Below are 143,709 nucleotides of genomic sequence, written 5' to 3'. Positions count from 1 at the left end.
CAGCCTCCTGGTTTCCACCAATCAGAGCGCCCGAATGCACATTTGGACTCTGACCCCTCCCACTCAAGGTCAGAGTTGCTATCATTGTCTACAGACAATGATGCAAACTTGGCTGCCGACCAAGTTAACGGTGTGTTTATTTTAGGAAGAAGTGAGTTGTCGGGTGGGTTAATGCTACTTCATGGTGATTGACTGGAAGCAAGGCCTGATTATCTTGTTACATCTGTAGCTGAATAGTACTGCTGCAGATTATGTATACTGAACAAAAAATATATATACTGCATATTTCTGTCTGTAATAAAGCCCTTTTGTGGGGAAAAACTCATTCTGATTAGCTGGGCCTTGCTCCCAAATGGGTGGGCCCATTGCTGCGCCCCTGACCAGTTATGTCAAATCCATAAATTAGGGCCTAATGAGTTTGTTTCAATTGACTGATTGCTTTCTTTGAACTGTAACTCAGTAAAATGTTTGAAATTGTTGCATGTTGCATTTATATTTTTGTTCAATATATATTTCATGTGAATGTTGTTTATAATTGCATGTATTTTATTGAATGCATGAGCGTTTTGCGGTATATTGTTATTGTTTAGAGATGGTTAATTCCTATATAGCCTGTAGTAGACTGTCCTCGTGCTCCTGCATGGAGAGTAAGATTTATGACTCTGTGGAACTAGACACAGATCAGATAAGATCTCCACCAGTCCTGAGAGAGAGGGCCATAAATCTCACCTGTCTAAGTAATTAGTTCTCTCTCTCTCCAGCGAGATGTTTATATACGGTACAGATGTAAATGTGTATGCTGTTATGTGAATATCCCTGCGTAGATGCTTTGCCGTTATTTCCTGTGTAGATATTCCCTTTGCATTGCTTACAACATTGTATATTTAAGCAATAGGGCACGAGGGGTGTGGTATATGGCCAATATACCACGGCTAAGGGCTGATCTTAAGCAAGACGCATCGCGGAGTGCCTGGATACAGCCCTTAGCCGTTGTGTATTGGCCATATACCACAAACCCCCGAGGTGTCTTATTGCTATTATATAAACTAGTTACCAACGTAATTAGAGCAGTAAAAATAAATGTTTTGTCATACCCGTGGTATACGGTCTGATATACCACGGCTGTCAGCCAATCAGCATTCAGGGCTCAAACCACCTAGTTTATAATTGTTCTTACCTATCAGAACCACGAGTCCATCCTATGTAAACTGATGATTTCTGTCTTTGAGTGTGAATACTGTAGTGTGTGGTGGTGATGAAGATAATAAGATAATTGGTCTAAGAAGCATCCGTACTGTTCTTGCCGGACAGTCTTTAGCGAGTCAGAACCAATTATATCAGCATTAAGTACTAGCGGGTGAGGGCATTCACAGCCAACCGCTCAGATGAGCTCCAGCTAGCCGTTTTTACAATAGAAGTTTCCTAACTGACTGACATAAAATATCTACAAGCGACTATTTACCGGTTTTGCACTCATTCTCTGAGAGTCGTTTTTTTTTATTCGAGCTCAGTCAGATCAAGAATAGCTTATAATTTTTCTGAGCTTTGATATTTACATTTTGACCTATCATTTATTTTCTTTATTGTGTACAAAATATACAGTACCAGTCAAAAGTTTGGACACACCTACTCATTGCAGGGTTTTTCTTTATTTTTACTATTTTCTACACTGTAGAATAAAAGTGAAGACATCAAAACTATGAAATAACACATATGGAATCATGTAGTAACCCAAAAAGTGTTAAACAAATGAAAACAGATTTGAGATGTGAGATTCTTCAAAGTAGCCACCCTTTGCCTTGATGACAGCTTTGCACACTTTCCCATTTCAAAAAGGTTTTACGATGAAAGCATACCATGCGATTATGTTAGGTCATGACCTAGTTACAGAAAAACACAGCCATTTCTCCAGCCAAAGAGAGGAGTCACAAAGAGCAGAAATAGAGATAAAATGAATCACTAACCTTCGATGATCTTCGTCAGATGACACTCATAGGACTTCATGTTACACAATACATGTATGTTTTGTTCGATAAAGTTCATATTTATATCCAAAAATCTCAGTTTACATTGGCGCGTTATGTTCATTAATGTTTTGCTTCCAAAACATCCGGTGATTTTACAGACATACTCATAATTGTCACGATCGTCGTATGAAGGTGACAGTGTGGTGAGCGTACATGTTCTTTTATTCGTAAAATGTCGCCAACAAAACAAGAAATAACAAAAACGACCGTGAAGCTACAAGGGCTATAGTGCCCCTAACAAAGACAACTTCCCACAATGACAAAAGAGGAAAAGGCTGCCTAAGTATGATTCCCAATCAGAGACAACGATAGACAGCTGCACCCCAAGGTGCGGACTCCGGCCGCAAAACTGAACCTATAGGGAAGGGTCTGGGTGGGCATCTATCCACGGTGGCGGCTCTGGTGCGGGACGTAGACCCCGCTCCACCTCTGGCTCACCCCACTTTGGTGGCGCCTCTGGTGCGGGGACCCTCGTCGCCGACCCCGGACTGGGGACCCTCGTTGCGGGCCCCGGACTGGGGACCTTCGCTGCGGGCCCCGGACTGGGGGACCCTCGCTGCGGGCCCCGGATTGCGGACCCTCGTTGAGGGCTCCGGACTGGAGACCGTCATTGGAGGCTTCGTGCCATGGATCATCACTGGAGGCTTCGTGCCATGGTTCATCACTGGAGGCTTCGTGACATGGATCATCACTGGAGGCTTCGTGCCATGGATCATCACTGGAGGCTTCGTGCCATGGATCATCACTGGATGCTTCGTGCCATGGATCGTCACTGGAGGCTTTGTGCCATGGATCATCACTGGAGGCTTCGTGCCATGGATCATCACTGGAGGCTTCGTGCCCTGGATCATCACTGGAGGCTTCCTCCGTGGAGCCGGAACAGGTCTCAACGGACTGAGGAGACGTACTGGCAGCCTGGTGCGTGGAGCTGCCACTGGGCTTACCAGGCTGGGGAGACATACAGGAGGCCTGGGTCTGGGGGCAGGCACAGGATACACTGGGCCGTGGAGGCGCACTGGAGGTCTCGAGCATAGAGCCTGCACAACCCGTCCTGGCTGGATGGTTATTTTCGCCCTGCAGATGCAGGGCGCTGGCACAGGACACACTGGGCTGTGCAGACGCACCGGAGACACAGTGACCAGAGCCGGCACAGGATATCCTGGGCCGTGGAGACGCACTGGAGGCCAGATGCGCTGAGCCGGCACCTTCCGTCCTGGCTGGATGCTCACTCTAGCCCGTCCAATGCGGGGAGCTGGAATGTAGTGCACCGGGCTATGAACGCTCACTGGAGACACCGTGCGCTCCACCGCATAACACGGTGCCTGACCAGTACGACGCTCCCTCCGATAAGAAGCACGGGGAGTTGGCTCAGGTCTCCAACCTGACTCAGCCAATCTCCTCGTGTGCCCCCACCCAAAAAATGTTTTAAACCTACGTCTGTCATGCTCTAATTTGGATCTTAGGGCTAAAACACGTTTTCGCCTACAAAGAAGGACAACCACATTTTGTTAAAAGGAAAACACTTATTTTAGTGCAGGTCCCATAAATATTTGCTGTGATGATGACAGAGTTCTCTAAAGCCCTCTCAGAATGCCACCATTTGATATTGTACTTGGCACCATTGAAAATCAAAACCAAGACCAAGTTGAACTATCATACAGTAGGAAGTGCTTGCTGCCATCTGGTGGAACACAGCTGAATGAGAGGAAAAACTATTGAGAGATCCTGTTCAAAACAAATACAATATTATCAAATACGGGAAAATACTGAAACACATCTTTAATTGTGTATTTTGGGACAATTCAACCAAACATCATACATTATCATTTGATCAACACTGAAATATGGTAAAGCATGTTTGTTTTGTCAACTTAAATACGGTACATTTATCAATCACTACTTTCACATCTCTATCTCACACTCACTTTGTTTTCTCATCCAATATATATATATTTTAGGCATTTAGCAGACTCTCTTATCCAGAGCAACTTACAGGAGCAATTAGGGTTAAGTGCCTTGCTCAAGGGCACATCAACATATCTTTCACCTAGTCGGCTCAGGGATTCAAAAGAGCGACCTTTCAGTTACTGGCCCAACGCTCTTAACCACTCGACTACCTGTCGCCCCGTTCTTCACTGTCTCTAATCTCACTCCTAACTCAATAACAGGCCTGCTCAAGCATGAACCTTTACATAGAGTACTGTTTATAACTGTAGCGTTGAGTCTTACTCAACGGTCCTCAGTCACACTGTTTATATTGGTGTTGTCCCACTCTGTCCCAATAAGACTTCACCATTACAATGCTTTTATTACGTCAGTTCCTTCCCACCCTTGGGAACAACTTGAAACCTTTCAATTGAGTTATTCACCTCCCTGTTTATTGACTCCAGTATCTTTGTAATCATCTGTAATTAAAGTGATTTGTTTGGGGAATTCAGACTGTGACCTCAAATCATATATTTTACTGGAGATATCTGACTGCTTCAGTGCCGTCTGCCGAGATCAAACTTTATAGATTATCTCAACGTTATAGATGCCAAAGGTGCTACATGTACAGGGCTGTGATCCACACCCATTAGACTAACCCTCTTTTGACAATGCCTCAGGATTATGCTTCTTTGAAGGAATCGCATAAAGAGTTCGCTGCCTATTTATTTGTCCGTGTTGATTTGTTAATGACATCATACGGAATCATACTATCGTCTAATATGCATTTGGTGAAAGAGCATGTTAAATGGTTGGAGGGAATTGAATGGTATCAAATGTATAGAAAATGTTGTGATGAAGATAACATTATAACACTACAGAATGTGTCAAACTCATTCCACGGAGGGCCGAGGGTCTGCGGGATTTCGCTCCTCCCTTCTACTTGATTGATGAATTAAGGTCACTAATTAGTAAAGAACTCCCTTCACCTGGTTGTCTAGGTCTTAATTGAAAGAAAAAAGAAGAAAAAAACCCGCAGACACTAGGCCCTCCATGGAATGATTTTGACACCCCTGACCTATAGTATAACATATACTGATATAAGATCATCTCTTTAAATGTTCTGAACAATGTTATTTTCCAATGATAAGACAGTGGACTGCGAGGAAAAATGATTTGAGTGATCATGCTCAAAACGAATAGACAATGATCAAATACGGTAGATACTGAAACATCTTTTATTATGTAGTTTGGTACAATTCAACCAAACGTCATACATTATCATTTGATCAACAACGATATTCAAATGCATGTTTGTTTTGTCAATTTAAATATCAAATATGGTCAATGTATCAAAGATTGCACAGTGCTGTACATTCACCGAGCATACAGGCAACACCAAAGCGATGCCATCCGGAGGAGATTAAAACATTTTAACATTCCTGGTATTCCTTTTAGCTGTAGGCGGGAACCAGGCTTTTAATGACAGGTGGGTTTGGGTGGGCAAGGGATCTATTTTTTCGGGACCTCCATCTCCACATCCTCTGTACGGGAGACCACCTTTCCATCAACCATCTCCTCAATCACCGTCCTCACTCTCTTTGTCACCACTGGCTCAGCTACAAAGTAGGGACAAATAACCATTAGTACACTTAGTGTTGGGCATAGCTAAAGAGGAGAAGCACAGAGCCATGAGAACACATAGCACCTTAACACATTCAAATCAACCAAATCCTTTGTGTTCTAGAGTGTTTCACAATTACTACCGCTGGGTTCACTCAATATGGAATTTGATATGATAGAAAATGGTCTCGCTCTACTTACGTTTTTTGACCTCAACAATCTCAACCTTCTTGGTGATGACAGCTCTCCTGGAGGGCAGAAGATAGTTTAAGTGTTAAGTACCTTCCTATTGAACAACTCTACATTCATCTCTCTACTCTCTATTGCCCAGTTCCAAATTGACCCCTGGCCCCTTCCCCTGTGCACTTCTTGTAGATCTGTAATGATCAGATAGGCTGCTGTAGGTCATTAGCGTAATGATTGCTCCATCTTGCCCTCTAGTAATATTCACACAATAGTTCTTGCATGTATCCAATCATTTTAGATTCAAAGTTCCTACAGCAGGTGGTGTGTCAAAGGGGTAGGGGAGGGGTTGATTTGTAATTGGGTATGTAAATGCACATTTATAATTTACATTGTGGATGTGAAGCCCATGTAAATCCCATTGGGTATGTAACTTAGGGATCTGCAGCCTTCTCCTCTCTCCTTACCCGACATCCTCTCCGTCCAGCAGCCTCCTGTACTCTGCGATCTCCATCTCCAGCCGGGTCTTGATGTCCAGGAGCATGCGGTATTCGCTGGCCTGCCTCTCGATGTCTGTCTTCATGCGACCCAACTCCTGCTCCAGGCTGTTGACCATGCCCTGGAGCTGGTTCAGCTGCATGCTGTAGCGGGACTCGGTCTCATTCAGCTGGCCCTCCAAGGCTGATTTCTATAGGGAGAGAGGGAGGAAGAGGAAGGGTTAAAGACTTCAGACGATTCAACAAGTGGTGTTGATTTAGGCTACCCACACTGACATCAGTGAATGATTGAGGGGAAGTTCCTGGTGAGCACGTGTTTTTAGAATTCAGTTTTGAGGATCACAGCTGTGGTATAACAAAAACTGTTATCCTCAACTTCACTTCATATATCCATCAATCAAAGAGCTTGTCAAAAATGAAATGTATTATTATTATAGTTTGTGATAATTACAAAGATCTGAGTTGACTGATTGCTTCTCTCTTCTCTCTCTGTAACTAATCCATAATCTTCCATTTCTAAAAGGTAAACCCGAGGACTCATATGTAACCCGTAGGGTAGGAATGTATTTGTGAGGTCTAACTGATAATGGTTTTACTTTGAGGTGTCAGTTGTACTCTACTGTTCAACTGAAGGTGGAATCTTGTAAATGTCATGTATTTCCCGAATTCCGAGTAATCTTCTACAGCAATTACACCTAGTCTAGCTCTAACTCAAACTCATACGCCTAGCATCAACTAGGAGGCAGAGAGGGTTGTGACGTTAGGGGGGTTGAGGGGGCATTTGTTTCCTCACCAGGCTGAGTTGGGACTGCAGCTCGATCTGCAGGGCCTGAAAGGTCCTCTTGAGCTCGTTGATCTCACTGCGGGACGTTTGGAGGGTCTCTGTGCTGCTGGTCACCACCTTGTTCAGCTCATCAAACTGGGACGTACAGAAGGAACACGGTAAGGGTTGTGTAACTCCACTTGTACTAGTAATAAGCACAAAAGTCATTCTCCATGGTCTGTTATCTCTATATTGACATGATCAATGTATGTGATCACAGTAATTGGTTGTTTATAAGCACTTTAAATACTGCCCTCATAGGACATAGTGTTCCTTTTAAGATGTACTAAACCATTTTCATATGATCTAAAACAGAACAGATGGATCAAGAGGTTCTCCCTAGACAAGGTTGGGCTCTTCTTCTCCTCACCTTGCCCTTGTACCAGGTCTCCATGTCGCGGCGGTTCTTCTCGGCGATGCCCTCGTACTGAGTACGGATCTCCTCCATCATCCTGGCCATGTCCTGCTGGGGTGCTGCGTCCACCTCCACGTTCACTGAGCTGACGTTCATGTGGGCCCGCATGGCAGCAATCTCCTATAAGGGGCACAGAGTGATGACAGAGGTCAACTAGGGTCAACACCAGGTGAGAGGCCAATGGAGGTTGCCACTGGGTAGGCTGTAAGATAAGATACAACTTGACTGTCCCAGACAGGGAAATTGTCTAGCACAATTACATAGGGGTGAGGGGTCAAATTGGGTCACAGACAGGTGGTGTCTCAGGTTCCAACCACATGAGAAATCAATTAGGTACTTGGGTGTCACAAACTGTCCCCATCTTTCATAACCTAGTTACAGTGTTCATGGTGTATTTCCGTCAGCTTCTCTGACATCCTGTACAACCATCCTAAAGTAAGTATATGATAACTGTGAAAACAATCAAGGTAATCCAACATGAAATAATACTTGTGACTTCAAGTGTGGTTTTAGCATCTATGCCATACTGCTGCAGGGCTTGCGACAAATTTGCTGACAGCTTTAAAGCTACCCGAACTGAGATAGCGCAGACACTCCAAATAAGGTCTGTTTGATCTGTTGTTTGCATTGTCATTGACACAGCCAAAGACAACACTGCTTGGCATGCGATGGGAATGAATTATGCCTCTGACAATTCCATTAGACTCTCACAACCACATTGTTTTCATCTAGGTAAAATGTATAAGAATTTTGAACTGTGGTGAGGTCTTGCTATTGACAGGGTTGTGCCATGACTCTTGGGGATATGGTATGATAAAAGAGGGGCTTCGTAGGGGCTTCCAAGGCCCCTACAGTGCCCTGAGGAACACTCACCTCCTCATGGTTCTTCTTGAGGTAGACTAGCTCCTCCTTCAGCCCCTCGATCTGCATTTCCAGGTCTGACCGGGACATGGTCAACTCGTCCAGAACCTTCCTCAGTCCAGCAATGTCTGCCTCCACCGACTGACGCATAACCATTTCATTCTCAAACCTTTCCAGAGGGAAATGGAGTTAACCAGCATTATTAACAGTTGCCGCCAACAGTAAACATACCAAATGGCACAAAACCAGTCAGACCAGTTTTATGTGCAGTTGACCGCTGATGATGTATCTAAGCTGTACAGTAATGTGACATTTAACATCACGTCATGGGCACATTGACCTTGAGTAATGTCATAGTAGGTGTGGCTTCATACTGTAATAATGGTATAAAAGTTGCATGACTAAAGTCTACATATGACGTCTAGTTCCCATTCCAATCCTGACTTAAAGTATTATTCTAAGGTGAATTCAACAGTTGTTTGCTGCTTCCATCTTATAGACCCTTTGTACTCACTTGACTTTGAAGTCCTCTGCTGCCAGTTTGGCATTGTCTATCTGCAGGAGGATACTGGCGTTGCTCAGAGTGGCAGCACTGATCTGAGAACAGGACAAAAAAACTGGTTGGTACATGGTACATAAAAAAGGAAGACAATTACACCCTGTCAGGCTTATCACAATGATTACATAATTTGCTTGCGTGATAAGGAGAAGCCTATCAGAGCTATAATAGGGTGTTAGTAACTTATTGATTAGCCTCCTACGCACGCATATATACTGTAGCCTATCTATGACAACGGCCACACAGTTATGTATGGGAAATTAAAATGATAAGCATGACTTGGATCACATCAGATGAAATAATGCAAAATGCTATTGAACAGTGGCATGATTCAATCCGCGTCATCATCACGCTCACGGCTCTCCCCTTTGAAAGAAGTCATGTAGGCGGCATGAGTGTGAATGTAAATGTTGACAGGGTGATAAGTTGAACGGAAGTGAAGGTTTCACATGCCAAGCCCTTTTTTGGGTAATTGCTTTCTTTCAACAAACAAACTAAACAACACTCATGACATGTAAGTCCTATAATCCATCACTACTGTAAACTTGGTATGATCACTCTATTAAAGTCTAGGGTTTACAAATTCACATCCCGAGGGCACACTTATATTGCAGCCTGACAGCTTCATAGATGCAGTCAGTCAATGAACTTCAGGGTATGACTTGTGTCTTGTAAGCCAGAACTGAATTGTATATGTGAAAATATGTTGTTTCCTGCCTGAGTAGAAATGTTTAGACATTTTACTTTTGTAAATTATACATCCTATTTTAATTATTTCTCATCATAGAAAACTTAATCTAAACTCAATAGTAAATAGGAGTGAGGTTGATGAAAGAAAATGTAATAATATCAATCTCGCTCAATATAGCAATATATTGTATTTATGATGCCCCAAAAATACTCACCTTTTTGCGCAGGTCGACCAGAGTAGCTTCGTATTTACTGTAATCTCTAATGACCGGTGTCTTCTTCTCGTACCACTCGCGGATTTGACGCTCGAGATGAGTATTCGCCGTCTCCAAGGAGCGCACCTTCTCCAGGTAGGTGGCCAAACGGTCGTTGAGGTTCTGCATGGTGGCCTTCTCGTTGACCGAAACTGCATTACTACCATAGCTGCCATTGTCACCTCCAAGCGCACTGGACAGATCAAAACCGCTCCTGGTGCCTGAAGCGTAAGATACGCGGACACTCTGTCCCCCTGCCCCTCCATAGACGCTTGGTGCCCGTGATGCGATGCGACTCTGGTAACCTCCTCCGAGAGACATGGTGGATGAGCCTCGGCTGCCTCCATAACTGCGAAGTGATAAAGCACTCATGGCGACGTTGTGGTGATGGGTATGTAGAGCTGACAAAACCCGGAGTGGTACTTCGAAGAGTTGGTGGTGAACCAGTTCAAGCCTGATAGCAGAATATATACCCTCTTGGAGGTGGGAGCGGCTGGATGTCGCATTGAGATAATTATGTAAGTGAATAGATATTCATTAGGCATCCTACAGGTGTGTCCTTAGTCAGCTCATTAAAAAAGGGAACTAAGGTGTGGTGCGCGTGAGAGTTAGCTGGCATTCTGCCTCCATAATTGTTTTCACTTTCCTGTACAACCTGACAACTGTCACGGCATGATAAACCTCAGATAAGCAAGTTATGAATATGATAAGATAGTAGCTTACGTTTTAAGAGATGACAGAAGACTGGAACCCGCAACAGAATGTCTACTTTCCCCTCTGTCACCGAAAAATGTAGGATACAGTAAAATAGGCTCCTCTACCTAAACTTAGTAGAACAGTTGGCTAGCTCACATGACATGCTCATGTTGGTAGGCTATATTTTGGAGATGGAAGCATCAGAAATATTTTTTAAATACAAATTATACATTTCATCTATATTATGTTTATTTTTCAAATGTTATTGGGCAAATAAATTAGGTTCAAGGGTAATGGTAACAGGTATAGAAGTCTCCCAAATGTGGAGGCTAATCCAAATCTGACGTCCTTCGGTCTAATAAAAATAGGTACCGTTATTTCCTCATAGTTAGTGAACAAATTTACGTTTTCCATTTAGAAAATGTTGTAAATACATTGATCATCATACCATAAAAGTAGTCGGTGACATGGCATGGGGCGTTGATAAAGAGGAATTTATGAAATGGTTACCCAGATGTTTACTATGTTAAAGATTCAAATATGAAGTTACAAATTGTTATAGAGATGTCACGTGAATCAAGAGGGCATTCAGGACATGAGAGAGACTTCAGGAATACAATAACAATTACCTTCAAAAGGTTCTCTAAACTTCACATCAAAGTTATAGTTGGTTGCCCATTATTGCACAAATACAGGTATGTGTGGAATGGCCAAAACAATACACAGAAACACATTAATATACACTGAGTATACCAAACATTAGGAACACCTTCCTAATATTGAGTTAATTTAGCACAGATAGCATGCGGAAAGATTGACATGCCATTTATTAAAAATATTGATATGCCATTTATTAAAAAGGTTGATATGCCATTGATATTAACTGAATTACACAGAAAACTGGTTTCATATTTGGCTTCTGCCGTAGGCCAGTGTTGATATACGGGCCACTAGACGTCTTCTCCCGTCAAACTCAAGTCTATTTTGTCAACAGGTGCAAAGTGTGAATCACGAGCTAGGTGTTTCCCAGATGTTGAGTGTAAACTCAACCTTTCCAGCACAGGTGGTGTCTTCGCCATCCCTCTCTGGAGTTGTTTTCACAGACATGTCCTCTAGTATAAGACATTTGCAATGATATGATTAGCATGTAAAATAGAAAGCAACCACAAACTGGTGTTGTTCTTATTACTTGCCCCTGACGGTTACTGATACTGATGTACTTTTCACCTCTGAATTCAATCTATCAGTCTTTTGGGAAATCAAACTCTTTTATATGTTCAATAGCATGTTGTATGTGTAACGGATGTGAAATGGCTAGCTAGGGGCGAGGGGACGGACGTAAAGTTATACTGTTACATATGATTATATCTGACGGAATGCTGCAAGTCATGCTTAGTTATCATTTTCATTACCCATTACTGTATAGCCTTTGCCATACTGTGGTTATGGTATATCTGTGTGGGTAGGCTAATTAGTCACTTACTAACACACCTTCATAGTTCTATGTACTATATGTTCACATTATTATGCCTTCCAAGCTGTTTAAGGAAAATGAAACATTCAAACACAATACACTCCATCCCTTATTTTTCAATCCCTGTTCTGATATATATTGTATCGTCATAACCTCAGAATAACACAATTGTTTACACTTTGAGAAAGTGTCATTGTGTTTGTGACTGCGTGTGACACATAACAATAGTAAAAAAAACTTTACTGGCTCAAATAGCCGACCAATCAGCTTGTTACCAACCCTTAGTAAACTTCTGGAAAAAATAGTGTTTGACCAGATACAATGTTATTTCACAGTAAGCAAATTGACAACAGACTTTCAGCACTCATATAGGGAAGGACACTCAACAAGCACGCACTTACAGAAATGACTGATGATTGGCTGAGAGAAATTGGTGATGAAATGATTGCAGGGGCTGTCTTGTTAAACTTCAGTGCAGCTTTTGACATTATCGATCATAGTCTGCTGCTCGAAAAACGTATGTTCTATGGCTTTACACCCCCTTCTATAATGTGGATGGAGCTGTTTAGGCCCCTTGCTTTTTTCAATCTTTACTAACGACATGCCACTGGCTTTGAGTAAGGCCAGTGTGTCTATGTATGCGGATGACTCAACACTATACACGTTAGCTACTACAGCGACTGAAATGACTGCAACACTTAACAAAGAGCTGCAGTTAGTTTCGGAATGGGTAGCAAAGAATAAGTTAGTCCTAAATATTTCCAAAACTAAAAGCATTGTATTTAGGACAAAACATTCACTAAACCCTAAACCTCAACTACATCTCATAATGAATAATGTGGAAATTGAGCAAGTTGAGGTGACTAAACTGCTTGGAGTAACCCTGGATTATAAACTGTCACGGTCACAACATATTGATACAACATTAGCTAAGATGAGGAGAAGTCTGTCCATACTAAAGCACTGCTCTGCCTCTCCAAACAGGTCATGGACAAAGTTGTGGAGAAGTACAGATCAGGGTTGCGTTGTAAAGAAAATATCAGAACCTTTGAACATCCCACGGAGCACCATTAAATCCATTATATAAAAATGGAAAGAATATGACACAACAACAAACCTGCCAAGAGAGGGCCGCCCACCAAAACTCATGGACCAGGCAAGGAGGGGCATTGATCAGAGGCAACAAAGAGACCAAAGATAACCCTGAAGGAGCTGCAAAGTTCCACAGCTGAGATTGGAGTATTTGTCCATAGGACCACTTGAAGTCGTACACTCCACAGAGCTGGGCTTTACAGAAGACTGGCCAGAAAAAAATCCATTGCTTAAAGAAAATAATTAACAGACACGTTTGCCAAAAGGCATGTGGGAGACTCCCCAAACATATGGAAGAAGATACTCTGGTATGATGAGACTAAAATTGAGCTTTTAGGCCATCCGTGAATACGCTATGTCTGGCGCAAACCCAACACCTCTCATCACCCCGAGAACATCATCTCCCAGTGAAGCATGGTGGTGGCACCATTATGCTGTGGGATGTTTTTCATTGGCAGGGACTGGGAAACTGGTCAGAATTTAAGGAATGATGGATGGTGCTAAATACATGGAAATTCTTGAGGGAAACCTGTTTCAGTCTTCCAGAGATTTAAGACTCGGACAGAGGTTCACCTTCCAGCAGGACAATGACCCTAAGCATACCGCTAAAGCAACACTCGAGTGGTTTAATGAGAAACATTTAAATGTCTTGGAATGGCCTAGTCAAAGCCCAGACCTCAATCCAATTGAGAATCTGTGGTATGACCTAAAGATTGCTGTACACCAGCGGAACCATCCAACTTGAAGAAGCTGGAGCAGTTTTGCATTGAAGAATGGGCAAAATTCCCAGTGGCTAGATGTGCCAAGCTTATAGAGACATACCCCAAGAGACTTGCAGCTGTAATTTCTGCAAAAGGTGGCTCTACAAAGTATTGACTTTGGGGGGGTGAATAGTTATGCACACTCAAGTTTTCTGTTTTTTTGTCTTATTTCTTGTTTCTCACAATAAAAAATATTTTGCATCTTCAAAGTGGTAGGCATGTTGTGTAAATCAAATGATACAAACCCCCCCAAAAAATGTTTTTTCAACAATTCCAGGTTGTAAGGCAACAAAATAGGAGAAATGCCAAGGGCGGGGAATACTTTCGCAAGCCACTGTATAGGAGGCGCACAGTACTACATGGAGCCATGACTACATGGAACTCTACTCCACATCAGGTAACTGATGCAACCAGTAGAATCAGATTTAAAAAGCAAGTAAAAATACACCTTATGGAACAGCAGGGACTGTGAAGTAACACAAACATAGGCACAGACACATGCATACACACATGGATTTTGCATTGTAGATATGTGGTAGTGGAGTATGTGCCTGAGGGCACACACTTAGTGTGTTGTGAATTCTGTAATGAATGTACTGTAATGTTGTTGTTTTTTAATCCAGACCCTAGAAAGAGTAGCTGCTGCCAAGGCAGCATAAGTCACCATAATGAATACAAATACAAATAACAAACAGCTTTCTCTTTGGTAGTTCAATGTTGACAATCCTCAATGCAGACTCTTTTACTTAGGAGAATCAAATCGCTAATAGCCTCAAATTAGTACTTGTGGACCTCAATGAGAAATAACAAAAAACGTAATGAAAGAACATGAGCTTTTGCAAAGGAGCCACCTGGTCCATTCAGAACAATATGTACTTTCTAATGAAAACCGCTGTATGATGTTCCATTCAAAAAACATGAATAGCTTTTCAGATTAACAAGACTGGAGAGGAGCACATTCCCCATCCCCACCCTCATAATCATAGCTTTTCCCCATTAAAAAATACTTGTTTATTTTGGACATGTAATTCCCCCTTTGGTTTTGATGCTTACAGGTTTTGCAGCATTGCTGAAAGTTACCCAAGCATAGCTTAGAGCAGGGTTATTCAACTCTTACCCTAGAAGATCTGGAGCCTGCTGGTTCTGGTTCTGTTTTACCTGATAATGAATTGCATACACCTGGTGTCCAAGGTCTAAATCAGTCCCTGATTAGAGGGGAACAATGAAAGATGCAATGGAACTGGCTTTGAAAGCCAGTTGAATTTGAACGGCTTAGAGTATCTTTAATGTAATTGCTATCCCTCCCTCCCTGTCTCTCTCTCTATCATGTGATCATTTTTAAGGTCAGAGTGGGTTGATGTTAGCTGTTTGTCAACACGCTTTAATTTAATTTCGGTGGCCTTCACACAGGTGTGATGGAGGTCCCTGTCATGTCCCTACACTTTCCGCTTGTTCATGAGTGACACAGCGTACTGACAGATGGCTACTGAACTACTACCCAACGGGCACACACTGGTTGAATCAACGTTGTTTCCACGTCATTTCAATTAAATGATGTTGAACCAACGTGGAATATATGTTGAATTGATATCTGTGCCCAGTGGCTAAGTACTTAGCAGTTATTTTCAAGCCCACACAGCTGATGGAGAAATGGAATAAGATGTTGTGTCCTCTAGGCGAAAACAGTAACAGACAGACATAATTCATGCACACTTTGTGCCACACAGACTGTTTACTCATTGCAACACTCATTACAACACACATTTAAAGTGTTCCCATGATCTTATGTGATTTTTCACATACTGACATTTATCGTTATGACGGTCTTAATTAAGACTGTCTTAATTAACCACGCATGGGCCACATGAAGTGGAATCTAAAATGATTGACAGATTACTTTTGGCCAATTGGGTTGGAGTAGGAGATCCCTGCTATAGGGTGTCCGCTCACATTAGCTCTGTGAATTGAACTGAACTGAAATGTGGATTTGAGCCCTTATGAACGTACTAGGCTTCAAAGGATGCAGACAGACAGTATGATTGATCCATTTTACTCCCTGACCTCCGTAAACCACCTTCAGACTTTCAGGGTGTCTTGTCAGGTCTAAGCAGACAGCCCCAGGGACAAAAAAAACAGACATTTTAGGCTGTAGCCCACTTTTATTTTCTCACTAATTGGTCTGTTGATCAATCAGATCAGCTCTAAACAAGATCTGATGTGAAAACATCTAATGTGATTGGTCAAATACCAATTAGTGGAAAAGATATCAGAATTGGCTGCCTGTCTAAACGCAGCCTTAGTCTTCTTTCCCCCTGGCTATCAAGTTGTTCACTTGCTCTGTGTGCAGTATTTAAAATTCAATTACACGCATCTACCCCCATTGGCCTATTGGTCAATTTCTACCATTTCTACCAGTACGTACACTACAGTATCAAGGTTATCAATCAATCAATCAAATGTATTTATAAAGCCCTTTTTACATCAGCCTATGTCCCAAAGTGCTGGTTATTGAGGGACCAATCATACAGCTCTAATATAACTGTCTGACACTCCTTGTTGTAGCAAATAATTTGCTCTCGCCAGTGTTGTGGTTGTGTAAGCCATGCTTGTCTGACCACAATCCTTGTAATGCTTTTGGGCCAGCCTGCACATATTGTTCTTTTAAGCCCTTAAAGCTAGAATCCATAGTTGAAACAATAACAAAGCCCTCACCCCTCCTCTGTTTTTGTAAAAGCTGAGGAATGGGCCTAGAGAAATGTATCCACTCTCAAATTCATAGACAGATCTATGGATGCAACAACTGACCATCCATGATATCAACATTTTATTTTTAACCATGTTTTGAAGCTATACAGTGTTGGTTTACATTTACTTTGTTTACGAACATTGGGGTAAAAAAAGCTTCTATTCTGGGTCCTGATGGGGTACAACAGTTGAAATGACTCATGCGGCATTTATAAGTCATATTCTTCAAGAATCAATGGGTGCAAATAATTAATTGTTAAGTACAAAAATGGAGGTAGCAACTAAGGATTCTAGCTTTAACCAACTGACCAAGTTGAATTTATCAATTATAACTTAGGAAGGAATGGTTAATCCTAAAACAGTTGTGATGGCCAGAGGGTAGGCTAAACCAGATAATGTCAGTGCACACAGACGCCGCTCCCTACCTTTTGCTCTTCTGGCAACCCCTCCTGCTGTCTATGGATTGCCTTTGCCTTGACTTGTTTGGACATGTGTAAAGTATGTCCCCATCCTTGTTCAACAGAAAGGTGATGTCAGGAAAGTGTGCCACTCCTAGGTGTAATTGTTTTTCAGATCAACAAGGACTCCTAAACCCGGAGGCGCTTTCACAAAACCATGTCGAAGAAGATTATGATATGGCCTAATCATTTTTTGTTGTTCCTCTCTCCTCAGCTTTAACACTATCAGTGCACAGAGCGTCGTGTGGACGCAAAACTAATTTACATGCCCCCCCCCATCCTTGGGTTTTCCTAAATAAGTCTATATAACGCACCATCGTTGTTAGAATCTTAATATCACAAACAGAACCGGTGTTATGACCAGTTTTAGGAGGATATGTCATTTTTTGCATGGTTTTCCCCCGCTGCCCCTCCTACCCCCGAAAGTTGAAGGTGTCTTGCCCAGTTGATAATCACTGAACCTAAACAATATCAAAACTAATTTCACACATATAACAGAAATATAGTATGGTGGGAGAGAATGTGTGAGTTGATGAGCGAGGGGAATAGAACGATGCATTATTATATAATCACCAATTGTGAATGACGAACAGGGCGGGCCATTCTATTGTGGTGGGCCGATGCACTCGGAACGCCCCTGTGTCACCTGCAAGCGACATGTTTGTGGTACGTGTGGCAAGCAAGTGAATGTGAGGAAAGATTTGTCTCAAACAAGGGATAACAGCTAAATGAGATCCAACTGATGCCATTGCGTGAAGATGCACACCGTACTGTAAGACAAGCACAAGCGAGGCCATGAACAATGTGTCCAATAACAGACAACAAGGGACTATTTTTGACTGCTGTCATATCAACACTTACAGTGCTGGGAAAAATGTTCTCTACTTTTGCATATTTTTGACACTGAATGTTATCAGATCTTCGACCAAAACCTAATATTAGATAAATGGAACCCGAGTGAACAAATAACACAACAATTACATACTTATTTAATTTATTTCATAGACAAAGTTATGCAACACCCAATTCCCCTGTGTGAAAAAGTACTTGCCCACTTACACTCAATAACTGGTTGTGCCACCTTCAGCTGCAATGGGGCGGCAGGGTAGCCTAGTGGTTAGAGCGTTGGACTAGTAACCGAAAGGTTGCAAGTTCAAATCCCCGAGCTGACAAGGTACAAATCTGTCGTTCTGCCCCTGAACAGGCAGTTAACTCACTGTTCCTAGGCCGTCATTGAAAATAAGAATTTGTTCTTAACTGACTTGCCTAGTTAAATAAAGGTAAAATAAATTTTAAAAAAATGACTCCAACCAAACGCTTCCTGTAGTTGTTGATCAGTCTCTCACGTCGCTGTGGAGCATTTTGTCCCACTCTTCCATGCAGAACTGCTTTAACTTAATGACATTGGTGTGATTTTAAGCATGAACTGCTCATTTCAAGTCCTGCCATAACATCTCAATTGGGATTAGGTCTGGACTTTGACTAGACCATTCCAAAACTTCAAATGTATTGCTTTTTAGCGATTTTCATGTAGACTTGATTGTGTATTTTGGATCATTGTCTTGCTGCATGACTCAGCTGCGCTTTAGCGTCCGCTTACTGACAGATGGCCTGACATTCTCCTGTAGAATTCTCTGATACAGAGCAGAATTCATGGTTCCTGTAGAATGCAGTGTTTGGTTTTTGCCAGGCATAATGGGACCAATATCAACCAAAAAGTTATACTTTTGACTCATCTGTCCATATAACATTCTTCCAAGAGTCTTGATGACATCCAGGTGCTTCCAGGTGCTTTTTGGCAAACTTAAAGTCAACTTTTTGGACGAGATGGGTCCCGTTATGTCTGGCGAAAACCAAACACTATATTCCACAGTAAGAACCTCATACCAACGGTCAAGCATGGTGGTGGTAGTGTGATGGTTTGGGGATGCTTTGCTGCCTCAAGACCTGGCTGGGTTTTCCGTGCATCGGCAAGACAGAACAGCTACCTCCAGTAAGAAGAGGGGTGGTGGTCTGTGTCTGTTTGTCAATAACAGCTGGTGCGCGATCTCTAATATTAAGGAAGTCTTGAGGTTTTGCTCGCCTGAGGTAGAGTACCTCATAATAAGCTGTAGATCACTCTATCTACCTAGAGAGTTTTCATCTATATTTTTTGTAGCTGTCTATTTACCACCACAAACTGATGCTGGCACTAAGACTGCACTCACCGAGCTGTATAAGGCCATAAGCAAACAAGAAAGCAGAAGCAGCACTCCTAGTGGCCAGGGACTTTAATGCAGGAAAACTTAAATCCGTTTTACCTCATTTCTACTAGCATGTCACATGTGCAACCAGAGGGAAAAAAGCTCTAGACCACCTTTACTCCACACACAGAGATGCGTACAAAGCTCTCCCTTGCCCTCCATTTGGCAAATCTGACCATAATTCTATCCTCCTTATTCCTGCTTACTAGCAGAAACTAAAGCAGGATGTACCAGTGACTCGCTCAATAAGTGGTCAGATGACGCAAATGCTAAGCTACAGGACTGTTTTGCTAGCACAGACTGGAATATGTTCCGGGATTCATCCAATGGCATTGAGGAGTATACCACCTCAGTCAACCGCTTCATCAATAAGTGCATCAATGACATCATCCCCACAGTGACCATGGGTACATATCCCAAACAGAAGCTATGGATTACAGGCAACATCTGCACAGAGCTAAAGACTAGAGCTGCCGCTTTCAAGGAGCGGGACACTATTCCGGACACTTATAAGAAATCCCGCTATGCCCTCAGACGAACCATTAAAAAGGCAAAGCGTCAATACAGCACTAAGATTGAATCCTACTACACCGGCTCTGACGGTCGTCGGATGTGGCAGGGATTGCAAACTATTACGGACTACAAAGGGAAACCCAGCCACGAGCTGCCAAGTGACACGACCCTACCAGAAGAGCTAAATGCTTTTCATGCTCACTTCGAGGCAAACAACACTGAACCATGCATGAGAGCACCAGCTGTTCTGGACGACTGTGTGATCATGTTCTCCATAGCCGATGTGAGTAAGTATTCACAAGGCCGCGGGGCCAGATGAATTACCAGGACGTGTACTCAGAGCATGCACGGATCAACTGGCAAGTGTCTTCACTGACATTTTCAACCTCTCCCTGACTGAGTCTGTAATACCTACATGTTTCAAGCAGACCACCATAGTCACTTGTGCCCAAGAACGCCAAGATAACCTGCCTAAATGACTACCGCCCCGTAGCACTCACGTCTGTAGCCATGAAGTGCTTTGAAAGGCTGGTCATGGCTCACATCAACACCATCATTCCAGAAACCCTAGACCCACTCCAATTTGCATACCGCCGCAACAGATCCACAGATGACGCAATCTCAATTGCACTCCACACTGCCCTTTCCCACCTGGACAAAAGGAACACTTATGTGAGCATGCTGTTCATTGACTACAGCTCAGCGTTCCACACCATAGTGCCCACAAAGCTCATCACTAAGATAAGGACCCTGGGACTAAACACCTCCCTCTGCAACTGGATCCTGGACTTCCTGACGGGCCACCCCAGGAGGTAAGGGTCGGCAACAACACATATGCCACATGCTGACCAAACCGGACGGGCATCTGCGTCCACGTGCTCATGCACCATCGCGCGCACGTTGATTTTCTTCACCCTCACCAGAAGATATCAGGACACGCAGGTTGAAATATCAAACAAACTCTGAACCAATTATATACATTTTGGGACAGGTCAAAAAGCATTAAACATTTATGGCAATTTAGCTAGCTAACATGCTGTTGCTAGCTAATTTGTCCTGGTATATAAACATTGGCTTGTTATTTTACCTGAAATGCACAAGGACCTCTACTTCAACAATTAATCCACAGATGAAACCAAATTCATTTCTCGTTATCTATCCTGCTTCCTTCGGTCTTCTTTTTCTTCTTTGGACTTCATGTGGCGATGGCAACCAACTTTACAGCATTACTACAACCGACCGGAGTGTGGACATTAGTTAATTTTTCAATCACCCACGTGGGTATATGCTCCTAAAAACAAATGAGGAGATTTTTATTTTTATTTATTTTGCAACGCTCGCACACACGACGCAAGTGGTGTGGTCAGCATGTAAGGCGTTACAGAGGGTACTGCGTACGGCCAAGTAAATCACTGGGGCCAAGCTTCCTGCCATCCAGGACCTCTATACCAGAGCGCCAAGTCTAGTTTCAAAAGGCTCCTTAAACTTCTTCGGGATCGGTGTCCCGTCCACGGGACAGTTGAGCTAACATAGGCTAATGCGATTAGCATGAGGTTGCAAGCAAAAATAAAATTTGCCAGGACATAGACATATCTGATATTGGCAGAAAGCTTAAATTCTTGTTAATCTAACTGCACTGTCCAATACAGTAGCTATTACAGTGAAAAAATACCATGCTATTGTTTGGGGAGAGTGCACAATTTTGAACATGAAAAGTTATTAATAAACAAATTAGGCACATTTGGGCAGTCTTGATACATTTTGAACAGAAATCCAAGATGGCGTAGCAGTCAGACGTCTTTTGTCCTCGTTGTGTCCCGTGTATATATATTTTAATATCTTTTTCTTTGCATATCTTTTTATATTTTTTTCTAAAACTCAACTTCAAAACATTCTCCTGCAACCCGCCTCACCCAATGTGCTGCGGATCATTTTTTTTCTAAAGTATTATTCACCTCGAATCCGGAATCCCCCCAACAGAAGCTAGCCAGCTCACTAGCTACTAGCTAGTAGTCAGCTAACCACTGCTAACGGTCATCAGCTAACCTTTAGCCCGGAAAGCTCTCGCCAGTTTGTACAACGCGACTCAAACCAGAGCATACCGAACCTATTTTCTCTCCATATCCCCGGATTCCTACCACAAGCTCTGAACATTTTCACCTGGATCTTCGCAGCTAGCTAGCTGCTATCTGAGTACTGGCTAACGTCGGTCCCGGAGCAAGCACCAATTAGCCTGGAGCTAGCCCATGCTAGGCCCTTTCTCCCGGCTAGCTAAAGACGCCCATCAGCCACTCCTGGGCTACAATACCCGGACCCCTTCTACTGCCGGTACGGGGCACGGAAACCCGCAGATCCTTCACGACTGGACTATGACGTAATCTGCTCGAGGGGGTACTCAACTGGCCTCTACATCGCAACCACCCCTGAATGACCATCCGCCTGCTAGCTGCTAGCTGTCTAGAGCATATTGGAATGTTATCCATCGGCCAATTTCTTGGGCCACTATACCTATTTTGACAATTAGACTTGGACACCCCTGCTACTCGGAACCCTACTAATCCATCAAGACTGGTCTATCGACGTCACCGTACGCGGATTCCAAAACAGACTTTCCTCCGTCGAGACGTCCCTCTAAAGCCCTTCTGCTAGCTTGTTAGCCCCGGCCTACTAGCTGTCAGTGCCGCCGTGTCTCCAGCCAGCCCAACCACTCACTGGATCCCTATTGATCACCCGGCTACGCATGCCTCACCCTAATATCAATATGCCTTGTCCATTACTGTCCTGGTTAGTGATTAATGTCTTATTTCACTGTAGAGCCTCTAGCCCTGCTCAATATGCCTTAACCTACCATTTAGTTCCACCTCCCACATATGCGGTGACATCACCTGGTTTAAACGTCTCTAGAGACAATATCTCTCTCATCACTACTCAATGCCTAGGTTTACCTCCAATGCACTCACATCTTACCATGCTTCTGTCTGTACATTATGCCTTGAATCTATTCTCTCACGCCCAGAAACCTGCTCCTTTTACGCTCTGCTCTGAACGCACTAAACGACCAGTCCTGATAGGCTTTAGCCGTACCCTCATCCTACTCCTCCTCTGTTCCTCTGGCGATGTAGAGGTTAATCCAGGCCCTGCAGTGCCTAGCTCCACTCTTACTCCCTAGGTGCTCTCATTTGTCAGACTTCTGTAACCGTAAAAGCCTTGGTTTCATGCATGTTAACATTAGAAGCCTCCTCCCTAAGTTTCTTTTTCACTGCTTTAGCACACTCTGCCAACCCGAATGTCCTAGCCATGTCTGAATCCTGGCTTAGGAAGTCCACCAAAAACCCTGAAATTTCCATCCCTAACTATAACATTTTCCGACAAGATAGAACTGCCAAAGGGGGCAGTGTTGCCATCTACTGCAGAGATAGCCTGCAGAGTTCTGTCTTACTATCCAGGTCTGTACCCAAACAATTCGAACTTCTACTTTTAAAAATCCATCTTTCCAGAAACAAGTCTCTTACTGTTGCCGCTTAGTGACCTTGTTGATTAGTGACCTGACAAGTTCATGCTTGAAAACCCACAAATGTCGCTGAGTTAAAGCAGTTCTGCATGCAAGAGTGGGCCAGAATTCCTCCACAGCGATGTGAGAGACTGATTAACAACTACAGGAAGCATTTGGTTGCAGTCATTGCGGATAAAGGTGGCACAACCAATTATTGAGTGTAAGGGGACAATTACTTTTCAAACAGGGGTATTGGGCTTTGCAAAACTTTGTTAATTAAATAAATAAAATAAGTATCAATTTATCTAATAATAGGTTTTGGTTGAAGATCTGATAACATTCAGTATAGAAAATGGGCAAAAATAAAAGGGGCTAATACTTTTTTTTATTGCATGAAGAAGGCAACTGAAAAAGTTGTCATGATTTAGCATTTTTTTACTCATGTTTTATCACTTAGAAATGTATCATATTCTATATTTAATTCAATAGCAATAGTGATGAGTAAATTCATTAATTTTATCAACCTTTATCAGACCACTTATCATTTACAATTTTATTCTTGATATTAAAAGGTCTTAGAACCCAAGGAACTTTGGAACACTAAGTGAATAACTTTATCATGACTCAGTTGTGTTATATTTGTAACGGGTGTCGTCGTCGGATGTGGAGGAATCGGACCAAAGTGCAGCGTGGTGAGTGTTCATGACTTTTATTGAAACTGAACACTTAAACAAAAATAACAATGAGAATACACGAAACCGAAACAGTCCTGTCAGGTGAAGAACACTAAACAGAAAACAACTACCCACACAAAACATAGGAGGGAAAATGCTACCTAAGTATGGTTCCCAATCAGAGACAACGATAGTCAGCTGTCCCTGATTGAGAACCATACCCGGCCAAAACAAAGAAATACAAAACATAGAAAAAGGAACATAGAATGCTCACCCAAATCACACCCTGACCAAACCAAAATAGAGACATAAAAAGCTCTCTAAGGTCAGGGCGTGACAATATTATGTATTAAGATCAACAGTCTCGGTCATAAAACGGATATTGGTTTTACAGTCCACATTTATTGTCCGAGATCTGAATCATAAATTTACAAGAAAAGGAAGTAACAGATAAGAAGACATATGAAATAAAGACATTATAGTAGAAATATATATATTTTGCATGTAATGGATTACAAAAAAAACGTTAACTGTAATCAGTTAAATTACCAGCAAAAATATTGTAATCAGATTACAGATACTTTTGAAAAACTAGATGATTACTTCGAGGATTACTTTTAAATTCAGAAAGGATGTTACCAAAAGAAGCACGGCTTTTATTGCTCAATCTAATTCATGTTGATAAAAAAAAAAAATACATAGGCCTAATGGACACATAATCAAACTCGCACACTTTTGTTAGATTTAAAGGGCCAATTTGTATTTGCTACATCCATTTTTGGACTTATAAATTATATATATATATATATATATATATACAGTACAAATCAAATGTTTGGACACACCTACTCATTCAAGGGTTTTGCCTTTTTTTTTTACTATGTTTTACATTGTAGAATAATAGTGAAGACATCAAAACTATGAAATGACACATATGGAATCATGTAGCATCCCAAAAAATGTTAAGCAAATCAAAATATATTTAATATTTAAGATTATTCAAAGTCGCCAACCTTTGCCTTGATGACAGCTTTGCACACTCTTGGCATTCTCTCTACCAGCTTCATGAGGTAGTCACCTGGAATGCATTTCAATTAACATGCGTGCCTTGTTAAAAATTTATTTGTGGAATTTCATTCCTTCTTAATGTGTTTGACATTAGACCGGTGGAAATCTGTCCTTTGGTTTGATGAGTCCAAATTTGAGATTTTTGGTTCCAACCGCCATGTCTTTGGGAGACGTAGGTGAACAGATGACCTCCGCATGTGTGGTTCCCACCGTGAAGCATGGAGGAGGGGGTGTGATGGTGTGGAGGTGCTTTGTTAGTGACACTGTCTGTGATTTATTTAGAATTCAAGGCACACTTAATAGCGCTATTTTTTTAATAAGGTGCCCAACGTAAACGGACATTTTCTCTGGCCCAGATTGTAAAATATGCATATAATTTACAGATTAGGATAGAAAACACTCCAAAGTTTCCAAAACTGTCAAAATATTGTCTGTGAGAATAAGAATACTTATTCTGCAAGCGAAATCCTGAGAAAAAGTAACCCGGAAGTGATAAAAAAAAAATGTATCTTTGTTTCCTGGCCCGTCTAACCTCCATTTAAAGGGGTATCAACCAGATTCCTTCTCCAATGGCTTCCTCAGGCTGTGACCAGGCTTTAGACATAGTTTCAGGCTTTTATTTTGAAAAATGAACGAGTTTTTTCAAAACTAGTAAGGTGTCCTCGGAATATTTCCTGCGCGCGCGGGAGGAGCTCACCATTTTCCTTTTCTCTCTTAATGAATAGGTTATGCTCCGGTTGAAATATTATCGATTATGTTTGTTAAAGACAACCTGAGGTTCGATTATAAAAAACATTTGAAATGTTTCTACGACCATTTCGGATACTTTTTGGGATTTGTCGAACGGAACACGGCTTTTGTTTTCTCAAAATAATGCACAACCCAAATGGTGTTTTTTTGTGATAAAAGTCATATTTATCGAACAAAAATAACATTTGTTGTGTAATTGGGAGTCTCGTGAGTGGAAACACCCGAAGATTATCAAAGGTAAGCGATTAATGTATTGCTTTTCTTACTTTCGTGACCAAGCTAACCAAGCTAATATAAGGCTAAGCTGTCATAGCATTGAAAGCTACACTCACAAAAGCTTGGATTTCTTTCGCTGTAAAATATATTTTCAAAATCTGACACGATAGGTGGATTAACAACAAGCTAAGCTGTGTTTTGGTATATTTCACTTGTGATTGCATGGTTATAAATATTTTTTGTAATATTTTTGAATTTGGCGCCCTGCAATTCAGCGGTTGTTTAGGAAAGTGAACCCGTATTCGGTATCCGTAGCGCAGAAAAGTTAACCAGCATGGCTACCACAGCATTCTGCAGCAATATGCCATCCCATCTGGTTTGCGCTTAGTGGGACTATCATTTGTTTTACAAGAGGACAATGACCCAACATACTGTACCTTCAGGCTGGGTGATCTGTCACACCCTGATCTGTTTCACCTGTCTTTGTGATTGTCTCCACCCCCTTCCCCATTATCCCCTGTGTATTTATACCTGTGTTCTCTGTTTGTTTGTTGCCAGTTTGTTTTGTTTTGTCAAACCTACCAGCGTTTTTATCTCTGTTCCTGTCTCTCGATTGTTCCCGTTTTCTAGTTTTCCCGGCCCTGACCCTGAGCCTGCCTTCCATCCTGTATCTTTGCCCCACCAATCTGGATGACTGACTCCTGCCTGCCCTTGAACTGTCTTTTGCCTGCCCATGTTGGATTAATAAACTGGTGTTAATTCGGCGTTGTCTGCATCTGGGTCTTACCTTGAAATGTGATAGTACGAACTGGCCATGACTGACCCAGCAGACCCGGGCCAGCTGTGCAACGCCATCTCCTTCCAAGGAGCCACCATCGGTAGGCACAAGGAATTGCTTTGTGATCTTATGGAGGTGGTCCAAACGTTGTCTGTACGCCATGACCGGGTGTTGGGCATTTTTCTGGAGCAATTCCGTGGGTTGTCTGGGAGACAGCCTACCATGGTGGTAACCCCACAGCCCCTCATTAACTCAGCTGCTAGCAGCGCCGTCTCATCGGTCACCCAACCTTCTCGGGAGCCCAGCTTACCTCCCCCGGAATGCTTCAATGGAGAGCCGAGTGTTTCTAGCTCAGTGTGCCCTCGTCTTCGAGATTCAGCCCTCCTCGTTCCCCTCAGATCGCTCCAAAATAGCCTACCTTGTCACGCTGATGTCTGGGAGGGCTCTCACCTGGGCTAATGCTGAATGGGAACAATAGCCGGCCAAATGCATTAGTCTGGAGGGGTTCATGGGAGAGGTGGAGAGGTGGTTTTTGATGCCCCGGTCTCCGGGGGAGAAGCTGCCTGGAAGCTAATCCAGCTTCGGCAGGATTCCTGATTACGAGAACGACGGAGGTAGAGGAAATTTGATTTCGCTCGCACATCCAGGGATTCCACCAGTCCTCCGAGTCATCCCCGAAGTCCCCGATGGTCCCGTTGCCGAGTGAACCCAAGGCTTCCTGACCTCCCCCGAGAGTCACCATAGAGGGCCGAGTCACCGCTTCCCGAGCCTATGCAACTGGGCAGAGCTGGGCTGTCACCAGTGGAACTGCAATACAGGATCAACACGAAGAGTTGTCTGTATTGCGGGACTCTTGGTCATTTTGTGTCCTCTTGTCCTTTAAAAAGACCAGGCTCACCGGTGGGAGTGAGTACTCTGGTGGGCCATATGGAGAACTTTTCTACTTCCCTTGCTCGCACCCCTTTTCATGCCATTCTGCTGTGGGGAAACCAGTCTAAATCTCTCCGGGTCATCATTGACTCTGGGGCCAATTAGAGCTTTGTGGACGCTACCCTAGCTTCCAAGCTGAATATCCCCACTCAGCCCCTCTCCATTCCCATGGATGTTAGAGCTCAATTTCTGCTCATCAAGTCTCCTCAGATTCCCGTGGTTTTGGGATTCTCCTGTCTCCAGCAACACAACTGGTCTACGTGTGCCATCATGGGCTGGAGTTCGTTCTGCCACGCCCATTGTCTGAAGTCAGCGCAACCTGCCTTGGGACATGTTCCTGGGGGCTCCGAAGGTGCCCCGGACCTCTCCGACATCCTCGCGGAGTGCCAGGACCTCCGGGAGGTGTTCAGCAAGGCCCGAGCCACTTCACTTCCGCCGCACCGACCCTATGACTGCAGGATTGACCTTCTCCCTAGCACCACGCCGCCCCGGGGACGTCTGTACTCTCTGTCGGGACCGGAGACCAAGGCAATGGAGACCTACATTGGGGACTCCCTAGCTGCAGGATTTATCCGTCCCTCTTCCTCTCCCGCCCGTGCATTGACTACCGGGGACTCAATGACATTACTGTTAAGAACCGTTACCCACTACCAATCATTTCCTCGGCCTTCGAGCCGCTCCAGGGGGCCACTGTGTTTTCCAAGCTAGATCTACGGAATGCCTACCACCTGGTGTGGATACGAGAGGGGGATGAGTGGAAGACCGCGTTCAACACGGCCAGCGGCCACTACGAGTATCGCCCCTGCTGTGTTCCTGGCTCTGGTAAATTATGTTCTCAAAGACATGTTGAACCGGTTCATCTTCGTCTACATTGATGACATCCTCATCTTCTCCCGCTCCCCCCAAGAACACGTGCTCCATGTCCGGCAGCTTCTTCAACGCCTTCTGGAGAATCAGCTTTTTGTGAAGGTGCTGAAGTGCGAGTTCCATCGCTCAACCATCCCCTTTCTGGGTTACATCATCTCTTCTGGGAGTGTCCAGATGGATCCCAGGAAGGTGAGAGTTTTGGTGAATTTACCTCAGCCTACGTACAGGGTGCAGCTGCATTGTTTCCTGGGGTTTGCCAACTTTTATCGACACTTTATCCGGGGTTAGAGCACCCTGGTTTCCCGCTTTCTGCACTCACCTCTACCAAGGTTCCGTTCACGTGGTCCTCTACCGCTGACCAGGCGTTCCGGGACCTCAAACACCACTTCACCACTGCTCCCATCTTGGTTCATCCTGACCCTTCCCGTCAGTTCGTGGCAGAGGCCGATGCTTCGGATGTTGGAGTGGGGGCTGTCCTGTCCCAACGTTCTGCCCTGGACCTTAAGCTGCATCCCTGCGCCGCCTTCTCCCACCACCTTAACGCCACGGAGAAGAACTACGATGTGGGGAATCGAGAGCTTTTCGAAGTGAAGATGGCGTTGGAGGAATGGAGGCACTGGCTGGAAGGGGCGGAACATCCGTTCATTGTGTGAACCGGCCACAAAAACCTGGAGTATCTCCGCACCGCCTAGCGCCTCAACTCCAGGCAAGCGAGATGGGCCCTGCTGTTTACCCGGTTCAACTTTTCCCTCTCTTACCGGCCGGGGTCCAAGAACGTCAAGCCGGACACCCTGTCTCGCCGCTATAGCCCCACAGTTACCACCCCGGAGCCCAAGACCATCCTTCCCATCTTGTGCCTGATGACGGCACTCAGCTGGGGTATAGGGAAACAGGTCAGGGAGGCGCAGCAGTCCCAGCCGAACCCTGTGGGGGGCTCAGACAACCGGATGTTTGTGCCTGATGCTGTTCACTCTGCGGTCCTGGAGTGGGCCCATTCCTCCAGGCTTGCCTTCCACCCGGGCTCCCGTCGGACCCTGGACTTCGTGCGACAATGCTTTTGTCGCCGCCTGCACAGTATGTGATCAGAACAAGACTCCTCGGCAAGCTCCAGCTGGTCTTCTGCAACCACTGCCTGTCCCTCGCCATTCCTGGTCCCACATATCCCTGGATTTTGTCACGGGTCTCCCCCCGTCTGAGGGCAACACTGCCATCCTGACAGTGGCCGCCCACTTCATTCCTCCCCAAAACTACCCTCGGCCAAGGAGACGGCCCAGCTCATGGTGCAGCACATCTTCCAGATCCATGGACTGCCCATGGACATGGTCTCCGACCGGGGCCCTCAGTTCTCGTCCCGGTTCTGTAAGGCGTTCTGCACCCTCATTGGGTCGTCAGCCAGCCTGTCCTCTGGGTTCCACCCCCAGTCCAATGGCCAGTCAGAGCGAGCCAACCAGGACCTCGAGACTACCCTGCGTTGCCTGGTCTCCGCCAACCCCACCACCTGGAGCCAGCAGCTTGTGTGGGTGGAACACGCCCGCAACACCCTTCCCTGCTCTTCCAAGGGCCTATCGCCATTTGATTGTTCCCTGGGGTATCAGGCCCGCTCTTCCCCAGGCAGGGAAAAGAGGTCGGCATACCTTCTGCCCAGATGTTTGTCCGCCGCTGTTGTCGTACCTGGAGGAGAGCCCGGTCGGCCCTCCTCAAGACCACCTCTAGGTATCAACAACAAGCGGATCGCCATCAGACCCAGGCTCCGCGGTATCGTCTCGGGCAGAAGGTATGGCTATCCACCTGGGATCTGCCCCTCTGGGTGGAATCCCGCAAACTCTGCCCCCGGTTTATCAGCCCGTTTCCCATCTCTAAAATTATTAGGCCCTCTGCTATTATTCTTCTGTTGCCCCGTACCCTTCGTATACACCCCACCTTTCTTGTGTCCATGAAAGGACACATATCTCACAGCCCTTTGTCTCCTGTTACTGACCCCTGCCTGCCTTTGACCTGCATTTTGCCTGCCCCTGTTGGATTAATAAACTGTTGTTGATTCGACGTTGTCTGCATCTGGGTCTTACCTTGAAACGTGATAGTATCAGATGACCTGGCCTCCACAATCACCCAACCTCAACCAAATTGAGATGGTTTGGGATGAGTTGGACCGTAGAGTGAAGGAAAAGCAGCCAACAAGTGCTCAGCATATGTGGGAAATCCTTCAAGGCTGTTGGAAAAGCATGCCAGGTGAAGCTAGTTGAGAGAATGCCAGGAGTGTGCAAAGCTGTCATCAAGGCAAAGTGTGGCTACTTTGAAGAATGTAAAATCTCAAATAAATTTTGATTTGTTTAACACTTTTTTGGTTACTACATGATTCCATGTGTTTTTTCATAGTTTTGATGTCTTCACTATTATTCTACAATGTAGAAAACAGTAAAAATACAGAAAAACCCTTGAATGAGTAGCTGTATCCAAACTTTTGACTGGTACTATATATATATATATATATATATATATAGATAGATAGATAGATAGATAGATAGATAGATAGATAGATAGATAGATAGATAGATAGATAGATAGATAGATAGATAGATAGATAGATAGATAGATAGATAGATAGATAGATAGATAGATAGATAGATATGTCTAAAACAGCATGTACAGCAGAAGGCACATTTATGCTCTAATGGTTTTCCGTCCTTCAACTCAAAAACCTTTTAACACTTTCCCCATGTCAATTCAACATCACCTGTGGCTTTTGTCTGTATAGTGGACTGGAATGTGGTCTCTTTCCCTTGCCTTCGTCTCTAATATAAGTCTCTCTCGTGCAACAAGAAATACCTCACACACACAACACTCTGGCTGCAAATGTACGGAATGACTAGTATGTCTGCCACCTACAACCACAGAAATGGTTGGATCTCACCTGTCTGAATACCTGTCGTGGTTATCATTTATGTCTAAGGTGTGGCAGGGAGAGTAGATAAAAGCATGTACTATCTGTGATTCAGTAGAGTCATCTGATGAGTGTGTTCACCTGTAGTAGGATTATAAGGGGTTTAAGGTTAACGGCTGTCACTACAGTATATGCAAACTATCTGAGGTTCAGGGAAATAATCTGATAAAAGGGCGTTCACACTGGATTAGAATGGGTGTTGGGTTTAAGGGGCGTCGCTCCACGCAGGTGGTCTAAAACGCAACACCCCTGCACACTCCCTTAGTGACAGGAGAGATGGACCCAATGCATACATTAGGCCTTACTCTAGCCTTTTGAACTCTCTCTTGATTTATTGACTAAGTGACTGAAGCCCAATGGTTCATGATGAATTAAGATTGCAAACTAACTTGTGTGAACTTTCAAAGGTTTGTGGCCCACCAAGTGAAGAGATCAGATGTTTTCTAACCAGGACCCAGTCAGCGGCCGTGAAACGCTGCTCCATATGGTTGGCCTCGGCCAAGGAGACGGCCCAGCTCATGGTGCAGCACATCTTCCAGATCCATGGACTGCCCATGGACCGGGGCCCTCAGTTCTCGTCCCGGTTCTGTAAGGCGTTCTGCACCCTCATTGGGTCGTCAGCCAGCCTGTCCTCTGGGTTCCACCCCCAGTCCAATGGCCAGTCAGAGCGAGCCAACCAGGACCTCGAGACTACCCTGCGTTGCCTGGTCTCCGCCAACCCCACCACCGAAAAGACATCCATTTTCACAATGTGGTATAGCTTCGAAGTAAGCTATAACAACATATTTTACAGCAGAGCCCTGTGGAGCATTGCAGGAGGACTTAGATAGGTTTTAAATGAGCCATTTGGAAGTTGGGGATAATTAGGTGGCCATGGTAATATGGTAGGCCAGTTTAGGAATTTGGCCCAGACAGACATTATTACCCCTACTCTTAAAAAGTGTGTTTATGAAGTATTGTAAATGTATGTATGTCCCAAACCGTCTTCAACAGTATAATAATGGTTTACTGGTTTACAATGGCATGTCAGGTATGTGGAAGAAAAAACGTGACCAGTTACTAAGAGATAATGCTAAAGAGTTGAACTGCAGTTAATCCTTTGAACTGGTTTGGATTAATACCATAATAACCTACAAATCAGGGCTCTAGTCTCAGAGGTTGCATAAGGATATCATGCTCCGACAAAACCCTCTAGGCGTTAACACAGTACTGTGTGCTACAGTGTGTTTCAAATGATACCTGCAGGTCCCACTGTTGGTTTAATAAAGCTTAAATGCCTAAAGGAATATGTAAAAACAAAACATATGTCAGTTGTCAGAATTGCTTGTGCTCTTTTGCTGCAGAAAACATGTGGAGCAATGAATTTAATGTAAGAGGGGCAACGGGTTAAGGAGTATGAACTAAAGGTCTTCAGTAGCACTGTCATGGTCAAGATCAACACTCGATCAGGTTTTTACTTGTTTGTCCCTGCAAATGTCGTGCGACGAAACTGCTTCCTCGGCTTGTGGGAGCAACGCAACGCAGTGTCCTGACTGGAACAGGCTAGGCCGCATTCCCGGTGCGCATTCACTCACATTTTGTGATCGGTTGTCCCATGCACACACACAGAAGAGCTTGCTGCCTGTATTGTTTTCATCCTGTTAACGACGCCACTATCAATCGCCCTCATCGTAGACAGCAAACCATCAACACCCTCTATACCAGGGGGATAGGCTGCGGGCCAGCGCTGCGTGGGCGGGTGTGTGTGATGGTAAGAGCCCTAACAGCCACCTGCTCTAGTTTTCCCTTTGACATGCTTGTTAGGTCTCACCTGGTTTCACATTTTGGTCTGGTGGATGTGTGGGTCTAACCTTTCTCACCTCTCTCTTCTCCCTGTCCGAATAGACTGTCCTAGGACACTCTCTAGTAGTATGCACTTGTTATGGACCAAAGCCAAAACCACAGCACTGGCAAGCTCTGAGGGAAACACTTCAATTTGAACCAAAAAATGTGATCATATTACTCCAGTGCTAGCCTCCCTACACTGGCTTCCTGTTAAGGCACGGGCTGATTTCAAGGTTTTACTGCTAACCTACAAAGCATTACATGGGCTTGCTCCGACCTATCTTTCCGATTTGGTCCTGCTGTACATACCTACACGTATGCTACGGTCACAAGATGCAGGCCTCCTTGTTGTCCCTAGAATTTCTAAGCAAACAGCTGGAGGAAGGGCTTTCTCCTATAGAGCTCCATTTTTATGGAATGGTCTGCCTGCCCATGTGAGAGACGCATACTCGGTCTCAACCTTTAAGTCCTTACTGAAGACTCATCTCTTCAGTAGGTCATATGATTGAGTGTAGTCTGGCCCAGGAGTGTGAAGGTGAACGGAAAGGCTCTGGAGCAACGAACCGCCCTTGCTGTCTCTGCCTGGCCGGTTCCCCTCTCTCCACTGGGATTCTCTGCCTCTAACCCTATTACAGGGGCTGAGTCACTGGCTTACTGGTGCTCTTCCATGCCGTCCCTAAGAGGGGTGCTTCACTTGAGTGGGTTGAGTCACTGACGTGGTCTTCCTGTCTGGGTTGGCGCCCCCCTTGGGTTGTGCCGTGGCGGAGATCTTTGTGGGCTATACTCGGCCTTGTCTCAGGATGGTAAGTTGGTGGTTGAAGATATCCCTCTAGTGGTGTGGGGGCTGTGCTTTGGCAAAGTGGGTGGGGTTATATCCTGCCTGTTTGGCCCTGTCCGGGGGTATCATCGGATGGGGTCACAGTGTCTCCTGACCCCTCCTGTCTCAGCCTCCAGTATTTATGCTGCAGTAGTTTATGTGTCGGGGGGCTAGGGTCAGTCTGTTATATCTGGAGTATTTCTCCTGTCTTATCCAGTGTCCTGCGTGAATTTAAGTATGCTCGCTCTAATTCTCTCTTTCTCTCTTCCTTTCTTTCTCTCTCTCGGAGGACCCGAGCCCTAGGACCATGCCTCAGGACTACCTGGTATGATCAAATCAAGTTTATTTTATATAGCCCTTCGTACATCAGCTAATATCTCGAAGTGCTGTACAGAAACCCAGCCTAAAACCCCAAACAGCAAGCAATGCAGGTGTAGAAGCACGGTGACTCCTTGCTGTCCCCAGTCCACCTGGCCGTACTGCTGCTCCAGTTTCAACTGTTCTGCCTGCGGCTATGGAACCCTGACCTGTTCACCGGACGTGCTACCTGTCCCAGACCTGCTGTTTTCAACTCTCTAGAGACAGCAGGAGCGGTAGAGATACTCGCAATGATCGGCTATGAAAAGCCAACTGACATTTACTCCTGAGGTGCTGACTTGTTGCACCCTCGACAACTACTATGATTATTATTATTTGACCATGCTGGTCATTTATGAACATTTGAACATCTTGGCCATGTTCTGTTATAATCTCCACCCGGCACAGCCAGAAGAGGACTGGCCACCCCTCATAGTCTGGTTGCTCTCTAGGTTTCTTCCTAGGTTTTGGCCTTTCTAGGGAGTTTTTCCTAGCCACCGTGCTTCTACACCTGCATTGCTTGCTGTTTGGGGTTTTAGGCTGGGTTTCTGTACAGCACTTTGATATATCAGCTGATGTAAGAAGGGCTATATAAATAACTGTGATTTGATTTGATTCAATGAGAGAACATTATTTTTGCCCATGAAGTGTTTCCATGGTGATATTGTACTATAGACTCTAGACAGATGGAGTGTTTGTAGCGGGTTTATGTGTGACCTTATATTAATGATCCCTAGATCCTGTCTGTGAATGGTACAATGCAGGCGTGGCTGTTTACACAGAAAGGAAGAGAAACCCTTTATTAATCCAACAAGTAAATCCCACAGTCATCTGCTGCCTTTATCACAGAATGAGGTAGATTGGGAGTGCAAACGACTGGAAAGGACTTGAAAGTGCCTACTCCAAGAGACAAAGAGAGAGAGAGACGAATAGAGATGACTGTGTTACCTTGATTCACATTCCAAACACCCTGTCAGAGTGGCTTAAACTGGATGTTTTATGTGCTTTTTCCGTCAGACGTTCACCGGCTCCTTTAGATGCCGCACCCATACCTTAACTACCGTAACCATACGTCTTATCTTATTACCTCACCTGACTTAAAGCTTGTATTGTTATGACGTATGTGCTGGTGCCAAAATGTCTAAGATCTTGGTTAGATTAATTGATCATGGAAATAACACCCTCACATTACTTACTGAGGTAAGTCATAAAAAAAAGTCAGTGAAAGACTGAAAGAAAGCTTGATGGTTGCCATGACGAATCAACACACATTTGGTATCTCCTATACAAGTAGGACATTGTTGTCAACTTCAAGAGGATGAAAAAGTCGTGACCTGCGAGAATGTCTGGTAAATGATCTCACTTGCCCCCTCAGACAGACAAACACACAGACACAGACACACACACACACAGACACACACACACACACACACACACACACACACACACACACACACACACACACACACACACACACACACACACACACACACACACACACACACACACACACACACACACACACACACACATACACAAAACAGGCCAATGAGAGTGTAGTGGTAGTCAAGGGAGGAATTGAGCAACCCATGTGACACAGCACAAAGTTCAGTGTTTATTACAGGCTGTTGATCTGATGAGTCAGTGGATAGACATTCGTTTCTCAATATTAATTATTGGTAGATACTAGATATGTTGTTTACACACACACACACGTGCAAACAAACGCGCACATACGCAAACGCACACAAACACAGACACACTCACACAAATAGAGAGTGTTGTCGCAGTGTGTGCCTGAACTTTCCCTCCACACAGGGCTCAGTAATCCTGGATCAGAGAACACAAAGGGCCTCAGAGCGCTGGTGATGTATAAGCAACAGTGTATCCAGCAAGTGAGCGCTTTGCTGTACCCCAGCACTCACCCCTACAGCACTGCTGCAGGCTGTGTTCGGGGCAGCAAGAACAGGGACAGTACCACTGGCCCTGTCATGGCTGACCCTATGACAGCTGGCACATAGTTGGCGCGAGAGCGATAGCGAGACTTGCCCTAACCCTACCATTCCTATCTGATCTGTCACAGACAGGGGACCGTCTCTGACCTGGGACCCAGTGGGAAAGTGAAAGTTGTTGAAGCAGTGGAGAAGAATGTGGTCCAGCTCCGTCTGGGAGGGGAGGATCAGGAGCAGCTTGCTGCAGTGACCAGGGGCTACTGAGACTGGTGCTTCTCTTACAACTGCCAACACACGGTGCTGCCTAGCCTAGCCTAGAGAGAGAGAGAGAGAGAGAGAGAGAGAGAGAGAGAGAGAGAGAGAGAGAGAGAGAGAGAGAGAAAGAGAGACCACATTGCCTCACGGGTGAGTATTGCTGGGTAAATATTTACCCAGTAACCACCTCATGGGTCCGTAATCTCACCAGTATCGGTGGCAGACAGGGTACCGCCTGGGGTTGAAGTGATTGTGGTGTGGACGTATGCTGCAATAGTAGTGAAAGAGTTTTTGGATAGCATAAGTAGTTACCGTACGTTTGGGTTGACACTTTGTATCAGACACTCTCCTGAGTTGGCGAGCCTGTAAGTGTTTGATAGCACCCCTGAGAGGATTCTGTGTGTGTTTTTTGGGGTGTACACTGCATAGGAGCACCATGGATTTGCTGCAGGACTCTCGGTGGACAATGCAGGGCCTCAACAGCCGTCTGAAGGGCTTCCTGGAGCAGGTAAACAAGCTGCAAGAGGCAAACTGGCATCTGGAGGGCCAGATTGCATACTGGGGCCTAAAGAACGCCCCGCACCCCCAGGAATGGACCCAGCAGGAAAGGACTGTGGATGATCTCCGTGCCCAGGTGAGACTGGCATCTATTACCTTTTTAATTGGTCCAAACAATGAGCCCTGAGGGACCCCAACTCATTAAACAGTGTTTTTCTTATGTCCACCGACAGTACCTTTGTTTGCCAGTGATTATGCTGAGGTACTGTAATGCCTAGATTTGTTTGAGCTGCTGTGTTCTGGCCATACAGTAGCTAGTAGGACTGACTTGGACTAACTTGTATTGAATATTATCCGTATAATTTTTTACCAGAGTAGAGCAAAGCAGACGATATGTCTCTGAAATAGCTGGCAAAGCATCTTTACTTCAAAGGTGTTTTCTTGCGTGCAGAGTTTTGGCTTTGAGACAGATACAGCACTGACTGAGCAAACCAGTTATTAACGATTTTCAGTCCTAGCGATGATTACACTTAATAGCAGTCGAATTAAAACAGACATTTGACAAGTAGTTCCTATCAAGATAATGTCAACTCTTCCAGAGGGTGAGAAATAGTGTCATACTGTATGTCAGGACATTTGGAAACAAGCCATCACTCCATTGTCACACTCAAGAATGTGGATCCTTTTATTGCTTTAAAGGCCGTTGCCCTAGTAGACCATTAACACGGGCTGCTGTAATTGTCAGCTCGCTCGCATGAGCTGATTGGAGGTTTTGCAACCGCTCCTTGATTTATGGTCTCTGAATGTGAATGGAGACAAAGGCAAAGAAAGCATCAAGATCTGACCTATGAGTATTGAAGCCAACGGGAGGGTTGACATTTATGCCCAATTTCACTTTCAGTGAGAGTGTTGCGTAAAATATGAGCGATTGCCAATCCATTGATCAATATAAAGATCCATCATGCATAGCAGCACTGATACGATACCTGCAGACTTTACCATGTGAGAACATGGCATGTACAAATGTACATATGTAGGACATTTCCTCACATTTTCGCCTGAACTAATACCTGGAATGTTGACTTCTATGGAACCCAGGACTCCCTGGAAAACAGTGGCAATTGTTACTGAGTGGACTATCCTGGCTAAATAAATCAAATCAAATGAAATAATGTGTGCCTTGACATACGCATAACTGATAACGTTCTTCAAATCTTCCTTTGACATGAATTCGTGATTGATAGTAACACTTGTCTTTGTTATGTGCATCTTCCTCAAGTCCGGTTTCAGTCCTAGACTGCTGTTATTGTTGTGGGTTTAGGTTTTAAGACCTGGCGCCACCCTCATTCTATTTAGAAGCATTGAATAACAAGCCATAATAAGGAGTACTGGTACCCGTGTATATAGCCAAGTTATCATTACTCGTTGTGTATCTATTCCCTGTGTTATTATTTTTTTTATATCTGTTCATTATTGGGAAGGGCCTGTAAGTAAATATTTCACTGTTAGTGTACACCTGTTATTTACAAAAAAATTGATGTGATTTAATTTTAAATCAATCAGTTAATGTTCAGTTGGAGAAGTGCCCTGTTGGAAGAAAACGTGCTGATATCTGGTTTGTACTCTCTCATGGCTAGGAATCAACAGGGTCAGACATGAATAACTGGCAGAGCTAAGATAATGGAACGGGTACTTACAATGAAAATATGATTATAATCGTTGAGGCACTTCTGTGAGAAAAAACACAATATTGTCCAAGTTATTCCAGGTTTTCCTCCTTCAAAATGGGTGCGTTTGTCTTGAGTAAGCATTGTGATATTGTGATTGGCAAAGGAAGAGTCAGCATTGACACTCAAAAATGGCCCTAGGTTATACAGTAAACATTTCCATATCAAAGATGCAAGGGATTTTGGATAACATTTGTTTAGGTTTCATGTACTTACATTGCAGTTAACGCCAAACATTTGGGGTTTTCGACGTCAAGTACTAGAATTACTGTGAGAGGCTCTTTGGCTTTAATATCTGTGCCACAGATGCTTCAGGCCTTGTCTTAATGAACCCAAATCGTGGGACGTCATGATGTAATAAAACTGACTCACTGAGCTGGTGGCAATCTGACAAGCATGAACAGGCAGAATATAATAATGCAGTCTTTTAAATTAATGTGAAGTGGATCTATGGGATGCTGGTAAATACCCATAGACTTCCAGTCATTGCTCTAACGCTAGTTAGCGTTGGCTCGCAAAACTACCTCTAACTTCCTTCATACTAGACACAGAGACATAACAATGGTATCCACGATTTCATCTGACTCTGGGGAAGTAGATAAAGGGCCTCATTGCCCAAAATCCCGAAGTATTCCTTTATCTTATTCTACCTTATCTCTGTTCCAAATTCCTTTCTTTGATGATATTTCAAAGGCTTCTATCTTCATGCTTGTGCTAGTGTATTAGCCTTGTACCATACTCTATGTGCTATAGCCAACTCTTCCATTGGTCAATGTCATGCCACACAGTATGAGACAAGGTTAGTGTAATTCAAGGAAGCAAAACCTTTATTACAGTTGTTCTATTGTGATAAGCCTCACCCACATGTTTTCACATTTTGAGAAAGACTCTGATGCAGCACCTGGTAATGTGAACTTCCAATGTACTGAGGTGTATTCGTATGTGATTTCATGTTTCAATGTGGGTTTTTTCTACCTATTGGGCCAATGACATTAGATGGATCAACAAGATTGAACTCATTTTTAAATCCTTGTTATTTTGTCTTGTGTGTGTTGACTGTGTTTTGGTTCTGTAGGTTGGTAAACTGCTGATGGAGAACGCAGAGCTGGTGCTGCAGTCTGACCACATGATGTCCAGGGCTTCTACCATCCAGGCCAGGTCAGTCGTGTTTGGGACATTATAGGTGAGGCCTAGAATACTATACTAATACAGTAACACATACCCTCATAGTATTTCTTTTCATCATAATTAAAGAAAACACAGATATACCATAGCAGTTGTGAATGCCTTCTGGAAACATCTCTTTTAAGAGCAAAAATCCATGAAATCCTACACCTACTGTTAGTATAATACTAACAGTAGGTGTAGGATAATACTAACAACCAATTTCAGTCTATAACACTTTAAATGCACCTCTTGAATAACAATCAGATATTTTATTTTCCCCTGCAGCGATACTTGATCTCTTCTCTACTGTAGCAGCAGTACAGTCCGCACTTTGTTATAACTCGGCTAGTTCCCACTCCTGTTCAACAACCTGCATACAAATCGCAGCCTGGCTGTGTTGTGCCTGGTCGGCACTTTCCCATCTGTATTGATGCAGAGTGACACACCAGCCCCTCTGCTACTGCCAGAGATCTGCGTCCCAAATGGCACCCTAATTCTTATTTAGAGCACTACTTTTGACCAGGGGCCATCAGGGTACCCATAGTGTGTGGTCAAAATTAGTGCACTAAATAGGGAATAGGATCCCATTTGGGATGCAGCTGGAGATCCATTAACCCCTGCAGGGCAAGGGAGGGCAACAACATGCAGGCAGCTATGAGCTATGAATATACACCTCCTCTATTTATATACTGTGTCCTACTGGCCTTACTTGGGTCACTGTCACAATGTTGTCTGAGCTTGTATATTGTATTTTATATTGTATTTTTAAAATATTTAGATACATTCTTTGTGTACTTTTTTACATTTTACTGCATTGTTAGGAGCTAGTAACATAAGCATTTTGCTGCCCCCGCTAAAACATCTGCTAAACTGTGTACGCAACCAGTAAACTTTGATTTGATGTCTGTGACTGTGACTTTAGCATCTGTTGGGAAGTGAGGACTATTGCAACTACTGAATGACTGTTGCACGATATTTTTCCCACTGTATGATAAGGTATTTTACAGGATTAGGTCAGATCTGATGAAGGGTCACTAAAACACATGGGAGCATACATTGCAGTGTGCAGTCTATTTACCTTGACCTGAAAACACTTGTATATCTTAAAACCTTTTACTAAAGTGGGCTAAATCAGGGTCACACAGAGTGATTCCTGGTAGTCTTAAACAAATCTACTTTGAAACAAAAGTATACACCTCACACACATGGATATAGGCTTAAGAAAAAAGAAAACACCTATACCATGTCAGATATATGAAATGTATTCAATTTTGAGTTTGCATCCCAATATTACAATATTATATGCATCACAGAAGACTGAAATATAACAAAACCGTCTGACATACTGTAGAAACACTGGATTTTCGTCAGTAAAAAAAAGAAAATACTTGATTAATTAAGACATTTTGAAAAATAGGAATAACATTTCAGCCGTGAGACCAAAGAGGGTGCTTTAAGTCAGTGACTGAAGGAAAGGCCTAGACCTGCTTAGATACAATGGATGTGCCGCTGTAACATGTCCATATACTGTGTCACAGTGTTTACCTACAGTACATGCACAGTATGTGTAGCTCTTTCACCACCCATGTAAAGTACCCTGACTAGTTGACCCAGAGTCGGGGACATTCAGTAGCCTTACATTGAAAAACACTTCCCTATGTGACCATCACCACCTCTTGGTAAAGTCTAGGCCTATAGCTGCTTTGTATAGACCACTGTGGTCAAGGCTAATTACTAGTCAATATCGCCGACTGAAACATGGTAACAGGAACTACCTGTCCAGTAAGAAACACAATTCTTTTTTTCAGTTTTCCCATTTCAAAAAGTTTTCTATTGAGTGCTCTAATGAACACGACCCAGTTAATAGGATGAGATGTGTTCTGTGTCCTGTCATAGATGTGAGTTGGAGGAGAGGCTGACCAAGTGTCTGGAGCAACAGGTGGCTCTGCTGAGGGAGAACAAGACGAGGGTGGAGCATACCAATGTGCAGGTGGAGGTGGAACTACACAACTCCATGGCAGAGCTGCAGGACATGCACCAGGACTATGTGGTACGGTCTTGTGCCAGTGTCCATGCGGTTCCGTACACCCGCATTCGTTCAGTAAAGACATCCGTAAAAAGGTTGAATAAATGTGGCCATGGATGTGTTACTCATTTTAAGGTTGAACGTTACATTAGTTTGTAAGATAGCCTTAACATTAGGCTATTTACTGTAAAAGTAATATTGAATTGTGCTTGGTTGACAATGCAACAAAATATCAACATTTAAAGGAGATGTATCTACTGCTTGGATAGTTCAATCTGAGCCACTGGTTTAATCCCATTCTTCAACTTGTATTTTTGGTTGAGTTGGAAACATGAATCCAACACATAATTTGTTAACATGTCGACAAGTTTATAGGCTATTTATTGTATTTCAAAAGTAATATTGAATTGTGTCTGGCTGTTAACGCAGGACATGCACCAGGACTATGTGGTACGGTCTTGTGCGAGTGTCAGTGTGCATGTTGCAAGGGTCGGTACAGTTCCGTACACCTGCATTCGTTCAGTAAAGACATCCGTTAAAAGGTTGAATATATACTGTTACATTAGTTTGTAAGACAGCCTTGACTTTTGGCTAATTACGGTATTACAAAAGTAATATTGAATTGTGTTTGGTTGACAACACAACCAAATACCAACATTTAAATGAGATGTATCTAATGCTTGGATAGTTTCATCTGAGCCACTGCCCACTGGGCACACCAGGTCATTTCAACATGGATAATTGGGTAATATTTGGTTGAGACGTTGATCAGTGAGATTACAACCTATACTCACCCACTCAAAAAGACAGACAAAAGTTAGTTGAATTTCCAATGTGTTATCATTATGCTTTCAACCATATAAAAGCACAACCAAATTCCAATGAAAAAAAACATATCGTTTTTTTGGATTAGTTGTCACCAAATATCTAGCACTGCACTTGCAACCCTTTGAGGTTACATCAAAGTTACAATGTACACTTTATATAATTACATAAGAAGTTGCAGTATAGTTGCAGTAACCTCAAAATGTGGCCATGGATGTGTTACTCATTTTAAGGTTGAACGTTACATTAGTTTGTAAGATAGCCTTAACTTTAGGCTATTTACTGTAAAAGTAATATTGAATTGTGTTTGGTTGACAATGCAACAAAATATCAACATTTAAAGGAGATACATCTACTGCTTGGATAGTTCCATCTGTGTCAATGACTTAGTCTGGCTTTAATTCCAGTTTGTCTCCAAATGAATAATTGATATGTTGGATGTCTGCATCTCAACCAAAAATCTAAGTTAGAAAATAGGACTGAATCAAAACAAACTTTGATTAATGGGCATTTAAATGTTGGTTTGTTTTGATTCAGTCCTTTTCTTTAACTTTGATTTTTGGTTGAGATGCAGATGTGAATCCAACTTATCAATGATTCATTTGTAGACAACATGGAATAAAAGACTAACTAAGTCATGGGCACAGATGGAACTATCCAAGCAGAAGATACATCTCCTTTAAATGTTGATATTTGGTTGTGTTGACAACCAAAAACATTCCAATATCACTAAATATCATTACATTTGAATTCAACCAGAGCTTGAAGCCATTGGCCTATTTTATTGTCTATTTTTAGTTCTGGGTTGAATTGAAACAATAACTATTGATGAATATCGTAGCTATGCAGGGCTGGGCTTGGGAGACCAAACGGTAGCTGTAGATATATACATTCTCCAGTAGGAGGTGCTGCCCAGCCTATAGTATTTTTTTCTGATACTGGATATAATGTTGAAGATCTGACATTGTTTTAAAGTTACAAATTCAACATATTTTATACAAGGTTTGTCTACGTTGAAATTTGGTTACCATGGTTACATAATCCTGTGGTTGATGTTTCACCCTCAAAACAACATATTACGTTGATTTCTTTTTTCAAATCCAATGTATTTCCCACGTAGATTCCACATCACAACATGTTGAAAAATGACATTGCACCAGTTTGTGCCCAGTGGGAAGTGACTCTGGCAGGGGTTATCCAACTCTGTCTTGTTCCAATTAGGAGGAAATTCGTTAACTTTTTACTGATCAGCATCCAGTGTGTTTGCACAGTATATTCCACCTTTGATAATTCCCATTGTCTCGTTCTTTTTTTTATGTTTATGTGCGGAGGTTGAGAGAAAGGTGTGACAAAAAAGAGAGAAAAAGAGAGGAGAGAGAAAGAGAGAAGGAAGAGAGAGACACATTAGAGAGGTGAGAGAAGAGAGAGAGAACGCAAGAGACAGAAGAAAGGTGACACAAGAGAGAAAGAGAGAGAGAAAGACACGAGACAGCTACTGTAAAGAAAGAACAACGTCTCAGAACACCTTCTCCTTATTAGCCCATTAACCAGAAGAATGCCTACCCCTGTTTTCTCACACCTCCCCTATTGATCTCAGTGGAAAGGCGTGTTAGGTTTCACACCATCCTTTCCCTCTCAATGCTTTCCTGTCATCCTCCCGCCCTTCTCACTCTCTCTCTCTCTTCTCCTAACCCCTTTTTATTCCTGCTGACTAATATTCCGCCTTCCCTTCCTCCACTCAGATCTTTACGTGATCCAGGTTCTCTCTCCCACACACACACGCACGCACACACACACGTGCACGCACGCACGCACACACACACACACACTGTCCCAGACTCACAGGCTCAGGCTCAATAACAGACTCTACCCCTCCCCTGCATTGCGTGTGTCTGCTCTCACACTGTTCTCTCTCTCTCGCTCTCTTCCTCTGCCCTCGTTCTCTCTCTGTTCCCTTTTCTCCTTCTCTCTCAGATCCATCACCTCTCGCTGTCACACACACACTCTTGCATACTCTCTTATATTCATATATCTCCCTGTCTCTCTCTCCCTCTTCTCTCTCCCTCTCTCTGGTTGGCTCATTGTGCAGGCAGCCCGTGCTCTGCAGCAGCAGCAGGCCGACTCCTGTGATGCGCTACTAGTGACGGCCACAGCGTGGGAGGAGGATGGCACAGGGATGGAGCTCTCCCAGCTCCTCGACCGAATCAGGACGCAGTGCGACCGCCTCAGCCTCACCGGCCTAAATCAAGTCCCAGATGACCGACACCCCGGCCTGTCCGCCGGCCCAAATCAAACTCCATGCTCCGCTGCCGGGCCGAGCCGTTTCGGAGCCACACTCAGACCCCGAGCCCATGGAGGATCTCTCCCACAGGTACGCAGTGTCCCACTGCCTTTGTCCCTCCCCCAGTTTTTATTTCCTTCCTTCCATCCATCCATCCATCCCTCTCTCTGTCTTTCCTTTCATCCTCCCTTGGCTTCCTGCCACCTAGTCACACCCTGATCATAGCTCTATCTCTGCTGTTTCCAGGCAACGCAGTGATATGTGGTGAGATAAGAAGAGTTGGTTTGTTTTGATATGTTGTACTGAATTAGTGTCGGAGCTCTGAGGTGGTCTGAGGTCTGAGATGGGTTGTTTACCTCTCTCCCTCTTTCTCTTTCTCTCTCTCCTTCTCTTTCTCCCTCCGTCCCTCTTTATCCTCATCACACCCCTACCCACACAGAAAGGTGCCCCATAGACAATCCATTACCTCCAAAGAAGAGATCAACTTTTACTACGATTTTGAAACGCTGCTTTAGATATTGATACGTCGTCAACCACAACCCGCAGCATTGTCATACATCACTTGTAACGGGCCTCTCTGATCTGCTTTCTGCTAAGTCCTTATAAGGCATCAGCTTAGGACAGTATTCTTTTCAGTCTTTGAAATAGGAGCATTTGGATTTCAGTTGGAAAGGATAACTTGCAATTGGCCGGTAGCATATAGCCACCTTCCATAGCTGTTGGTTTCGACAACATCACATCGGATGGGGACAGTATTTCAGGCTTTGAAACAGTAGCATTTTGATTTCAGGGAATATGATATATTTAGCAAATGACCTATAGCTTTCTCTCATAGCTATGTTGTCTTCCACAATAATGCAGCCCGTCTAGTCAGTTTCGCTTATTACCCATGAGATTATATTTCCGCTCATGTTTCAGGTTTTGAAATAGGAGCATTTCGGTTTCAGTGGAATAGGGGGAATAGAATGAGTCACTCATCATGGCTGTGTTGTTTCCGTCTGGTCAGTTTTACCGTCTGTGGCACACTGGCTGCATCCAAATTGGCACCTTATTCCTTAGTTAGTGCACTACTTTCGACCAGAGCCCATAGGGCTCCTATAGGGCTCTGGTCTAAAGTAGTGCAATTTTTAGGGAATAGGGTTCCATTTGGGATGCAGCCAGTGACTTTGATGTGACAGGCGTGATTAAGCATCTTGGCCCATGGCTCCAGGCAGGCAGCGACTGGTACTTAACCAGCGTCTGCTCTACAGAATGACTTTGTTTGTTGCACTCCTAGTTAGAGGCCCTTTATGTCAGAGTGGACTGGAGTCTGGAGTGGAATACAGCCCTGTTACAGCCTGGTTCCAGATCTGTCGGGGAAGCAGAGTTGGATAAAGCACATACAATGCATTCGGAAAGTATTCAAACCCCTTGACTTTTTCCACATTTTGTTACGTTACAGCCTTATTCTAAATTATATATTTTTTTTTTATAAATCCTCATCAATCTACACACAATACCCCATAATGACAAAGCAAAAACAGGTTTTTAGAAAATGTTAGAAATGTATTAAAAATAAAAACAGAAATACCTTTTTTAAATAAGTATTCAGACCCTTTGCTATGAGACTTGAAATTGAGCTCAGGTGCATTTTGTTTCAATTGATCATCCTTGAGATGTTTCTACAACTTGATTGGAGTCCAACTGTGGTATATTCAATTGATTGGACATGATTTGGAAAGGCACATATCTGTCTATATAAGGTCCCACAGTTGACAGTGCATGTCAAAGCAAAAACCAAGCCATGAGGTCAAAAGAATTGTCCATAGAGCTCCGAGACAGGATTGTGTCGAGGCACAGATCTGGGGAAGACACTCCTCAGTAAAAGGCACATGAAAGCCCGCTTGGAGTTTTCCAAAAGGCACCTAAAGGACTCTCAGACCATGAAAAACAAGAGTATCTGGTCTGATGAAACCAAGATTGAACTCTTTGACCTGAATGCCAAGCGTCACGTCTGGAGGAAACCTGGCACCAAACATACAGTGAAACATGGTGGTGGCAGCATCCTGCTGTGGGGATGTTTTTCAGAGGCAGGGACTGGGAGACTAGTCAGGACCGAGGGAAAGATGAACGGAGCAAATTACAGAGATATCCTTGATGAAAACCTGCTCCAGAGTGCTCAGGACCTCAGAGTGGGGCGAAGGTTCACCTTCCAACAGGACAACGACCCTAAGCACACCGCCAAGACAACGCAGGAGTGGCTTCGGGACAAGTCTCTGAATGTCCTTGAGTGGCCCAGCCAGAGCCCAAACTTGAACCCGATTGAACATTTCTGGAGAGACCTGAAAATAGCTGTGCAGTGACGCTCCCCATCCAACCTGACAGAGCTTGAGAGGATCTGTCGAGAAGAATGGGAGAAACTCCCCAAATACAGGTGTGCCAATACCCAAGAAAGCTCAAGGCAGTAACCGAAGGTGCATCAACAAAGTACAGAGTAAATGTCTGAATACATAGGTAAATGTCATATTTCAGTTTCAAAATCTAAAATCTAAATAACAGTTTTTGCTTTGTCATTATTGTGTGTAGATTGATGAGGACATTTTCTTTAATCCATTTTAGAATAGGGCCTGAGTGGGGGTCTGAATACTTTCCGAATGCTCTGTACATACTGTATGGGACAAATGAACTAGCTATTATGTTATCCTTCTTACTGTAAAATGACTGGTTAAGGTTAACACTTACAATAATTGCCCCTAATACGTTCTTGTTTACACGGTAATTACAGACTAATATTATGATGTCCACAGGTTCGAGGAATCCACTGAGCACAATCGTCAGTTTAATGTTTAACTAACCAACTTGATTCAACGTGTTTGTGCCCTGTGGGAATCTGTGGGGGAAATGATTACAGGTAGATGTATAAAGGTGTGAAGCCTATTTACAATGTTTCATCAAGTTTAAGTCTTGGTTTAGAGTTGTTTTACTTTGTGTGCCTGATAGTTCATCAGTTCGTGTCAACGCCTAGGGTGTCAGATTACCCTCATCGACCTGTCCCACATGTGCCCAGAGTCCTCTGGCTCTGTGCCAATGTGTGTGGGTACCAGTTTTTATGAGTGTGTGTGTGTGTGTCCCTGAGTTCCATGTGAACTGTTCCTGTTTGTGTGTGTGTCAGCATCTATCTCCATCAGAACTTTATTTTTGTGTTCTTCCATGTGAATGATGTGTGTGTGCAGGTGCGTGCATGCGTACTTGCGTGCGCACGTGTAGGTGTGTGTGTGTGTGTGTTATATGACCTCCTTCTCTCTCCCCCAGCTCAATGCAGAAGAGGCAGCATGGACCCAGGTGAACCTCGGAGGGACTGCCCTGAGGGAGGCGCGGGCAGAGCTAGCCGAGGCCAGGAAACAGTGGCACTGCCTGCAGGTGGAGATCGAGTCCCTACATGCTCTGGTGAGCACACACACACACATGCACAGACACACCACTGTAGCCTCAGCATTGCGGCAGACACATACAGTACTTTTCTGTCTCTGCCACACACCCATAATGGATCAGTAGAGTTTGGAGAACATTCATCTTTATTGATTCTGAAACACTATTGGTGATTCTCTCACACTTGTTCTCTTGCCTCTTCCCCCTCTACCCCATCCCCTCTCACTCTCTCTTCTGTTCCACATTCTGTGTCATCCTCTCATCACCTTTTGTTCCTATCCACCCTCTCCTCTATCATATTCCCTCTTTCCCCTCTATGCTGTCCTCCCTCTCCATCGCTGTGCTCCACCTTCTTCATCCACTCTCTGCTCTCTCTTCCCCTCTCCATTTTTACAATGATTTAATCCCTCTGATCCTGCTATTTCCCTCTCTCCTCCATCTCCTCTCCTATCTTCTTTCCCCTCTCTCCTTTCCCCTCTCTCCTCTCCTCCATCTCCTCTCCTATCTTCTTTCCCCTCTCTCCTTTCCCCTCTCTCCTCTCCTCCATCTCCTCTCCCTTCTCTCCTCTCCCCTCTCTCCACCTCTCCCCTCTCCTCTCCCTTCTCTCCTCCATCTCCTCTCCTCTCTCCCCTCTCTCCACCTCTCCCCTCTCCTCTCCCTTCTCTCCTCCATCTCCTCTCCCCTCTCCCCTCTCTCCACCTCTCCCCTCTCCTCTCCCTTCTCTCCTCCATCTCCTCTCCCCTCTCTCCTCTCCCCTCTCCTCCATCTCCTCTCCCTTCTCTCCTCCATCTCCTCCCCCCCCCCTCCATCTTCTTTCCCCTCTCTCCTCTCCTCCATCTCCTCTCCCTTCTCTCCTCCATCTCCTCTCCCCTCTATCTCCTCTCCCCTCCATCTCCTCTCCCCTCTCTCCTCCATCTCCTCTCTCATCTCCCCTCTCTCCTCTCTCCTCTCCCGTCCATCTCCTCTCCCCTCTTTCCTCCATCTCCTCTCCCCTCTCCACTCTCTCCTCCAACTCCTCTGCCCTCTCTCCTCCATCTCCTCTCTACTCCTCTCCCCTCTCTTCTTTCCCCTCTCTCCTCCATCTCCTGTCCAATGTCTCCTCCATCCCCTCTCCCCTCTCTCGTCCATCTACTCTCCCCTCTCCCCTCTCTCCTCCATCTCCTCTCCACTCTCTCCATCTGCTCTCCCCTCTCTCCTCCATCTCCTCTCTACTCCTCTCCCCTCTCTTCTTTCCCCTCTCTCCTCCATCTCCTCTCCACTCTCTCCTCCATCCCCTCTCCCCTCTCTCGTCCATCTACTCTCCCCTCTCTCCTCCAATGTCTCCTCCATCCCTTCTCCCCTCTCTCCTTCATCTGCTCTCCCCTCTCTCCTCCATCTCCTCTGCCCTCTCTCCTCTCCCCTCTATCTCCTCTCCCCTCCATCTCCTCTCCCCTCTCTCCTCTCTCCTCTGCCCTCTCTTCTCCATCTCCTCTCCCCTCTCTCCTCCATCTCCTCTCCCCTCTCTCTCCTCCTCTCCACTCTCTCCTCCAACTCCTCTGCCCTCACTCCTCCATCTCCTCTCTACTCCATCTCCCCTCCCCGCTCTTCTTTCCTCTCTCTCCTCCATCTCCTCTCCAATCTCTCCTCCATCCCCTCTCCCCTTTCTCGTCCATCTACTCTCCCCTCTCCCCTCTCTCCTCCATCTCCTCTCCACTCTCTCCTTCATCTGCTCTCCCCTCTCTCCTCCATCTCCTCTGCCCTCTCTCCTCTCCCCTCTATTTCCTCTCCCCTCTATCTCCTCTCCCCTCCATCTCCTCTGCCCTCTCTTCTCCATCTCCTCTCCCCTCTCTCCTCCATCTCCTCTCCCCTCTCCCCTCTCTCTCCTCCTCTCCCCTCTCTTCTCCATCTCCTCTGCCATTTCTCTCCCTTTTCACCTGCTCCCTATCTCCTCTCTCTGTCCCACATGATTTTCTCCTGTCCACCCTCTCTCCCCCATCCTTCCCTTCCCCAGGAGAAAGGTCTAGAGAGTTCCCTCCACCACACCAAGCGTCAATACTCCAGCCAGCTGCAGGGCCTGTCAGAGGTCATCCAAGGCCTGGAGAGCGAGCTGGAGCAGGTGAGGGGCGGCCTGGCCACACAGCAAGAGCGCCACGGTCAGCTGCTCAATACCAAGATGAGGCTGGAGAAAGAGATCGCCACCTACAGGCGCCTGCTGGAGCGCGAGGAGGGCAGGTGAGGGGGCTAACGGTCACAGACAGGGGCTGTATGGGCCCTCAACAAAAATATTGCACTAAAAATGAAATAGGATGCCATTTGGGACAGATCCTTGGGCAGATGTAGCAGAGGAGGTTTGGTGAACTACATGGTGATGAGTAACCTTTCCTGAGATTTGAGATGTGTAACTGTAACCCCCAGAGCAAAAGGCTTTACTCTAGAATGGAGCAGCTGAGTCAGATTCGATTTCTGGTCAATTACACAGACATAGATGCTCACAGATGAATACACACTTACTAAGGGTGAGGTAGCTGATATACAGGTATTACGTTATATTGTGATATTAAACCGTTTCAAGCTACAGGGCATATTCACAGCAATGAGCTGGCAGGTCTTTGTCCAAAACCGTAAACCTGAACTATAAATAAGAACTATAAAGCGATGAGAGGTATAAAATTGCATGACCCGAATGAACTTCTGCATTAAGAATGAAGATGGCTGAAATTAACAGGCAGGATAAGCTTTCGTACAACATTAAAATGTCCAAACAGAAATTGTATCACAGTGAAGTTTTTTTAACGAGACAGTGAAGGAACTTGAAGGTATTTTGCTAGAGAAACTTATTGAGGCCACTATACATTTTAAAGAAAAGGGATCGAAAGTGAAGGTTGTGAATCATTAGTCAGTAGGAGAAAGATGATCTCAGGATCTGTGAGGACATGAGGAAGGGTGGAGACCCTTTTAAGTTGCATGAACTCTCTCCTTTAGTTTGCAAATGAAACGAAATGAAGATGCCCCAGTTGTTTTTAACAGAACATGAAAACATGCTATAAAAACTCTCCCATGAGCGTCCCACGCCTATAATGATCCATCTTTTGTTTCCCATGCACATTCAGACAGTCAGAACCTCATCAAAAAAGCACCACCTTGTTCTCAAACATTTTCAATTAAATTAAACATCCAAAACCGTCCAAAAGGAGCTTAAAGGATGAAGTTCATTTAAAAAAGGATTCCTCTTATTTTAACCCTTTTGTTTCTCTGTCAAAACAGCTACATTTATGTGTTGTCTTTCTCTTTTGTTGAGGAGTGTGACAGATGACTTTCTTTACTGTTGCAGCTTAAGAAAGCCTTATCTGCATAGAGAATCAAGAATAATTGCAGGTTGAGACAGAGATGTTCTGGCGGTGACTCAATATAATAGCGAAACTGTTGGTTACTGGAAATTCCCCAGACTTGTGCTAATGTACACTGAGTGTAGAAAACATTAAGGACACCTGCTCTTTCCATGACATAGTCTGACCAGGTGAATCCAGGTGAAAACTACGATCTCTTATTGGATGTCACGTGTTAAATCCACTTCAATCAGTGTAGATGAAGGAGAGGAGACCGGTTAAAGAAGGATATTTAAACCTTGAGTGGGGTATGGTAGTAGGTGCCAGGTTTGTGTCAAGAACTGCAATGCTGCTGGGTTTTTCACGCTCAACAGTTTCAAGAATCAAGAATGGTCCACCACCCAAAGGACATCCAGCCAACTTGACACAACTGTGAGGGTGTGCCCTTAATGTTTTGTACACTCAGTGTATTTACCTACATACAGTACAGGCAGACAGACAGCCATGCAGGAAGGCAGACAGGCAGGATGACAGGCAGGTAGACAGACATGCAGGAAGACAGGCAGACAGACAGGCAGGAAGACAGACATGAAGAAAGGCAGGCAGACAGACATACAGGCAGACAGACAGACACATTTCTCTGATTTGTATGTACAGATATAAGACAGTTTTAAACTGCCAGCTGTTCTGTACCAGACATCCCCACATTCACCTCAAGGCGTTCATTCACTCAGATCTTTAATGTTGTTTCCTCTTAACATTTATTAGGGAAGATTCCATTCAATTTACAAGCCTAAAGATAATACTCAATTATCATCACTGAGGCATTCAAAGGCTAGTCACACGAATGTTTTCAAGCACAGACAGTTCACGGCCATTATGTTTGTACATTGCAGATCTGTCCCTCAATTTAGCACACTCACCCCAGCAGGCTCATAATTATGTTTTCATTACCACCTTTTATTTATCTGGGAGGTGCCCGGCATTATCTAGTTTTATGACCATCCAGGTTGAGAAAGATGGCGCTCGATGATGCTTCCTCGATCTTCTCCCAGTCTATTGGATTTATATCTATATTCTCAGAAGATCACAATGCACTTGCTCAACTCAAGATGCCAGGCTCTGTATTGATTCAATCTGCTCTGTCATATCATGATTCGGATGTGCTGACCGCACTATAAGATATCCTTCCGCCACGCAATTTCTTTGAGTGCACAGAAATGGCTATAGTTATCCATCAAATATGTAGACAGCATCTGAGACAGCTGCCGAAGGAGTGTCCCCCCCACACAGATGCCATTGAGTCCTACTCACCATGTTTTCTCATCTATTCACAGGTACCCAGGTGGGCGTAACGGACAGTTCATGGGGCTGCGGCGCTGGAGGGGCCCCAAAAGAGAGCCAGGCCCCATAGGGGAGGAGCCCAAAGAGAATGGAGTGGAGGAGAACGGCCTCAGTGACCCCGCGGTGACCCCTGAGGAGCCACTGTCCAAGCCCCTGCCTGAGAGACCTCAGCGGTGGTCTGTGACAGAGAACGGCCTGAGGAAGAGCCCTGCACTAACTCTGCATAGGCAACAGAGCCTGGTCATCCTTACAGGTGGGGGACATGGTCAGACACATACACAAACAGAATGGTATACACATATTCGTGTTAATGGTCATATACACACTCGTATACACACAATCAGGCAGGAGTACCATACACACACACATTCAGTATGCTAAATACACTATATATACACATTTGGATATTTCAGCCACACCCATTGCTGACAGGTGTATATAATCAAGCACACAGCCATGCAATCCCCATAGACAAACATTGGCAGTAGAATGGCCTTACTGAAGAGCTCGTGACTTTCAAAGTGGCACCGTCATAGGATGCCACCTTTCCAACAAGTCAGTTCGTCAAATTTCTGAGACTCTTGTGGCTGCCCCGGTCAATTGTAAGTGCTGTTATTGTGAAGTGGAAACGTCTAGGAGCAACAACGGCTCACCCGCGAAGTGGTAGGCAACACAAGCTCACAGAACGGGACCGCCGAGTGCTAAAGCGTATAGCGCATATAAAGCGTATAGCGCATAAAAATCGTCTGACCTCGGTTGCAACACTCACTACCAAGTTCCAAATTGCCTCCGGATGCAACGTCAGCGCAATAACTGTTCGTCGGGAGCTTAATGAAAAGGGTTTCCATGGCCGAGCATCCGCACACAAGCCTAAGATCGCCATGCACAATGCCAAGCGTCGGCTAGAGTGGTGTAAAGCTCGCCGCCATTGGACTCTGTAGCAGCGGAAATGCGTTCTCTGGAGTGAGGAATCCCACTTCACCATCTAGCAGTCCTACAGACGAATCTGGGTTTGGCGGATGCCAGGAGAACGCTACCAGCTCCAATGCGTAGTGCAAACTGTAAAGTTTGGTGGAGGAGGAATAATGGTCTGGGGCTGTTTTTATGGCCCGGGCTAGGACCCTTAGGTCCAGTGAAGGGAAATCTTAACGCTACATTGTTCAATGACATTCTAGACGATTCTGTGCTTCCAACTTTGGGGCAACAGTTTGGGGAAGGCCTTTTTCTGTTCCAGTATGACAAAGCCCCCGTGCACAAAGCGAGGGTCATACAGAAATGGTTTGTCGAGATCGGTGTGGAAGAACTTGACTGGACTGCACAGAGCCCTGACCTCAACCCCATCGAACACCTTTGGGATGAATTGGAACACCGACTGTGAGCCAGGCCTAATCGCCCAACATCCATGCCCGACCTCACTAATGCTCTTGTGGCTGAATGGAAGCAAGTCCCCGCAGCAATGTTACAACATCTAATAGAAAGCTTTCCCAGACGTGTGTAGGCTGTTATAGCAGCAAAGGGGGGACCAACTCCATATTAATGCCCATGATTTTGGAATGAGATGTTCGACGAGCAGGTGTCCACGCACTTTTGGTCATGTAGTGTATGTGTGTGCGACCAATCAAATTTGATTTAATTTGAGTATGTGTTTTGTGTGCAGAGCCAGAGAGAGACAATGATCTGAGGATTTCCACAGTGAAGACCCAGGAGATCTTCCAAGGCAACGTGGTGAGGGAGAGTGCAGAGGGCACTGGTACCGTGGAGTAAGTATTTATCAGACCTAGGGCTGTCGCGGTGACCGTATTACCGCCACACTGGCGGTCACAAGTCATGAGGGCAGTCAAATTCCACATGACCGTTTAGTCACGGTAATTAGGCTTCTCTAAGCTCTGATGCTGCTGATGGTCATTAGTAGCCGACCAAACTTGCTAACTGCCTGGTACTCCGCACTCTATTGTCCCTCTAATCACTCCGACATCAATATAAATGTAATCAAACACTTCATGAGAGCCCACGAGCTCATGTTGCGCAACATTTCTATAGGCTATGCAATTGTGTGAGAAAACAGAGTGATGGCCTCTATTAAAAAGAGGATCCCATCAGCTTTCTATAGGCCTGGCCTACTATATTTATTTCTCAACTTTCCTAATATTAAGCACATTGCTTCTCTTCACAACAGTATAGCCTACCTGGCTGGCATAAAAAAATGTACCACGGGAAAAGCGTCCTCCATTCGTGCACAGATAACATGTGCACAGATAAGTGCACAGATAACATGTATTTTTTCCCCTGCCTCTGTTTTGACACAAGTGCATAATAATAGTCCATTCTGAATCAAAACAAATTTCACACATACACTAACATTCAAAAGTTTGGGGTCACTTAGAAATGTCCATGTTTTTGAAAGAAAAGCACATATAAACTTGGATTAGCTAACACAACGAGGCATTGGAACACAGGAGTGATGGTTGCTGATAATGGGCCTCTGTATGGCCTATGTAGATATTCCATAAAAAATCTGCCGTTTCCAGGTACAATAGTCATTTACAACATTAACAATGTCTATACTGTATTTCTGATCAATTTGATGTTATTTTAATGAACAAAAAAGTGTTTTTCTTTAAAAAACAAGAACTTTTCTAAGTGACCCCAAACTTTTGAACAGTAGTGTATATTATTTAGTATATGGAAAGACAAGATTAAATCAAGAATAGTCTGATGGGTGACAATATTAGCCTATCACAGAATTATATATCATCACTTGTGAATGATGCCTAGCGTATGGCAAGAAACTATGTCTTTTTTTCATCTTTTTCAAACCATAGTCACACACCTCATGTAGCCTTGCCCATAGGCCTATATTTTGATACGATTTGTATCAAAACTAAAGTGGCCAAATAACTTCCTAAAATGAAGCACATTAATCCACTTTACAAGGGGTATAGAGCCTAACTGGCATACATAAGCAGCGAGTGTGTTTCAAGTTTGGGGAAGATCCTTTTCATCATAAAAATGCACATTAATAATAAAAGCATTACATGCATAATTGCATTTGCGGTCACTTTTGATAATGGTGTTTGCTGTGCTTATAATGTGAAGAAACAGCCTAATAGATTATCAACATTTTGAGCTAAACGTTCTGATCTGTTGCGTCAGCCTCAATGCGTAAAAAAGTATTTTTGATGCTAGTGGTTGCATTATTTTGGAATCTATCACATCCCACAACTGTCCCAGACTATGTTTGGAATATGTATTTCTTGCACAGAATAGAATATGTCAACTTTTGGACAATGGGGGATAGTAGATTCACATAGGCTAGTGCTTTTGCTTGTCGTTAGGCCTAGTCATCTTGTTGGCTGACAAAAAGTAAATGTGGACAAGGATAAGGACGTGTGCAGTTGCGTCACCGATGTGTCTGTCTTCACTTGCAGCCTGTGAGAAAGACCTGATCATGTGATTGAGAGCCATGTAAGTGAGAAGTGCTTCGGAGCATGCAGCACTTAGGGAGAAGGGAATTATAATTATTATACAGTATTTAGCCCAAGGGCACAACGGCCACAAAAAGCATGGATTTTTTAAGAGTGCATTACGGTCACACAAAGGGGATTCCGCCGGGAAATGTTAGGCATTATCAAGTGCCTCAAATTGAATGAGAGACTGATGAAGTGTGTACAGCCTGTGCATAAAAACAAAACAGAGCTCATGCCTTTCAAGCAACTTTTTTCAAATCATCATTAGAGTGGCGTCATGCAGCCTTACAATGTATTATAAATCAAAACATATAGCCCAACGTTTGTAGAACAACTAAATGTACATTAATAACTCTAAATTAAGCATATAGGAGTACCTATTTCTTTGTTAACCGCTCAACACAGAATAGCTGCATGTGCGCACTCCCTCAAATCGTTTGGAGAAAATATAATTTATATTTTATTCAGCTTTGTTCCATTGTATTCGTCATACTATAAAATAATATAAAATAATGCCATGGAATTCTAAGCAAGTCTTGTCTGCTAAATTAACTAGTGTAGCCCATAGCTATATGGCATAGCCAGATCAGGGTCTAACATAAGGTCAACTCAGAGTTTGCTATTCTGTTCTTGTGAAATAGACAAAATAAATCTTCATATCATGTTTCTTTATACCTGTCTAAAATAAAGAATGGATTTATTGTTAAGGTGTAGGCTATATTACATGGATTTATTAGACTTTTTAAAATGTAGATGTTCCAAAGGTCTGCATCAGTGGCTTGTAAGCTATGTGTGGAAGCCAGCAGAGGCTAAATGTGTTTATGTTAATTAATGGTCAATTACCGTGAGACCGGCAGTTATTTGGTTGACAATCACCGGCTGACAAAATTTCGTCATCACCACATCCCTAATCAGACCTATTAATCGTGATCTTTGACCCAATGTCACCGCCTGCTTCAGTCAGTGTGAAAAGTAATCGTTCCTTAGTGTCAGAGAGTGTCAACTACAATGAAGGGAGCAGGGATGCTTTACTTATGACGTTATTCAAGAGACTATTATGGGATATGTTTACAAACTGTCAAATGAGGTATTCTAAGTATAATTCAGGACAAAGTGTTACCACTTTAGGTAGCAGCTGAACACATCTTTCACATGAACCACCTTTCCCTGTGTATTGTCTTTGTTAGACTAATGATGACACCAATAGTCACACCCAACCACAGGGAAGTACCTCTGCATGCCTAAGCCAGGAGTGATTAACAGCAGTTTATTCAGTTGCGAAATGTGGCATAAATTTGTCATGAGCTCTCGGTCTGGGGGTTGTTGGGAATCTTTTTCATTGAGAGACATTCCTTAATGAGCTCCATTAGATGTGGAGACAAGAGGGAGCGGCGTCTGTCATTCCTAAATTCTTTGTGCACACATCTGGTGTTAAAACCACACACCGTACCAACCGGGATGGGCCGGGATGGCCGCATACATATTTTTGCTTTCAGAGTCTTCGTCGCCCAGTTGTTTTACTAACCGTGTCATCTCGTAAACTTTCCTTGACTCTGAATTAGATCATTATCACAATTAACTGTTAACGAGGCATGTACAATCCTTGTGTGTGTTTGGGAAGGGTTCTCTGACTTATACCTATACCTGTAAAAGTCCCACCCATACAATCATATAGGACTAATCATCAGTTAGAGATACCGTATTACAATTTACCCCAGGTTTACTGTGGCCAGGGTACAACTCACAACACCAGCTTTGTAAAGGATGGTTTGTTTGATTGTTTATATACATGTAGTCTACATGTCTAGTTGTAGTCTAGCATCTATTGCATTTTAAAACCGAACCCATTGTTTTCCCAACCCCCCCCCCCCCCCCCCCCTCCAGGACGGACAGGATCGACAAGGTGATTAAGCAGTGGGAGGGCTCCTTCTTCAAGGGGAACCCCAAGCTGCGGAAGAAGTCGGTGTCGCTACGATTCGACCTGCACATGGCGGCGGCGGATGAGGGCTGCGCCCAGACCAAGCAGGACAGCCTGCCTGACGTGGAGGTCCGCCTGGTGATGAAGAGGTCCCGCAGTATCCCCACCATCGCGGCAAATGTCGAGGCAACAGTATAGTCGAGGCAACAGTACACCTATCATTGATAGGTGATATCATCATTGAATTGCCTCCCTCATAAATGTTGTGATCTGGCAACAGCATCCCTACCCTTGACTGTGATATCACCATGAGATCAGCATTGCTTCCCATTGACCTAGGTTGAAGATGGGAAGGTTAAGACAATGAAGTAATTCCATGCGGAAGCTTTCGAAAATATGGGACCGACCAGCTCCATTAATAACTATTAGCGCCATTGCTAACTAGCAATGCTGGTGTTATGAATTGCAAAGAGTTATGAAATATTATAAACTGGGTGGTTCGAGCCCTGAATGCTGATTGGCTGACAGCTGGGGTATATCAGACCATACACCACGGCTATGACAAAACATTTGTTTTTACTGCTCTAATTATGTTGGCAACCAGTTTATAATAGCAATAAGGCACCTCAGGATTTGTGGTATATGGCCAATATACCACGGCTAAGGGCTGTGTGCAGTCACTCCGCATAAGAACAGCCCTCAGCTGCGGTATATTGGCCATACACCACATCTCCTCGGGCCTTATTGCTTAATTAGAGTCCTCTTGTATTAACCTGTATATTTTGAACCTAGCCATTGACCAGAGTGGTATTGTCATGTCATCAAAGCTCCTGCAACTCCACTATCACCCACAATCATCATTGTGACATCAGCATTACCAGCAGCCATTTTGCAACCCCCATGACCAAACCATCCTGGTGACATCCATACAAAACCACATACATGAGAGGTTAATGTGTGATTCAGAAAAGTGAATGCCATTAATTTGATATATCAGCATTTCTCAATCATGTATAAAAGTAGAAAGTCATATTGCCTACTTATGATTTTGCCATCAAGGTAAATGTGACAACATGCCATGTTAAAGAGATTTCCCCTGTGGTCAATAATACATCATACCAGTGTATAATACTCACTGTTGTCACCACATTTAACAAATGTATAATCCAACCATCCCTCAGTAACAACTAACAATTTATACAGGTGGTGAAAAATATAAACATGGAAAAAGGCTGAGCCATCAGAGTTGTATGTGGCATTCTACTGTGGACTATTTAAGGGTGGTTATTTTCTTCTCAATTCGCTGTGTGTAAAATGCTAATGGTTTTGCTATGCTGTCATGGATCAACCCAGCACTGAGAGTTTGCCTATGGCTGAAACCTGCTTTTTCCTTATAATGATGTAAATTAACTGTAGTCTATATATTATCTATATATGGACAATATGGCCACAGTCAAAACAAAGCAACGAAGATAGACATGTACAGTAAAAAAAAATAGCTATTTATTTCCCCCATACTGCTCACTGTGACCCGAAATTGCAGTGATGCTTCTTCCTGGAGAGCAACCCTCCTGTAGGTTTTCATGTCAACCCCAGTTGTAACTAACCTGATTCAGTTTATCAACCAGATAATTATTAGAATCAGGTGCGCTAGAATAGGATAGGCGCGAAAACCTACAGGACGGTAGGTCTCCAAAAATTGGAGAGCCCTGTTCTAATCTAACCCTGCCACTTGTATCGCAGAGATATACCCTGATTTAGCCAGCAGGGGGCGGTATTTGTAAATAGTTGCTTTACAGTATCCTGAATGCTTTATTTTGGTGTTGTTGTGTCGTATACATAATATCTATATGACTGATTACACTCTATAAGACAATATCTTTATTTAATTTTTTTGCTATGTTTTTGAGTTGGCACCAAATATATGATGTGAAAATAATACCATTGTGCATTGCAGTTGGGTCCCTCCTGTGTACAAATGTTAAAAACAATTATCTTCTTTGCAGTTCTTCATGCGCTTGATTTGCTCTGCTTCGTGGAGTACTTAGGACTAAATCTTCTTTTCGTTTTTGGGGCTCTTTAACATTAGAATGAAGAATTATGCTTTTATCTAACAATGTATTCATTTAAATAAAACACCAAAAACGCTGTCTTTAGTAGTTTTTTTTTATCAATATAGAATAGTATATTTCTCTAGTCATGGGTTTTGTACAAATGCTGCGAATTTTTCAGATAATGTATTTCCACAGAGTCAGATTATTTTATGTATTTCCAGAATATTTCATGTATTTGGCAGGTATGTGTTTTGGATATAGGTGCAGCCTGCAGGGATATTAAAGATCCATTACAGGCCAAGACACAAACACTCTTGTCACTTTAAGTTTATTACTATCCTAAATATCAAATAAAGATGACAAAATATGAAATAGATACGTTTTGTATTTAATACACAAGAATATACAACATCTGAGAAAATAGATATGATAAAGTTAGTGCAGGAAAAAATATAATTCTTGTCATGAAGCATAGCAATAGGCTATACATAATCAAATTACCCATATTAGGGCCGAATTCTAACTTGCATGCCCATAACTCGCATTTTCTCATGCATTAGTGTAAATGGGAGAGTTGGGCCAAAATGCAAGTGACATGGATCTCAAGTTAGAATTTGTCCCTGAGAGGATATCTCTACTTATCTAATGAACCTCTAGTGCTTTTCAACCTCGTTATGATAACTACTACAGATTTATTTCACAATTTCCTGTAGAAATTAAGATAGCTCCAGTTACTGTGCCCTCCACATAACCAGGGGGTGACTATTAAATAAGGTACTGATCTATAGTTCATCAGCAGTGTACTTTGTGGAACCCTTTCCATCCAAACTATAAAATGTTATAGCTTGCAACATCTATGACCTATCGATTTTGAAATCTACAGTATCTTCCTACCTTGTATGAAATTAATTGGGGTACCACATTTTTATGAACGGACACCACAGTCTTAGCTTTGGTGGAAATAAAGCTTTTTGGCCTCAGTGGGTCATCAGATCTGCAACATGCTACAGGAATCCCTGTTACGTGTCTTTATGACACATCAGAGTATCTGTATCAGGTCTGGCTCTGGGCGCCCTCGTTGACGGAAGTGACTTAAAGGGTTTCCGGCATTCAGTCTGGTGATATTGTCTTATCTCACCTTCCCAAACTGGACAGAGTGAGGTTATGGTTTGAAAATGATGCCCTGTGTCAACTCAATGGTCGGATTACAGGGCTGAAGAGGGTCGTATTCTGCGAAGACGTGGCACACATTCTCCATACCCGCTTCAGTGCCCTTTGCCACTATACCAAATATCCTGGAGGGGGGAAAAATAATAAAAGTTGGATATTTGCCTACATCGTTGTTAGCTTTCCTTCACAAAATCATACCTATTATAAAATGCGCATATGCATGCTGAAGCTATCTAATAATGAAGAACATTACCTTGCTGGTTTGGAACTCTTGTGCCACCTGCGAAGATAAGTGGTAGAATTTAGAGATTAAAACGATGTTTAAAATGGACAGGGAAACAATCCAATCAGAGTTGACTTTATTTCTGATTTGTAGGCCCAGAGTTTTTCCTGACAACATGACCTTACCAGGAAAAACTCAGGGCCCTTCAAAACAAGCTTTTGAAAGAATCAACTCACAGTCTCTTGTCTGGATCTTCACCACTGTAGCTGAGCAGGTGTGCAGGGTAATGACGTCTGAAGAAGAGTCTAATGGGAACACACACATTCATCAGATTTCATTTAATCAAGAAAGGTCTTACAAGTCATTACCATAATTTGATCATCGTTAAATGCTCAAAAGAAAATGTAATTCAGAAAAATTCCATATTTTTCTTACTTTCTCTGGATGTCTGTCAAAGTGACACCTTTGGGTGACACCTTCAGGTTGACTATGGTGGGTGTGATGGTGCCCTGGGCCATCGTGAAGGTGGAGGACACAGCCTTTTGTACAGCACACGGCCCTGTCAACATCTCAGTGGGGATAGCACTCAGGTAGAGGAAATTGCAAGCTAGGGAGAAGACAAGGAAGATCATTAATTAATTTGAGAGAAGAGAAACCAGTGTGATGCTTTTTATCACAGCTGTCTACTGCGGCATGTAGGACAGGAGGACAACCACTACATTGCACTGCAGATTTCTACACTTACCAGTCATTTCCTAAATATTATAGGAGTCCAAATGCTGTGTGCAATGTAGCCTACTGTGACTGTTTATAATGTAGCGTCAATTATTTAATGCAAGAAGTTGCGACATTGTTGAAGCTTGTGTTGCACTCCACGTTAAGCAGATTCTTAATTAATAAGCAGGTGAGGAGTTTTGTATGAGAGGCAATGAGAGTGTTGAATTTAGTCAAGATAAACATTAATTGCTATTTTGATACGTGAGGCTTATTTGATCAAATATAAGTTTCATAACGTTTAGGTTGTTACGAGTGTACTGATATAAGTGTGATTCACGTGACATCCTGGCAACTTTGAGAAAACTTTATAGAGTTGTCCCTGTTGAAATTCGAGACGGTCTATGCATATTGAGGCGAGCATAGAATCTCACTCTCCATTGAACACAGGCGGTTGACGTCAATACCCCTCATCGAATATTCAAAATAATTTTTAAATAACTAAGTGTATCCACCAATCCAAATAGAGGATTAGGTGGGAACTTGACAGCACGCCATTCCGCTCTGTGGACAACGAATTCATTGTTGAGCAGTAGACATAGGTATTTCGTCAATATCGTGCTTCTACACCTACATTGCTTGCTGTTTGGGGTTTTAGGCTGGGTTTCTGTACAGCACTTTGAGATATCAGCTGATGTAAGAAGGGATTTATAAATAAATTTGATTTGATGATATACACATTTCTGGCTGTATCAAGAATACCGCCATGATCCAGATAATTAGCGGGAGTCGCGAGAGGTCAGGTGGTCACCTCACCTGTGAGCTTTCTTGGCATGCACCGCTTGGGAATCCCTAAAAAACATGCCACTTCGATTCAAGTGACTTTTTTAGCAGGTTAGAAAGCATTTTCGCTAACCCTAACCTACTACACCAAAGTCGGAGCTGTATCAAAGTGGCGTGTATTTAGGGAATCTCTGCACGGCTTACCTGAAGATGCCGTTCGCTAACTTTGTAAACATTTAAATATGTTCCTTAAGTATATTACGGGGAAAATAACAGTTGAACTGTAACAAGTTCAAGATAAACAATGCAGAAATGTTTACCCTATATGGGAAAAGATTGCAGTATAACTGCAGTATGCTGCAATTCTTTCTTACAGAATACCACAGTCAACTGCATTTACTGTTCTTTTACTGCAGTTTCAAAACGGCAGTATTTATTGTAAGGGCCAGTTTACTCAGGTAAGCCATTAACAGATAATTAGCTAATATTACAATGAAACGCTGGCTACTATAGCTAGCTAGCTTGGACTATTTCTTTAGGCAGTCACCATTAAGGCCTACCAAACTTGTTCATGAAATGATGTTGCATGTTATTCTTTAGAGACAGAATAATATAAAACTAGCTAGCTGATTGGCAAATTGATACCACAACTAGATAACCTAATGATGAATACTGGGGGCACAATTCTCACCAGTCTTGGTCTTGTCTTCTGGTGCTGACCTGTCAGTTGTTCCCTCCTGTCCTTTGTTCAGATCTGTAGACCAAACAGATACCATTTAATTGCCTGGTTTTATTAATAAAAAGGTTGTCTTATATGTGGAATATGCGATTATTCACATCATCATACAATTTATGTAAACATCATGTGGCTTGTTGCCTAATAGATTTAGGCTATTTGTTAAATTATTATAGCATACCATGTGACTGGAGCAGAAGTTTGCAGGGTAGGGCATATGCAGTGATGGTGTGTTGGAAGACCAGGGCAGACAGACTACCTGCAAGGGGATACAAAACACAGTCCTGTTGTTTTGACTAAAAGTGGTTGAATATACATATCAAATGATAAAGTATTAATGTTGTTTCAAGGAATGTCCACAAGAGGGCGTGGGTGATCTTTCTGAGTCATGGCATTACATCCATGCATCAGAGTAGCCTTGATGATCCAAGGCAACAGCAAAGCAACCTCAACATCACAAATGTGTTTGAGATCTACATAGATTATCACAATCAGACTCAACTGTTGTTTTTCTATAGTGTGATTGTTTGATTTGCGGTACAGCCAATATAAATCTAATCTACTTTCTTTCTTACAGGACATAGGATAGAAGCCCACATCTCTCCAAACCCTGAAAAGCAATCAGCTCCATCCCCCTGCCTCACAGTTTTCAGGACACCGACCAGACATGGCTGACTCAAGTCTTGTGATTCATGCTTCTCCTAAACCAGGGTGTGGGCCTTTTGTCAAGATTGACAGATTGTTCATTCATGGTAAACAAAGAAGTATGGGATTGATAGATTGTCACACTATGAATGAACAAAGTTGACTTCTTACCGAAGTATGGTTCCTGTGAGGAGCCCTTGATACGGACGCCCTTGGCCGACGATTCAATGAGAAAGTGCCTCACGAGCTCTGAGCTGCCCTCCGCTACAATGAAGAAGCCAAGAGTCAGTAAAAGAGACAAGGCAGATAGGCAGTGTAGTATTTACTGTGAATGAATCTGATATGAGATATGACAGTTAGACAACATACGGACAGATGCCTTTGATTCTACTGTGACTGTGGTATTGTTGATGATGTGGTGTTGTGATAATAGTATAATATTGATAATAGTTACTGTTGATATAAGAAGCCAGGATTTAAACACTATAATAACATTCTGGTAATTAAATGCTATGGAGTGTTTGCACTGCCACAGAGGTAGACATTATGAGTAATGAGCGGATAAACACAGACAGACAGACATGCCCACTCAAGTCAGCAGCAGAGAGAGTTAGGTAAGTCCTACCAGGTCTTTTCAAGACACACTGGTATTGATCGTGTGCTTTAGTTGTGTATACTCTGTTTATAGGACTGTGTGTGTGTGTGGTTATTCTGAGTAGCAGTGTTGAATGGTGAGAAGGACTTCAGGATTGTTTACCTGGTTGGCCAGTAGGGGATATATTGATGGGCACCTGGTCCACCTTCATAGCCAGCCCGAAGGAGCCTCTGAAGGACGTGCTGTCTCTCACCACGAAGGTCCCCGGCTCCTTATCTATCACTATGGCCTCAGCTACAATCACACAGGTACCACAGATACAGCTCAGACAGTGCAGAGGTATCCCCACAGAGTCACCATTGTTTGTCATTGTTGTAGACCGAGTATTAATAAAATCATTCATTTTAGTCTAAGATAAGTTTTGGTTTTCTGTTTAAACATACATTCGCTTTGCGTCTTTAACTTAATATAGGACATAAAATGCAACAATGTACATACAGTTGTGGCCAAATATATTGGCTCCCCATTTCTTCTCAAAATGCTTACCCTGAACTCTGTTGATGTGTGGGCGGAACCAGAACTGAGAAGTGTCCATGACAAACTTCATGGAGTGCTGGTTGCCTTGGAAATGGCCTTGGAAAGCTAAGGGACCATGAAAATTAAATGCACATTATTTTATTATTGAATACGCACAAACCTTTTCCCAGCAGAGGGCACTGGACAGAGATTTTAGATTTTAAACAGATTGACGAGGATCATCATCATCAGGACTCACAGTGAGAGGGAGATGGCGACGATGGCCTGGAGCTGTGTCTCTGCTTGATCTGTACGCCTGGGACCATTGCCTCTGGAGGTGACTGGGGGCTGAGCTCCCGCTCTGGAGCTCCGTTGACCAACACCACAGGGATGTCTGTCAGTGAACCGGCCAGGGAGGCAGGGCTGCTGTGAGGGCTGCTGTGGATCCCCTGGAAGTGGCCGAGTGGTGATGGGCCGGTCGGCAAAGGCTTGTTGGTGAACGGCCTGGTCGAGGACCTGGACACGTCGCTGAAGGAGCTGGATGTGCGGTAGAGGAGGACAGACTCGGGGCTGTCGCCTTCACTGTCACTGAGCAATGACTGATAGCTGTGGAAGAGAGATGAGTTGAAGAGAAGATGTTTACGGCACTGTGGAGTCCAGACAGGGGATTGGTAGAACTTTCAAGTGTCAAGCTGTGACAACACCAGTTAGTGTTGCTCTATGGAGTCAAGGCTGGTCTAACTTGCCATTATCTTTGCATAAAACTAAGATATTAAAGTAATTTCCAAAAGCATGTATTAACAGAGTGTGAAGGGGTCTGACCTGCCCATCATGTAACTGGTTTCTGAGCCGGGCGACGTGGAGAGCATCGAGACGGCACTGTTCCTGTGAGAGTGTGACATGCGCAGGGTAACCGGGGATGAACACATGCCCACATCGCCTCCCTGCATTGAGGGCAGCCGCCGGCGAACAACACTTCCACACGGCAGTGGGGGGCGAGAGGAGGCATCAGAGAACACCAGGGAGCTTTGGGGGCTGCACCTGGAGCCAGAAGCAGAGGACAGTGGGATGGGAATGCTGCAGGAGGGGGAGACGGAGGAGAAGGAGGTGGAGATGTTCCTTGGAGAACAGCTTCTGGGGACCAGCACACAGTTGGAGACGTCTTCATCTGGAGAGGAGAGAGGGAGTACCCCAGAGGAAGTTGGAGCAAATGGTGCTAAATATCGAATAGATAAAGGGATTGGAAAACCTAATAGGTCTATGCAATTTCTTATATCGTTAATGTTGTGTTATCTGAGAGGAGAGAAAGAACATCCAAGAGAAGCGTGAGAAAGGAATGTTCAGTGGCTTAACCAGTGAATGAACTGAAGTTCCCTTTTCGGCAAGCAATACGTCACACAATTCGTGGTATTTGTTCTCCTATACAGTCACTTACGAGAAGTGATCACACATATTTAAAATTGGAGGTCTTAAACGTTTCCTTCCCCATAATATGAATGAGAAGTGTTGAAATAGTCTTCTTATGATCAAAAATCATATCCATTGCGTGCCGTTACAGATAAAATGTATCGCCTTTTCAAGACCCACATACTCTACAGTCAGAGCAGATTGTGGAGACTCGTTTAATCTCATACGTGTACTCACTCATACATCCCATTCCTTTCCCTTCTATGGCTGTGTGTCTGTATTAGATGGGCGTGGCTTTATTATGTCAATACTACACTGAGTATACCAACATTTAGAACACCTTCCTAATATTGAGTTACACCCCCCTTTTGCCCACAGAACAGCTTTAATTCGTCAGGGCATGGACTACAAGGCATTGAAAGCATTCCACATGGATGCTGGCCCATGTTGACTCCAATGCTTCCCACAGTTGTGTCAAGTTGGCTCAATGTCCTTTGGGTAGACCATTCTTAACCAGGGATATCGATAAGGGATCATAGCTTTCATCTGGATTCACCTGGTCAGTCTATGTCATGGAAAGAGCAGGTGTTCGTAATGTTTTGTATACTCAGTGTATACCACACAAGTGTTTTCCTGGGAGGCTAAAGACAGAAGGTTGAAATTCCTCCACGTCATGCAGGCTTTTACTTGTTCAAGTGAGTCCCAACCCTCCCTATTCAAATACACCAAGCAAACACTGTGTTCCTGCTGTGAGGGTGAGAATGCAGTACTTTGCCATGGAGAATTTCCTAGATAAGTTTCAACTTGTCCCCCAAAAATTCTGTCTGACTGTATGATCTACCCGCCTGTCAGTAACGGCGGGAACCTATTGAAATAGATGAGTCTGTTGCCCCATGCCACTGAGGTGAGGTGTCCTGTGGTCAGGGTGAGTGAGACGGGCGGGTCACTGTTATGTAGTGACGAGAGTTAACGTGGAACGGTGACAAGTACTAAGGGGGATATCCATTGATGAGTAGGTAGTAACAGTAAATATATCCATCACAATTACTGTGACCTCATTCAGTACATCCCACGCCATTTGTTCTTTGGTTGTCTAAGAATGAATACTTCTATATATGAAATTGTGCTCACTTCTGTTTTTCAGTTCAGACCATGTCAGACAGTGACTGTTAAAGGTTGACTGTATTTAAAGCACCACTGTGTGTCTGCCTCAGATGTTCTGGGTGTGGTATGTTTTTTTGTCTGGGCAGTAACCCCAGACAAATGTACTCTATTTTGTAACATTAAACTGATGTGAAATTATGGGTGGATTTTTACATAGCCCCGGGCCATGAATGGGGCACAATGGGAGTTGTTATTCAAGGTTCTCAGGCTTGGTCTCCAGCCAATGTAACTGCAGATGTTTCTAGCCATGTTTTACGATGGAAAAGTACCCTAGGTCTAAACTCCTTCATTGACTAAGTTTGACATTTTTCTATGTTCAAAACTGTTGAGTTGAATGACCGAAAGTAATTCAGTAGGCGCAGGCCTCCTGACAGGTCTACGTAGAAATATCAATAACAAAAATATATATGTAGATAAACTACAGTTTAAATAAAGCATGTGAGCTTGTACTGAAAGAAAGTAAATAGGCCTAGCCTATATTACAGCATATGAATAACTATTGGGCTCTATATGCCCTCTCACTCATTGTCCTACCTGTGTGAAGGCTGCTGGACTGGGACCTCTTGTTGAAGTGCATGGGCTCAAACGTGGGGTCCAGTTCCAGAATGAGCTGGTTCAGGTTATCTAGGGAGATGTCCAGGTCATCCTGTTCACTGCAACTCCCGTTGGGGTCCATCATGGCGCTCGGACTGCACCCCAGAGCAGCGGAGCCCAGGCAGGTACTCTGACCCACCCTCAGAATGTGATTGGGTATTATGTGGGACATGACTCCAACTATAGGCATCACGTAATTCTCTGAAACAGACACACCAGTAGGATTAACTCACTCTAATATATCTATTGCTCTAAATATCATTCTTAGTACATATTGTGTAAATTCATCCGGTGCATATACAGTACCAGTCAAAAGTTTGGACACACCTACTCATTCAAGGGTTTTTCTTTATTTTTTACTATTTTTGTACATTGTAGAGTAATAGTGAAGACATCAAAACTATGAAATAACACATACAATCATGTAGTAACCAATAAAGTGTAACATTTATTTTATATTTTAGTTTCTTCAAAGTAGCCACCCTTTTCCTTGATGACAGCTTTGCACACTTGGCATTCTCTCAACCAGATTCAGCTGGAGTGCTTTTTCTACAGTCTTGAAGGAGTTCCCACATATGCTGAGCACTTCTTGACTGCTTTTCCTTCATTCTGCGGTCCAACTCATCCCAAACCATTTCAATTGGCCCAAGCAAGTTTCTTCTTCTTATTGATGTTCTTTAGTAGTGGTTTCTTTGCAGCAATTGAACCATGAAGGGCTGATTCACGCAGTCTCCTCTGAACAGTTGATGTTGAGATGTGTCTGTTACTTTAACCCCTTGAAGCATTTATTTGGGCTGCAATCTGTGGTGCGGTTAACTCTAATGAACTTATACTCTGCAGCAGAGCAAAATATGGGTCTTCCTTTCCTGTGGCGGTCCTCATGAGAACCAGTTTCATCATAGTGCTTGATGGTTTTTGAAACTGCAATTGAAGAAACTTTCAAAGTTCTTGAAATGTTCTGCATTGACTGACCCTCATGTCTTAAAGTAATGATGGACTGTCATTTCTCTTTGCGTATTTGAGCTGTTCTTGCCATAATATGGATTTGGTCTTTTACTAAATAGGGCTATCTTCTGTATACACCCCTACCTTGTCACAACACAACTGATTGGCTCAAACACATTAAGAAGGAAAGAAATTCCACTAATTAACTTTTAACAAGGCACACCTGTTAATTGAAATGCATTCCAGGTGACTACCTCATGAAGCTGGTTAATAGAATGCCAAGAGTGTGCAAAGCTGTCATCAAGGCAAACGGTGGCTACTTTGAAGAATCGCAAATAAAAATATATTTTGATTTGTTTAACACTTTTTTTGGTTTCATATGTGTTATTTCATAGTTTGGATGTCTTCACTACTGTTCTACAATGTAGAAAATAGTAAAAATAAAGCAAACCCCTGGAATGAGTAGGTGCTTCCAAACTTTTGACTGGTACTGTACATATAGATTGAATTTGGATTACTGTTACAGTGCTTTTTGAGTTGTTATTTGGTTTCGTTCCCACGTCCCATATTAAACTTTGATTTGATTAGCATAGGCGAGATCACTAACATTGGTGTGTCAATGGGATGAATGGCGGATATGACACTGTGTCCAAACTGACCTAAATAGGACAGCTGTGCCTACCCTACACTTGACCCTTGCTACTGTACAAGTTATATTTACACTTTGCTAAAATGTACATGTATGTATACAAATCTCCATTACAGATCAAATGTTTAGTAACCCACCGGGGAACATTTATTAAAACTGTCTTGTTGTAAGGAACGTAATTTCAACCAGAGTTGCCTACTAGGTAAAAGCTGTCAGTTAGAGGACATTGCAATTCAACAGAACCCAAGTAGAAGGCTCAGTACTACAAGTTCAGATATTGTAGAGGATTTACGCGTTTGTTTTATGATTCACATCATATTGCTTTTTCATTGGATTCACACACATTGTTATCGTGACACAATGTTATCTTGAGTGAATTAAGTTCAAATATCACTCTTCCACATTGTGTGAACTCCACCCAGCCTTTCCCAGTCTCAATAGACCTGCAGCTGTCCCGTGAACTATACGAACCTTCCACAAACTTTCATTGTATTGTTGATAGTATTGTCAACAAAGGTCAACTCTTTGTGAACCCAGTGAAAGGAGCTGCATCTAAATATGAGTAATACTTAATTATATGAGACCTGTTTACTGTTGGCTTAACAGCTACTGGCGATTAACAAATACTCATATCCTTCTCTTCAGGTGTTCTGCCTACCAGTTGCTTACCAATACTGTGGTTAACTTTACAGCATCACATATGCAAGAGTATAGGTAAGGGCCATAGTAATTTTGAAAGTTACATATTTGACCTAGAAGTATGACGCAATCGCTTGAGAAAGTGTAAGGTTTGCTTACAGTGATAGTTGAGGGGATAAAGGAAGCAGTCAGAGGAAGGGTGTGGAGTGTATAAGAGGGAGATAGAATCTACCCCCTCCTCCCCCTCGTCTCAGACAGGGCAAGGCACCCAGTGAGTCACAGGGCCAGAGGGAGTCGCCATGACAACACAACCCTTGTTGACCCCCCAACACTTCCATTGCTGATACAGCAATCAGAGACCATACGTTTTCTATCCTGATTTACCACTGGTATTTACAGCAATTAAAAGATGTGCAGACGTTACATCTAAGAACTGCTTCCTATTTTATTTTTATTTATCCTTTATTAAACTAGGCAAATCAGTTAAGAACAAATTCTTATTTACAATGAAGGGCTACCCCAGCCAAACCCTTCCCTAACCCAGACGATGCTGGGCCAATTGTGCGCTCGGGAGGCCCTATAAAGACCCCTTTAGTGTTGCTGTAGTGTACAGTAGCCTACTATTTCCATATTCCAGACAGAGTGAGGAAAGTTGATGCCTGAGGCTCACTGTTATGTGACACACTTCAACATCGTTCTATCAGCCTTGGGGGCAACACGTACTGTAGTTGCAGTAGCATGAGGTTGTAGCATTAGATTGCGTCCCTGCGAAGGACGTCCAATCTCTATGTGCAGGTAGCGTGTGCATGAGGTCCTGACCCACCTTCACCACAATACACTTATAAGAATAATAGATATGTCTATTACTGAAAAATCACTACCCTAACATTTGGAAAGACACAATTATCTATCCTTGATGAATACAGTACTAATGTTTTATGATACTTGTTTGCATAAATCCATTTTTTTCTCCAAAGTGTAACAACAGAAGTATAAGTAAACACAGTATACATATTCTAATTAAATGCATTCTTAATCTCCGTCACGTATGAGATTCTGTATACTGAAATATAGTTGAGGTATCTTACCTGTTTTTGCTGTTCTCTTGTCCTCAATGTCTAAGGAAAGGGGTTGTCTATATCCCTGAGGTTTCAAAGTAAATTAATCCAAGAGTAGAATGCTTTTATTGATAGCTCCCAACTCCTCCTACTGTCATCCAGTCAGCCAACTGTTTCACACGCCCTTGCTTGCAGCTCTAATATTCTGGGTTAGGTCTGATGATGTCATCAGTTGTAGGATATTAATTTGAGGCAGAAACAGGAATTATTCATTATTATGAGGAATATAATTCATGGAGATTTTGAATTTTCTAAGTGGATTTTACAGATCTAACTAGAATGAGTGACATTTAAAGGATGGGTAGTGTTCTAGAGAACACATTCGTGAAGAGGGCACGAGTGTAACCCATGTCTTTTACTGTATTTTTTTGTGCAAATTTTGCACTCAGAGATACAGTAAATTGGCCAACTTCCATAAGCTATACATTTTATGTTGAAAGCCAATAAATGTTCTATAAAACTTTATTTTGAATGATCCATGTCTTACAATTGCTCTCCATGTCTTTTAGCATCTGTAAAACAAAATGCTGTGGAATCAATAAAAGCTTATCTTATCACTATTACAGTTGTTAGAAAGGAGTATTAGGTAACTTTCAGAAAGGATTTAAAGGGATAACCCCTTTCTTACAAACAATAGCCTATTGTCATTTACATTTCTGGGGAACCGAGTCATTTGCTTTTCTGGGGAACTGAACTCCCAAGGTTTGTTTTGAAACGAGTAAGTGAATGAGACGATGTCCGGAAATGTCTGACTTGTGCTAACCTCCTCTGTAACGCCCTAGTTTGAATGCAAACCATTTATTAACCATGCCATGTGATGTTCTTTTTGTCCTGTGGAAGACTTCAAGGTCACACTTTATTTTGGATAGTCCATCTGTAGATGCTCTATAGATAGTTTGTTGATAGCATGACCATCTGTTGATAAGCAACTGGTTGCTACGGTTACGGTTAAGGGTAGGTTTAAAATATGGGTTACGGTAAGCGTTAAGGTTAGTAGATAGTTAGCTGAAATGTTACTGATAGTCTGTCGATAGTCCATCTGTAGATGCTCCACAGACTATGCAAATAAAGTGTTATGGGCTTCAAAGACCCATATTGAAGCAAGGTACTGTAAATTGGTTGATAACTAACATGTCAAATAGCCTAGAAGTAGGGTTCCCACATGAAAAAAATACTACAGTTTACTATAGAATACTACAGTACTTACTATATAATTCTATAGTAAACTGTAGTATACTGTTAATCAGTTCAGTGACTGCCTAAATCCAACACACCTGGTCTTCCAGGTCAGTTAAACCAAAAACATGAAGTGCCTGTGGCACTCCAGGACCAGGGTTGTCTACCCCTGCTGTAGAATACTATACCACACTGTAGAATCCCTCGATCATGTGTAGTACTTAATATAGAATATTTTAGTATATAGTAAATACTACAGTAATTACCGCAAAAGAAGCACTGTAGTAAATACTACAGCAATGTCAGTAAAAACACTACAGTCCACAAAAACACAAATTTTCTTTACTATATTAAACACTGCAGTGTTTAATTTGCAAATACCCTGCCCATTTCCCTCCCCTGTATCGCAATTTGTGCCACCCATAAGTGAGAAACATACATGCCAAGTATAGACCATATATTAATTTCCCTTCAGGTTACTGAAAAGAGCAGAAGCACTGAACTAGCTGTTCAGACCCCAGTCCTACCTACAAACAGGTTATGAAAAATGTGCTGTTTTAGTATTTCTCCAGTAGGTTTCTTGAAGGAGAAAGCCTCCACTTCTATTTCAAAGTGTAACGCTCGTCTGATGAAGACAGCTGCCTCTGATTGAGAACCACACCCGGCCAAACACAAAGAAATAGAAAACATATAAATAAAGAAACTAGAATGCCCACCCTAGTCACACCCTGGCCTAACCAAAATAGAGAATAAAAGCCTCTCTATGGCCAGGGCGTGACACAAAGATAGCAAAACAAAAACACCATGTCTGCAAAAACAGTAATACTACAGTATACTAGTCTTCGTAAATACTACAGTATACTACAGTCTGCAAAAACACTACAGTAAATACTACAGTATACTACAGTCTGCAAAAACACTACAGTAAATACTATAGTATAGTACAATACGCAAAAACACTGAATTAATTACTATAGTATTTTTTTTTTTAATACTTCAGTATTTATACTATAGTTAACTGTAAATACTACAGTAAAGTATGCAAAACACTGCAGTGAATACCACAAAATCACTACAGTATTTATACCATAGTATACTTTAGTATTTTTTCATGTGAGTTGTTGAACAAGTGGTCAAATGAGACCAGAGTACACCTTTTTTTAAATTATTATTTATTTACAAGACTTTGGAAATAAGACTCAAAACAACACAGAAATAATACAAAGATATTGAGTATTTACAGTGCTAGTCCTCCACTGGCAGCTCTATAACAGGAAAAAATGGAATGGTACATACTTGATCTAAATCAATACCTGGTGGCGACAAGTAAACTGCCTGATACATTAAACATATATGTCCTTTAGACCTTTTTAGTGACCTATAGAACACTTACATGAAAACAATTTAAATATAATCAGAAATAAACATAGGCTGTGTACAAGGTCTTATCCATGTTGAAAAGGCTGACAGATTAGGCAGCATTGGCAGCTTTAGGGGGAGAAAGTGGTTGTGGTCTCGGTTTCCATGGCGGCCGCTGAGCTCCTCTTGCCGCAGGTGTACTGGAAAAATCTCTCCTGCCTCATACAGCCCAGATCCTTCAGCAGCTTCAGGAGGTCGCGGCGGAACTTCACTCCGATGAACGCATACACAAAGGGGTTGAGGCAGCACCTCAGGAAAGCCAGGCACTGGGTGATGTCAGAGGCGTAGAGGAGGCTGTTGTCGTAGATGCAGTCCTTGCTGCCCCCCTTAGCCGCGTCGAGAGTGGTCAGCAGCAGTACCAGATTATAGGGCACCTGGCAGAGCAGGAAAACCGCCACCAAAGTGAAGATCACCTTGATGGCCTTGTTCTTCTCAAAGCTCCGGGCCTGGCACAGGGTCTTCACAATGGCGCCGTAACAGAAGGCCATGATTAGGAGCGGCAGAACAAACCCCAGGACCATCTGGCTCACCTGGATGGCCACGCGCACCTGGTCTGAGCCGGCGGTGTAGGGGGTGCAGGTCTTGTTGCTGATGTTTGTGTAGGACATCTCGGGCACAGAGAAGACCAGCGCCATCACCCAGATGACCACAGAGGTCACCTTGCTAATGAACACTGCCATGGAGCGGTGGCGGTGGGCAGAGACGGCCTTGGAGATGGCGAAGTACCTGTCGGAAAAATGACAAAAAGTAGGCTTTATATAGCATATAATACTTTAGTGAACCATATACAAATATTTACAGAGATAGAAGCAGATCAGCCTATTCGGTCACAGCAGAGATAAGAGCAGATAAGCCTATTAGGTCACAGCAGAGATAAGAGCAGATCAGCCTATTAGGTCACAGCAGAGATAGGAGCAGATCAGCCTATTATGTCACAGCAGAGATAGGAGCAGATCAGCCTATTAGGTCACAGCAGGACGCACACTGCAACACGTTTCGATCAGGCTTTTATTTAACCAGGTTAGTGTTTGAGAACGCTTTCTCATTTGCAGTAACGTACCTGTCCACGCTGATTGAGGTGAGGAGGAACATGCCGCTGTAGAAGCTGACCTTATAGATGGTGTGCATGGCCTTGCAGATGAACAGGCCCAGCACCCATTCTGTCATGGAGTTGGTCGCCCAGAGGGGCAGCGACACGGCGAACAGCAGGTCAGCGATGGACAGGCTGAGCAGGAACACATCGGTCCCAGTCTTCAGCCGGTTGAAGTAGACGTAGGTACCGATCACCAGGATGTTACCGACCAGACCGAGGAAGCAGATGAGGGAGTAGAAGGTGGGCATGAACCAGGAGCGGAAGTGGCGGTTGGATTCCTTCTGGCATTGCTGGGTCCAATAGTCATAATCCAAGTCAGTCTTGTCCATGGGGTAATCAGTGTAATCAGTGATGGACTCTGTAGTCATTTTTTCATTCTGAGAGAAGCAAGTCTGAAAAATAGACAATGGGACATACTGTAAATCAGGATAATTGATGATTGACTGGTGTAATCGTATGCCTTGAATTCTAATAAAATGTCATTCAAATAGATTAGTGTTCAGGTTCAGGTAACTGGGTCCAAAATAAAGCAGACACAATGTACCCTGCATCTGGCCCCTTGATAAACTGCCATGCTTTCAGATAAGTATACCACTTCCTGAGAGGAAGTTGTTCTATACAGTATGTTCTTGAATGAAAGACTGTGGTTAGTACCAGTGTAGTGTTTGTGCGTTTCTGTGGGTAGATTATGTGTTATTAAGTGAGTTATAAACATATCAGTTAATTGATCGTCTAAAAAAAATTATATCAAAAGACTATTAATACTAAATACAAATGATATTGTATGATATGGTATACTGAAGACTGTTCATCCATTGTTCTTACCTCAAAGTAGGTCCAGATCAGCAGAGCTGGTACTAAGATTCGTATATCTGAAAAACAGATAAGGTGTGGTTAAAGCTCTAGAGTATCAGTTGATCGATAAATAGACTGATATGTTAGTTGACTACAGTGCCCTGCAAAAGTATTCATCCCCCTTGGCGTTTTTCCTATTTTGTTGCATTACAACCTGTACTTTAAATGGATTTTTATTTGTATTTCATTAAATGGACATACACAGAATAGTCCAAATTGGTGAAGTGAAATTTAAAAAATTACTTGTTTAAAAAAATTCTTAAAAATGGAAAAGTGGTGCATGCAAATGTATTCACCCCTTTGCTCTGAAGCCCCTAAATAACCTCTGGTGCAACCAATTACCTTCAGAAGTCACATAGTTAGTTAAATAAAGTCCACCTGTGTGTAATCTGTGTCACATGATCTGTCACATGATCTTAGTATATATACACCTGTTCTGAAAGGCCACAGAGTCTGCAACACCACAAAGCAAGGAGCACCACCAAGCGGCACCATGAAGACCAAGGAGCTCTCCAAACAGGTCAGGGACAAAGTTATGGAGAAGTACAGATCAAGGTTGGTTTATAAAAAATATCTGAAACTTTGAACATCCCATGGCGCACCATTAAATCTGTTATTAAAAAAACGGAAAGAATATGGCACCACAACAAACCTGCCAAGAGAGGGCCTCCCACCAAAACTCACGGTCCAGGTAAGGAGGGCATTAATCAGAGAGGCAACAAAGAGACCAAAGATAACCCTGAAGGAGCTGCAAAGCTCCACAACGGAGATTGGAGTATCTGTCCATAGGACCACTAAGCCGTACACTCCACAGAGCTGGGCTTTACGTAAGAGTTGCCAGAAAAAAGCCATTGCTTAAAGAAAATCATAAGCAAGCACGTTTGGTGTTCTCCAAAAGGCATGTGGGAGACTCCCCAAACATATGGAAGAAGCTACTCTTGTCAGGTGAGACAAAAATGTAGCTTTTTGGCCAAACGCTGTCTGGTGCAAACCCAACACCTCTCATCACCCCGAGAACACCATCCCCACAGTGAAGCATGGTGGTGGCAGCATCATGCTGTGGGGATGTTTTTTATCGGCAGTGACTAGGAAACTGGTCAGAATTTAAGGAATGATGGATGGGCGCTAAATACAGGGAAATTCTTGAGGGAAACCTGTTTCAGTCTTCCAGAGATTTGAGACTGGGACGGAGGTTCACCTTCCAGCAGGACAATGACCCTAAGCATACTGCTAAAGCAACACTCGAGTGGTTTAAGGGGAAACATTTAAATGTCTTGGAATGGCCTCGTCAAAGCCCAGACCTCAATCCAATTGAGAATCTGTGGTATGACTTAAAGATTGCTGTACACCAGCAGAACCCATCCAACTCGAAGGAGCTGGAGGAGTTTTGCCTTGAAGAATGGGCAACAATCCCAGTGGCTAGATGAGCCAAGCTTATAGAGACATACCCCAAGAGAGGTGGCTCTACAAAGTATTGGCTTTGGGGGGATGAATAGTATTGCACGCTGAAGTTTTCAGTTACTTTGTCTTATTTCTTGTTCGTTTCACCCCCAAAAATATTTTGCATCTTCAAAGTGGTAGGCATGTTGTTTAAATCAAATGATACAAACCCCCCAAAAATCCGTTTTAATTACAGGTTGTAAGGTTACAAAATAGGAAAAATGTGAAGGTGGTAAATACTTTCGCAAGCCACTGTATAAGAATAACCTTTGGAAAGAGTTCAATACACGTCACTTATGATAATACATAGGAGTTGATGTCCCTTGTTATTAGCATATATTGTTTTTCTAAGTGTAAAGAATGAATTTGAGTTGTCTCAACTGTTAGGTATTTAGCTTGTACCGCAGGATTCCCCAATAAGTGGCCAATAGGCCAAATTCATCCTACAGGTGATTCTATTTGGCCTCTCAAGTTTTCTGAGCATAAAGTGTTTGTTTTTGGACATAAAACACTGGAAAATCACCAGGAAGTCAGCTCAAAGTGTTTGGGATTTCTGCAGTTAATTTGCAGTGTGCAAATCATTTATAACTATGTTCTGGACCCGTGACCATTCACTCAAGGAAAAATATTCACACGGATGAATGTAATTGAGGAGCCCTGTTGTCCAGTGTGCAACAAAGACATAGCAAGGACATCTGGTGGTAACAGAAGGGGATGCACCAATTGATTGGTTGTTCAAAGATATCAAAGCATACCCAAATATGAAAAGCATTAAAACTATAATTTTTTTAGAGGCAAAAAGAAAGAAACAAACAAAAAACACGATCAAAAATACCCCTTTGGCTCGTCCCCCTGAGGCCCATCTGCTAGCCTGCTATCCCCGGCCTGCTAGCTGTCTGAATCGCCATGCCTCCAGCTTGCCTAGCTACTCACTGGACCCTATGATCACTCGGCTACACATGCCTCTCCCTAATGTCAATATGCCTTGTCTATTGCCTTGTCTATTGCCTTGTCTATTGCTCTTTTGGTTCGTGAGCTAGCCCTTTTGTTCCACCCCCCACATATGCGGTGACCACACCTGGCTTAAATGGTGCCTCTAGAGACAAAACCTCTCTCATCGTCACTCAATGCCTTACCTCCACTGTACTCACATCCTACCATACCCTTGTCTGTATAGTATGCCTTGAATCTATTCTTCGGCGCCCAGAAACCTCCTCCTTTTACTCTCTGTTCCGAACGCAATAGACGACCAGTTCTTTTAGCCTTTAGCCATACTCTTATCCTACTCCTCCTCTGTTCCTCTGGTGATGTAGAGGTAACCCAGGCCCTGCAGCCCCCAGCATCACTCCCATTCCCCAGGCGCTCTCATTTGTTGACTTCTGTAACCGTAAAAGCATTGATATGCAACTTTTCAGGGAAGTCCGGAACCAATATACTCAGTCAGTCAGGAAAGCTAAGGCTAGCTTTTTCAAACAGAAATGTGCTTCCTGTAGCACTAATTCCAAAACGTTTTGGGACACTGTGAAGTCCATGGAGAATAAGAGCACCTCCTCCTAGCTGCCCACTGCAGTGAGGATAGGAAACACTGTCACCACCGATAAATCCACTATAATTGAGAATTTCAATAAGCATTTTTCCACGGCTGGCCATGCTTTCCACCTGGCTACCCCTACCCTGGCCAACATCTTAGCAACCCCTGCAGCAACTTGCCCAAGCTTCTCTTTCACCTAAATCCAGACAGCTGATGTTCTGAGAGAGCTGCAAAATCTGGATCCCTACAAATCAGCTGGGCTAGACAATCTGGACCCTCTCTTTCTAAAATTATCCGCCGAAATTGTTGCAACCCCTATTACTAGCCTATTCAAGCCTACTCTCTTTCGTATCATCTGAGATCCCCATAGATTGGAAAGCTGCCTCGGTCATCCCCCTCTTCAAAGGGGGAGACACTCTAGACCTAAACTGTTATAAACCTATTTTAGCCTTTCTAAAATCTTCAAAAGCCAAGTTAATAAACAGATCACCGACCATTTAGAATCCCATCGTACCTTCTCCACTATGCAATCTGGTTTCCGAGCTGGTCATGGGTGCACCTCAGCCACGCTCAAGGTCCTAAACGATATCATAACCACCATCAATAAAAGACAATACTGTGCAGCCGTCTTCATCGACCTGGCCAAGGCGTTCGACTCTGTCAATCACCGCATTCTTGTCGGCAGACTCAATAGCCTTCTCAAGTGACTGCCTCGTCTGGTTCCCCAACCACTTCTCAGATAGAGTTCAGTGTGTCAAATCGGAGGGCCTGTTGTCCGGACCTCTGGCAGTCTCTATGGGGGTGCCACAGGGTTCAATTCTCGGGCCGACTGTTTTCTCTGTATACATCAATGATGTCGCTCTTGCTGCTGGTGATTCTCTGATCCACCTCTACGCAGACGACACCATTCTGCATACATATGGCCCTTCTTTGGACACTGTGCTATCAAACCTCCAAACGAGTTTCAATGCCATACAACACTCCTTCCGTGGCCTCCAACTGCTTTTAAATGCTAGTAAAACTAAGTGCATGCTCTTCAACCGATTGCTGCCCGCACCCTCCTGCCCGACTAGCATCACTACTCTGGACGGTTCTGACCTAGAATATGTGGACAACTACAAATACCTAGGTGTCTGGTTAGACTGTAAACTCTCCTTCCAGACTCACATTAAGCATCTCCAATCCAAAATTAAATCTAGAATCTGGAAATTCTCAAACCTTCAAAACAGAAGTGACTCGGTTACGAAACGTATCATGAGTAAACCGGGGCTGTACCTGCAACCATCTCAGTCTTACAAACCTGGTTCCAGTTTCAGTCTTTCTACACTCAATTGATTTGAAACACTTAAAAAGTGAATTAACAGTTCAAAAACATGAATTAAACAAGTGCAGCAAATGTCAGCGATTCACAGATATTGTGTTAATAAGAAGTAGAAGCTCAATTGAATGATTACAGCCTACTGTAGCTATACAGCTGTATGGCTTGTTATCAGCCTTTCCATCTTAGCACCCTACACCACATACACTATGTTCACCTAACGGAAGCATATTTACTAATTTCGTATATCATTGTCTACATGCATGCCGCAATTGACTGGACACACTGTTTTGCTAAACTTGCCCCATAGTAGTGCCTTTTTAGTAATTTAATTCAATATAACCCATACTTATACAAAACATATGTATCTATTTATTTATTGGACAAATAAATCTTAGAACAAAACGTATTTATATTCCTTTTGATAAAAGTGTTAGTTATTAGTTGAAAAATTGCAGGAAGCTAATATCCAATGAATGATCAACTATTTAAGATGTTCAAATCGCTTTTCCACAGTTATGAAATTGTATGAAACATTGAATGATGTGCTCACCTTTGACAGCGGTCATGTTGATTGAGAGTTACTACTGTGCGTTCTCTCAGTACACAGGTTGTGAAAGTAGAGAGACAGCCCGCTAGTCTAGATGAGGCTGTGTGAGGCGCTAGTTTCCCCTTTGAACTATACTAAAAAAAGTGCCCCTGGTTCATAGTTACACTCCCGGTGTCTTGTAAAAAAACAATGATTAGGAATGAGAGTCAATGCAAATGTTGTTGGTTTTACGCATTGTGCAGGAGTGTGCGTGAAATTGACTGAATGAACAATTTGAGGTAGTATAATCTATATGACATTACAGAGAGATAGAACTGCATCCCGCTTGTAGTTGGTGATTTACTACCTATTGAACATTGCTGTTGAACTGTTGCATACAGCTATTGCACACTATGAGGGGAAATCGGTGTACATGTTGTTCAGCACAGACACTCAGACACACAGAGATCTCAGTGACCACTGTGGTCGAGGGAAAATGTATCGTCTGTTCTATTTTCAACACACAGTCACTAGAAAGATAACACCATTACACTTGTGCTGTTGACGCTTACTTTTCTTTGTAGTCTACAGTGAGGAATAGGCTACATCAGTTCATTGAGAACACAATATATAGGTCCTAAATTTGTATATATTTGGTTTCTCATCTCGCCATTACAACCCCATTACTTATCAATAGGCTTAGATGTTGATGAAATTGGCCATGCCGTCTCCGACTGAGTTTACAGCTGATGTTGGATTAAAGGCCATTAGACATTGATTTGAATTGTATTTTTTACTTTTGTCTACTATTTTCTATTGTCTGCAGTTTATCCCCACACCTGCCTGTACTTTCAGGTGGAGCAGGGATGAAGGTGAGGAAAAGCTCAGTGTCCGGGTCAAACAGGGCATACTGCTTATCATTACAATACATGTACTGTATGTACTCTTAGAAAAAGGGTTCCAAAAGGGTTATTCGACTGTCCCCATAGGAGAACCCCTTTTGGTTCCAGGTAGAACCCTTTTTGGCTCCAGGTAGAACTATTTTGGGTTCCATTTAGAACCCTCTGAGACCATACGGGTTCAACATGGAACCAAAAAGGGTTCTCATATGGGAACAGACGAAGAACCCTTTTAGGTTCACCTTTTTTTCTAAGAGTGTACTAATATGTTGGATGAAAAGGCTGTTTTACAAAGTCTGTATTAAAATGAAATCTTTAGCATTGCAAATAACCCACTTTGAGTTACATTTAGCTAGAATAAAAGTACAAATATAACTAAAAAACAAATACTGAAAAGTATTTATTGCACAAGTAAGTAACAGACAAGATGGAAGCTCTTTCTGTGAACAGCATGCATTGAAGGGACTATTTTTAAATGTCTTACCAATTCTGGGTGTTTGCCAAACCAACAGCTACAAAACAGGCCTCCCAGAGCAAGTGGCTGATACGTAGAGTACTTCTAAGGTGAGATAGACTCATTACAGTCAACGCTTCATGTGTGTTTAATCCAAAATATTATAGATATACTAATGTTTCTTCATGTCCCCTTTGTCAACTTCGACAGAAGTCTCAGTCATTTTTCCAAAAGTCCCTTTCACCAATACTCATACGGTATAACGTTGGTCATTGTGTTTACCATCACAACACTTTTGTTTAGGCAGTGGTGGCAGTTCCACTGCTGTCTTGGTTTATCTTGGTCAGTAAAGGGCACGTTCAGTCTTATTCTCCCCTACTCTCCAACAACTCTGCACAAGCTGCACACCTCTCTGCCTGTGCGGTTGCGGCTTTGAGTTTAAGGCGCTCAGGAAAGGAACCCAGCAAAGAAACACTAACCACAATTCTGTGCAACAGGTGACTGCTGCAGAGGGACGACTGTGCATATCTGCACCTACAGTAAAGCTGTGACAAATCTCATCACTATTGCAAAAGGCTGATCATAGAAATATAGTTATTATAACGGACAATTATGAGCTGCAACAATTTGACTGGTTCACTCATGGGTAAACTCAATAGGTCACCGGCCCACCCATCATGGATGTTGATTTGAATGAGAATGTCTTTTCTACCAATTAAAATTATATGGGGCTGCTGGTATGGTTCCTGCACATGGAATCTAGCTGCAAAAGTGACAGACATTTTGTAAGTGTGCTAGCAGGAAGATGACTGTAGCTGTACCTTTATCTAGGATGTTAACCCAGAAGCCAGCCACACCAATGTGTCAGAGGAAACACCGTACACCTGGTGACCATGGGACAAGGACATCCCTGCCGGCCAAACCCTCCCCTAACCCGGACGACGCTGGGCCAATTGTGCACCGCCCCACAGGTCTCCTGGTTGCGGCCGGCTGCAACAGAGCCTGGACTCGAACCCAGAAGCTAGCACTGCGATGCAGTGCCTTAGACCACTGCGCCACTCGGGAGGCCACAATCATCACGTTTGCAGACGACACAACAGTAGTAGGTGTCACGAACCGGCTCAGAGCCCGTAACAAAAGGGAGACCACGTGGAAATAAGGAGTAACAAAATATATTTATTAGATAAAGAAACTAGGTATAATATACAATGGTGTGTGTAATCAGCAATCAGCAGTGTAAGTGAATGTTTTGCATGCATGAATGTGATAATGCAGGGTGTTGAAAGATGCTAAAACAAACAACCAAAAAGCACCATGAAACATAACCGAATCTATCAAGGTGTCTACATGGAGAGAGTCCCCTCCATGAATGGGGAAGTGGTGTATTTATCCTGGGAGACACCGGGCCCAGGTGTCTCCCATGTAGCTGACGACCCTCCCAACTCCGCCCACCGACATCCTAATAAGGAAACAAGAGAGAATACGGCAGACAGAGTGGGAGGGTCGTCACATAGGCCTAATTACCAACAATGACGACACAGCCTACAGGGAGGAGGTCAGGGCCCTGGGAGTCTGGTGCCAGGAAAATAACCTCTCACACTTCTATCTTCTATAAGGCCATCAGACGGTTAAATACTGTTAAATAGCCATCACTAGCACATTAGAGGATGCTGCCCTATATACATAGATATGGAATCACTGGCCACTTTAATAATGTAACACTTGTCACTTTAATAATGTTTACATATTTGCATTACTCATCTCATATGTACAGTTGAAGTCGGACGTTTACATACACTTAGGTTGGAGTCATTAAAACTCGTTTTAATTTAAACAATTTAAAGGCAACGCTACCAAATACTAAATGAGTGTATGTAAACTTCTGACCCACTGGGAATGTGATGAAAGAAATAAAAGCTGAAATAAATAATTCTCTCTACTATTATTCTGACATTTCACATTCTTAAAATAAAGTGGTGATCCTAACTGACCTAAGACAGGGAATTTTTTGTAGGATTAAATTTCAGGAATTGTGAAAAACGGATTTAAATGTATTTGGCTAAGGTGTATGTAAACTTCCGACTTCAACTGTATATACTGTACTCTATCGTATTCTACTGTATCGTAGTCTATGCCGCTCTGACATTGCTCGCCGAAATATTGATGTATAATTCCATTTCTTTACTTAGATTTGTGTGTTGTGAAATGGCTAGATATTACTGTTAGATTTTACTGCAGTTAGAGCTATAAACACAAGCATTTCGCTACACCCGCAATAACATCTGCTAAACACATGTATGTGACAAATACATTTGATTTGATTTTCATTCCAAAATGGAATTATCCTCTGTCACCTCAGCCTGAGTGTGGGAATAACTGTTAATATGAACAAACACGCCACCTTAAATTATTACCTTTCAATACGCAACGCGTGAGACATTGAAAACAAACCTATCGTCAACAACTACATGTCAGAGTAGAAAAGTTTATTGGTATAAATATGTCAAACAAAATCGATTTTAAGACAGTATGTTGATGACTCACTCTGCTCTTCCAGTTGCTTTAGGATGAGATGGAAAACCACTCACGTTCACGCAAACCTTGCAACCCTGCTTATTACATTGCATATGAACATTTAAGAGTTTGTTCTGGGTTGAACATTGTACTACCGGTCATAATAACATAACACTGAAAGGTTGTTCTAAGCGTACAGCTTTTGATTTGATTGAGAGCTAGCAGACTTTGGAACACTGACTGGTAGAACTGTACAGCATGGATGAACTCGTAGCATACAACAGGTTGGTGGACGGATGGACTGGGCCCAGGACTCTAAATACACAAGAATAATAATAAATAATGAAAACAATTACTTATTTCTATTAACTCCTGAGACAATACTGTCACTTAATACTGATACTTAGAGTAAACATGAAAGAATATTGGGCAGAGGAGAGTCGCCACACCCCTTCCGCTACTAAGCAAACTCTTCCATTTGAGAAGTTGCGACACCATGCAAAAATAACATTGAAAGCAACAATAACATTACACTCCAAAGAACAAGTAATTAAACATTGAACAACTTATTTTTTTGCGACAGTTTTTACAACCAGCCTCAATTGGTAAGATCTGGTGTCTGCCAGATATAGTACCATAGAATAAGACAGGAGATATGTTTTGATATATTGACAGGTGATGGATGGTTGCTTTCGACTGGCACTGTGGTCTGTGATGGAATTACGGTGAATTCACGTGGGCTTATTGTGACTCGGTTTAGATGTCATTCACTTTAGTTGGGATAATTACTTTGCTTTGTGGACTTGAAGCGCTTTGCAAATTGACAGCAGGTCTATTTTGACCCTGCCAACAGAGCTCTGAAGATTCAACCAATTGCATAAAACTTCCTAGCAGAAATAAAAACCCATCTAAACACAGCTTTTGTTCACATAGATACTAATGTACAATGTGTTATCATCAAAGTGTGACTGTAGAGATGGAGTGATGCATCATGGACATTTCTCGGCCCAAAGGTCATAGGTCGAAACCTCAGTGGGCGGTAGGGCGTGCCCTGCTCGGCCCCTCTGAGGCTGCTGGCTCGCTGGGCGGGGCGTCCTCCGTCACGGCAGAGGTGGTCTCCGACCCCGTGTTACTGTCACTGGTGCCCTCCTCCATCACCCCTTCCGGAACACTCTCCTTGTCCTCCGACGGCGCCCCCTCCTCAACCTCACTGGCAGGACGAGCCATCGACTCCTCCGAGGCCTTTGACTTCTCTGTAACCAAGAAAGCAGGAAATGTTAGGAGACAGCAAACACGTTTGGACCAATGTAGTTTCAAATATGAAAATAACATTGTAAAATAGAGAATACCTAACTGAGGGGACCTGACCAGAACCATACATTAAAAGACCATACGGTTTAGTGATTAATACTGTTGGACCTCACCACCAGTATCCATGGGGCTGGGTTCCGTCTCCTCTCTCTCCTTGTTGCTGCTGTCACTGAAAGACTCCTGCTGGCTCTTGCTGCCGTTTGACGGGCCAACTGGTTTCTCCTCCTCCTCCAGGCAAGAGGACGTGGACGCCTCCTTCTCCCGCTCCGACATACGCCTGCGGGATGCATCCTCTGCCGCAGCGACCTCTGTAGATATCTTCTCCATGTCCACCTCCACTTTCATACAACACAGCTGGGCACAGAGTGGCAACATGTTGAGTCTCCCCACCGGGGGATTAATTCTGGGGATTAATGCTCTTAATCTCACAATCAATCTCACACCTGTGCAACTGTGATTAGTAACATTGACTGTGATTAGTGAGTACACCGTGATTAATGTTGACACCTTGATCAGATTTGGCACAGTTCCTGTTTCCTCTACAATGATACTACATTGCAAGGCAGTAACCCACTGTTCCCTGGGCGCCATGGATGTCGATTAAGGCAGCCCTCCGCACCTCTCTGATTCAGAGAGGTTGGGTTAAATGCGGAAGACACATTTCAGTTGAACGCATTCAGTTGTACAATTTACTAGATATTCCCCTTTCAATCATTTTATTTCATTGAATTGCCCATTGTGAAGCATAGAGGAAGTAAATTGACTAAGTAAATGGCGCCACCTGGGGTAAGGACTACACAGTGCATTCACTATACAGTGCAGTATCTGGATTCAGAACTGCAACGAGTCAGTCGACAAAGTACAAGTGATGACGCCGCATGTTAGCCAGGACACATGGATAAAGTTAGCAGCTCCGGATCTCTACAATGCAGAAGTGGTCTGAGGTCAACACTGTAATATTTACTATGTGCAACACAATGGATTGCGTACAAGTTCCTGGATGATGATCCCATACCCTTTTCAGCTCGCTGGTGAAAGACTCTGTGGCATCGATGAATTTCCTTTTCTTGTCCTGGTGGCGGTCTTCAATCTGAAGTAGCTCCGCCTCCAGCTTCCTCTGTGGATCAGACACACAGAGAGAGACCTGCCAATTTAACTGACTGGTTACCTGTTTTTAATGATTACTCAATTATCAAATAAGAAAGGATCTGATATCCAGGTTACCATGACAACAACACCATGACTCGGAACATCCAACTTAATAGTGCTAAGTAGAGTAATATCTGCATTTATGTAGGAAGACTGATAGACGACTGACTGAAGACTGACAGACCCAGCTTAGCGTACCTGGTGCACCATAAGAGACTGGACCTGCCGTTTTAAGACCTGCATGCGGGCGGTAGTGACGACGGAGCGCACGTCGGGGACCACGCTCTCGCTCAGGATCTCGCTGATCAGCCGGTGGTTGCGCTGGAAACGGGCGGCAGCCGAGTGCTTCATGGAGAATCCGTCGTCGTAATCTGGGAAGGAGAATGGAAAAGGCCTGTGGCGGGTGCTATGTGTCTATCAGAGCTCAACGAATACAACTGTCAATGGGTAAAGAGCGGAGAGTTCCCACCCAACAAGTATAGATGTGGTCGGCCTCAGGAAAGAAATCTGATCTGGCATATCTTAATCGGACATAGCTTAACATTGACATACCTACGTTTGGTTAAATCATTTATAGCAGTAGGAAATGTCTGCATATTTGGCTGTTTGTATGTTTGTTGTATGAATATACTTGAATATACACATTTGCAAAGGAAGTTTCAACATTGTTGTGGTGAATGGTATTGATATTCATGTGTGGGTTGAGAGTTAAAGATACATCTTTCTCTCTAACTCTGAAAAACTTTACTCATTTACTCCATAAACGTCTTAGTGTTTTTTACTGGCACTCATGCTCTTATTATTTCCCAGAAAAAGTAGAGGATATTGCGAAACTAAGTGAACATCCAAGCTCTAAGTACATGACACTTTTCTTTTAAATCCAGAGTCAAATGAAGCTGTCCTCTATAACACTCACATCAAAGTAAGTCATAAATGTAGGAGAAGAAATTGTCTCTTTTAATAAGGTCAACTTCTTATTGAACACATGGAGAATTCATTCATTCCACGTTGGGCCAAAAGTCATTCAACTGACAAAAAAATCCCAAACTGCAATGAGTAAATAAATAAAGTGATTTATTGTCATATCAAACACCCATTTCATTTGAAGTCTGTGAAGGATGCTACCCTTTGAAAATAGCAGTGGGGGTAAGATGGTGCATTTGATTGTCTGTGCATTTGGGAGCAAGAAATACAATTTTGGCTTCATAATGACATCGTACATTTTATGGTGGAGAAAGACGTCATTCGAAAATGATCATCTCCATCCAACGCCCTGTTCCATCGGTTGATCTTCACTTATGATTTTTTGGGTGCTTTTTCTCCAAAACCAACGGAACAATTTGTTCAGACTCTCCCCATTCTCTGCATCTATAAAGCAACTGATGTGGCAAATCTTTTTGAAGTCATCAATGTACAGCTTGTTGAGAAATTAACCCATAGGGATACTAACTATCGCATTTTTATATCTTGGGTGTTTCCAATTACCACAAGTTTTTTTATGCATTTTCTTTATACCATTATCCAGCTCGATATGAGACTAGCATCATTTCCTATAGGGTGTAATTCAGAAGTCCAGTTTTTGATGTATGTTTCTATGTGAATTGTGTTGCCTTCTTTCTTACTGGAACTCATTGAAGCCATTGATCTCAAATACAGGGCCCAGACTTGTACTACAGAACTGAAATGGAGTGTGGCCTATAAGGTGAAGTAGCAAGTGTGACAAACATGAAGAGGTAGTGAAGGGCTAGAAATTGACACCAAGGTGATGTCACGGTTGCTGAAACATGGTGTGGGAACCAGAGTGTGACTGACATGGTAATACTAGTAGTGCTGAGAGCGTCTTACCATCTGGGTCGTCTGCTGGCTGGATGCTCATGTACGGCTCGCCCTTGTCGAGACGAGACTGGCGCTGTCGGCTTTCCTCCTCCAGAGCGGCTTCGGCACGGCTCTTAGCATTGACGTAAGCCAGGTAGGCTGGAGAGTTGTGGTAGGCCTTCATGCTCTCATTGTACTCAATCTGTAGAGGAGAGACAAAAATGTGACACGTGCCCCTTCAATGCAAAACAAACTATTCAACATTGACGAAAAGTTGCTCAGTATTTTTTACAAAGGAATGAATGATGACAGGAGGGACCCTTCTGACAACTGCTGGAGACACTTGTTACTGGTCACCCATAACAACCCCGTAAATAAACACCCCGGTAAAACAAACCAACCTTCTCTGCTTCGTAATCATTCAAGTAATCCTGTTTCTCCTCATCAGTGAGGTCCCTCCACATGCCACCGATTATCTTCCCAATTTCCCATAGCTTCAGATCAGGATTGGAGGCTTTTACTTGATCCCAAACCTGGTGATGAGAACCAGACAGGGGCTCATTATCTCTTAAGCAGAAAGGTCACAAACCTATGAAGGCTGTGTTTAAACTCCATCTCCAGGGAGATATCCCATAGTCTGTCTGTAGTGCTCTTAATGGCTAGGCTGCTGTATGTCTAGTTTCACAGTTCACACCTACCTCCATGGACAGGCAGATGATGTGTAGTGTACATTAAAGAGTGCTCGTCCCTAACCCTGGCTAAAGTGCTGCGTGTTGTAAGGGTATAGTACAGTATTTTTAATATGTCTTGCAATGGTGCGCACGATGGAGCAGTTTGGGTGTAAGTAATGTTACGTGTAGACAACTTACCTTGCGACTATATCGCATGTACGGCATCAACGGCTTGTCTGGCGGCTTGGGTGGCTTTGGAATGTTTATTCCGGAAGAATTCTGGGAAATAAAAAGGCACTTATTAGATTCAAAGTTAAAGTTAGGACACCAACAGGTGCTAAAAATGTCTAGTCATACAATTTTACACTATGCAAAGTCTCGACTGAGAACCACCCTGCAGGAAAATATGCATCCGCGTAGTTGATCATCCAAAGTACATGTAAAAATCCCAACAAAGACGCATCAAACTACAACACCCTCAGTTCAATCACCTTCATTTAATTCAAGCCTGTTTGAGCCCAGCCAGTGCACAGAAGTCACACAGAGACCATGATTGAGTAACGCTGATTGAAGAAAATACAAAATCTCCCTAAAGCTGAGATTTGCACACGGCGTGACATGATGCCATTATTAGAATCCGAATGCCAACCACAGCTTACATGCGGCGACTGTATTATTCCCGTAGCAGCCCGAAACCCATGCCAAGCATTGGGTCTATAATGCCATGGCAACGCTGATGGCATGGGTTACTTAGCATGGCTGTCAGCAATGCAGACTTTGAAGGGCAGGATCGAGCGATTTTGAATACACACAGATGGACACTTGGCCAGTCTGCACTAGTATGATGAAGGCAGCAGAGGAACGTTGGGATGGCATACATCTCAGAAAGCCTTGGTAATGGAATGGGTTAGACGAATCATACTGTCTGTCTGTTCAAGAATGTCTGCTCTTATAAGCCCTGGAAAAAGTACTATTTCTAAACAAAGCCAAAGAGCAAAGTTGTCAAGAGCTGTTATAGCTCATATCTGCATATACGTTATTACTGGGTTTTACTAAGCAAGCTAGATTAGGCTGTTTCAATCAAACTAGATAGTTATTTTCAATATTGATGTTAGTTTCCTTCTGTGTCTCGTGTTTTATCCCAGTGTTTTCTCTACGGCATTATTCCTACCGTTGCCCGACTGTTGTTGCTTGTTGTCCCTCCCAGCCTGTAGTTGTTGTAAGCCAGATGGCTGTAGGGGTTGTACCCCACAAACCCGGGGGTGTTGGGCAATTGCTGATGGAAACAAATGAGACAAACACAGATGAGAAATGACCATAAAATAATGGGGTAAAGCATGACAAAATCAATGAAAAACTGGTGAAAACATGAATGTTGAAAAGCTGTAAAAATCAACTGAAAAAGACTTGCACTCATGCTAAACCAACAAGGATAATCAAGAAAGCAATGTTATCTATACATTAGTGTTGTTTGTAAGGAAAATAATGTATAGTCTACCGTATGTTGTATATGGTACCTCACATCTTTGGGAGTGGAGCTTATTATCTGAGACTGCAAAGCTTATTGCATTGACCAATTCTACTGTGGTAACAGGACTATCTGCAGGGTATACCATATTAATTGGGCAAATGGATTCCACTTTTAAAAACAAGTTAGCCCCCCAAAATGTGTGCCTCTCAAAATGGACAGTAGCAAGTTAACATTGAAAGATAATAGCTGGTATGAATGTTATTATTGGACATCCCTTTCCAAATGGCTTCCCATGTGCCATCAGAAATACTTACTGTTGTAGGGGCTGGGGGAGGGGGAGGGGCATATGGCCTTTCTCTTTCTCTTTCTGTTATGAAAGAAAAGGTGAGATGTTAAAATCAAGGCAAAAAGGCCCCTTTTACATCTCTCAATGTTCATTAAATCAATTCCATCAAGGTAGATCTGAATTTTGTGATTTTCTATTTCTCTCTCAGCAAATACATGACGGATAATTATTAACCTATCAATTATAATACAAGGAAATCATATAGCCTACCAGAAACTAATATTTCATGCAGAAACTACATTTATTTTATTGTGATAACTTTTGTAGCCATATTTGCTCAGCTTTGTCAGAGACCTAACAGAAGTACTCATATTTTCATTATCTGATGGCTAACTTGTATAATTGCAAACAATTCCTTACTTGACATCTTGGCAGAGAGGAAGAATTCTATCAGTTCATTCCAGTCATTGGGTCTGTAATAAATAATAAACACATTATAATGGGGGAAAGCATTTAGGTGTTTCATTAACTTCATTTGTAATTACAGTACTTTTACAATTGAATAGGAAAGAAAGCAAATAGCTTGAGAGGGAGAACAAAAGAGATGTTGGTGCCAAAATGATGTCAGGCGACGTATGTGCAACATCACAACAGTGCCAGTGGACAGGCATGAACATGACAGAGGTTTGATGTGACGACTAGCAAGCTGTTCGCGTCCAAAAACATCGCTTACACTATTTGGAATGGCATTTGCTTATAATTGCACATACGCAAATAAATCAGATAAATGGAAATGCATTTGCTGAAAAATAAAGCGCTGTCATCTTGCGTAGTTGGCTGACACCCAGCTGTGCTAGCTAGCGAGGCTAGTAACGTTGAGCTAACTACTTCATCAGTAGTATGCAGCTACTAGCTATAGCTATCCAGCTGGCTAACTTGGACCATCTGATCAATAGATGATGAGCATGCAAACGTAGATAACACAATCAGTTAGCTTGCTAACTTGTGGAGAAGGCGAATAATCTGCAGTTTAAATTATTTAACAAAAGCTAAAATACAGAATATTGTATTTGATACTCCACATACGTTGTCAGGTAGCTAGCATTAGTAGCTAGCATTAGCTAGCTACTAAGCATTCAGATTTAAGCAAGCTAACGTTAGATATCTAGCTGTCACTGAAACATTTCAATTTTGATTTGAGGCGTTCAAACAGCAGATTAACAGTGACTATACCCGAACCGTTTTGGATGTGGATTTTGCAGTGGAAAACCTTGGATCAGAGAATTTAGCAAGCACCATGCTAGCTTGATAGCCACTACCTCATACGCTATATATGAATAAGCGCTATTTTCTAGCTTGAGCTGTCACAATGTAGTCACATCATCACCTTGCATGTATCTGTAAATCTGTTATTCAAACAAAAGTGGCATTTTACATAAATTCTTGACATACAATTGAAAGACTATTCAACATAAATCAATTAATGAATATTATTGCCTTTCATATTTTGGTTAGTTCACATAGCAAGCAAGTGAAAGTAATGGCCAGCAAACTCACCCCAAAATCCTTTGTCCCCCACCAGTGTGTGTGTGTGGCTAGAATCAGGTTTAGTTAGCTAGCTAGCAGAAACAGTCCTCAAAATGAAAAAAAAAAAAAATAAATAATATGGGGTTCACACAGATTTCAGTCGAATTTTCCAGAACTATTCCTTTCACCTCTGTTAAGGGCATCATGTTTGCATTACACCCCAAGGCTAGCCTACTCTAAATTGAATCATCTAATTTAATTGCTAACATCTTTCAATCAATCTATTACTAAAATAATTGCTATGTAATGAATACACATTTGTGATGATTTTGCATTATAATACTGAATTTGAGACTATCAAATTCATAATTAACCAATTACTGATTTGGACAATCACTGACAAAAAAAAGGGTTTTGAGAAAAGCCAAGGCTGGTCCATTTGTATCTTCTATATTGTTAGCAGTGGTGACCCGTCATTCAGGGCAGGTGGGGCTTACCTTTTTTGCTATTTTGGCATTAATACGTGTCACATATCAGTTTGCAGACAATGTAAGAAGTAAAAATAATAATTATTGAGTTTATAAAGTCGCATACAAACATGGTCTCTTTTTTGCTTTCTTGAGTAAGGCAGCTCCAAAATACAGGTGTTTCAGCCTAGCTAAATGCTTTCTGTGGTGGTGGGGCAGCCAGCAGAAAATACAGAGCGTAGGTGTTGGTAATGTTCTCGAGTTGCACCATGATTAGCTCAGTGTTCTGTCACTCGTGGGGACAGTACATCACCGCCAAGTTTAAGGGTAGACCTCTAAAATTCAAGATCCTTGGGTGCTGCCATAGAGTTACATTAGAAGTGCCGATCCATGAAGGCTCAAGGTCATCGGCCATTGGACATAAACATTGGAAGTTGGAAATCGCAAATTCAACAATGAGTGGTTTGGAAGGAATCAGTGACAGTGGCTAACTGCAAGCATTGCAAAGCAATCACTAGCTTGCTATTCAGCGAAGTGGCTGTGTGGTCCCAAATCTGGGATTAAGTGTCTCTTTTCCAAGTTTAAAATGGTAAACATTCAACATTGGCCATGCTGTCATTGAAGCATGATTGGTGCTGCGCTCAAAACAACTATTAACTCGGAACAGAGGAAACTTGACTTCAGTGAGTTCAAGACAACTGTGAATTCCGGAAAAAACGAATGAGAAATATGTTTTGAACGGTCATCCAATTCGGAATTGTAAGTTGGGAACTCTGGCCTTTTTCTAGAGCTATGACCTGAAGACCAATGATGTCATCATGATTGAACCTTGTTTTTTTTTCACCAGTTCCCAGTTGTCTTGATAGCACCATAAATCCAAAGAATGCCAGACTTTGATGACGACATTTTCCTACGAAGGACAGCCATACCACCTTCCTGTTCAAGTGAGCACAGAGCCCAAAAATGTCTTGTATGCTGTTGCATAAATGATGTAATATGCCAGGAAGATACAGTTGAAGTCGGAAGTTTACCTACACTTAGGTTGGAGTCATTAAAACTCGTTTTTCAACCACTCCACAAATTTCTTGTTAACAAACTATAGTTTTGGCAAGTCAGTTAGGATATCTACTTTGTGCATGACACAAGTAATTTTTCCAACAAATGTTTACAGACAGATTATTTCACTTATAAGTCACTGTATCACAATTCCAGTGGGTCAGAAGTTTACATACACTAAGTTGACTGTGCCTTTAAACAGCTTGGAAAATTCCAGAAAAGATGTCATGGCTTTAGAAGCTTCTGATAGGCTAACTGACATCATTTGAGTCAATTGGAGGTGTACCTGTGGATGTATTTCAAGGCCTATCTTCAAACTCAGTGCCTCTTTGCTTGACATCATGGGAAAATCAAAAGAAATCAGCCAAGACCTCAGAAAAGAAATTGTAGACCTCCACGAGTCTGGTTCATCCTTGGGAGCAATTTACATACACCTGAAGGTACCACGTTCATCTGTACAAACAATAGTACGCAAGTATAAACACCATGGGACTACGCAGCCGTCATACTGCTTAGGAAGGAGACGCGTTCTGTCTTCTAGAGATGGACGTACTTTGGTGCGAGAAGTGCAAATCAATCCCAGAACAACAGCAAAGCCTTGTGAAGATGCTGGAGGAAACAGGTACAAAAGTATCTATATCCACAGTAAAACGAGTCCTATAACGACATAACCTGAAAGGCCGCTCAGCAAGGAAGAAGCCACTGCTCCAAAACCGCCATAAAAAAAAGCCAGACGACAGTTTGCAACTGCACATGAGGACAAAGATTGTACTTTTTGGAGAAATGTCCTCTGGCTTGATGAAACAAAAATAGAACTGTTTGGCCCTAATAATCGTATTGTTTAATGGAAAAAGGGGGATGCTTGCAAGCCGAAGAACACCATCTCAAACGTGACGCACAGGGGGTGGCAGCATCATGTTGTGGGGGTGCTTTGCTGCAGGAGGGACTGGTGCACTTCACAAAATAGATGACATCATGAGGGAGGAAAATGATGTAGATATATTGAAGCAAAATCTCCAGACATCAGTCAGGAAGTTTAAGCTTGGTCGCAAATGGGTCTTCCAATTGGACAATGACCCCAAGCATACTTCCAAAGTTGTGGCAAAATGGCTTAAGGACAACAAAGTCAAGGTATTGGAGTGGCCATCACAAAGCCCTGACCTCAATCCTATAGATCATTTGTGGGCAGAACTGAAAAAGCGTGTGCGAGCAAGGAGGCCTACAAACCTGACTCAGTTACATCAGCTCTGTCAGGGGGAATGGTCCAAAATTAACCCAAAGTATTGAGGGAAGCTTGTGGAAGGCTACCCGAAACGTTTGACCCAAGTTAAACAATTTAAAGGCAATGCTACCAAATGCTAATTTGGGTGTATGTAAACTTGAGTGTATGTAAACTTATGACCCACTGGCAATGTGATGAAAGAAATAAAAGCTGAAATAAATCATTATCTGTCACGATCGTCGTAACATTGTGGAAGAGAGGAGGACCAAGGTGCAGCGTGATAACAATACATCTTCTTTTATTAGAAGACGAAAACGAAACGAACACTGACAAACTATACAAAACAACAAACGACCGTGAAGCTATAAAACGAAAGTGCAGACACAAGGAACTAACGTAAAGACATAGACATACATACACCTAGACTGAACACTGCCCCATAAACATACAAAAACCCCTAGACAATACAAAACACATACATCCCCCATGTCACACCCTGACCTAACTAAAATAATAAAGAAAACAAAGATAACTAAGGCCAGGGTGTGACATTATCTCTACTATTATTCTGACATTTCACATTCTTAAAATAAAGTGGTGATCCTAACTGACCTAAGACAGGGAATTTTTACTAGGATTAAATGTCAGGAATTGTGAAAAACTGAGTTTAAATGTATTTGGCTAAGGTGTATGGAAACTTCCGACTTCAACTGTATGTATACTGTAGCTAAGAAAGTAATACTAAGTGTATGTTGTGTAGTAAGCTGATAGTAGCCCATGTGCCTCACCCTAATAATTTGGTCTATTTACCCCATTTTGCCTACTGTTCTGACTTGGTGGTGCACATGTAGCCTATAACCTGTTTTAGAGAAATGTAATCATCGAATTTTGTAAGAGCTTTCATTGTCTGCTTATATGCTCCCTTTATTTATCCTATGGTTCTGACTTGGTGTACAGGGAGAACACTGTAAGAATGGCCCATGTTCTGAATTTTGTCGCTGTACATTTCAAAAGGGCTAAACAAATAGTTATATTGATTACGTCCATCCTAGCTCGCTCATTAATATCTTAATCGGAATTACAGATTGCCTCTTATCTGCTGTCATCACCTTATTCCATAGTTTGTATATCTCAATTGTCATTAGGAACCACATTTGTTTTTAGCAAGTCAGCCAAATCAGTTCTGTTTTTTAAAAGGCAGTAAATGAGGCTGAATTAACTGTTTCGCTGCCAGCAAAGGCTCCGCTGATCGCCAGGTGTAGCAGTGGTAAGGTGTTGGGACTGCTGTTGGGACAGCTTTATGTAGGCCTTAACAGTTTGTGGTCACCGTTAAAGTGCAATTAATGTATTATTTAGTGTTGTGTTGTGTAGTGGCTTTGATGGCATGCATCCCACTGCTTCATTTTTGTTTTTGCCCCACCAAGATTTACATGCTAAAATCGCCACTGAATGTTAGAACTCAAATACTTTGCATTCTTGCTCACATTCTTTGCAATCTGTACAATGTCAGCAGTAATGCTTTATTTGTTTGTTGCCATCTTTATAATAACACAGTAAGCCTCTTCTGACCTGGATTGACATTTTTGTCATTTTTTCTTTATGGCTCTGCCATAATCCACTTGTTGTTTGATTTGTCAGGCTATTGATCATGGTGTGACCCTCTATTTGTATTGTCTTCCAACACGACCTTGAATACAGTTCAAATACCTTGAATACAGAAAAAAACTTTATTTTATCTGCGACAGTTATTTAGATAGGCCCATTGAGATAACACTGTTCGATATCTATGGATAGGCCAGCTTGCGTACATTGACCTCCATCACTGCATCACTTACTTGATGTGTGGCACCTGTTATGCAGTACTCCATTATATTTCATAAGTATTTCATATAGCCTATTGTTCATGTACTGGGCAGAAGTGTGCAGAGATGGATGACCCCTAGACTAAATGCCAGATGTAAGGGCTTAACTGACACACCCCCAGGCCTCCTAGGCACAGCTCTGGGATTCTGGATGCCTGCAGGCTGGGAAAGTCCAATCCCATTTTAAATCAAGCAGAGGATTCCACGTAAATCCCTATTGGCTTCCCATTTTCGATTAGGCACAGGACTTTTTTCTGAAACTTCTGGGGTATTCTGATTCAGGCTCAGTTCTTCTTAAGCCTGTAGGGATCACCAATAGACTCGGGCAGTGGAACTAAGCAGCCATGAAAGTTTACTCTGGTGGTGGACCATGCAGGTATTTTTAGAAGCGATGGCAGTCACATTATTATGATGTATCATTCCTACGGTATTCGTTGGACATGCCTTGAGTATTACTGTTAACGACGTGTATATTTAAGTGGAGTTAGAAAATATATTTCTGTTAACAAGTCTTCAAAAGTTACATCCGGCAAAATACATTCTTGAGATTTTTCAGATGTTCAGTTGACAGGAACTTCAGCCGTTCTGACTCGGTTGGTTGACCTGTAGCTATGATTGTGTGGTGGACCTGGAAAATAGTAATGAGATTATGTTTTTCTTAGCCTTTGATGGTCCAGACATAATGATTGAAACAACCCGTTTAGAAGTGCACCCTCAGTTCTTGTGCAATCAGTATGGCCTACACTTAGCACAGTATGCACTTTCCCTTAACTCAGTATTTGATTTTTATTTAACTAGGCAAGTCAGTTAAGAACAAATTCTTATTTTCAATGACAGCCTAGGAACAGTGGGTTAACTGCCTTGTTCAGGGGTAGAACGACAGATTTAAACCTTGTCAGCTCAGGGATTCGATCTTGCACCCTTTCAGTTACAAGTCCAACGCTCTAACCACTAGGCTACCTGCCGCCCCAGTATCTCCTGTGTGGTGGAATATTTTACATGCCATGCAGCCGTTTAGAGAGGAAAAGAATCAGGCGAGAGATCAGATGCTACACGTTTATGATTTCATTCGATCTAACACAATGTATACAATTCTCTCATAGAGTAAACATTTCCAAGGTAACCAAATCAGTATTCCATAACAAGCACAAATGCTTGGTGCATGTTCTTCAATGTTTGTAAAGCACGGCCCTGTTCTGGACCACATATACAAGATCTTGACATGTTTAAACCCAGTATATAGTTAGGCTACACATGCAAAAGTTACTTTGAATCTTTTTACAGTAGAATTAACAGGTAAAGTCCAAGGCAAACAGGAATATCCCTCAGAAATACAAAGACAGTAGAGCAAAAGTTAGAGATCAAGTAATATAGTGTACGTATACACAGTTGAATGTAAATTAAACACTGAAGGTCTTGGATCCAAAAGGAAAACCAGGACCATTGACTTGAAACACAGCACTATTTTACCTAGAGATAATATCTACAGTAGCACAGAAATGGAATGTTCATGTGACTTTATTTTAACCTTTATTTAAGTAGGCAAGTCAGTTAAGAACAAATTCTTATTTACAATGACAGCCTGCTTGTAAAGATAAGGCCTTAGATTTATGTATAGTGTTTTTTCATTCAGTACATGACAAGGGAATATAATGTAATGTACACAAAGCCCTCCTATAGTTTTTGGGGTTTCATGCCTCAAACTACCCTCGTTACATCTTTGGAGATGCCTTTGATTGTTCATGTCACTTCATTGTGTTTGGAATACAATCAACTCATCAGCTACAGTATATCCTCCTTCCTTAATACCATTTCCTATGTCTTTCTAGTTGGGAATGACATCAGTAGCTTTGTTGAAGTTATGTGTGATTACGGTTAAGAACAAGACATTTTTACAATGACAATTAAAATATGACCAGCTTTTGGAAGATGGGCTTTTTATTGGGGGCTGCTGGGGTGGAACTGCTCTTATGTAGTCTAGGGGAATAGTGGATGTCATGGTGGAATGTGGTGGAAAGTAAGAGCATCCCGTTTTATTGAATAGCCTCAGAGAGCCAAAAATACATTTTAGGGACTTGTCTATTGAGAAAAAGCTAATATGAACTATTAGTGATCATCAAGAGGCTCAGTGTCAAGGTTAATGACCCAGAAGCAGGCATAACTGGACGTCGGTTCAACCAGCCCACTGGGGATGTTTGTTTGTTGGTCACAGTTTTGGTCAAAGTTTACCATATGTAGGTTAAGTAAATGTCTACAGGTTAGTAATTAGTTCAGAAGATAAGTCATTGATTGAGGGACTGCTAGGTAAACTACAACAGTATTACCATACAATATCCCATAGATCCTTTGGATAACTTTTTTTTAATTATATATATTTTTTTACAAGGAAGCAAGTTACAGATACAGTACAGTTGGCTAAGTCCGCAATAATTGTCTTTGGCCTGGCTCATGTCAGGTCATGTCACACATCGACCCAAATGTCTTTGATATTGTGATTCTGAATGGCAATGTAATACAGCTGGTTTTCTATCTACTTTGTCCCCGGGCTGGGAGGTGTGAATGTTCAATGTTGCCTAATGAAATGAGATGTTTCTGTCCCAACATTTACTACCCATGGTAGCAATGACAGCACAACCATGATGAAGGGCGTTGCTATGTTGGGCTTAGTTGGACTTGCTACAGTATGTGTTCTGCTGCTCTGGATAACAGCCCGAGGAAAGGCATTGAATGACTTCTAGGCTCCTCTGTCAAACCAGAGGGGTACGTGAGAGAAAGAGTGAATGGTAAAAGTTGTGTGCCTTACAGACACAATGTGGCTTTGTGAGAGCAAATCAGTGCAATCCCAATGTAGCTTGGACTCTCTAGCGCTCTATCACTCACACTGTCTCCCTCTCCCTCTAGTCTATCTACTCACATCTCTGCTGACAAAAAGAGCTGCCTATCATTTGTAGGAGTCAGTTTTCGGACAACCTGTCCTGCACTCTTCTTTCAGTTCTTGAAAGAGGAAGCAGGGCAACTGCTGCCCACGTCCGTCTGGTTTACCCCCTCGGCACTGTCCCCTCGCCTCGCTCTACATGAAGCTAACTGTGCCAGTGTACTGTTAACACCAATAATGAATGTCCAGGCGAGATGAATCCTTCCTGGAGTCAGTTAGTAACCCAACTCTCTCAGGGGAGGATTAAGTGCACTATCCATTTCTAGAAATGACAAACGACCGACCTCACTGAACTCACTGATCAGACTGTCCTGTATTCAAGGGTTGTCTTCTCTCCTGTACTCCCTGTGGTCCACAGGTTTAGCCTGAGTCAGTCAATCAACCAATCACATCATATATCATAGCCCGAGGGAACCAATCATGATCTTTTACACCCATTTGCAATACAGTACAATCAAATCGCTGTAGGGATGTTAACAGTCTTGTCCATGTAGTATATGTGGACGGTATGTAGAGTATGATGCACCAGTAAGTTTGTCAACATAATAATACAAATCAATGATTCCTTGGCTCATATACTGCTTCATCGATGATGTCAAACCTGATAACTGGCTCTGCCAGAGTAAAAGTCAAGGGTCTTCACTTATTTATACTGGAGGGAGTCCATGTATGACCATGATGCTATCTCTCTGTGAGGTTTCTAATGTTATTATATAGACATCTGATGTTTCTCCAAACATTTCAACTAGCTAGCAATTACAAAGGCTGTCTAGAGCGTGTTTTTTCATCATGCAGTCATTAAGTCCTCTTCTCTTATAGCCGTAAGAAGTTTTCACTAGCCACACATGCTACAATCATGCAAAGTCACTACATTAGTCCATGAAACAGTCAGGCGGTTAACTATAGTAATGCTCCCACTGATATCTGTGTATTTACTTGGATGTTTTATTTCATCAATGTAGTATAAAAACTTGGAGATATTTGTGTGACAGCTAGACAGTATTTGTGGTCAGTCACACATTTAGGCCATTCTAAGATTGTCCCCCTCATCTCCTTCTAAAAACAATCCCCCAAAAAGCACAGGGGGAAAAAACATTTTTGGCACAATGAGTGTATAGCACCACTATAAACTACACAATACTGCCAACAAGCAGTCTCTTGGTTGGAAAGAAATCCTGTATATAGAAGCATATTCATACAAACATGAGAGCAGCAGCACTGGCGTCTTAGCACTTCAGCCCCAGCTGGAGAAACAAGATTATCCTATCAGCAGTGTACAGAGTCGTGAGCCCAGCTATGCTGCCAGTCCCCCTGGACAAATAAGCCAGGGAGAGATCTCCCAGTCAAAGAGAAGGGGGGATGCGGAGAGGAGGGAGAGAAGGGGGGATAGCGATAAATCACATCTATTCTGGGCTCCTCTCAGAGGTACAGTTTATTCTTTCAAAAGTAATCTCTCTTTTCACTACATTTCTCCCAAGTGTTGTGAAAAGCTGCGGCTTATCATCAATTGGTAATTCTCTCGCTCACACAGACTCCCAGTATTCATTATTTTCTACATCTGCTGCTGAATGGTCGATGTTGAGCCATGTTAGGACACTTAACTCATGCGTAAAGTTTTTATGTTTTTTGTTTCAAAGATGCTAAGAGATGGAAATCAGAGTTCAACTGAACTATACAAAACCAATGTTGTCCTGTTTTGAGAAGAATGATTACAACACTTTTATTCGGGGGCCTGTTGTTTGCCACCTGTTATTTAAAGCAAGAGCATCTTCCCAACTTCACCGAATCGTAAAATACACACATGTGCTCAAAAAGATGCATACAGACATACACTCACACACGGAAACAAACAATAATAAAATAACTCAATTCTATGGTTTCCTTTTATCTTTTTCATATCAAGCAAGTACCGTTAGCCTCACGTGAAGTGAGGCTTTAGGGTTAAGTCCTTTCCTTCCATAGTTGTAACTAAACAGCACCAGTAGAATTTGGCTGGCCCTAAGCCCTAGCCCTGGCCCTCCAGGGGCCCCGCCGGTCCCCTCCTCACTCTCTCATGGTTGCAGTCATTAGCTGGTGGCAGTCCAGTTCCCCCCGCAGCTCCAGGGGCCCCGGCAGCCTCATGCCCGTCTTCTGGTCGACACACCAGCACTTTCCCCGCTGCCCGTCACGTGCTGGCTGGCACTGTAGACACAGGAAACAAGACAGGTATCAGTCACAAGCCAAATGATATACTAGTTTATACTATTTGACAAAAACAGAATCATTTCAAACCTTGATTACATTGTGATACGATCACATACGCCTCTCTATGTATGCATGGGAATACTTGGGAACAGATTTCCTAAATTAAAATCTCTTTGAGCTGATTTCCTGGTGATTCTATAGTATTTTATGTCCAACAACGAAATATATATTTTTGTCTCAGAAAACTTCAGCACAACATGGAGCTTGAGGAAGACCAGTGGAATTAGTCGTAAATCTGTTAAGCTATCATTCCGGTCCTTGCCACTCCTGTCATGCTAATCTTTGGCATATGACACAGAGTACAAGGAGTGGAACGTTAGCTAAACAGACTGGTACCCAGGCTAGTGCGGCCCATGTACAGTTGAAGTCAGAAGTTTACATACACCTTAGCCAAATACATTTAAACTCAGTTTTTCACAATTCCTGACATTTAATCCTAGTAAGAATTCCCTGTCTTAGGTCAGTTAGGATCACCACTTTATTTTAAGAATGTGAAATGTCAGAATAATAGAAATAATATTTATTTCAGCTTTTATTTCTTTCATCACATTCCCAGTGGGTCAGAAGTTTACATACACTCAATTAGTATTTGGTAGCATTGCCTTTAAATTGTTTAACCTGGGTCAAACTTTTTGGGTAGCCTTCCACAAGCTTCCCTCAATAAGTTGGGTTAATTTTGGACCATTCCTCCTGACAGAGCTGGTGTAACTGAGTCAGGTTTGTAGGCCTCCTTGCTCGCACACACTTTTTCAGTTCTGCCCACTAATTTTCTATGGGATTGAGGTCAGGGCTTTGTGATGGCCACTCCAATACCTTGACTTTGTTGTCCTTAAGCAATTTTGCCACAACTTTAGAAGTATGCTTGGGGTCATTGTCCAATTGGAAGACCCATTTGCGACCAAGCTTAAACTTCCTGACTGATGTCTTGAGATGTTGCTTCAATATATCCACATCATTTCCCCCCTCATGATGCCATCTATTTTGTGAGGTGCACCAGTCCCTCCTGCAGCAAAGCACCCCCACAACATGATGCTGCCACCCCCATGCTTCACGGTTGGGATGGTGTTCTTAGGCTTGCCAGCCTCCCCCTTTTTCCTCCAAACATAACGATAGTCATTATAGACAAAAAGTTATATTTTTCTTTCATCAGACCAGTGGACATTTCTCCAAAAAGTACGATCTTTGTCCCCATGTGCAGTTGCAAACCGTAGTCTGGCTTTTTTTATGGCGGTTTTGGAGCAGTGGCTTCTTCCTTGCTGAGCGGCCTTTCAGGTTATGTTTATATAGGACTCGTTTAACTGTGGATATACATACTTTTGTACCTGTTTCCTCCAGCATCTTCACAAGGTCCTTTGCTGTTGTTCTGGGATTGATTTGCACTTTTCGCACCATCTCTAGAAGACAGAGCGCGTCTCCTTCCTGAGCGGTATGACGGCTGCGTGGTCCCATGGTGTTTATACTTGCGTACTATTGTTTGTACAGATGAATGTGGTACCTTCAGGTGTTTGGAAATTGCTCCCAAGGATGAACCAGACTTGTGGAGGTCTACAATGTTTTTTTCTGAAGTCTTGGCTGATTTCTTTTGATTTTCCCATGATGTCAAGCAAAGAGGCACTGAGTTTGAAGGTAGGTCTTGAAATACATCCACAGGTACACCTCCAATTGAATCAAATTGTCACGATCGTCTTCGGGTGAAAGAGAGGACCAAGGCGCAGCGTGATATAAATACATATTTGTATTTATTTAAGAAAGACGAAGAACACCAACACAAACTATACAAAACAACAAACCGAACGACCATGAAGCTATACAAGACAAATAAGTGCAGACACTGGCAACTTACACATAGACAATTACCCACAACCTACCTAATGACTATGGCTGCCTAAATATGGCTCCCAATCAGAGACAACGATAGACAGCTGTCTCTAATTGAGAACCAATCTAGGCAACCATAGACTTACATAAACACCTACACTGAACACAACCCCATGAACTCTACAAAAAAAAACTAGACAATACAAACACCCTAGACGAGACAAACACACACAAACATCCCCCATGTCACACCCTGACCTAACTAAAATAATACAGAAAACAAAGATAACTAAGGCCAGGGCGTGACACAAATGATGTCAATTACCCTATCAGAAGCTTCTAAAGCCATAACATCAATGTCTGGAATTTTCCATGCTGTTTAAAGGCAGGGTAAACTAAGTGTATGTAAACTGACCCACTGGAATTGTGATACAGTGAATTATAAGTGAAATCATCTGTCTGTAAACAATTGTTGGAAAAATTACTTGTGTCATGCACAAAGTAGATGTCCTAACCGACTTGCTAAAACTATAGTTTGTTAACAAAAAATTTGTGGAGTGGTTGAAAAATGAGTTTTAATGACTCCGACTTCAACTTTAGATGTTTGGAAATGTACGCCCATGTATGCTCATATACGTCCATGTAGGTATCTGGAAATGGCAACAAAGCCCTTTGTTGTTGGTTTCAGTGAACACCTGGGTTACGTTTCATGAGATGACCATTAAATGTTGATGGCTGCAAATAACGAATAGGTTACATGCCTTTTGTAACCTGACTGCTAAACTCATGAATTTTGATCTGTAAAATAGTCATTGAAAACACCTGTTAGACACAAGAAACAAGACAGGTATCAGTCACAAGCCAAATGGCACTTATTGCATGATAAGCATATGATAGAGATAAATGGCATCAGGTATGGTGCCCAAATACATTCAGCCGTGGACCGATTTTTCTTTGAAAGGATGGTCGGAGGCTGGAACATAGTTATAAATAATTTGTACACTGCAAATTGCCCGCAAAAATCTCAAACAGATATACTTTTTGACAAAAACAGAATAATTTCAAACCTTGATTACATTGTGATACGATCACATATTTCCTAAATTAAATTCTCTTTGAGCTGATTTCCTGGTGATTCTATAGTATTTTATGTGCAACAACAAAATATATATTTTTGGCTCAGAAAACTTGGCTCAGAAAACCACAGGAACTCTGACATAAGGTATTGCAGTTTCTTAATAGCACTTAGGGCCCTTAAAGCTGGATTACTTAATGGTGAAAGATCCACGTCCGTTTGTGATATTACAACAACAAAGAAGTTACTGCAAACAACAAACACTTTTTGTCATCCTCGGACATCATTGCACGCACGATAGAAGAGAGCAATATGTACTGCAATAATTTTTTTACCATGCTGCACGACTCTCCTCAGCTCTGAAACAAAAACAATAACAACGGTGGTACGGCGGCCAGTGGCGATGTTTCCCCCTACTGCGGATTCCATCTTTAAGGTACCTTAAAATTCAAACCTGAGGTACCTTAAAAATCAAACCACTGTTATATTTGACATTGTTCCCTTAGTTAATAACTTTCTCTCAAGCCCCTCATTCTCACCAGTGTGAATATGAATCAATTGAATAGAAACTCAAAGTTGTATGAATCATAACCACTGAGTGATAAGTTTCTGTACATAACCTTGGGTGGTTTTGAAACACCCCATCAGCTTGGCTCAACTTTCCTGTTGAGATTCCTCCTGTGCAATGAAAAGATGCCAGATGACCTCTCATAACCTTAGTTATGCTCACAAAGGGTGCCGTAAAGTTCTACCACAATGCAATTATAGATAAACAGTAAACAGATGCCTTTTACACACTATACCGAGCAGACGAGGGTACTTTAACTGTGTTACACAATCAAGCCTAACCCCAGACTCTGATGCCCTTGGCAGGGTAAGCCTTTTATCACTGACTGACTCTGCTACGCCTGTTGCTTTGTAGCGTTTTCAGCTCTACAGAGCAACAAGCCTTATCTAGCTCCATGTTCTCAGATTCGTCCCAGTCTTATCTACAAAGTCGCCCATTTCAGACATAGCAAGAAATAATTGCTTCGAAAAGCTAATGACATCTATCACAGCAATGAAGCGATTACTGTCAACCATTTTAGGTTAACCAATGTGTTGTGTGTAGACGGTTCAGCGCGAATTTTCTTTGATAAATCACTGCTTGTCTGTAGATGTAGAGTCTTGGCAGGAGAAAATGCTCACATAAAACAATGCTGTTACACAGACATTTTGTGTTTTGGCTAATAGAGCCGTGACAATGTTAGAGGGGATTGTTTGCGTGGTGTGTTCTTATGTGCCTGTCTGATACCAGACCGAGTGAATGATAGATGATCGGATCTCGCTTGCTAAAGACCTTCTCCACAGACTACCTGGATAAATGTCTGCATCCAAAATGGCACGATATTCCTTATAGTGGTCTACTTTTTTGGTAGTGCCCAATATGGCTCTGGTTAAAAGTAGTGCACTGTATAAGGAATAAATAAGGTGCCATTTCGGAGTATGTCAAGGAGTACTTCCTGAATAGTGCATAATATAGATAACAGTGGGATAATGACTACTTGTCAGTCGACAAACCTGCTTGGCATGGAAGTCTCCGTTCTTGTCACAGTTGGGTATGGGGATGCTGTAGAGATCCTCGTGAGTGCGAGTGTTGGACACCAGTCGGTCCAGCGCTCTCTGCAGCTCAGCACGACATGGAGCCTGAGGAAAACCAGTGGAATTAGTCGTAAATCTGTTCAGCTATCATTCCACTCCTTGCCACTCCTGTCATGTTAATCTTTGGCATATGACACGGAGAATAAGGAGTGGAAGGTTATCTAAACAGACTGGTACCCAGGCTAGTGCGGCCCATGTAGATGTTTGGAAATGTACGCCTATGTATGTGTAACAGTATTACTTTAATCCGTCCCCTCGCACCGACCCGGGCGCGAACCAGGGACCCTCTGCACACATCAACAACTGACACCCACGAAGCATCGTTACCCATCGCTCCACAAAAGCCGCGGCCCTTGCAGAGCAAGGGGAACCACTACTTCAAGGTCTCAAAGCGAGTGACGTAACCGATTGAAACGCTATTAGCGAGCACCACCGCTAACTAGCTAGCTATTTCACATCCGTTACATATGCTCATATACGTCCATGTAGGTATCTGGAAATGGCAAACAGTTTTATACTACCCTTTGTTGTTGGTTTCAGTGAACACCTGGTTTACGTTTCATGAGATGACCATTAAATGTTGAGTGCTGCAAATAACGAATAGGTTACCTGCCGTTTGAAACCTGACTGCTAAACTCATGGATTTTGATCTGTAAAATAGTCATTGAAAACACCTGTTAGACTTGTGTCGGTCTAGTAACTAGACTCAACTAGACTCTAGTTGAAAGTTATGGGGCGACATTATTTTTTACATCCAGCACCTGCTCAAATACTTTAAATGTGCGTATGTAATGTTTTCCTATAGGTCATCTTTATGTGTAATCTTTTCTTATACGGAGGTGAACAGTGGTTGGTGCGCTCACCAGGGCAGCCTTTGGGTCCTCCCTGGCGTTATTGCTTCTCTGATTGGTGGATTTGGCGGGGTGGCGGGCCAGGGTCTTCTGGATGCAGCGCTTGTCCTGGGGACTGCAGCGGATGTTGCTGTTATTGGGGTGCTCAGGGATGATCTCATCCTGTCTGTCAATCGCTGTGGGACACAAGAGTTAACATTGAGTCACAGCACTACAAGTCACAGACCTTTTATTTAAACCTTTATTTATCCAGTAAGTCCTATCAATGTCAAGAGACCTCTTTTACAAGGGTAACCTCTAAAGCTACAACCTACACAACACATGAAAGACTCGCAATCCCAACCCGTACAAAGTCGCAAATCATACGTGTCACAACACAAGAGTTAAAACAATAGACCATGCCATTTGACAGGCTTCTCTGTAAATTACACTGCCTCTCAGAGGCTTTACGCAATTTGTTGATTGCATGAAAATTTATAATTTAATGTACCTAATTTACAGCATATTACTGATCTGACCCAACGCAAATGTTGTCATACCAACACAGAGCTATCTTTCCATTAATATGTGTATGGGACCAATAACACTTGATTTGATTTGATGAAAACACAATGGGGAATTGTAGGCTAAGAACCGGACTTAGCATCAAGGACAAACAGTGGTGTTCCCACTCAGGGGGGTAAAGTACAGTAATCTCAATTTGGACCTCAGCTCTCTTGGTCTTCCTTTAACCACTGGCACCATACTTCTGCAAAGGAGAGCTATTGATGCATTTGAAATGACTACCCCCTCTCTCCTCACTGCCTGCCTACCCATTGTGGCCTGTGCCACATTTACCTTGCAACAATCCTCCAGTTCTTTGGCCCTGCAGGCAGCCAGCTGTTTCCTAAGGAAACTGTCGTCGTCGTCCCCCCCCCTCCACCTCCCCTACAGCAAAAGAAACCCTCGCTGTGCCAGATGGAGATTGGAAGAGGGTATTTTGCAGTGTCACAAGATGCCGGTGGGCAAAGGTATGGAGTGTGGAAAGATTTACAGCTGTTTTGTTCTGGCTTAACTGTTCACCTGTGGCCTTTGCAGGGTTGGTTGGTAACCCAAACAACTTTTTCCCCCACCAACTGTTCTTTGCTGTTCTGCTTGTGACCTGTGGCATTTCATGGGTTGGCACTGCAACCATAGCACCCAGAGCCTGGGCTTTAGTGCTGCCTTGGGCTTTGTCTGTCAGATCACTGGAAAGATCAAAGCTCGAATGGCGTCTCACGTCAGTGTGGCATAATACCAGTTGCTTCTGGGATCCTACTTTCTCTCATAGTCAGATCTTCTGCATTGCCCTCTCTGACCTTTCCACGTTTTCCAAGGGAATTCACTCTGTAATTAGGATTAAATAGCAATTAGCTTTCAACAGGTTTTGTTGTGAAGTTATTTTTGTTATTGAACAACTCATGAGGTAAGGTGACCTTTTTCTGTTTCAGACTTGGGGTAAAAGGCTTTGCCATTAGCTATTCTAGTCATATTTTAGTAATGAGACGGGAGGTTTACATTTCTATACCGTACCTCTCTACGTGAGGTTGAGGTGAGGGAGTTGCTCTGAAATTGATTGACAGGCTGTGCTCTGCTGACTGGGGGTTTGTATATTTCTGTTGGCCTTACTCATCAGCACTTTTTGCCAGACCCAGTACAACTTCAGCTGTTTTCCCATCTCCTCATAAGTTGTTCTTTCCCTCTTTTGCCATTTAGCGGTTTGACGAATCCATACTCTTTTGGAGTGCCATTTCATACAAGCCCAAAGTTATTTAAAAGTGGGTCAGGGGTGCCATGTCCTGTTTGCTGCCACCTCTGTTCTCCGGGGAGGAAGCTGCTGCTTCATTGTGTGGTTTCGGGTGGATTGTATCAACATCTCAGTTTCAAACACAGGCAGGCTAAGGCACAAGGCAGGCTGCAATGATGAGGAATAGAAAAGGTGGGACGCACTCCAGGAAAAAATCCAAGTATAATCTTCTTTTAATTCAAAATTATAATGTTAAACAAACAGAAAAAAAATCCAGGGCCAACCATTTCAGCTAGATTCCTTTGTCAAGAGTTATGATGAAGAACACAGGTATGGACAGTGTGCAGTATGCACTCGCATCCAACCCCAGCCACAGGTGCATAGCCAAGATAAAGAAAGACTCGATTTTACGACTGTTCTGATAAAGGTTCTATCATTTCCCTCTGTTTTGACAGCGTTTAAAAACCAAAGGCCATGAACATGTCAACAGGGAGGTTCATGTAAAGTTAATGTGTGTTCAAGAGCCCGCTGGATCCCTCAAACCATCGTCATCTTCCATCATATGATTGAATTAGTGCAGACTAGTCTACAACCGACCGAGTTGCGAACCATTTTTCAGTCATTTTCTCTGACTTAGCCTTCCTCCAGTGAGGTGTTTGCCAGGGAATGTTGGTGGTGTGTTCCCACTCCCAGCCCACAGATGTTCAGAGAGTGGCATGGAACTCCAATGTTCCAGTTGCAGCTGTCACTGGGAGTCTGGATGGAGCATGTGTACTGGTCTCAACACTGTCCTGGGGGACATGTCTTGCTCCGTAGGCTGGACTTTGTTACACTATATAGCAATATAGTATGTCAGCTAGCGAGATGCTTATCGTCAGCCGTCATTGCGTCAGTGGACATCTGGGTGAGGAGACAGTGGGCGTTTGGCACGCTTAAATGTAAATAGTGCACGTTTGACACAACTTGTCTCCCACATGCATATCCTATGTCAACTCATTGCTCTATATGTAAGCTGGCATTAGCAAGAATGTGTACAATCTGTTTAACTAAAGTGTTACCCTCCACTTTTGGGGGGGTATTTTAAGCTTATTGGTCCATAGTGCTTTGTGTGGCATATTTCTATACTATACAATTTTATTTATTTATTTTACCGTTATTTTACCAGGTAAGTTGACTGAGAACACGTTCTCATTTGCAGCAACGACCTGGGGAATAGTTACAGGGGAGAGGAGGGGGATGAATGAGCCAATTGTAAACTGGGGATTATTAGGTGACCGTGATGGTTGAGGGCCAGATTGGGAATTTAGCCAGGACACCGGGGTTAACACCCCTACTCTTACGATAAGTGCCATGGGATCTTTTTAATGACCTCACAGAGTCATTAAAATAATACATGTGGACATTATTACAATAAAAAGGGTAGTGCTCAACTACCCTTCACTTTTTTTTTTTTCAACTTTCATTTGACTTCTCTGCTTAAACCATGTAGCAGCCATAAATAGAGGTAGGTACCCCACAAAAGTGGGCCAAAATGAATTATCCATTAAATAACAACTGAACCATAATCACTGGTTGGTTGGGGTTGTTTTTGCTCATCCACAGTAAGAATATCCCACAAAACAGGATCACGCACCAAAATACAACAACATAAAACATTACAGCAACACACTACTCGTGCCAATAGCAACATTGTTCGTAGTGATTAAGCACATTTTGATTGCAGTATATTTGAGGCTCTAGTGTGCAAACCGTGCATAAATACATAACAACAGGCTCAGTTCAAAATTAATGAACGCCTGTTCAAACAATGCACCATTGGCTGAATCCCCTGCCAGATGTTTGTAATATAAGTGTTTGCATTGGATGTTTCGAAACAAAGCATGATGGGAGCGGTTGCTGTTTAATACGTTCACACATGAACTCACACAGTTCGAGGGACTTTGATTTCACTGTGCTCCGAAAGATTAGGCGTATTTGAATTTGACGGCCAGCTAGCGAGCGCTCACCATCGCTCTGTGTTGTTACTCAGCGTCAGTTGGTTTGCTTGTGTATCTCTGTCTCCGCAGCTCCAACACCAGGAGGGGGTCCTAAATCCATGGTTCCATGGAGGGATCAATTAGCTAATCACATTTACTGAGTTCTGCTGCAGAAGGCCCAGCTGTACAAATGGGATAAATACCCAAAGTAAGCAAATAATGACCAAAACATGCCATCAGGGACATCTGCAATTGGTTTCCCCAACATATCCTCATTGGCCAAAGAGAAATGATTGAATCAGTTTCATAATTCCAGTGAGCACACAGACAAGTGTTTTCCTCACATCGTAAGAGTTGTGGATGGTTGACAAGAACAGATGGTCGACTAGAAGTGCCACTGATAGGCCTTCCTAAAATGCAGATACATACTGTGCATCAGACACATGGAGCTCCTTTAAGCTTATCACCAGCGTGAATGGAATTCGCAACACCTTATTTCAGTAATGACATTTCCATTGACATCTGTATCTGCTTGTAAATACTACACATGCCCAAGTTTAAAAGGTTCGTGAAGCATTTGAATATGACACCAAAGGAGACCCAGTCGGAATGTTTGAATGGATTCCAAGCCCTCATAATGATTTCTAAGAATTAGAATTGAGAGAGCGTTTCTAAGAATCAGTTATTAAGGAAGGAGGACATGATAAGATGCAGACTGTACTCCAGTACTTACAGTTGCTATGGAAATTGAGTTTACGAATACTGCAGCTTTGAACTTGAAGGAAAGTAAAAGTACAGTAGATGTATTCCTCAGATTTAAATGGTCTGTGCGTCGGTCCTAGGAAATGGCAGGCTAGCTTTGGGAAATGTTTATTGACAGAACCTATGAAAATGTTATATTCTGAGTATTGACCGTTTCATTTGGGATATGAGGCAACGTCTCAGTCTCTGGGACTGCTGCTTGATGGTAGCATTTCATCTGTACACATACTGTCAATTCAGGATCAGTCATACACCTTCCCCCTACGGTGTCCTTTTCTTTGGGAATCCGTTCCATTTTTTAAAAACCCTCTTCTATTTTTATCAGACATGTTCACTGTTGCTAGGTCTGGGGCAGTGCGGGAAGCGTCTCAAGGAGATGTACCCCTCGGTTTAATAATGGATAAACCCGGCAAATGTGCCACAAAGGAACTCGTATACTTGTGGCTTGGGTTTTTCTCTTCCTCCCTCTCTCTTCCTCTCTCTCTGTTCTCTCTCTCTTTCCCTTTTCTTCCTGTCTCTCTGGTGCATGGGGTTTCAAAGGCGCTGCACCGAAGTGTTGATGTAAGACTTATTGAGTAGGGCTACGTTGGGGGGTACTTTCCTTCATGACAGGACCCAGGGGGGGTCAACCAAAGCTCAACACTGGGATAGTGGGATTCCAGAACACTGAAAACAAAACATCCAAACATTTCGACACCATTTAGCAATTTAGCACCATTTAGCAACAACATCAATCGCTGACACCCCCTATCTTGTTGAGAGAGTTTACGAGAACTCCCAAACCGCTGAACATTCACACTTTAGCCCACTTCTGCTTCAGCGCTGCTCGCCTCAAACAGACAACACAATGGTGTGGATGTCGAAGTCAGTCAGTAAACAATGTTTAGGGAAAAACATTCAGCTAGATTAAGCAATGCAGAGGACAGTACGAAGCCAAAACCAAGACAGTCAACCTTTTATCATGCACTAAACAGCTTTCCCCCTCTCTCTGATTCCGTTTAGTCACGCTATGTGCTGGCCTAACCTAGGCTGGCCTCGCACAGAGCAGAAGGCTCTCATTTCTGCTCTGGCAGCAAGCGTGCCGATGAGCTCATCCTAGCAGAGCTGGACGGTGGGCGATGCGCTCCGGGGCAGGGGGGGAGAGGAGCAGCAACTCACCCAGGCCCAGGCGGAAACTGATGCAGCAGTGCTGGAGACGACTGGAGACTTGAGTCTCTGGAAGTGCATCCAAAATGGCACCCTATTCTCCCTAAAGCAGAGCACTACTTTTGACCAGAGCCCTGAGAATAGGGTGCCATGTCAGACGAAGCCTGGAAGTTGAGGGCTGTTCAAGTCTGTCCAAAGTCTTGCCTTGCTGTGCTGCTTGGAACTGGGAAATAGTTCACCTTCATTACCGATAACCGTTGGAGGTCCCGGCAGCAGCGGTGCTGGTGGAACAAGCGATGTTGGAACAATCAGTGTGGATGAGATCTGGAACAAATGAGTGAATTGCTTCGTTCGTGGTGCGTTTTTACGATGGCTACTAAACTTCTTTGGCATAATGGAAATCGCCACCGTGAAAAACTGCCTACGAGTTCCCCCTGCTTTGGAAGGGGAGAGAAGAAGAATTAAAAAGCAGGAACAGTTTCATCTGCTGCAATCTGAAGAATACCATGGAACAGGAATAGCAGATAAGCCATACAGTATTAGCTGTTAAAGTGGAACCAGACCTCTGCTGCTGCAGTAGGAAGAAGAATGTGACTACCGTGAGAGGAAAAAGACAGGAGTTGTATCAAGATGTCTGCAGAGGGAAGTGAACAAGACATCTCCAGTAAAAGAGGAGTCAGTCAGTCAGACATCTGCAGTGCCAGTGAAGAGGAGGAGGAGGAATGGGGCCATGAAGAGAGTGAGAATGAATTACTGATTGCAGAGAGCTCTAATAGCCTAAGACTGGCCGCACTCCATTACAGAGTAATTTCATACAGGCAGACAGGCAGCTTTTATTACCTCCTCTTGTTAAACACACACACACACACACACACACTCACACACACACTCTCACACACACACACACACACACACACACACACACACACACACACACACACACACACACACACACACACACACACACACACACACACACACACACACACACACACACACACACACACACACACACACACACACACACACACAGTTCCCTGCAATACAACACGCATGACCACGTATTAACATGCTGAGATCGATAACAGGATACACACAGAGATGGTCATACATTCATACATATGGTGCATACGCCCACATACAGTATACTGCAGCTACATCAATACACAAACGCATGCACTCACAAATATATACAAATACACTTATAATGCATTCTCACACATTCACATTTAGTTCACACTCACACAGACACTACATGACCACAAGTATGTGGACACCTGCTCGTTTGAAATCTCATTCCAAAATCAAATATGGAATTGGTCCCCCCTTTGCTGCTATAACAGCCTCCACTCTTCTGGGAAGACTTTCCACTTGATGTTGGAACATTGCTGCAGGGACTTGCTTCCATTCAGCCACAAGACCATTAGTGAGGTCGGGCACTGATGTTGGGCGATTAGGCCTGGCTCGCAGTCAGCGTTCCAATTCATCCCAAAGGTGTTCAATGGGGTTGAGGTCAGGCCATTCAAGTTCTTCCACACCGATCTCAACAAACCATTTCTCTATGGATCTCACTTTGTGCAACAACGCGACTGAGCCGCGTCACAATAACAGCACTTACAGTTGACCAGGGCAGCTCTAGCAGGCCAGAAATTTGACGAACTGACTTGTTGGAAATGTGGCATCCTATGACATGCCCTGTTGAAAGTCACTGAGCTCTTCAGTAAGGCCATTCTACTGCTAATGTTTCCTATGGAGATTGCATGGCTGTGTGCTTGATTTTATACACCTGTCATCAACGGGTGTGGCTGAAATAGCCAAATCCACTAATTTGAAGGGGTGACATACTTTTGTATGTATAGTGTACGTACACACACACACACACACACACACACACACACACACACACACACACACACACACACACACACACACACACACACACACACACACACACACACACACACACACACACACACACACACACACACACACATATACACTGAACACACACGCAAAAACACATGCATACATATACAAACCCACACACATAGAGCACGGAAATTTGATCACGCTCTCCGATGTGAGTAAGACCTTGAAACAGGTCAACATTCACAAGGCCGCAGGGCCAGACGGATTACCACAATGTGTACTCCGAGCATGCTCTGACCAATTGGCAAGTGTCTTCACTGACATTTTCAATCTCTCCCTGTCTGAGTCTGTAATACCAACATGTTTCAAGCAGACCACCATAGTCCCTGCGTCCAAGAACACTAAATGACTACCGACCCGTAGCACTCACGCCTGTAGCCATGAAGTGCTTTGAAAGGCTTTTCATGGCTCACATCAACACCATTATCCCAATAACCATAGACCCACTCCAATTTGCATACCGCCCTAACAGATCCACAGATTATGCAATCTCTATTGCACTCCACACTGCCCTTTCCCACCTGGACAAAAATACCACCTATGTGAAAATGCTATTCATTGACTACAGCTCAGCGTTCAACACCATAGTGCCTTCAAAGTTCATCACTAAGCTAAGGACCCTGGGACTAAACACCTCCCTCTGCAACTGGATCCTGGACCTCCTAACGGCCCGCCCCCCCAGGTGGTAAAGGTAGGTAACAACACATCCACCACACTGATCCTCAACATGGGGGCCCCTCAGGGGTGCATGCTCAGTCCCCTCCTGTACTCCCTGTTCACTTATGACTGCATGGCCAGGCACGACTCCAACACCATCATTAAGTTTGGCGATGACCCAACATCGGTAGGCCTGATCACCGACAACGACAAGAAAGCCTATAGGGAGGTGGTCAGAGACCTGGCCGGGTGGTGCCAGGACAACAACCTCTCCGTCAACGTGATCAAGACAAAGGAGATGATTGTGGACTACAGGAAAAGGAGGACCGAGCATGCCCCCATTCTCATCGAAGGGGCTATGGTAGAGCAGGTTGAGAGCTTCAAGTTCTTTGGTGTCCACATCACCAACAAACTAACATGGTCCAAGCACACCAAGACAGTCATGAAGAGGGCACAACAAAACCTATTTCCCCTCAGGAGACTGAAAAGATTTGGCATGGGTCCTCAGATCCTCAAAAGGTTCTACAGCTGCAACATCGAGAGCACCCTGACAGGTTGCATCATTGCCTGGTATGGCAACTGCTCGGCCTCTGACCGCAAGGCACTACAGAGGGTAGTGCGTACGGCCCAATACATCACTGTGGCCAAGCTTCCTGCCATCCAGACCTCTATACCAGGCGGTGTTAGAGGAAGGCCCTAAAAATTGTCAAAGACTCCAGCCACCCTAGTCATAGACTGTTCTATGACTAGGATGGCAAGCTGTACTGGAGTGCCAAGTCTAGGTCCAAGAGGCTTCTAAACAGCTTCTACCCCCAAGCCATAAGACTCCTGAACATCTAATCAAATGGCTACCCAGACTATTTGCTCTGCCCCCCCCCCCCCCCCCCACACACACACACACTTTACACTACTGCTACTCTCTGTTATTATCTATGCATAGTCACTTTAATAACTCCACCTGCATGTACCTCGACTAACCGGAGCCCGCGCACACTGACTCTGTACCTGTACCCCTTGTACGTATATGGCCTCACTATTGTTATTTTAATGCTGCTCTTTAATTATTTGTTACTTTTTTTTCTTTTTTTTTCTTTTTTTTTTTAACTGCATTGTTGGTTAGGGCTTGTAAGTAAGCATTTCACTGTAAGGTCTACACCTGTTGTATTCTGCGGATGTGACATGACATTTGATTTGATACTTCCATACACACACACGCCCAGCCATACTATCCCCACAGTGCTTCTCTCTCTGACCGATAGCTTTTCTGCTCTGTCTAAGGCAGAAGGTGTCCTTTTACTGTGTACGGCCGGGCGCAAAACAGCGGGGGGACTGTGTGCTCTCGGGTCAGGCCATGCGTGAAGAGCTGGTGTGTGTGCTCTGGGCCGAGGCTTAGCGGAGATTAGAGCAAACAAGCTGCACATTGCCACACCCTCCCCAGCTCAGGTAAGAGCAGGGAGCAGGGAGAGAACACTCTGGCCCAGCCCCGGCACCCTGGCCCTCTTAACTGCGTATGGTCCAACCGGACCAGCTATGATCCAACATGAGAGAGGGAGAGAGAGGAAGAGAGAGTGTGAGAGAGATACCAACCAGTCCGCCAGGCTTGATTTTGCAGTTACGTCATATTATATACAGTACTAACCTGGAAAACGACTGAGGCTATTGTTGAGGTGTCCTAATTCTGGGTAGGCGTGCCAGTGCGCCACTAAGAGTGTTGCGTACAGTAGCCTAAAATACAATATGGAGAGTCGGACCGCAACTGAAGAAAAGAAGGTGGGATAACATAATGCATCACCCATTTTTAACAGAGGGTGACCACCAGTGATGCCACCTGCACATACAGCCACATCAGTGGACAAACGTTAAAGATACCGGTAGCCCACAACCACTCCTTCCCTCTTGTCTCACCTGAGTTCTCTTCCACATCCCTCTCGTCGGTGCACACTCCCTGGCCATGCATGAGCGAGTGGAGGGGCCTCTCCACGTTCCGCGGTGGGTAGCAGCGGAGCCCCGTGCCGCAGCGGGGCGAGTAGACACCGCAGTGCACCCCCTTGGCCAGGGCGCAGGTGGGGCAGCAGCCGCAGCCCGCCTCCCTCACCGTCTCTTCGCAGCTGCCATCAGGCAGCTGGCAGCTGGCCAGCCGCTCCTCAGAACACACGGGGCAGCGGATGGCCTCCTCCGTCAGACACAGGGTCGCCAGCGAAAGGGCACCCACCACCCACAGGCCCCAGCAGGGCGGCGCTATAGCCGCACCGCCACCTCGCACCATGGCAGTCCCGAAGGCGTGATCTCAAATCTTTGCCCTCGATTTCTCTTGCACTTTCCCGCAGTTCGTTTGTTAGTATTCCTTCTGTTTCTCTGCTCTCTCTCACCCACAACTGTTAGGTCTCTGCTTTAGTTTTGGAGGGTAAGGAGGAGGAGGGAGGCGGTTGGAGTGTTTGGTCTTTGATGTTGCCCGCTGGTTGGTGTTTCGGGTGGCAGGGGTTTTGGCAGGAGTTGGAACACAATGTCCCCGCTGTTTTACCTCGCCTTTTCTTAGGCTCGATTTCCTAGCCCTAGGATGTTTGGGAGGTTGGAGAAAGAATGCAGGTAGATCAAAGAATGCTAAATATCTAGTCCTTGCTCTCCCATGCGACGAAAGTCTTTAAGTCTTTGAGTCGCACAAAGTGGTTATTTGTTGGGAAGTAGAACAAATGTCTATTTAGGTGAGTCTTTGTCCCTTCAAGTATAATTCACACAGAGCCCATGAAGCCTCTTATAGTGCAAAGAGAAAAGTCTGTGATTTGCCAATGTCCAGGTGTAGGGAAGGGGCATCAAGTTTTTCAAGTCGAGTAGCAATTTCGTCTTCCATATGGGGTGCAGTGCAATGGGTTGCTCCTGAGAATGGCTCTACACGAGTGGTTCCTCTTGGAATTTATACTGCTGGCCAATGGACACGCCTCCTTCTTCAGGGGGAGAGGAGCTGAAAGGCACAGGGAAGAAATGCCAGGCTAAAGCGCTCTCTCTCTCTCTCTCTCTCTCTCTCTCTCTCTCTCTCTCTCTCTCTCTCTCTCTCTCTCTCTCTCTCTCTCCCTGACTCTCTTTTTCTCTTGCTGTCTCTCACTCATGCTCTCACACAGAGACACACACACACATACTCTCTCCCTCACTTTTTCTCTCTCAATCTTGAATGCTCACACAGAATTGCAGGGAAGAAATACTGGGCTGAACCACCCTCCACACACACACACACACACACACACACACACACACACACACACACACACACACACACACACACACACACACACACACACACACACACACACACACACACACACACACACACACACACACACACACACTTTCACTCTCTCTCTACCCACTCTCACTTTCTCTTTCCCTATGTTGAATATTCACACAATGAGTATCTCACTTTTTGTCCCTTTATAACACAGAATCACAGGGACAAAATATGTAACTAAAGCCTTCTCCTCTCACATTCAGACTCAAGAGCTGGCAGCACCTTCACCCTAACACAACGACTGTGTACACAAACTCACATCATTACAATAGCTTGCCTTGAACCACTAACCCCTACCCCCCCCCCCCCTCTCTCTCACCCCCCCCTCTCTCGTTCTCTCTCTAAATACTCACTAGCCTGAACGTGCACTTGCACACTGACACACAAACACACACACAGAGAAAAACATATCTGGAAAGCTATTATTCTCACTCGCAGTAAAAGGCATTCATATACACACAAAGGGGATAAAGAAAACCACTTCCATGCCATCTTAAACTCTCTTTCACAGACACACACACATACACCTCCAGCTAATGACAAAGCATTGTTGAAATAACAACGCTTGGGCAACCTCATGTCCCTTTCCTGCACATGGCCGTGGTTAGCGTGGCCAGTGTGTGTGTTGTGTGAGAAGACGAGTCCATTAGGCACCAGCATCCCTCTTTTCCTCCCTCTGCATCTGCCCTTTACTCAATCACTCTCTCTCTCGCTCCATTCAATTCAAGGGGCTTTATTGGCATGGGAAACATATGTTTACATTGCCAAAGCAAGTGAAATAGATAATAAACAAAAGTGAAATAAACTCACTCTATCTTTCTCTCTCTCTGTCTTTCTCTCTCTCCAACTAGCTGTGCGGGGCAGGTCTAAAAGGCAAATTGACAGTGCCGTCCACGCAGTAGCCCTGCCCCCACAGGTCTTAAAAAAGCCTCCCCTTTCCAACAGAGGGAACTTTGAACTAGACCGCTAGCTGGGAGTGTTTCGATTGTGGGTGTGTGTTTGTAAATTAGAGAATGTAAATTAGTAGGTCGCCTACGTGTGTGTTAGTGCCTGTGTATTTTGTGTACGTATGTGTATATGTGTGTGTCCAGGCTCTTTCTCATTCACAACTATTTGGTTCCAAAGCTTACAGAGGGCTGGGACGACGCCAATTCTCTTTTATGTTCCTCTGCTTGTGTTTTACCATGGTAACCCAGCATGTATTGTAATGCCTTTGTGTGCTTTCCTTCCCTCTTTTTTTCATTCTTCAGACTGGTGGCCTGCTGCCATAGGCTGGGCCATGGGCCGTGGGCCAAACCTCACTAGGCAGGGTATTACCACTCAGGTGGGTGGTACGTGTTGTTAGCGATGAGATTCCTTCCTTCCTCTCTTGATAAATGAGCAGAAAACGACAGGGGTATGCAACAAATGTCTCAGCGTTCTGCAAGATATCAACGTCTAGTCTCGCACAGTGAATGTACGTTTTTTCTATTTTGGACTACATCAGTAGTCCTCTTTACTGATGTAGTGGGCCTCATTTATATTCAGTACAAATCCCCACATGAACCATCATTGCTTTTTGGTAATACCTTTTGTAATTTCTATCCAAGTCTCTTGGTATAGGGGCCATTAAGTAATGAATAACAAACTATTACAATATTGGAACACGTACTGTAAATAGTACAATATAACCTTTCTTCAACCGTTTGCTTTTGGCATGTCAAATATCTTGTTCAAGACATAACTCGAATAAGGGAATAAGCCTGTACTGTAACAGAGGTAGAGATATCCACAGGTGTCATCAGTGGAAGTGTTTATTGGTCTCCCATCTCTCATGAAATAATAAGGCCAACTGTAGTGTGTGTGTGTGTGTGTGTGTGTGTGTGTGTGTGTGTGTGTGTGTGTGTGTGTGTGTGTGTGTGTGTGTGTGTGTGTGTGTGTGTGTGTGTGTGTGTGTGTGTGTGTGTGTGTGTGTGTGTGTGTGTGTGTGTGTGTGTGTGTGTGTGATCTGTATGAGAGACAGGGATACAGCATTAGGTGCTGCCTGGGTCAGTTGGTGGATAGTTAGCAATGAGGCCGGGAAAGGGGGTGAGTCAGTAATGTGCGGTCTGCTTCAGCCCTCACAGCAAATTTCCAGATACGATTGTGATTCTGTTAGTCAGTGTCATACAATACACACACACCTGATTGCTTGTCCCAAGCTGCAGTAAAGCACTTTTTGCTGCTCTGTATTAGTCCGAAATGTCCAATGCCACAGCTCTAATGAGCACATATTCACACACACAGTTTAGGCTATAGAAAGCGATGATCCCGTTATAACCAAAAGGCTTCTTGTGGTAGACAGAACAAAAGGCTGTTTGAACCGGTAGACCACAACACTTCACATGAATGCATCAATATCCATGACTCAAACAAAAGTTTATTCTGACAGCATTACCATGCTTGGTCATGGTCTATTCATACAATCAGTGGATAGACTTACTGGCAAATTATTAAATAATTGGCAGGGATACGTGCACAAAAACACTTTAAATGGAAAGAGGAGGCAGTAGCAGTCTTTGGCCACAAGGTGGATTACTTGTATATTATATGGAGCCCGTCGTTGAACATCTATTGTAATATCCTGTTTTGATAAATCTTAATCATTCATATCATAATGATAAATCCATGCATACATGTATAACGCATATTCACCACTTGTGAATATATTCACAGTTTCACTTCACCTCCATTCTTAAAATGTCTTCAGTCTAGTCTTCCTATACTAGTACAAAGTATTTCCATCCTTTCGTTTTGTCAAAAATTAGTCCCTGTTCCTTTAAGACGGTCTCCAAAGTTTAGCGTATAACGTCAACCTTGGCATATCCATACCGCGAGCCGGATCCAGTGGCGGAGAAGGGAATCTGAACGGCGGGAGAGACAGGTGAATTTAAAACTGGACGTGAGCGCTTCAGTATCAGGAGGAAGGAACATAAATTACAGGTAGGACATTTTAAAAAGAGATTATAAAAACTGCTGTTGTCTTCCTTGAATTAAACATATTTTTAATAGGAACGGGAAATGGGAATAGGAAGATAAGACTACTGTATAAAAACGGAATAGTTCACATTAGAATAGGTGCATTTAGCTATAATTCTAAAAGTCTTATGATAATGACAGTTTTATATTATTTTAAGCATCAACTATTAGCTTTAATGTATCCTCAAAAACAGACGTAGGTGTGCTGTAAGAAATAGGGCTTAACTTTGTCAAATATATTAAAACTACTTCAATGGCAAGGTGTCTTTTCTGTTGAAAATAAAATAATATTCTGGAGAATAGTATGGCTACATTGCCGTAGAAGTTGGACGTCACTTTCACAGTTTTCTATTTACATCAATTTGGCAGGAAATGCATGTTCAGTGAACTGATATTTTTTCTTCTTCATTTGAATGAACTGCTAGGGTTGAGCAATGGACCATGCACGAACAATTTAACACACATTTTTTCGTAGTTTTCACAGTTATTTTCATTAAAATGTTTGAATTTATATACATATTGCATTGAGTATGCCCTACTTAATGGCTTCTTGCATGAAACGTCACTAATTCCATGGGAATATGTCAAATTAAATTATTATTATTTTGCATATAATAACTGATTTAGAACTTTCTGAGGTAAATGTTAACTTTTGCAGTAATGGGTTGATTGGCACACAGCCTCTTTTGTGTTTTATTTCCACAGAGAATCATTGAAGATGAACACAGAGGAAAAACAAGAGCTCAAGTCATCACAATATGAAACGATGGGTAAGAACTTTCACTATAAGACTTATATTCCATACCGTAGGCTAATATTGTTGCAAAAACAATGTTGTGCGCAGTGCAATGGTCATAAGTTGACTTACAAAAACAATGGTGGCCCAAATAACGTATACGGTTTGAGATGTGTGTTAGGATCCGTATTAAAGATTAAGATGGTGATGGTCTCTTCACAGACGTTAGCACCGCTGTGACAGATGAGAGGCCACAGACAGAGGAGGCGGAGAGAGGAGAAGAGGCAGTGGAGAGGCAGGGAGAGGAAGAGGAGGCCCCAGAGAAGACCTCAGAGAGTGGAATGGAGTGCTCAGAACCCACAGGAAACGAGGGAATGACAGGTACGAAACACATGTTGATGAGAACATTGCCCCAAAACCATGCTGTATTGACTAGTTTACCCACTTGCGTTCAATACTCAACCGACCTATGGGATGATATGCAACAAGCCATTGGGCTTAACAGAGGCTGTGAACAAAGGTGGTCAGACGCCCAAGACCACCAAAGTGTTAACCAGTCATTGACTCCATTTTACAAGTTAGAGGAGTTGCTGGTAACACTTTATTTTAAGGGTCTCTAATAAACAATTTATAAGGCATTTATTAATCATTACTTCCACATTAATAAACCATTTATTAATCATTGGAAATCATAAGTATACATACATTTTCTTTGCAGTCTCTAATCTAAAGTGAGCGCAATTTATACTTTATGTGTACTTTATAAATGTTTTGAGTGACCAGTGTAATATCTCACAAAAAGACGGGCATGCAATTGGTGGACATTCCTGCAGTACCTGGTAACAACACAGGATGTTTAAGGAAATATATATACATGTGTGAATAACTAACTTACTAACATTTACAGATGTGGGAGCAATGATAAATAAAATGGTGAGTAAACTGTTTTTAAATGCCTTATAAAGGGTTTATTATGGACCCTTAAATAAAGTGTTACCGATTTGGTGTAAGAGTCTACTGGAGCTACTACTGGAGGCCTTGCTCTTCCTTATTTAGTATTTTGCCACAGCTACACGGTCCGGGTGTAACTATGTACCTCTGAATATCTACTGAAGCGTGCCCCGAGGTTCACTGCTCTGGACTCTATATGGGGCCTCTCTCTGTGCAAAGTTTCCATCGCACCTCTGAGCGCTTTGCATGACAACGAAGCACGACTTTTCAGCACATCAGCCACCGCTGAGACCACAGTGTGGTTTCTGGATGGAATATAACTTGAGTCTCGACAGGGGTTGGTTGACTCTCAGCAGGGGCAGGCATTGCAGGCCAGAGCCCAGGACTTGAGGTGTACACAGTTGCAGTTGTAGGATATATAGACTGTAGGACTTGGGGGATAGCCTATACTCTGCAGGGCTTGAGATGTACTTGTATGGTATGAGGTGCACACTTGCAGGGTTTGGGGTACACACTTGTAGGGTTTGGGTCTTAAACTTGCAATGCTTGGGGTGTAGGCCTACTCATGCTGGGCTTATTGGTGTGGGGCTGGGCGATATGGCCAAAATATAATTTCACTATATTTTTCTCATTTTTGATGGTTTGGCGGCATTTGACAGTATTTTATGTTTCTGAATAATACAAGTTCCAAATATGTTTTAGGAGTAGTGCATGACCCTAGAATGACAACAAATTCTGATCGCTTTTATTCGCGATCAAACTAGGACAAAACTGACAGTGAAGTAGTCCAATATGTTGAACTTTTAAGTTATTTAGCACTGTATAAAAATATCTTTAAATATGGTATTGTAAAAATCCATACCGGTATGTGGGTATTCACAATATATTGCCCAGCCCTATATTGTTGTACATTTGCTGGGTTTGAGTTATGCACTTTTAGGACTTGGGGTGCACAGTTGCGTGGTTTGGGGTATACACTTCTAACTTGAAAGGCAATGCTACACTTTTGGGAGGGCTATGCTCTCAACCTATATGTTCAGAAGAAGATGAAGCGTGGTTGTTGTTTTCTTTTCTTCAACGTTGACAGAGGTTTCTCTATGCCGCTTTGTCCTGCCCTGGTTCTGGTTTCTAAGCATTGAAAGGAAATGCCTTGCTGTTATCTCAGGAAACATCTACTAAATCTTTCTCCGACACTCTGCCTTGTCCTAAATTAGCCTAACCATACTAGGAGACGTGCTAGTGTCAATATATTAAAATATTCTACAAATGTAGAAGTGGAGATGTGGCATTTATCACAAAGCCTTGTATAAGTTTCTGTCTGATGATTGGCCCCGTGGAGCTCTGCTAACCAAGCTAGCACATTTGGTGCCTTGGAAGTTGTGGGAATGTTCAGTACCAGTCAAAAGTTTGGACACACCTACTCATTCAAGGGTTTTTCTTAATATTTACTATTTTCTACATTGTAGGATAATAGTGAAGACATCAAAACTATGAACTAACACATATGGAATCATGTAGTAGCCAAAAAAGTGTTAAACAAATTCTTCAAAGTAGCCACCCTTTGCCTTGATGACAGCATTGCACACTCTTGGTATTCTCTCAACCAGCTTCACGAGGTAGTCACCTGGAATGCATTTCAATTAACAGGTGTGCCTGGTTCAAAGTTAATTTGTGGAATTTCTTTCCGTCTTAATGTGTTTGAGCAAATCAGTTGTGTTTAGACAAGGTATGGGTGGTAAAGAACAAGTCCATATTATGGCAAGAACAGCTCAAATAAGCAAACAGTCCATCATTACTTTAAGACATGAAGGTCAGTCAATGCGGAACATTTCACAAACTTTAAAAGTTTCTTCAAGTGCAATCACAAAAACCATCAAGTGCTATGATGAGACTGGCTCTCCTGAGGACCGCCACAGGAAAGGAAGACCCAGAGTTACCTCTGCTGCAGAGGATACGTTCATTAGAGTTAACAGCAGCCAACAAAAATGTTTCAAGTAACAGACACATCTCAACATCAACTGTTCAGAGGAGACTGCGTGATTCAGGCCTTAATGGTCGAATTGCTGCCAAGAAACAACTACCAAAGGACACCAATAAGAAGAAGAGACTTGCTTGGGCCAAGAAACACGATCAATAGACATTAGACCGGTGGAAATCTGTCCTTTGGTCTGATGAGTCCAAATTTGAGATTTTTGGTTCCAACCGCCGTGTCTTTGTGAGATGCGGAGTAGGTGAACAGATTATGTGTGATTCCCACCGTGAAGCATGGAGAAGGTGGTGTGATGGTGACACTGTTGGTGATTTATTTATAATTCAAGGCACACTTAACCAGCATGGCTACCACAACATTCTGCAGTGATACGCCATCCCATCTGGTTTGCGCTTAGTGGGACTATCATTTGTTTTTCAACAGAACAATGACCCAAAACCCACCTCCAGGCTGTGTAAGGGCTATTTGACCAAGAAGGAGAATGATGGAGTACTGCATCAGATAACCTGGCCTCCACAATCACCCGGACTCAACCCAATTGAGGTGGTTTGGGAGGAGTTGGACCGCATGAGAAAAGGAAAAGCAGCCAACAAGTGCTCAGTATATGTGGGAATTCCTTCAAGACTGGTTTATAACCATTCCAGGTGAAGCTGGTTGAGAGAATGCCAAGAGTGTGCAAAGTTGTCATGGCTAATTTGAAGAATGTAAAATATATTTTGATTTGTTTAACACTTTTTTGGTTACTACATGATTCCATGTGTTATTTCATAGTTTTGATGTCTTCACTATTATTCTACAATGTAGAAAATAGTAAAAAATAAAGAAAGAAAAATCACTGAATGAGTAGGTGTGTGCAAACTTTTGACTGTTACTGTATATGTTTGGTTTCACATTGGTTGTGGGAACGAATCCATATGTTTCCTGACCGGTAAAACTGAACGTTTTTTAAACTTTATGAGAATGTTTTATTTTTAAGTTGCAGGGAGGTTATGAGAATCTTTTACTCTGGTTCCTTGAAAGTTTTCCTGGGAGGTTTTATTAAAGCTCTGAGAATGGAAATTATAGGTTATTTGTAGGTGTTTTAATAACTTCCTTAAACATTTCACAAAATGTTTCATTATCACTGCTAGCTTATTGTGGGTTAAATTTTTTGAAATCCAAGCACAGATAGGACACATGAAAATCCATTTCCTTAACATTTCCTGAAGCAATAATTATGCAAACACGTTCATTTTTTATTGTGACACACCATCAGTGAGATTTGAACCTATAATCTTCTGTTCTCTATCCATGGAATTAGTCCACTGCACCACTAGGATGGAGCTAGCATGTCATGCAAGCACTCATTAAGATCAGGTGTGATCAGGTGTTGTGTTCATTTCATGTTAATTAATTCTGTGTTCCCTGTCCAAAATGTCCACCCCATTATAGCTGATTATAAATTCATAATAATACATATATTATCACCTATTAGTGGGCAATTAGTGGGCACGGCCAACACACCTGAACACCATTAACAAGATAGAGGATAGAGAGAGTTTTGTTGATGCTGAGGACGGAATGTAAATTTAAATCTCTGAATGTTACGAAAGTGTTCTTATGTTTTTTATGGAAAGTTTTCTTCACGTTCTGAAAACAGAATGTATGTTTTTAAATAACATTCTTAGAACGTTCTCTGAACGTTACAACATTTTGGTTCTCGGGAACAATTTGAGAACATGTTTTTAAATAGAACCATGAGGAAACCTGTAGGAAACGTAATTGCTGAAGTACTGAAATTCCCACAGAAGAACATTGTTTCTTAATGTTCTTGGAACAATTTGAGAACATTACTTTAACCCTCCTGTTGTGTTCATTTCATGTTAATTAATTCTGTGTTCCCGGTACAAAATGTCCACCCCAATATAGCGGATTAAAAGTTCATAATAATACATATATTATCACCTAATGTTGTGTTAGTCTTTTTATCTTAAGTTCTTGTGAACATTATACGTTTTGAACTTCTATTTGCTATTTATGGCCTGTAGGTCTCTTTGACCTGAGCTCATACAACTCGTTTTTTAGTTTAAAAAAAGCATAATGTATGGATTATTTTGACTATAGCAAATACTCAGATGAAACATATTGTGCTATTTATAACAGACTACTTTGTGTCAAAGTTTAACAAGGACATTTGTTTTGAAACCATTTCACATTTTTAAATAGTGACAGGATTTTATGTCATCACCCCGGGGTATTATCACGCCCTGACCTTAGAGATCCTTTATTCTCTATTTTGGTTAGCTCGGGTGTGACTAGGGTGCACATTCTAGTTTCTTTATTTCTAGATTGGCTTGGTATGGTTCCCAATCAGAGGCAGCTGTCTATCGTTGTCTCTGATTGGGGATCATATTTAGGCAGCCTTTTCCCACCTGTTTGTTGTGGGATCTTGTTTTTGTATTGTTGCCTTTGAGCACGACAAAGCTGCACGTTCGTTTCTTTGCTCTTTATTGTTTTTGTGCTGGTTCTCATAATAAAGATGATGAACCCAAACCACGCTGCATTTTGGTCCGATTCTTACAACAACGTTCGTGACAGGTATGGCGTATCTCGTTGGCCCTGGGGTCATCCTGATAACATTTTCAGCCGACAGCCGACCTCTCCTCTCAGGTGGGGATGAAGACCAGGACAAATTCCCATTCTTTGACTGGAATGTAACAACAACCTCAGCAGGGCCCTCTTTCTCATCACTGGTTGTCTCTTGGTCTGGACACTTCCTCCTCTAATGCATCTTCATTGTCAGTTTCCTGGCCTCTCTCCTCACCAGTGTCATGATCAAAGATATGAGCCTCACATACAGTATATCGTTTGGTCATTGTGCTGTTGTGAATTGTGAGCAAGGCCTCAAAAAAGCTTTATATACCAGATATACCAAACAAACATGCATGTGGGGGTCTGGGAGAGGAAGTGTGTCCATCTGATGAATGGGCATGTGCCTGAACTCAATTATATACACTAATTGTAGTCTCACCCATTAATTTCTAATGACCGGTCATTTTTGACCGGGAACACCACAGGTGTACAAAAGTTAAATAAAACAGCCAAAATGTTCTTAAAATTTTTTTTGTGTTCAGATGCCCTGTGTGGGCACAAAGTCATGGAACCTTATGACAATCAGATTAAATGAACTACATTTTTCAGAGAGAAAACTTGTAAATCGGTCCAATTCGACCAGAACACAGCAGGAGGGTTAAATGGAACCATGTAGGAAACGTTATAATGAAGTAATGAAATTCCTGAAGAAGAAAGTTTTTTCTTAACATTCAATTTGAGAACATTCCCAATGTCACGTTCTGACCTTAGTTCCTTTTTTATGTCTTTATTTTAGTTTGGTCAGGGCGTGAGTTGGGGTGGGCATTCTATGTTGTTTTTCTATGTTTTGTTCTGTAGGTAATTTTCTATGTGTTTGGCCTAGTATGGTTCTCAATCAGAGGCAGGTGTCAGTCGTTGTCTCTGATTGGGAGCCATATTTAGGTAGCCTGTTTTTCATTGTGTTTTGTGGGTGATTATTTTCTGTTCTGTGGTTTGCTTCACCGTACAGGACTGTTCGTTTGTCGTTTTATTGTTTTTGTTCAGTGTTCAGTATTCTTATTAAAACAATATGGACACTTACCACGCTGCGCATTGGTCCTCCTCTTCTTCCACCCACGACGAGCGTTACAGAATCACCCACCAACCAAGGACCAAGCAGCGGGGTATCGGGCAGCAGCGAGTTCTGGACTCCTGGACATGGGAGGAGATTTTGGACGGAAAAGGACCCTGGGCACAGGCTGGGAAATATCGCCGCCCCAAGGCAGAGCTGGAGGCAGCGAAAGCTGAGCGGCGGCGATATGAGGAGGCAGCACGGCAGCGCGACAGGCACGAGAGGCAGCCCCCCCAAAACAAATTGGGGGGGGGCACACGGGGAGTGTGGCAGAGTCAGGTTGGAGACCTGAGCCCACTCCTCGTGCTTATTGTAAGCAGCGCGTTACTGGTCAGGCACCGTGTTATGCGGTTAAGCGCACGGTGTCGCCAGTACGCGCCCATAGCCCGGTGCGCTATAGGACTGCCCCCCGAAAGTGTCATGCGAGTGTGGGCATCCAGCCAGGGCGTATTGTGCCGGCTCAGCGTGTCTGGTCTCCGGTACGCCGTTTCGGTCCAGGGTATCCTGCGCCGGCTCTGCGTGCTGTGTCTCCGGGGCGCTGGGAGGGTGCAGTGCGTCCTATGCCTGCGCTCCGCTCGTGCCGGGCGAATGTGGGAATTGAACCTAAGGGAGAGGTGCGCGTAGGATGCACCAGATCTCCAGTGACCCACAGCCCGGTTCAACCTGTGCCTGCAATCTGGAGGGTCCGGGCTAGAGTAGTCATCCAGCCTGGGGGAGTGGTGCTAAGGCTGCGCACCAGAGCTCCAGTGCTCCCCCACAGCCCGGTCCTTCCGGTGCCTCCTCCAAGCACCAGGCCTCCTGTAGGTCTCCCCAGCCTGGTGGGTCCTGTGGCAGCCCCACGCACCAGGCTTTCTCTCCGTCTCCTCCCTCCAGGTTCTCTCTCCAAGCCAGAGCCGCCCGTCTGTACTGAGCCGCCCGAGCCGCCCGTCTGTCCTGAGCCGCCCGTCTGTCCTGAGCCGCCCGTCTGTCCTGAGCCGCCCGTCTGTCCTGAGCCGCCCGAGCCGCCCGTCTGTCCTGAGCCGCCCGAGCCGCCCGTCTGTCCTGAGCCGCCCGAGCCGCCCGTCTGTCCTGAGCCGCCCGTCTGTCCTGAGCCGCACGAGCCGCCCGTCTGTCCTGAGCCGCCCGAGCCGCCCGTCTGTCCTGAGCCGCCCGAGCCGCCCGTCTGTCCTGAGCCGCCCGAGTCGCCCTTCAGTCCGGAGCCGCCCGAGCCGCCCTTCAGTCAGGAGCCGCCCTTCAGTCAGGAGCCGCCCGAGCCGCCCGTCTGTCCTGAGCCGCCCGTCTGGCCCGAGCCGCCCGTCTGTCCTGAGCCGCCAGAGCCGCCCGTCTGTCCTGAGCCGCCCGAGCCGCCCGTCTGTCCTGAGCCGCCCGAGCCGCCCGTCTGTCCTGAGCCGCCCGAGCCGCCCTTCAGTCCGGAGCCGCCCGAGCCGCCCTTCAGTCAGGAGCCGCCCGAGCCGCCCGTCTGTACTGAGCCGCCCGAGCCGCCCGTCTGTCCTGAGCCGCCCGAGCCGCCCGTCTGTCCTGAGCCGCCAGAGCCGCCCGTCTGTCCTGAGCCGCCCGAGCCGCCCGTCTGTCCTGAGCCGCCCGTCTGTCCTGAGCCGCCCGAGCCGCCTGTCTGTCCTGAGCCGCCCGAGCCGCCCGTCTGTCCTGAGCCGCCCGAGCCGCCCGTCTGTCCTGAGCCGCCCGAGCCGCCCTTCAGTCCGGAGCCGCCCGAGCCGCCCTTCAGTCAGGAGCCGCCCTTCAGTCAGGAGCCGCCCGAGCCGCCCGTCTGTCCTGAGCTGCCCGAGCCGCCCGTCTGTCCTGAGCCGCCCGAGCCGCCCGTCTGTCCTGAGCCGCCCTTCAGTCCGGAGCCGCCCGAGCCGCCCTTCAGTCAGGAGCCGCCCTTCAGTCAGGAGCCGCCCGAGCCGCCCTTCAGTCAGGAGCCGCCCGAGCCGCCCTTCAGTCAGGAGCCGTCCGAGCCGCCCTTCAGTCAGGAGCCGCCCGAGCCGCCCTTCAGTCAGGAGCCGCCTGAGCCGTCCTTCAGTCAGGAGCCGCCTGAGCCGCCCTTCAGTCAGGAACCGCCTGAGCCGCCCGTCAGTCCAGAGGCGCCCGTCAGTCCAGAGGCGCCCGTCAGTCCAGAGGCGCCCGTCAGTCCAGAGGCGCCCGTCAGTCCAGAGGCGCTCCTCAGTCCAGTGGTGCCCTCTACTAGGGTCTCCAATCCGGAGTCGGTGGCGAGGGTCGGTCGCTACTCCTAAGGTGCCACATAAGTGGGCCGAGACTATGGTGGAGTGGGGTCCACGTCCCGCTCCATAGCCGCCACCGCGGTAAATGCCCACCCAGACCCTCCCCTATAGGTTCAGGTTTTGCGGCCGGAGTCCGCACCTTTGGGGGGGGGGGGGGTACTGTGTCTGTGTTTGCGCCATACGGGGCTGTTTCGATTTTCATTTGTTCATTCACTTTGTTATTTTGTATTTTTGTAGTGTTCAGTTTTTCATATTAAAATGGACACTTACCACGCTGCACATTGGTCCAATATCTCTTACTCCTCGTCAGAAGAAGAGGAAAGTCGTTACACCCAATGACAAACCATTTGGAGAAGGTTCCTAGAACATTACTAACATTGAAATAAAATGTAACCATGGTTGAACTTTTAGGAAACATTCTGTTAAGGAAATGAAACACCAAGAATTGTATTATAATTTTTTTGTCATGTTCCTTAAATGTGCTGAGAATGTTCCAAAGCCAAGCAACTATCCTGCACCATTCCCAGAAAGTTGTGGGAAGGTTGTGTGTAAAATAACCATAGGACAGACCACGCTCTCACCAAGCTCTATGAAACATCTGGTTCTTAGAATGCGTGTTAGCTGGAAAGCTTTTTTTATGTCCATATTTGCAGAAAACTGCATGTAGAATCATTAGATAGGTTTTACAGCATAGACCGGCATTTTTCTCTTCGCACACTGGCAGTGGACAAAATAATAACTTTTGGGGTTTAAAGTGGTAATCAGCAGTAGAAACAATAACAAAGCCAGCTCCTCACCCCTGGTTCTGTAAAAAGCAGAGGGATGGGGCTGGAGAAATGTAATCACTCTCAAATTCATAGGCAGAGCTATGGATGCAAGAATTGACCATCCATGATATCAAAATGATGGTTTTAACCATGTTTTGAGGCTATACAGTGTTTGTTTACATGTTCTTTGTTTACAAACATTGGAGTAAAACAAGCTTATATTTTGGGTTCTGATGGGCTACGACAGTTGAACTGAGCTCATGAGGCATTTGCAAGTTATATTCTTCAAGAATCAATGTGCACATATAATTCATTTATAAGTCCAAAAATGAATGTAGCAACTGCCGATTGCCCATTTAAAGTCAGCCAGTCTGTTTATGAAACCGGTCAGCTGAAATAAGACTAGTCAAAAATCCCCCAAATATATTTTTTTATGTTGTTTTACCACCATAGACCAGTCACAACTAGTTTCATGCAATTAGCTCCAGGTGCTCATGAAGTCAAATAACCAAGAGGGAAATATATTTAACCCTCTCTTTCTCTCCCCTCCTTCCTAGATGGGGTTCCCGTGAAAACTGAGAGGGAAGAGTATGACGACAATGACGATCAGTACCCCAAGAGTGAAGAAGAAGGTGAACGAGACAATTACCTTTATGAAGAAGAGGAAGAAGAGGAGAAGGAAGGGGATGAGGAAGACGAAGGAGAAGAAGAGGGGGAAGGGGAGGAAGAGGGAGAAACCCTTAACGAACCACAGGACCTGTCTCTGGCAGATTATGTAAAGTATGAGAGCACAGACCCGCAGGACGCCCACACCAACTCCTCGTTGTACGCAGCAGAACCTCGCAGCCAGGCAGCAGGCAAGCTCAACTGTGACATCTGTGGCCTGTCCTGCGTCAGCATCAATGTGCTGCTCGTGCACAAGCGAAGCCACACCGGTGAGCAGAGTAACACAGCCAAACCAACCCTGATCTTAAATAATGGTGTTTTTTGTTATATAACACTGTGGCATTGTGGCTTTGATAAACTTAGTAGATCAAGGTGTTTGATTATAAGATTTGTGTTTCAATATGTACAGTGACTCATGCGTTACACTTTGAATGGACACATCTGACTTTACATGTACTCTACATTTCTTGCCCTAGTACTGATAAAATGCCATTTCAACATCTGCTATAACACAGTAATTACACTTCACTCAATGGTCTGCTTTATTAGACGTGTGGAACAAACCAAGTGTTACTCCTATTTAGTCACAGTACTACTGAGTAATACATACCAGTAAACGTACCACAGTAGCTCAACTATATGCTACATAACTACTGTATCAGTAAGTCTTGGCAGTGTTGACAGAGTTTCTCCATGACATAGGATCCTTCGGTTTTTTCCTACACCCAGGTGAACGTCCATTCCACTGCAGCCAGTGTGGTGCCTCCTTCACCCAGAAGGGAAACCTGCTTCGCCACATCAAACTGCACTCCGGGGAGAAGCCCTTCAAGTGCCCTATGTGCAGCTACGCCTGCCGCAGACGAGACGCCCTCAGCGGACACCTGCGCACTCACTCAAGTACCTATCCACCATCTGTGTGCCACCTGCGTTTACATATGTATGACCACACATGCATATTATAATAACACAAACTCAGTTATTTTCCACCTGTTCGCACTTACTCACACACGTACACAAAATATATGTGTACACATGCAAACACACACACACGTAGGTACCTATAACCTGTCTGCACACAGTTATTTAGATATACCACTTCACGTTGGGGCTGTCAGTGACGCTCATTTAAAGGAGGTTCTTGAGGCCTCCTGAGTGGCGCAGACCCAGGTTCATTTTCCGGGCTGTGCCACAACCGGCCATAGCCGGGAGTCCCATATTTATTTATATTTTTTTATTTATCCGTTATTTTACCAGGTAAGATGACTGAGAACACGTTCTCATTTACAGCAACGACCTGGGGAATAGTTACAGGGGAGAGGAGGGGGGTGAATGAGCCAATCGTAAACTGGGGATTATTAGGTGACCGTGATGGTTTGAGGGCCAGATTGGGAATTTAGGGTGTGAGGACGGAGCACAATTGGCCCAGCGTCGTCCAGGTTAGGGGAGGGTTTGGCCGGTGGGGCTTTACTTGGCTCATCGCGCTCTAGCGACTTCTTGTGGCGGGCCGGCGGTTGCCAGTTGAACGGTGTTTCCTCTGACACATTGGTGCGGCTGGCTTCCGGGTTAAGCTGACGGGTGTTAAGGAGCGCGGTTTGGCGGATCGTGTTTCGGAGGACGCATGACTCCACCTTCGCCTCCCGAGCCCATTGGGGAGTTGCGGCGATGAGACTAGATTTTAAAAAAATGGGAGAAAAAGGGGGTAAAATACAACAACAACAAAAATAAAGGAGGTTCTTGCAGAGATTGTAGTTGCCCCATTATTTAACAACAGCCTCAGTAAGCAAAGTGTATGATGGTTTGAAGTGGGAGTTTGTAGTTTTAACTGAAACTCTTTTCTCACAGTAGAGAAGCCCTACAAGTGCAACCACTGCGGTCGCAGTTACAAGCAGCGCAGCTCTCTTGAAGAGCACCGAGAGAGGTGCCATGTGTACATCCAGAACAAAGGCAACGCTGAGAGAGGTGAGAGGCCCCGGGACACTCCTACATACCCTCTGTTACACACACACACACTTCAGACACCACACATATACACACTTACACAAACGCACTTTAGAAATACACACATATACACTTTACTCATGCAAACACACACACACACACACACACACACACACACACACACACACACACACACACACACACACACACACACACACACACACACACAACATTCACAGGCACTCACTTACACTCAGATGTGTGCACATTCTGTTATCTACTCACACATTTGTGCACACACGCATACACACATACACATTTGCTGGCTGCAGAGTTGTGTAGCTTCATTCCATTGAGTTCATGGTCGTAAGTTAGCCCACCATTAGAGCTAAATAGGTTGTGGCTGTTTCTGTGGGAGACGTTGTGATGTAAGGACACCAGAGGGGAAGTCAGTCAGAAGAGATGTAGGACAAATGTCTCAGTGTCGTGATCTGACTGCACACCCCCCAGAAATCTGTTTGCCTGCCATGGTGGACAGCCAAGACGGTTGCGACACAAACAATACTCTGTTGTTTTGTGGTCGGTTAAATGTCGTAAGTACGGCAGATAGATAGCGTGTGGTGAGGAAGCACATCCTCGACCTGCGGTCTTCCTCCTGCAGGCCTCACTAGTCGATGAGGCAAAACACCAGGAAGTGAGGTCACAGGCTTTGTTATCTTGGCTGCGATCAATTTTTCATTGGTTTCTCTGAGGGTGAGTTTCATTTTAAAGTCATTTTGTTTGTTAGTCCTGTAAAAGAAAAAGATCATTTCACAACCTCAAATGCTCGAGGCAGTGGACAGTTGCAGCACCGTGGACAGAAAGCACACTCTCTGTCCCTACTGTACCTCTGTACTGCTAAGAGTCCTCTCTCTCTCTCTCTCTCTCTGTGTATCTCTCAGCCGGTGAGGACACCCACGTGTCCAGGACTACTCACATGGGCACGGAGCGCGCTCTGCTCCTGGACAGGTTGGCGAGCAACGTAGCCAAACGCAAGAGCTCTATGCCACAGAAGTTCACTGGTAAGACCAGTCTGACTCATTCCTCACTTACAGTTCAACTGTCTCGCAGGTTGTCACCTTGGTAGGGTTAACTAGGCATGGGCGAGTGTGTGGGCGGTAAAAACCGTGGATGTTTTAAAAGATATATATATATATAATCATTCAAACAAAATTAGCAATTGCAATTTTGATTTGATGATTACTTTGTGACTAGACTGATGGTTGATTACTCTTTTGAGAAATTGCTCATTTGGTAATTCAATAGCAATTTGATTAATTGTATGTCTGTGTGTAATGGGTCTCTGATTACTGGCTTCATTGCTGCACCTGTCAGGTTTTTACAATAATTTGACCCCTTGCTACTTGCTGCTGCTGCTATTATTGTATTAGTGTTGCATTTAATTAAAACAAATATAAGTTTTAAGTGTATCATATCGTTGTCTGTCTAAGCTACATGTCTGTCTGTCTGTCTCTTTCGCTGTCTCTCTCTATCTGTCTATCTGTCTCTCTATCTATGCAGTACTCCTGTCCCCCCTTGCTTTGCTTGCAAAGCAGGAATTTTGGGCAGAATGGCAGCCTCATCTGCTGCACCGCGCCATAGGGTGGTAGACCACTGCCCTAATTTCCCTGCCTGATGTATATGTTAGGTGGGTATGGTTAACCACGCATAGGAATAGAATGCCAATAACATGAAGCAATCGTGGGAAATGTGCCTTTTGCACACTGGAACTCTCTCACACACAAACTGACAAGTATAAACATCCAAGTTGTAGTGCTTCATTGAATTGAAACGTCTACACTACTACTACTGCTGAGTGTTTGAAAAGCGTCAGTTTCAGTAAATGAGTGATTTGTCATCACGTTGACTTCCCAAACCCTAAGGCGTTGTATCCATTTCCTATACCCAGGTCACACTTTCTTGTCAAGCGTCTCCGCTTATCATAAAGTGTTTAGTTTCAGAATTCGAGTCGCTGCAAAGAAACAGCAAAGCGTCTGGCCTAAAGAGATCCTCCTATCACCCATCACCCTGACAAATGAACTGAAATCTTGCAATATAACGACCACAGGAGGAAAAGAGAGGTGGTGTGTTCGACCACATTGTTGAAAACAGGCGAGAGCGCGAAACGTGAGCAGATGCCTCCGTCTCCTCTTGTGGTGGAACAGCAGCTGCAGCAGTGGAGACTGAGAGGCCTCTTCGTCTCCTCCTCGTCTCTGTGTCTGTCCTAAATGGCACCCTATTCCCTATAGTTCACCAAATGGCACCCTATTCCATAATGCACTATATAGAGAACAGGGTGACGTTTGGGACACAGATTCTCTGTCCTGTCACGCCCTCTTAGTGTTGTTCTGTGGTAAGAAGCTTGTTTATCTACAGGGTCAGCGTCTGCCTGCTAGTTCTCTATTGTACGAGCTATCAAGATTTCAATTGTACAGAATGTGCTTTTTTTCTTCAAGTGTGACCAAGCTTGCTCTTTTGCTGCTGAAGCTCCTTATAGTTAGGTGGCTATAGGTGGCTATCTTGTGGCTCCCTCTCCACTGCACATCTCTGGCTCTTTTCTGTCAGCGAAATGGTTACTGCAGAGCCATTTATATAGAGATATATGTATATATATGGTCATATGTATATACTGTATATAGAGAAATACAGTTGATGTATTTTTGGCTCTGGGTTAATGCACAGTGCTGAGTGAGTGAGTGCTGAGGTGTCTCTCTCTGTGTGGGTGATCCAGGGGACAACGGCGTGTGTCTGGACCTGAGCTTCAACAGGGAGTTGATCCACCGCTCTGACGTCATGGACCCTCCCCTCACCTCCCCAGGATCCGAGAACCACCACATCCACCAGCCCCTCTACACAGGCCAGGACCCTGACTCTGCCTCCCCCCACAGGGCCTACCCCATCCCCCTGAGCCGCGCTGACATGAGCCCCCTGGCCCTCACCAATGGTCACAAGCTGGAGCAGCAGCAGAGCACCGGTCTCGCCTACCTGCCCCGGCCCAACCAGGGCCACCCTAGCATGGACTCACTCCAAGCCGATCGGGCCCAGCTCTCCCAGCCTCTCATCTACAACCTGGGGCACCTGATGGGGCCCAGTCCCCACAACAGCCTCTCACACCCCCATACCCAGGCCCACGCGCTCCCCATGCCCCCCCTAGAGGCTCTGAGGGTGGTAAGGAGCGAGGGGGAGGTAGGGGTTGGGGTAGGTACAGGAGCGGGGGCGGTGTACCCCTGCGGTCACTGCAGGGTGTGGTTTCTGGACTACGTCATGTTCACCATCCACATGGGCTGCCATGGCTTCCGTGACCCACTGGAGTGCAATGTATGTGGCCACCGCAGCCGGGACCGCTACGAGTTCTCCTCACACATTGCACGTGGCGAGCACCGCCTGGAGTTGAAGTAGTGTAGACACACATGTGCACGTGAACACACACATACACCCATACATGTAGTCAGACTCCTAAACGGAATAATGCATACACATTTATACACTTACACACATGAATTGTGTATATACATTATATACACACAAAAAGTATCTCAGGGACTTTCCTTTTTGTTTTTAATTAGCACCAGTATTACCACACACAAACACAAAGAAATGTAGCATTTCAGTAAAGTAGCATTTAAAATGTTTTATAGAGTTTATTTTTCCATCTAAAATGATGGAAATGTATGTTTTATGTGGGACTACATTTTATTCTGCTTCACTAAGCCACGGAATAACTTAAAAAAAAAATATATTGTTTCTTTTCTTTTTGATGACTATTCAACAAAAGTGTCAATAGTGTCAATAGAAGTGGTAATAGGCAGTCAATATTTGGCATTACCTTTGCCATGCCTGCTGCTTTTAGGATGTGATAAACTACAGTATGTCCAAATGTCCTCTGTATGTACAGCAGTAGTAGTAGGACATAGTACTGAGTACATTTTACGTTCACTGTAAGCTGACTGACAGACTCTGCTGTACATTTGTTTTCCTGTTAACTGTGCTGAGGTTCGAAAATAAAAAAAGAGAATTAAAGCTAATGTGTGGACTGTACCTTGTGAAAGAAGTAGCAAGCGTCACTACAGACAAATACGTCTTCTTAATAGTCTATGTGCAAAAAAAAACAAAAAAACGATCCTTATGATCTCAAAGGTCATGTGTCTCGTTTTAGGCTGTGGTTTGAGAAGTTCACAGCTTCAAAGAAAGACAGCACTTCACAATACACTCCCCTCTTCACAACTCCTCAAAGTCAAACTGTTTCTCTGTCCTGGATTTCAATTTACAGTATTTATCTAGCGCTCCCAGAAGTTAAGGAGATGTTGTGCTGTGAACACGTGCTGTGAGAGACTGCTCTGTAGACATGTTCTGTGGCTCTGCTTATTGCACAAGTAGACAGTCATTAATAAAGAGCATGTAGGATTGATAGTAGGAATTATAATTTATTGCTGCTTGATTATTTTTCATTAATACCAATGTTTCAGCTGTGTTTTATGTACATACAGTGTGACTTTAATGGGGAACTGTGCTTGCATGTAAAAGTTGGCTAAAGATATGGCAGGTGGGAGCAAAATGTAAAAACACACTTGATTTGATTTGGGGGAATGTTCCAATCACCTTATGGGATTTTGAGATCCATTGTCCAACCCGGAGGCTGGTGCAATTCACTGATAGATATCATTCTGCTTTTGTGGCTAAAGCAGGTCACTACTGTGGTTCGTCACCCAGTCAATAGTCTTGCTCTCCTGCTACGCTATACGTCTTCAGTTCAAATCAATATGAAACTAGAAGTCTGGCACACAGTAAGCAATTCCCAAAGGGCAGAAGGTCCCTTAGGAAAGAACTTGCCTACCCCAATCCAGATAAGAAATACTCAAACCAATCGAAACTGCTTATGTCCACCTTCACCTGAGTATCAATCAGTCACACCAGTAACCTTAGGGCCAACTCACATACCTCATGACAACAGGTGTAGACTAACAGTGAAATGCTTACTTACAGATTTTCCCAACAACACGGAGAGAAGAAAATTGAAATTATAGAAAAATACAAAAATAATAACACAAGGAATAAATACACAATGAGTAATGATAACTTGGCTATTTACACGGGGTACCAGTACCGAGTCATTGCGCAGAGGTAAGAACGAGGTCATGGAGTTAGATATGTACATATAGCTAGACTAATCAGACTCCCTAGTCGTATCAGTAACAGTAAGCAGGCAATAAGTTGACGAGCCAGCCACATATCAGACAGACCAGGGACACAGTCAGTCACGACTCACTGCTCGGGCCGGCGTCAGACCACCAGAAGAGGTGTGATTCTCATCCAGCTGCTGACATCTCTTTATCTGTCCTTTCCATCAGCACTCATTTCCCCTTTCTCTCTCTCTCTCTCTCTCTCTCTCTCTCTCTCAATTTAGAGTTAAGTGAAGAGACTTGATACTTCTAAAGCAGGCTGTGCTCTCAATGAATATGCCCAGATATGCTTATCAGGTTGTTTATTGTAAAGATGACAGGTTTGTATGTCTCTGCATTGAAAACAATGATGCTAAGTATATATTTTTCCATGTTGAGAGTAAACTGTAATAGAAACAACAGAACTGACTCCTAAGTTGAAAGGGGAGTATAGAAGGGTAGAGAGGTGGGGTGGGTGTCAATGGTAGAAAAGCATACATCCAGTCATTGTTACTTCCCTTGTTTGATGACCCAGTCTTTTGTCTAACTTTCTCCATCTGCCCAAGTGTCCCTGTAAAGTTCCCTGTCTCCCTGTCTTCTACAAGTTTAAAACAAGTTACCCAGCAGCAATTTACTTACACAGAGAGCAGTGGAGGCTGCTGAGAGGAGAACTGCTCATAATATTGTCCAGAACAGAGCAAATGGGATGGCATTAAACACCTGGAAACCATGTGTTTGACGTATTTGATACCATTCCACTGATTCCACTCCAGCCATTACCACAAGCCAGTTCTCCCCAATTAAGGTGCCAACAGCCTCCTGTGAGAGACAGAAGTAATACATTGACCATGGAGAACATACGATGCACAATGGAATAGGGCTCACAGTGACATCTACTGACTGAATCAAGGTCTAACTTATTTTCATCCAAGAAATTGCTTTGATTGATAATTACACAAATAAAGAGTTTGAGAAGAATATTGATAGTTCACAAAAAATCACAAAAGTAATTATTTCCATAAATAGTTTTCAAGGTAAGGAAACAAATGTGTAATTTTGTAATTTAGGTGAACTATCCCTTTAATATCCCTGTGGTCCATTTTATTGGCTGGGGGCTATTGTTCTGTTAAAATTAGGAACCTTGCTCAATTTAGATTTCTAGCATGCATTTCCTACTATGTCCACTCAAATCATTGTTTTCAGTTTCAGTTTGACCTAGTAGGGAGGATTGGGTTGTTTCTGGACTCAGACATGATTTCTATGAAGTCAGATGGTTCATCAAGACCTGCCTATATAAAGGGAAATCCCACTGTGTCCACGAAGATGTACAAACTGAACTTTCTCAACAAGGTCAGTTATCAGTGAAACAGCCACGCTTGAATCATTTTGAGGATCTTCCAGTTTCAAGAATTTTAAGAGAAAACATCAACATGGGTGAGCTTTATTCAGCTCTATCATGAATTCTGCATAATATTGTAGTTGTAATTTTTCTAAAACCAGTTAATAAAAGATCCTGTCATATCTTTCTGTATTTGTAGGATGTGAATTGCCTGTGTGTGTAGTAGAACTCTCTAAACATTGTGTCTGGAATATAAGCCCACAGCATGGCTTATTGAAAAATAACCATCAATGATTATGTTGTGGTATGAGTTAGTATGCACTCAAATAATAAATAATTGTCTTTATTTTAGCAAATCGTTACGGCGACATTAGGAGAGTTGACACTACCGGTGCCTCATGG

General features: G+C 43.5%; 7 protein-coding genes and 1 long non-coding RNA gene across 14 annotated transcripts; 3 read left to right on the top strand and 5 right to left on the bottom strand.

Moving 5' to 3' along the window:
- Positions 1–5,175: 5,175 nt before the first annotated feature.
- On the bottom strand, positions 5,176–10,429 carry LOC139567611 (keratin, type I cytoskeletal 13-like). The gene is made up of 8 exons (XM_071388980.1): positions 9,820–10,429; positions 8,870–8,952; positions 8,368–8,524; positions 7,450–7,614; positions 7,050–7,175; positions 6,227–6,447; positions 5,778–5,824; positions 5,176–5,572 (listed from the first exon to the last, which is right to left on the bottom strand). Exons 1-8 carry the CDS (start codon positions 10,228–10,230, stop codon positions 5,466–5,468), a joined length of 1,317 nt encoding a protein of 438 aa, XP_071245081.1. The 5' UTR covers positions 10,231–10,429; the 3' UTR covers positions 5,176–5,465.
- Positions 10,430–36,925: 26,496 nt separating this feature from the next.
- LOC139567608 (keratin, type I cytoskeletal 18-A-like) lies at positions 36,926–60,878 on the top strand. The gene is made up of 9 exons (XM_071388979.1): positions 36,926–37,396; positions 40,063–40,145; positions 42,051–42,204; positions 45,095–45,376; positions 48,578–48,712; positions 50,685–50,905; positions 53,337–53,596; positions 55,001–55,103; positions 58,695–60,878. The coding sequence occupies exons 1-9, from the start codon at positions 37,199–37,201 to the stop codon at positions 58,924–58,926; spliced, it is 1,668 nt and encodes a 555-aa protein (XP_071245080.1). The 5' UTR covers positions 36,926–37,198; the 3' UTR covers positions 58,927–60,878.
- Positions 60,879–61,151: 273 nt separating this feature from the next.
- On the bottom strand, positions 61,152–72,778 carry LOC139567607 (tensin-4-like). Its single transcript, XM_071388978.1, has 13 exons — positions 72,651–72,778; positions 69,270–69,530; positions 66,987–67,332; positions 66,424–66,770; positions 66,195–66,290; positions 65,811–65,942; positions 65,225–65,317; positions 64,590–64,667; positions 64,364–64,426; positions 62,611–62,782; positions 62,412–62,480; positions 62,206–62,232; positions 61,152–62,077 (listed from the first exon to the last, which is right to left on the bottom strand). The coding sequence occupies exons 2-13, from the start codon at positions 69,517–69,519 to the stop codon at positions 61,945–61,947; spliced, it is 1,806 nt and encodes a 601-aa protein (XP_071245079.1). The 5' UTR covers positions 69,520–69,530; positions 72,651–72,778; the 3' UTR covers positions 61,152–61,944.
- On the top strand, positions 63,402–66,061 carry LOC139567609 (uncharacterized). 2 transcript variants are annotated; one of them, XR_011673441.1, is made up of 2 exons: positions 63,402–63,491; positions 64,986–66,061. It is a non-coding gene; the product is annotated as an uncharacterized lncRNA (long non-coding RNA). The 2 variants fall into 2 exon arrangements; XR_011673440.1 differs by lacking the exon at positions 63,402–63,491 and adding an exon at positions 63,694–64,130.
- A 2,233-nt stretch (positions 72,779–75,011) lies between the features above and the next one.
- Positions 75,012–83,678, bottom strand: LOC139567606 (C-C chemokine receptor type 7-like). 2 transcript variants are annotated; one of them, XM_071388977.1, is made up of 4 exons: positions 83,425–83,678; positions 77,194–77,240; positions 76,336–76,760; positions 75,012–76,001 (listed from the first exon to the last, which is right to left on the bottom strand). In XM_071388977.1, the coding sequence occupies exons 3-4, from the start codon at positions 76,734–76,736 to the stop codon at positions 75,347–75,349; spliced, it is 1,056 nt and encodes a 351-aa protein (XP_071245078.1). In that variant the 5' UTR covers positions 76,737–76,760; positions 77,194–77,240; positions 83,425–83,678; the 3' UTR covers positions 75,012–75,346. The 2 variants fall into 2 exon arrangements, with proteins under 2 accessions (XP_071245078.1, XP_071245077.1); XM_071388976.1 differs by lacking the exon at positions 83,425–83,678 and adding an exon at positions 82,066–82,160.
- A 2,187-nt stretch (positions 83,679–85,865) lies between these two features.
- Positions 85,866–94,301, bottom strand: LOC139567605 (SWI/SNF-related matrix-associated actin-dependent regulator of chromatin subfamily E member 1-like). 3 transcript variants are annotated; one of them, XM_071388973.1, is made up of 11 exons: positions 94,169–94,301; positions 93,032–93,084; positions 92,640–92,692; positions 92,026–92,130; positions 91,053–91,133; positions 90,585–90,716; positions 90,214–90,385; positions 88,567–88,739; positions 88,235–88,336; positions 87,333–87,573; positions 85,866–87,161 (listed from the first exon to the last, which is right to left on the bottom strand). In XM_071388973.1, exons 2-11 carry the CDS (start codon positions 93,036–93,038, stop codon positions 86,938–86,940), a joined length of 1,290 nt encoding a protein of 429 aa, XP_071245074.1. In that variant the 5' UTR covers positions 93,039–93,084; positions 94,169–94,301; the 3' UTR covers positions 85,866–86,937. The 3 variants fall into 3 exon arrangements, with proteins under 3 accessions (XP_071245074.1, XP_071245076.1, XP_071245075.1); XM_071388975.1 differs by lacking the exon at positions 94,169–94,301 and adding an exon at positions 93,851–93,960; XM_071388974.1 differs by lacking the exon at positions 94,169–94,301 and adding an exon at positions 93,845–93,927.
- Positions 94,302–99,787: 5,486 nt separating this feature from the next.
- On the bottom strand, positions 99,788–120,496 carry LOC139567604 (insulin-like growth factor-binding protein 4). Its single transcript, XM_071388971.1, has 4 exons — positions 119,450–120,496; positions 109,322–109,485; positions 108,378–108,503; positions 99,788–103,861 (listed from the first exon to the last, which is right to left on the bottom strand). The coding sequence occupies exons 1-4, from the start codon at positions 119,808–119,810 to the stop codon at positions 103,724–103,726; spliced, it is 789 nt and encodes a 262-aa protein (XP_071245072.1). The 5' UTR covers positions 119,811–120,496; the 3' UTR covers positions 99,788–103,723.
- Positions 120,497–123,653: 3,157 nt separating this feature from the next.
- LOC139567603 (zinc finger protein Aiolos-like) lies at positions 123,654–140,829 on the top strand. Of its 3 annotated transcripts, none has more exons than XM_071388968.1 (8): positions 123,654–123,785; positions 124,527–124,591; positions 124,780–124,938; positions 134,724–135,101; positions 135,562–135,729; positions 136,675–136,791; positions 137,712–137,831; positions 139,541–140,829. In XM_071388968.1, the coding sequence occupies exons 2-8, from the start codon at positions 124,540–124,542 to the stop codon at positions 140,206–140,208; spliced, it is 1,662 nt and encodes a 553-aa protein (XP_071245069.1). In that variant the 5' UTR covers positions 123,654–123,785; positions 124,527–124,539; the 3' UTR covers positions 140,209–140,829. The 3 variants fall into 3 exon arrangements, with proteins under 3 accessions (XP_071245069.1, XP_071245070.1, XP_071245071.1); XM_071388969.1 differs by having other exon boundaries at positions 123,659–123,785; positions 124,502–124,591; XM_071388970.1 differs by having other exon boundaries at positions 123,678–123,726.
- Positions 140,830–143,709: the final 2,880 nt, after the last annotated feature.

Source organism: Salvelinus alpinus, chromosome 2 (genome assembly GCF_045679555.1).
Source record: "Salvelinus alpinus chromosome 2, SLU_Salpinus.1, whole genome shotgun sequence".
NCBI classification, from domain to species: Eukaryota; Metazoa; Chordata; class Actinopteri; order Salmoniformes; family Salmonidae; genus Salvelinus; species Salvelinus alpinus.
The sequence above is the reverse complement of the archived record's forward strand: the minus strand, read 5'-3'. Positions and strand labels throughout refer to the sequence as shown.

What these genes read in the sequence shown, in the direction of transcription:
- LOC139567607 (XM_071388978.1), bottom strand. Translation starts at nt 69,519, where the DNA reads ATGCCTATAGTTGGAGTCATGTCCCACATAATACCCAATCACATTCTG. An exon ending in CTCACAGGAACCATACTTCG is followed by an intron (nt 64,668 to 65,224) that starts GTAAGAAGTCAA and finishes ATCCCCTTGCAG; the next exon opens with GTAGTCTGTCTGCCCTGGTC. An exon ending in ACTTCTGCTCCAGTCACATG is followed by an intron (nt 64,427 to 64,589) that starts GTATGCTATAAT and finishes TTTGGTCTACAG; the next exon opens with ATCTGAACAAAGGACAGGAG.
- LOC139567605 (XM_071388973.1), bottom strand. An exon ending in CTCCCCCAGCCCCTACAACA is followed by an intron (nt 92,131 to 92,639) that starts GTAAGTATTTCT and finishes TGTTTCCATCAG; the next exon opens with CAATTGCCCAACACCCCCGG. An exon ending in TCACCAGCGAGCTGAAAAGG is followed by an intron (nt 87,574 to 88,234) that starts GTATGGGATCAT and finishes CTCTGTGCCCAG; the next exon opens with CTGTGTTGTATGAAAGTGGA.
- LOC139567608 (XM_071388979.1), top strand. Translation starts at nt 37,199, where the DNA reads ATGGATTTGCTGCAGGACTCTCGGTGGACAATGCAGGGCCTCAACAGC. An exon ending in CTGGAGCGCGAGGAGGGCAG is followed by an intron (nt 50,906 to 53,336) that starts GTGAGGGGGCTA and finishes ATCTATTCACAG; the next exon opens with GTACCCAGGTGGGCGTAACG. An exon ending in GAGGGCACTGGTACCGTGGA is followed by an intron (nt 55,104 to 58,694) that starts GTAAGTATTTAT and finishes CCCCCCCTCCAG; the next exon opens with GACGGACAGGATCGACAAGG.
- LOC139567611 (XM_071388980.1), bottom strand. Translation starts at nt 10,230, where the DNA reads ATGAGTGCTTTATCACTTCGCAGTTATGGAGGCAGCCGAGGCTCATCC. An exon ending in TGGTCGACCTGCGCAAAAAG is followed by an intron (nt 8,953 to 9,819) that starts GTGAGTATTTTT and finishes TCCTGTTCTCAG; the next exon opens with ATCAGTGCTGCCACTCTGAG. An exon ending in AGACCTGGTACAAGGGCAAG is followed by an intron (nt 7,176 to 7,449) that starts GTGAGGAGAAGA and finishes TGTACGTCCCAG; the next exon opens with TTTGATGAGCTGAACAAGGT.
- LOC139567603 (XM_071388968.1), top strand. Translation starts at nt 124,540, where the DNA reads ATGAACACAGAGGAAAAACAAGAGCTCAAGTCATCACAATATGAAACG. An exon ending in GCACAAGCGAAGCCACACCG is followed by an intron (nt 135,102 to 135,561) that starts GTGAGCAGAGTA and finishes TCCTACACCCAG; the next exon opens with GTGAACGTCCATTCCACTGC. An exon ending in TATGCCACAGAAGTTCACTG is followed by an intron (nt 137,832 to 139,540) that starts GTAAGACCAGTC and finishes TGGGTGATCCAG; the next exon opens with GGGACAACGGCGTGTGTCTG.
- LOC139567604 (XM_071388971.1), bottom strand. Translation starts at nt 119,810, where the DNA reads ATGGTGCGAGGTGGCGGTGCGGCTATAGCGCCGCCCTGCTGGGGCCTG. An exon ending in GGATGTGGAAGAGAACTCAG is followed by an intron (nt 109,486 to 119,449) that starts GTGAGACAAGAG and finishes TGTGTCCCACAG; the next exon opens with CGATTGACAGACAGGATGAG. An exon ending in GAGACTTCCATGCCAAGCAG is followed by an intron (nt 103,862 to 108,377) that starts GTTTGTCGACTG and finishes CTGTGTCTACAG; the next exon opens with TGCCAGCCAGCACGTGACGG.
- LOC139567606 (XM_071388976.1), bottom strand. An exon ending in TGATCTGGACCTACTTTGAG is followed by an intron (nt 76,761 to 77,193) that starts GTAAGAACAATG and finishes TCTATTTTTCAG; the next exon opens with ACTTGCTTCTCTCAGAATGA. An exon ending in ACCTCAATCAGCGTGGACAG is followed by an intron (nt 76,002 to 76,335) that starts GTACGTTACTGC and finishes TTTTTCCGACAG; the next exon opens with GTACTTCGCCATCTCCAAGG.